The sequence below is a fragment of the Cervus elaphus genome, chromosome 21, assembly GCF_910594005.1.
Source record: "Cervus elaphus chromosome 21, mCerEla1.1, whole genome shotgun sequence".
Taxonomy (NCBI): Eukaryota; Metazoa; Chordata; class Mammalia; order Artiodactyla; family Cervidae; genus Cervus; species Cervus elaphus.
The window spans coordinates 20172604-20316471 of record NC_057835.1 but is presented as its reverse complement, the minus strand read 5'-3'; the positions used below and the strand labels follow the sequence as shown (position 1 = coordinate 20316471).

The following is a 143868-nucleotide window of genomic DNA, read 5'->3' as shown; positions in this document are numbered from 1 at the left end:
GAATCCACCTGCCAACTCGGGGGACGTGGGTTTGATCCTTGGTCCAGAAAGATCCCACATGCCACAGGGCAACTAAGCCTATGTACCACAGCTGCTGAGCCTGTGATCCAGAGCCTGTGCTCAGCAACAAGAGACGCCGCAGCGAGAAGCCCGCGCACCGCAACTAGAGAGGGGCTCCTGCTCGCTGCAACCCGAGAAAGACCGTGCATGGCAATGGAGACCCAGTGCAGCCACAGACAAAATTAAAATAAATAAATAGATAAAATAATGAAAGATCAAAAACCAAAATATAGCATTGGTGATCTAATTTTCATTTTTCACTCCAGCATTTTACTGTATTTCCTTTTTCTTGATCAACAAATTAATATTGACCCATTGTAGAGAACTATAGAAAGTTACATAATTGCATTATGTAGAGACAACCCCTGATAACATTTTGATCATTTCTTCTCAATCTTTGTTCTCATATAGGTATTCTTCTTTGTTTGTGACCATGCTCTATTCATCATGCTGCATGCATCTTTTCTTTATTAAATTGTATTTTATTATTTTTAAAGTTGAGATATAATTGACATACAACATTATATTAGTTTCAGGTGTACAACGTGATGATTAGACATTTGTATATACTGTGAAATGATGAACACAATCAGTCTAGTTAACATCCATCACCACACATGGTTACAATTTTTTTAATATGATGAGAACTTTTGAGATCTATACTCTTAGCAGCTTTCAAATATGCAACACAATATTACTATAGTCAGCATGCTGCACATTAAAGCCCTCTGACATTTATTTTACAACTAAAAGTTTGCACTTTTTGACAACCTTCATTCATTTTGCTCCCCATCCTCATCTCTGGTAACTACAAATCTCTTCTCTATTGATGAATTTAGTTTTGTTTTTCTATTCTAATTTCACGTATAAGTAAGACCATATGGTATTTGTCTATCTCTGTCTCACTTATTTCGCTTAGCACAATGTCCTCAAGTTTCATCCATGTTGTTGCAAATGGCAAGATTTCCTTCTTTTTATGACTGAATAATATTCCATTATAAACATATAGCACATTTTCTTTATTTAATTCATCCAATGATAAACACTTTGGTGGCTTCCATGTCTTGGTTTTGTAAATAATGCTGCAGTGAACAGGGGGGTGCATTTATCTTTTTGAGTTACTGTTTTTGTTTGTCTTGGATAAACACCCAGAAATGGAATTACTGGATCATATAGTAGTTCTGGTTTTAGTTTTTTTGAGGAATCTCCATAGTGTTTTCCACAGTGGCTGCACCAATTTACATTCCCACCAACAGTGCACAAGTGATTTCTTTACTCCAAATCCTTGCCAACACTTGCTATTTCTTGTCTTTTTGATAATGGCCATTCCAGTAGATGTGAGGTGATCTCAATGTTGTTTTGCCTTGCACTTCTCCAATAATTAGTGACACTGAGCACCTTTTCATGTGTCTATTAGCCATCTGTATGTCTTTGGAAAACATCTATTCTCTTCCCATTTTAAAATGGGATTATTTGTTTTTGCTATTGAGTTGTATGAGTTGTTTATATATTTTGAATTAGTTCAGTTCAGTCCAGTTGCTCAGTCATGTTCAACTCTCTGTGAATGCATGGACTGCAGCATGCCAGACTTTCCTGTCCATCACTGTCTCCCTGAGCTTGCTCAAACTCATGTCCATTGAGTCAGTGACACCATCCAACCATCTCATTCTCTGTCGTCCCCTGCTCCTGCCTTCAATCTTTCCCAGCATCAGGGTCTTTTCCAATGAGTCAGTTCTTCACATCAGGTGATCAAAGTATTGGAGCTTCAGCTTCAGCATCAGTTCTTCCAATGAATATTCAGGTGTTCCTTTAGGATGGACTGGTTGGATCTCCCTGTAGTCCAAGGGACTCTCAAGAGTCTTCTCCAACACCACAGTTCAAAAGCATCAGTTCTTTGGTGCTCAGCTTTCTTTATGGTCCAACTCTCACATCCATACATGACTACTGGGAAAACCATAGCTTTGACCAGATGGACCTTTGTTGGCAAAGTAATGTCTCTGCTTCTTAATATGCTGTCTAGGTTGGTCGTAACTTCTCTGCCAAGGAGTAAGTGTCTTTTATTAACCCTGTGTCAGATATGTGACTTGCAAATATCTTCTCCCATTTGATAGCTTGCCTTTTCATTTTGTTAATGGCCTCTTTGCTGTGCAGAAGCTTGTTACTTTAAGGTAGTCCTACTTGTTTATTTTTGCTTTTGTTGCCTGGGCTTTCAGTATCAAATCCAAAAAATCATCACCAAGATTGATATCAAGGAGATTGTCATTTATGTTTTCTCTCTGAGTTTTATTGTTTCAGGTATCGCCTTCAAGTCTTTAATCCATTTTAAGTTGATTTTTGTGTATGGTATGAGATGGTGGTCTAATTTCATTCTTTTGCACATGGATGTCTAGTTTTCCTAACACCATTTACTGAAGCGATGCTCCTTTCCCATCTCTTTTCCATATAACATTATGTCATCACATTTTCTTGTAACTTTTAAGACCCCTTTGTGAACATTATTTTTGATGCCTGCCTAATGTTCCATTGTATCAAAGAGACATATATTACTCAACTATTTCCTTAGTGTTGTTTTTCTAGTTATAAATAATGTGATGATTTTTATACATAAAAAACTGCCCATATTTCTTTTTACTTTTTGGCCACGTGGCATGTGGGATCTTAGTTCCCAGATAGGGATTGAACCCATGCCCCCTGCGTTGAAAGCATGGAGTCTTAACCATTGGACCACCAGAGAATTCCCTGTTGTCCATACCTTGTTTTTATTTTGTTTTATTTATGGCTGCTTTTGGGCTTTCCCCAGTTGCTGCAAGAGGGGGCTACTGTCTAGTTGTGGAGCACGGGCTTCTCACTGCGGTGGCTTCTCTTGTTGAAGAGCACAGACTTAGGGTGCTCGGGCCTCAGTAGTTGTGATACACGTGTCCATATTTCCGATTGCTTCATTAAGATAGATGCTTAGATGTGTAATTACTGGGTCCAAGGGAATGCCAGAATGATTTTTGGAAAACTTATTTATACTCTCAGCTGGTGCTTATAAAGCATGCGAATTTTACAAGCTCTATTTGTGTGCCTTCCCAGAACCTCAGCTCCCTCTTCTCCCTCCACAATCACACAGGTTCGACTCCTTCCTTGCCTTGTTTTCCCTGCTCAGGGAGTCATATTGGAGTCACTGTTTTACTCCGCTGTCAACTTATTGCCTGGAGGCTGTTGAAAGCTAGTGGTTTCTCAGAATTTGGGATGGTACATTTTCTCACACTTCCTAAGGACTCCCAGATGCAGCCAGTGAAGAGGGAGGGGAATTCTAGTGCTGAAAAACAAAACAAAACATAACCCAACAAAATAAAACAACAAAACAAACAAACAGCACAAATCCCACTGAAGTTCATATACACAGAGTGAGTGAGTGAGTGAGTGAAGTCGCTCAGTCGTGTCCGACTCTTTGCGACCCCGTGGACTATATAACCTATCAGGCTCCTGCGTCCATGGGATTCTTCAGGAAAGGATACTGGAGTGGGTTGCTGTTTCCTTCTCCAGGGGATCTTCCCCACCCAGGGATCAAACCCTGGTCTCCCGCACTGTGGGCAGACGCTTTACCGCCTCAGTCACCAGGAAAGCCCAGTATACATATACATAGAGTGGTCCATAATTTCCCAACCTTTCTTTCCCTACTTCCAAGCTCACCTGAGAAGTTGCCAAAGGTCAAAATGAATAAGAATGGTTGTCTTTCCTTCCTCTCTCTCCCCTCCTTCCCTTGCTTCCTTGCTTCCTCCTTTATTTTATCCCTAATACATTACCTGTTAGCTGCCAGGCACTCTGGGCTTCCCTGGTGGCTCGGTAGTAAAGAATCCACCTGCCAATGAAGGAGACATGGGTTCCATCCCTGGGTGGGGAAGATCCCCTGGAGAAGGAAACAGCAACCCATTCCAGTATTCTCGCCTGGGAAACAGCATGGACAGAGGAGCCTGGTGGGATACAGGCCATGCGGTCACAAAGAGTTGGACACGAGTTGAGCCACTAAACAACGGCAATAACAGCCAAGCAGTCTGCTAGACGCTGGAGTTAAGGACCGGTAACACCAGGTTTGGCCGTCAGAGTTCTTAGGTATAACCCAGAAACGGATTCTAGGAAACTTCTTAATAAGAGGGATGTGTCAGAAGGCGACTGCTCACTTCTCAGAGTGATAGAGAGCAGGGATCGGGCAGCAGGCAGGGCCCTGGGAGCCAGGCCGAGAACACAGCCCAGGGCCTACCCCAGGGGCAGGCTGCCGGTGAGGACTCACTGCAGCGCCACCCCGCTGGGACAGCCCCCACGAAGGCCGGAGCACGGAAAAGTTCTGGTGAACCGACCTCTTTGCTTTCCTCCCACCAGATTTTTATTCCCGGGGAGGAGGCCTCTGATTGGTTGGGGCCAAGTCATGTGATCATGACTGCAGGGATGGTATGAAGGCTCCCTTGACTTCTGTTGGGGGAGTCAGAGGCCCGGCCTTTCACCGTCTCCCAGTTTGTGGAGGATTTTCTGCAAATAAGAAGGGAGTATTCGGATTCTGGGAACTACCTCTTCTACCACCGCCCCATCACGCATACAGATAAATGTCAGAACTTTAGGGCTTTGCTGTCACATGGCTGATTGCTGAGCAGAAAGGTCAACAGATGACTACTACAAAGGGAATGAAGGTGCCTCCTTCCTCATTCTAGGTGAAGGGAGACAAAACTGAACACGTAAGAAATGGTAAGAGGATTAGAACTTGGAGACTCATTGAAATTGAGTGGTGATGAGAGAGCAAAGGTGGAGAAGGCAATGGCACCCCACTCCAGTACTCTTGCCTGGAAAATCCCGTGGACGGAGGAGCCTGGTAGGCTGCAGTCCACGGGGTCGCTAAGAGTTGGACACGGCTGAATGACTTCACTTTCACTTTTCACTTTCATGCATTGGAGAAGGAAATGGCAACCCACTCCAGTGTTCTTGCCTGGAGAATCCCAGGGATGGGGGAGCCTGGTGGGCTGCCGTTTATGGGGTCGCACAGAGTCAGACACGACTGAAGTGACTTAGCAGCAGCAGCAGAGAGAGCAAAGGAGATTAAAGTGATGCCCAGACTTCAGGTCTTAGCAAGAAAATGGGTGGTGGAAAGAGCCACCAAAATGACGATCCCAGGCTTTGAGGGAAAATCAAGGGTTTGGTTTTATACACGCTGAGTCCAGGAGAGCCCAAGTGGAGATGTCTACATGTGGCTGTGTGCAGTTCATCCATTGATTCATAGATTAATAAACAAATATTTATTAATCAATGATTATGGTCCAGAAGCTGTTCCAGACACTGGAGACATAGCAGAGAACAGGAGGTGACCATCTTTGCTCTTATGATGCTTGTATTCTCTGGGAGCTTTGCTCAGGAACACAGGAGAACAAGAGGGCTGGATGCCTGGACTTGGGGTTCACCCAAAAAGGGGTGAAGTTTTGGGACAACATGGAAGGGTGTAGAATGGAAGAGAAGAGGGCCTTGGATGGAACACAGGACACACAGGACTTAAGGAGCAAGAAGAGACTGCAGTGGAGCTTGAGAGTGAGCTGCCATGGCTGTGAGCTGAGAGTGAGCTGCCTGTGGCCTCTCCAGTTCTGAAAGCCGTGGCTGGGATCTGCCTGGAGTTGTTAAAGAGCCATGAAACAGTCCCAGAGCATCCAGATGACCGCTGGTGTGGGCAGGTCTTCTGATGCTGTGGTCTTCAGACAGGTTTCAGAATCAGTCTGCTCTCCCTCCTTCTTCCTTCCCCAGTTCTGTCTTGCGGAGGCAGGCTCTCCATCTACTCTGCAGCAGACACTCTGATGTAGAGCAACACCTCATCCATCACAGTAAAAAAAAAAAACAAACAATCCCCCAAACCTTGCTCCCTGCCTCTGGGGTAACAGCGTCATAATGCGGTGAGTATCTGTGGAGGTCCTGACAGTGGATGGCAAACCCAGTGGGCTGCCTAACATCCTACCTTGGATTCCTCTTGGCTGCATTCATATCAATTTATCTCTGTCCATACCCCACAGTACATCGTGTCCCAGTTCTGGAGCTACTGGTATTTATTGCTGTGCAGGGGAGGCCCGTTGCATAAGTCCTCCTGAAAGAGGACATTGTCCTGATCATTTTGACATCCCTGCCCTGGGGAGCCACAGCCTGAGAAATGGGTCCCCACCTTCCCCTCTGCCACCAGTCAGACTCCAGCATCTTAGAACTAGAAAAGAGTTTGGGTGAGTGTATTAGTTAGGGTTCTCTAGAGAAACAACCAACAAAAACCTCACATTCATACATATACATGTTATATATAATATAGACACACGCATATATACATATATACTTTTAAAAAAAGAATTGGCTCTTATAATTACGGAGCCTCAGAAAGAGTCTAATAGAAATCTGCAGGGTAATCTGGCAGGCTGGAGACCCAGGAAGAGATGAGTCTGAGTCCAAAGGCCACTTGCTGGCAGATTTCCCTCTTGCTTGGGGGAAGTGCATCTGCTTTACTTGAAGTCCACTGCACCACCTGGGAAACCCTATTTTATACATAATAGTATGTATATGTCAATCCCAATCTCTTCCCAATCCATTCTGTACCCCCCTCCCCGCCTTGGTATCCATTCATTTGTTTTCTATCAAAGTCCACAGATATAAATGTTAGTCTCACCCAAAACACCCTCACATAAACATCCAGAATAATGTTTGACCACATACCTGGGCACCATGGTCTAGCCACATTGACACATGAAAATAACTATCACAGAAGTCATTGACCTCAGCCCCTTCCCTTGGCAAACAGGGAGATGGGAGATGGCGGTCCAGGGAGGCTCGGTGATCCGCCTGTATTGTGCAGCAGTTCAGTGCTGGAAGGGGTGGGGTGGTTTGCCAATGGAGATGCAGGTGTCCCGGCTGTGGTCCTGCCCTCTTGCACTACTTCACTTACTGGGGTGTTTCCCCACCGGGGCAGGGCAGAGACCAGTGCACAAGGAAGTTGCTTATTGCTTTGGCACCAAATAAAGGGGAGTCCCACCACATCATCATTTAGTTGCCTTGGATTGGCTTGTTTATAGAGCTGCAGTGTATGTGTTAGAGGAGAGCACATTGGAAGCTTGGTGTGTATCTTTGGGGATCTTCCAGCTTAGTACCTCAGTTAGAATTCCGGGAAAGTGAATGGCTGAGACCTGAGGATGTTTTCCTGGAATGAATGCCTTTAATCAAGCCATAAATCCCCTCTGCAGGATATATCTCACTGTCTCCCTTGTTTTCCAGGGGAATTTTACAGTACAATTTTGAGCACTTGCCATGTACCTCAATAAATACTTGTTGGGTGATGAATAATGCAAAATTCATCTTGACTTTCAGCCCAGGTTGGGAAGATAGGGTGTGATTCTTCGCCATGGCTCTGACTCATCTTCTGAATGGTCAGTCTAAGTCCCGCCTCTTTCTTCATGTAACCTATCAGGTACCTGCTCACTTACCAGCACCTGGGGTTCCCCTCCTGCCCTGGGAACACACATCAGAAGGAGTCCTGATCTCTAAGTCACAGACGGTGGATGGGCTTGGAAGGACAGGGCTTGCCTATCGCTTTGTGGAAGAACTGAATTTAGAAGTGACAACCACTGTGTTGCATACTGGTAATGGTCATGATCGTGGTAATAACAATGGCCTTTCATTGAGAGACCACTATGAGCAGCCCCTGTGCTAAGTAAGCACTGTGTTAAATTTCTGTGTGTTTGCTCACAGGTTCACATCTCTCTGCCCTTGTGGGCAATTGTGGAACCTGGTTCTCAGAATTAGAAGTTTTTCCATAGAAACACAGTGGAATACCCAGGAAATGACCCAGAATAGTGAGAATAGTGTTAATATGACATATGAGACACATGAAACTTGGAATTGGTCCAGGGGAACTACAAATATGGTATCATAAGGAGGAATCTCTGAGAAGCATTTTTGAGCTATACAGGGCTAAGAGCCCCTCATTTGCTGACTGTGTTGGTGAAAGAGCTCATCCTTAGATAGGCTGATAAGGAGTCTGGGGCACTTGAGAAAGAGACAGGGGTCTGGGGCTCTCAAGGAGAAGAAAAGGACAAATGTTTTTTCTGCATTACTTTGTCTTAGTCAATATAACAATGTAACTTGCTCAAGGACATGTTTCTCCTTAACAAGAACCTTCTGACTAATGCTATCTTAAGATATATGTTGTGGGAGTGGGTCTGGTAAAAGTATATAAGGCCTTGCTAAGACTTGCAAGTGGGGCACCCTCCATCCCCCTTCTGATGTCTATGTTAGAAGCTTTCTCTGTCCCTTTTATACTTTAATAAAACTCTGCTACACGAAAGCTCTTGAGTGATCAAACCTGGTCCCTGGTCCTGAAGCTAAATCTTCTTTGGAGATCATGAATCTGACATCATTCACTGTAAGCTATCACTGGAGCCTTTGCAGAGGAGAACTTTATGGAAAATAATAGGGGAGCTCAACATTACTGTGGATGACCTGGTCTAAAGTACTGCCTCTCATAACGCCCGGTTGGTACTCAGAGATGTGACTACCTGCTCCAAGTCAAAAAAGGAACAATGATGGGAAATTGGAATAAATGTCAGTAGACAATATTATTGAATCAATTAGGGCTGTGAGTGACAATTGATTTTTTAATTTTTAAAAAAATATTTATTTATTTGGCTGTGCTGGGTCTTAGTTGCAGCACATGAGATCTTTGATCTTTGTCACTGCATTTGGTATCTTTAGTTGTGGCATGCGAACTCCTAGTTGCAACATGCAAACTCTTATTTGCAGCATGTGGGATCTAGGTCCCTGACCAGGGATGAAACCTTTCCCCCTGCATTGGGAGTTCAGAGTCTGAGCCATGGACCACCAGGGAAGTCCTGTGGCAATTAATTAATAGTGGCTTAAATACTCAAGCTTTTATTATCTCACTTAAGAACTCTGGAGGAGAGCATTCTGAGGTTGGTTCATCAGCTCTAGGGTCTTACCAAAGATCTAGGGTCAACTCTTCATTTCAGCTTTTCTGTCTTTAGCTTTTGACTGTTGCCTTCATGTTTACCACTTCATGGGCACAAAATAGCTACCACAGCTCCAAGCATTTCATCTCAATTCAAGGAAGAAAGATGGAAGAAAGCGTCTGTGTGTGTGTGCATATGCAGGTTGGGGACACTTATATGTATTATATCATGCCTGCCTCCTTTATAGGAAACCAAAAAAAAAAAAAAATTCAGAAGCCTCTCAGATGACTTCTCTTAATCTCTCATAAGCCATAACAAGGTCAAATAGACATTCTTAGGCACAAGGGAGACTGGGAAAGTCAGTATCTAATACAGGAATAGGATTATCTTTTACTGAATGTTTGGTATATACCAGGCACCTTGCTAGGCACTTTACATGGGTTTTCTTACCTACTTCTTATTGCAGTTCTAGGAGATACATGCTACTGTTTCCTGATTACATGACTGAGAAGACTGGGGTGAAAAAGTGAAGAAACCTGGCTAGAGTCAGCTAGTGATGGAAAGTGGCTTGGAGGCCAGGTCTGCCTCCCACCGCTACCTGAGTTGTTCATCAGCAGAGCACGTGGTTCCTCAGAAACGGACCCTTACGTGGGTGAAGACTGCATGAAGAGTTGTTCCCAGGCTTTCCTATGTCTTATCTCTACTCTGTCAAACAAACAAACAAACAAACAAAAAAACCGGGAGCCTGTCATGACAGATTAAAAAACTCCAGTTTTCCCAAGGACTTTCATATCTTTATAAATATTAAAAAATAAGTTTTAAAAGCAAGTAAAATGCTATGTCTTGTAGTAAGTTCTATTTCGTAGCTTTAAAATACAAGTGAAAGTAACAATTGCTCTGGTGGTTGAAGATGGCGGTGATGGTGAACGTGACATGTGCTATTGTTTGCGCATGCTTTCTTGCTCAGCTTAGAATCCGTGATCGCTAATGTCAATCACCCCTTGCCCTCTCTCCCTTTGTTAGATGGCAAAAGTCCACCTCACCTCCTCTTCTTGACTTGTACACCAAGTGAGCTGAATAAGGCTGGAGAAAAGCACTCAGCAATGTTGAATAATCTCACTTTAAATTGGGGACCATCATTTTTAAGAGGGCTCTCAGACACACACAGCCTTTCCACTTTATTTCTCTGGTCGATTTTGGTCCCATTCTCCCAAAGGGTCATTTCACCACCTGTCTCCTCCTCTCCCATTTCCTCCCTCATCCTTGCTTTCATGGAAAAAACAGAAACAATTAGAGGAGAACTTCCTCTTTCTTTCACTGCCAAGTCGACAAAGCTCCCAACAATTATTCCCCTATGCTTCAACCCTCTGTGGTCCTTGCTGCCTGGCAAGACCCAGCCTTGCCATCACACACACTGAATCTAGCTCCCACCACCGTCTCTAGCACTGAGCCTTCCTAATTATTTCCTCTTCCTTCTGCACCATCACATTTCCTCCTTCATTTTGGATGATTCCCTTCATAGCACATATTCATTGTCATATGTACCTATGTGCATGCTCAGTTGCTCAGTTGCGTCCGACTCTTTGTTACCCCATGGACTGTGGCCCACCAGGCTCCTCTGTCCATGGGATTCTCCAGGCAAGAATACAGGAGTGGGTGGCCATGCCTGTCTCCAGGGGATCTTCCAGACCCAGGGATCGAACCTGTGTCTCCTGCATTGGCAGGTGGGTTCTTTACCACTGAGCCACCTGGGAAGCCCCCTTCCTGTATATGTACCATCTTTAAAAAACAGAAGAGGAGGGACTTACTTGGTGGTCCAGTGGTTAAGAGTCCAGCGCAGGGGTCACAGGTACAATTGCTGTTTGGGCGAGCTAAGATCTCACATGCTGTGGGACAACTAAACCCTTGCCACAACTAGAGAGAAGCCTGCAAGAAAAAGCCCACGAGTCTTCAAGACACATCCCGCACCTGGATTCTGAAGACTGATACTTTTGTGTGTTTGCCCAACTGGCCTCCTCTTCCCATCTTATAGATTCCCATGTGGGAATGCCAGGCATTTGACACTCATAATAATCCTGCAAAATGGGTTTTATTACTCTTACAAATGACAAAACTAAGACTCAAAGATTAGGTAACTGATTCAAACTTGAAGCGTCTGACAACAGAACCACATTCCTTCACAATCCCCTTCGTTTTCTCTGTTTTGATCACCCTATGAGATCAATGTCTCTTCAACAATTATCTGAATTACCTGCCCCAGAATCACGTGGACTGTTATTTGGAAGAATCACTGAGTCAGACCTCTGGAATCAGAGTCTCTGGCAGTGGAACCCACCCCTTGTCTATGTAACAAGTTCTGCCGGTGATTCTGACGTCATTCACGCTTAACACCCCCCCACACCCCCACCCCGTGCCTTGTGACTGATTAAGCATGCATGCTTGTTTAATTGCTCAGTCTGACTCTTGGCAACTCCATGGACTGTAGCCCACCAGGCTCCTCTGTCCATGGAATTTTCCAGGCAAGAATACTGGAGTGGATTGCCATTTTCTTCTCCAGGGAATCTTCCCAACCCAGGAATTGAACCTGCATCTCTTGTGTCTCTTGCATTGCAGGAGGATTCTTTACCTGCTGAGCCATCAGAGAAACCCAGCGTCTGTGAGACTGGTCCAATTTCTAGGATTAATTTCAACATTTTTGCCACTTGCTCTGTACTCCCTTACAGGGGAAGAATGAAACAGATGAGCCATGGGTTGACACTTCCTGGGTGGCTGTTTTAAACTGAAAATAGTCAGCTGCAGGGTCACCCCGACAGGACACCGGCAGTGGGCACCATACCGTCTGGAGACCACTTTTGCTGCTGTCCCTGTCTAGAGAAGATGCTACACACACTCAAGTTGGGTTTTGAGGATCATTTCAGAGCAAACTTTGGTCTGTAGGTGTGACTATTGAGATCATTCATCAAAACATTCACTGAGTGTTTTCTATCTGCCAGACACTTTGGTGGCGCTAGTGGTAAAGAACCCGCCTGCTGATACAAGAGATGTGGGTTTGATCCCTGGATCAAGAAGGTCCCCTGGAGAAAGAAACGGCAACCCACTCCACTATTCTTGCCTGGAGAATCCCATGGACAGAGGAGCCTGGTGGATTATAGTCCATGGGGTTGCAAAGAGTCAGACACAACTGAAGCAGCTTAGCATGCATGTAGTTGCAAAGTACTTTGCTTGTAGTATTATCTAACAATGTTATGATGTGGGTAGTAATATGTAACAGCAAAAGCAGACTGTAACATGATTTATGAACTTTGGGTGCTAATCATATATCAAAAATTGATTAATTATTATGAATGTACTATGTTGGGAAACATTCATAATGGGGGAGTTTGTGAGGAGGAGGGAGGGAACTGTCTGTGTTTTCTGATCAATTTTGCTGTGAGTCCAAAGCTACTCTAAAAAATTATTGTCATTTAGTTGCTAAGTCATGTCTGACTCTTTGTGACCCCATGGACTGTAGCCTACCAGGCTCCTCTGTCCATGGGATTTCCCAGCCAAGAGTGGGTTGCCATTCTTATTGTCATTTGGCTGCTATAGAAGCTGAGGCCTAGAGAGAAGGTTGAGCTCAAGGTCACAAAGTTCATAAGTATTGCAGCCAAAACACAAACCCAGGCTATGGTATGGAATATTCAGTAGCCGTGTGACTCTACTTCAGGATACCAAGTCTTGGGCTCAGGGAGGTGAATTGTCCACTGATAGTTTTGGCTGAAGGGACCAGTGGGCCCTTTGGACATTCAGTGCTTAGAGTTCCTGGAGCCTGGGACTCTGCTAGATGCTGTGGGGACCCTCACAGGGTGGGAAGACACAGTTACTTCCAGAAACTCACAGTGTAGTTAAGAGAACAACTCACATGCAAAGAACCGCTTAGGACTCAAGTGGACTTGCTGGGAGTTTTGTTCTGTAGGTCCCTGTGTGTGAGAGTCTGTGTTAGTGTGTGTTTATGAGTGTGTGTTATGCGTACATGTGTGTAACAGGAGCAGGCGTGTAAGAAGAGAAGGCAGTGCTAAGGGGTTGGGCGTAGGAGAAGTGATGAGGCTGCAGAACCTGCTTCAGGGGCTGGGAACCCAGGGTCCTGCCTGGATAGTGAGACAAGAGGATTCCTTGTGGAGGTGACCCTCAAAGTCAAGTGACAGCGCCCTAGACTATCTGGGGAGCTTTTAAAAATATCAGTGCCTGATAATTCTCTAGTGGTCCAGCAGTTGGGACTCCTTACTCTCACTGCTGAGGGCTTGGGTTTGATCCCTAATTGGGGATCTAAAATCCCACAAACTGACTGCAAGTTGCATAGTACAACCAAAAACAAAAAAACAAAAAAAACAACCCTGAAATGCCCAAAATACCAGTGTCTGGGCCATACCCATGTGCTAAGTCGCTTCAGTTGTGTCTGACTCTTTGCAAACCCTATGAACTATAGCCTGCCAGGCTCCTCTGCCGATGGGATTGTCCAGGCAAGAATACTGGAGTGGGTTGCCATTTCCTTCTCCAAGGGATCTTCCCGACCCAGGGATCAAACCCATGTCTCTTGTGTCTCCTGCATTGGCAGGGAGATTCTTTACCACTAGCGCCGCCGGGATATCCTACCTAAAGAGACTCCTTTAATTAGAGACAATTCATTTTTAGAAGCCCTCTTCACAATTCTGCAAATATTTTGATTGAAAACTGTATGAGTACATACTTTCCCAGCAACTTCCAGACTCCTCTGTTTTGAATCCAAGCTGTAGATCTTTCAACGGACTCCCTGGTTCTGGACCTTCTTGTTCTCGCTTTCCTGTGACTGAGAGGTCGGATGACCATGTGGACGCCTGCTAGGCAAGGCCAGCACCTGCTGCTGTAAATCCGATGCAGTTGCATCATCGCTCTGCCTCACGTATCTTCAGTATCCTGTATCTGCATCTGGACGGACAGTCTGTTGTTTTCTGCTTTGTAGCAGTTTGTGCAGTCACCAGGGGAACGTGTGCTGTGTGCTGTTCCGCTGCTGGGGTTTTTGTCCTGTAAATATATGCTGGGGTGAGTTTATTTATAGGAAATGATGATGGTTCCTTTTGATTGTTATTGACCAGAGCAGGTTTTCATGTGTCTCATCTTTCTTTAATTCATTGTTGCGGAAAGATTTTCAAAGAAAGGCCAAGTGAATTCTAACCATTTCAGGGAAATTCCCCCTATGTGGGAACTTCAATGAGGCCTGAGGAAATGATCAGAAATCACCCCGGAGTAATCAGAAGGATGGGAAGTCTGGGAGAGAAGAGCTTTGTAGATGTATTTGACTGTGCATTAAGGCAGTGGTTCTCAATCTTGGCTGAGACATTAGAATCTTCCAGGGAACTTAAAAATCAAAAGAAACACAACAAAACCCCCAAGCCCCAGACTGCATCTTGGAACAATTAAATAAGAATGTCTGGGACACAGTACCCAGCATCAGTATGTTTTAAAGCTCCTCAGATGATTCCACTGGTAGCCAAGGTTAGGAACCAGTGTGTGAAGGGATAAGAGCGCGACCCTCTGGACTGTAGCCCACCAGGCTCCTCTGTCCCTGGGATTCTCTAAGCAAGAATACTGGAGTGGATTGCCATGCCCTCCTCCAGGGGATCTTCCAGATCCAGGGATGGAACCCGGGTCTCCTGCATTGCACGCAGATCCTTTTTACCATCTGAGCCACCAGGGAAGCCCTAATAAAGAAGAGGGGGCCCCAATATGTTGCAAGAAAGAAGAGGAAGAAGGTAAGATGAGGAAACAGTCATCTACAGCAGCTTTGGAATGTAATAGTTAAGTTCAGCCAGTTCCAAGAACTCAGTTTAACTTTAAGAAACTGATGGCCAATCTCCAAACATCCTTGTAATCCTTAGTTCACGAGCCATTTGCATCACGAGGCCCAGGGTCTGTGAGGGCTGACAATGAGAAGAGCATCTTGCTGCTTCTGTGCCCCATGGCCCAGGGAAGAACGGACTCCAAGATCACTCTGGTTCTCCACGCAGCCAGTGATCCAAACAGATAACTGCCAGAGAGGGTTAGGAAAGTGTGGGTGTGGGGACGATGGGATTGCTCTTTAGGGGTGGGGTTGAGAGAGCCTCTGGCTTCTGCCTTTGTGGTTTTGGAAGGGGAGAACCATAGAAAAGACACAAGTCCATCATCTATTGTATAGGTGTGTCTGTCTGCTCAGTATAAGCAATTAGCTGGGGACACTTCAAAAAAATTCTTTTATTTGGAGATAATTACAAACTTAGAAAAGAGTTGCAAGGAGATTACAAAGAAGTTTCTCACCATTCATCCAGATTCACTAATTGTTAATTTGCAACCACATTTGCTTTATCACTCCCGCTCTCTCTAGATGTATATGAATTTTTCTGAATCATTCAGAAAACCTTTTACTCCTAAGCTCTTCATTGATATTTCCCATGAATAAGGACATTCTCTCATGTAATTGCAGAACTGTGGAAATAAAGACCCACTAAATGAAAAAAAATCAAAGGCTATTTATGCTGAGTTTACTATAGCAAAAGAGTTGGTTAACATCACTTGAATTTTGGCAGAGGTGCAAAGGCAGGCAGAGGAGTGGGAAAGCTATATAGTGGGGAAAGAAGAAGGCTTCAAGGGTACCCTGATTGGAGGCTGTTGGCAAGGGGATGCTGGAGGTGGGCTAACTAGAAGTGGGGGATCCACATGATTGATTAGGGGTGCATGATTGAATTTCTCTAGTTGACCCTAAGTTGGGAGCAGGAACAAGCATTAGGAAAGTTGTCCCTTATTAATCAAGTCCTGGCCATTTGGAACCAATTGTTACTGAATTATTGTTTAGCTTCCTGCATTGTCACTAGAGAGAGCGATCTAGCTTTCTGCAAGTCTGACTTATAGCAGGCTGCTACCTGGGCTGTTTATTGGAGATAAGGGGTTGGTTTCCTGGGCAAGTGGCTACAAGTTGTGGGTCAAAAAAAAATTTTTTTTAACAGTATCTGGCCTTATCAGATTTAACTTTAGGGTAAAACACTGTTAGCTAACACACACTCCATATTCAAATGTTGTCAGTTGGCCTAATTATATCCTTTATGGTAATATCCATCGCTCCCCCTGCTCTGGTCCAAAATGCATTGGAGGATCATTCATTGCATTTAGTTGTCATGCTGCCTCTTTTATCTCCTCTAATTAGGAGCAGTTCCTCAGCTTTTTTTTTTTCCCTTTCATGACACTGACTTTTCTGAAGCAAACAGAAAACTCTTGAAGACACACGTAGCTCAGCTGACAGTGAACCTATGTCAACAGCCTGGCTCCGGGCCTTGTTCCTTGACTCCTGTCCTAGAGACTCTGAGAATCGTTTGGGTTGATGCAGCTCAGGTAACCAGATAACCAGCCCTTCAGTGAGGACATGGAAAGTCACGTCTCCATGCAGGGTGGAGGAGAAGCTTTGTAAACAGAGAGTGGTACCCGCAGTCGTGGCCTTTAGCAGCTAATCCTTCGTCAGGCTGAGAGTTTGTGAAATGTGTTTTGGTTCCATTTGTGAAAATATGTTCTTTCATTCTCTCCGCGTTTTACAGACATGGACACTAGTTTTTGTTTTGTTTTTTCCACTCCTCACCTCTCCTCCCTGCCTCCTTTTCATTCCAGTTTCCCATCTCAGAAAAGTGCCAGAAGCATTTTCTAACAGGCTGGGGAATGGTGGCCACCATTTGTCCGGGATGGTTGAAATTGGTCTGCTGTGCTTTTTAAGAACATCAGGGACACAGAGAAGGTTTTATTTAGGGGCCTGAAAAGCTTTGGGGACAGGACTGTCACTCCAAAAACATTCACCCCTCTGTCACTCCGAGCTGCTGTCAGAGAGTGATCTCTGGATCTGTCAACAGCCTGGATCATAGCTCAAATCCCGTTTAGCTTTATCCGTCTTAATACACTGTGCAGTAACAGGCTTTTATTTATGGGAGACTGGACTAAGATAAGTTTGCTTTGTACACTGGTTAGGATCATGGTCTTTGGTGTCCGATTGTCTGGCTCCAATCTTTGCCATCTAACCATTTATCCTTGGGCACATTAATTAACCTTGGGTTCCATAGCAGTGAAATGGGCAAATATTCGCTGTTCTATAGGCTCCTCTGCCTGTGAAATTCTCCAGGCCAGAATACTGGAGTGGGTAGCTAATCCCTTCTTCAGGGGATCTTCCTGACCCAGGGATTGAACTGGGTCTCCTGTCTGAGCCCCCAGGGAAACCCGTAAGAGGTGGTAGGTAATAGACAATGAATGTGTCTGTCTTTTCAGGGAATTAGTTCATATTTTAAACAGAGGCCTTCAATCTTGGAATCCTAGATATTTTAAGGTAAAGAGAATTTCTAAGTTTTGGATTCTTCATTTTCTGTTAAGTTCAAACCCCCATAGTGAGCAGCAGAACCTGGGTTAGAAGTCAGGTCTGATTTCTTGTCCGGATTTTTTTTTTTTTAACGTGAAAAGAGAGTCATGAAGGAAATGTTGGGGTCTAAGGTAGACAAGTTAGAAAATTAACTTTGGTCAGAGGGACTGATCAGTGTCCCCTTTCTTCCATGCAGGGCTGAGGGTGGTGATGTGTCTTGAGTGTAAACCACCCACAAAAACATGCCATGGAATCAGCCTGTAGAACCTTGGGAAGGTGAGTCTCAGGTTTCCATTTCTTTAAATTTAATATTTGAGTGGGTTTTATTTTCCAGATTAAAAAAAGAAGTTTTGTTAATTTGCATAGGGAAGAATAAATAGATTCTAAGTTACAGGAAAGGTCCAAAAATCTGGACATATTCAGTTACACCCTCATTAAGAATGAACTCTCTTTTCTTCAGTACCCAGGACCCTGCAATTCCTTGAGCCTCTGAGCTGGCTTAGTACAGAGAAAGAATCATATATTGCCCATTGCCTTTTTTTCCCTTCAAAGTCTTTTTTTTTTTTAAATTGACACATATATAGTTGTTGTAAATATTATATGTTATAGGCATACAATATAATGATTCAAAAGTTAAAAGGTTATACTCCATTTATAGTTATTATAAAATACTGGCTATAGTCCCCGTGTTATACAATGTATCCTTGTAGCTTATTTTATAGCCAATAATTTGTACCTCTTATTCCCCTGCTCCTATCTTTCCCCTTCTCCCTCCCCTTTCCCTACTGGTAACCACTAGTTTGTCCTCTATATCTGTGAGTTTGCTTCTTTTCTGTTAGATTCACTAGTTTGTTGTATTTCCTAGATTTCACAGATGAGTGATGTCATACAAAGAGAACTATCTGTCCTTCTCTGTCTGACTTATTTCACTCAGCGTAAAACCCTCCAAGTCCATCCATGGTGCTGCACATGGCAAAATTCCGTTCTTTTTAATTGCTGAGTGGTATTCCACTGTGTGTGTGTGTGTGTGTGTCTTCTTTATATCTTCTATACTGTGCCATATCTTCTTCTTTTTTTAAAATTCATTTATTTGGTTGCACCAGGTCTTTGTTGCAGCATGTGGGATCTAGTTCCCTGACCAGGGACCGAACCTGGGCCCCCTGCATTGGGAGCTCAGAGTCTTAACCACTGGGCCAGCAGGGAAGTCCCCATATCTTTTTGATTAATTTTTACTGGAGTATAGTTGCTTTACAATGTTGTGTTAGTTTCTGCTGACAGCAAAGTGAATCAGCTATATGTTTACATACATTCCCGCTTTTTTTGGATTTACTTCCCATTGAAGTCACCCCAGAGCATTGAGTGGAGTTCCCTCTGCTATATAGTAGGTTCTTATTAGTTATCTATTTTAGGTATAGAATCAGCAGTGTATACATGTCACCCCATCACCTCACTTCAGTGAGCCTGAAGCTTTAACTACTAGTTTACTCCCATGGGATTGCTTCTTTGAGGTCCCTATAAATTGCAAAACCAAAATGTGAAGGATAATAATAAAAATTCTCTTCTATTAGAGCTGCCAAAAGGATGAATCGTCAGATTGGTGAGGCATGGGAAGGGTCCAGAGGGCATGGGTATGGGGAAGTTATGTTTTGATGGAGGAGGTGGGCTGATGGAAGAAGGGAGAGGAAGACAGTGCTGGAGCTCCAGTTATTTCCTAAAGAAGTTACTTCTAGGTGGGGAACCTAACGGTGGGGAACCACTGAGGAACAGAAGGGCAATGTGAAGACAGAGGATAGGCAAGGATAGGTAATACCAGACACAGAGTTGGGAGAAGGTTGCTGAAGTAAATGTCACCTGCTTTCCAAGTTTGCTAACATTGACCCCATATGTGAAAACTCCAAGCTTGTCACTTTGAGACTTATCAAATGTCCATTTACGTAGTATTTGCTTCTTTGGACTGGCTGTGGGAAAAGGTGAATAGTCCATGAATTTAACTCACAGAGATTTTTTTCTCTCTCTCTTTTTCTTGTTCCCAAATAAACCTTCCAGCAGGAAAGAACGCACAGACCTTGACCCGATTCATGTCTGACTAGAGCAGGACTGTGGGAGTCCAGTGCCTGTAAATCGTCTCTCCTATCTGAACTCCTCAAAGAAAATCTTTCCCCAAAGCAATGGCCTCAGCCAGAGTTCACGCACACTGACCAGCCCTTTGAAAATTCTGTCTGCAGATAATGGCCATCACAGCCGGCCTGTCTTACTGAGAGAACCCTGTTGTCTGTGATATAATCCAGAAGAATCCCCAAGGTGGCTGATGAGATCTGCCTTTTGGAGAAAAAAAATATATATAGCATTTCACATTGCAGTTTAAAGAGGCCTTTAATCTCACAATCCTAGCTATTTTAGGATTCTAAAATTAGGAAGACGATTAAGTCTTCAAATTCAATTTAGAGAGAACTGTGGGTTAATGAGGATTCAAGCACCATCATCTTCTCTACTGAGGTTTTTTTAAAAATTGACACAGGCTTTTGTCAATACCCATGACCTTGAGATCCAACCCATTTTTAGGCTACAAATAACTAACACTGGGCTTCAGGGGCTCAAATCAAGGCCAGTCTGGGGACACAGGGTGGGGGGAACGTCTAAGTGGATGTGTGTGTGTGTGCTGGTTCTCTAAGTTGTTTATCCAAATCATACTTTTAGTCCATGATATCAGAATCAGCTGGGATGCTTGCTTAAAATGTTTGCTGAAAATATTCTTAAGTTCTACCCAATCTGACTGGGTCAGAAATTTGGGGGAAGGGTGGTAGCCTAGAACTTTATACATTTCACACAGTTTTTCCATGTGATTCTAATGCACACCTAGGGTTGCTTTTAATGAGACTCAGCTCCTAAAACTTCCAATATCTGTTTAACCCCAACTGAAATTTCAAATTCTTGGGAGAGAGAGAGAGAGACACTATGGTTAGCTTCATGTTTGAGTGATCTGTTGCTGAACAACAAATTATCGCAAAATGTAGTGACTTCAGACAATGATTTTGTTTCATCTCATGATTTACAGGTCAGGAATTTGGGCAGGGCTCAGATGTGTAGCTCATGCAGCAATAGCTGGTGCTGCTGAAAGATCCACTTCCAAGATGGTGCATTCACATGGCTAGTAGGTGGTTCCTGGTTGTCAGCTGGGAGCTCAGTCAGCCCATCAATGGGGAGACCTCTTTCTCCCCATGTGAGCCTCTTTATGGGTCTGCTTGATATCCCTACAGTGTAGCAGCGGAGTTCCAAGAGCAAATGTTCCAAAGGACTAAGATTGAAGCCTCTTCTGACCTAGACATTGATGTCAGATAGCATCATTTCTGCCATAACCTTTGGTCAAAAAATTCTCTAAGATCAACCCAGATTCAAGCATAGGTGAAAATAGCCTTCTCTGGATGTGAAGAGTAGCAAATTCACAGAAGGAGGAAAGGAATAGATGGTGGCCATCTTTGAAGACTTTCTGCTGTACCCTGCTTGGGTACAGTTGTCAACCCCTGGATCAATCATGAACACAGGCATTGGAACTCAGTATAGATCCAGCTCCTAAAAATAGTCTCTTGTCGGTTTTTGTTGTCATGATTTGCTGCCAAATGAATTTGCTGCAAATATACAAAACAAAGAAACAACAAAAGACAACACTTAGGTTTTCAGAGATTTTTGGATTTTGGAATTGTCATAGAAGGTTGTTGATTTGTATGTTTTTTCTCATCCCAAGTTGACTTTTTCCCAAATGTTAGCTCCCTATCCTATCTACTTGGTCTCTGGTTATCTTTTTCCACTTATTTAGATTATAAGGATGAGACCAACATGGTCTCCATCACTGCTTGGAGATTCAGGGAGTAGTAGGTTGAAGCACTGGAAAAACCAGAGTTCCAGCTAGTGGATCTTTCTCCTGTGACTTTAGTTCTCATTTCTGGGTCAGCACCTGATAGTCATGATCCCAGAGGAGACCAGTGAATCATCCAGTCATGGGGTTTGGAGGTGATTCAGCAAGATCGAAGTGGTGTCAGGAGTGTTTTTGGCTTAAGTTCTTGAAGGTACTGATTACATATCCAATTATGCAAGTGGCCATGGAGGATCACATTGTGGTACACACTAATTCTCACCCAAACTAAGCATGTGAGGCAGGGCCCTCACCTGGTAGGACATGATCTCCTGGTAGATCTCAGGCCCCTGGAGCCCAGTAAAATTGCTCCTGCCAAGATGGTTTATGTTCCTTTCTTGAGAGAAAGGGAGGCTCAGAGCTATCCTCATCTACATTTATCCTCCCAATACTATCCTCTTCCTCTGAACCAAGGACAGAGATGATTTGGGGAAAAACCAGAAGTGATTCCTGTGTCATATTCTCTTGATGTGTTATCTACCTTTATGGTACAAGGGAGGACTTCTCCAGGTTGAATCTGTTCCTAATGTTCAGCATTCAATAATTAGAGACTCATTGAAATGGGATCAGACTTTGTCCCCTGTTTTTATAGGCAGAATAGTGTACTAGAACTTGAAATCATGAGTTTGGATTCAAACTCCATTTTTGCTGCTGACTTGGCCAATTCACTTTATCTTTCTGAGCTTCATTTTTGTCAGTCAGGTGGGATGATGGTGGGAAACAAGACAGAAAAACATAGGAGAGACTTCATTAGCTTTAGTATTCTGTTATCCTTGAGAAGGCTATCTGAATTCCTTCCCTTTTATTCTCTATTCATCCAATAAATATTTATTGTATACCTGCTGTGTACACTGTTCTAGTTGAAGATAACGCTGACTGTATCTGCTCTTAGTTTACATTCTCGTGTGATAAGGCCAAAATCTTAAAAGAGGAAATGGGAGGTAGTGATAAGTGCTGCAGGGAAAATGAAGAAAGATAAGGTCCCAAGTGGCGCTAGTAGTAAAGAACTTGCCTCCCAATGCAGGAGACATAAGAATCATAGGTTCAGTCCCTGGGTAGAGAAGATACCCTGGAGGAGGGCATGGCAACCCATACCAGTATTCTCGCCTCGAAAATCACATGGACAGAGGAGCCTGGCAGGCTATGGTCTACAGGGTCACAAAGAGTCAGACACGACTGAAGTGACTTAGCTATAAGGGTCTAGAGAGTGAACCTGGGGTGGTGGTCGGGGTGTGGAGTAATCTTGACTCACTTGATGGTGATCAGGGAGGTGGAGGGAGGTGACATTTCAGAAGGAATCTGATAATCACTTGATAATATTTGTTGAATGTATGAATGAGCCAGGCAGAGTCATTTATGGTTTGATTTGAAAGAAAACATTCTAGACAGAAGGAACAGAATATATAAAGAACCTGAGTTGGGAATGAACATGGCATATCTGAAGACTAGAAAGAACCTGGTGGAGTGGAGGAACAGTGAGTAGAGGGAGAGGTCAGTGAGAAAGCCAGAGGTAACCAAGGCCTTATAGGTCAAGCTGAAGAGTTAGGTTTTATTCTGCATGCAAAGCGAAACTATTGGTGGAGTAACATAATCCAGTTTACACCTTAAAAATATCATTCTGCAATATGATGCCACTTCCAACCCACCAAAATGGCTAAAATTAAAAAGACAGACAATATCAACTATTGAGATGTGGAGCAACTGGAACTCTCACATACTGCTGATGGGGGGAGAGATTGGTAAGAATACAATAATTGGGAAACTAATTGGCTGTATCGCTAAAGATGAACTTACATACACCGCGTGACCCAGTGATTTCATTGCTAGATATACACTCAACAGATAGGCACACATATATTTGCCAAAAGATAAGCACACGAATGTCCATAATAGCCCCAAATGCTCATCAAGAGTAAAACAGATACATGAATGTGATATTGTCATGTAGTTGAATACTGTAGGGAACAAGTATAAGCAAATTATAACAACACATAACAATGTGAGTGAATTTCAAAAACTTAGTGTTGAGCAGAAGCCATGCCAAAGAGTTCAACTGTCTAGTTCCATGCACACAAACATCATAAACAGGTCCAACTAATATGAGGTGTTGGAAGTCAGGATAGTGGTTGTGCCCAGAGATCTAATGACTGGAAGGAGGTGTGTAGGGGCCTTCCGGGGTACTATCATATCCTGTTTCTTGATCTGGATACTGCTTACACACATGTGTTCAGTGACTTTCTCTAATTATCTCTTTACTCTTGTTTCCCCAGGCCAAATGGGCCTTGAGCCCAGAGAGATGAAGAGTGTGGGAGAGTCTTTATCCCTGGCCATTAGAGCATGGTCAGCTTTTCTACTTAATATCACAGTCTTCTCAGGAGTGTTGAGCAGATGCGATTCATCCACTTTACAGGCCAGGACTTTGTTGGTAAGTGATCTGTCTGAAATCCTGTGCCCTCATGGGACCCACCATTGTTTCCATTTCTCCATGTTGCCTTTCTGATTTGGAACAACCAGTTTCTCATATTACATTTGCATTTAAGAGTTTGAATTTTGAAACTAATTTAAGAAATACAATGCTTTGACCATTATCCTTATTTATAGAGTCTTGTATCTAATTATAATTTTTTAAAGCAATGTTGCTGATTCAGGGGATAAATATTATAAGCAAAAAAAAAAAAAAAAAAGACTGGAGGCCGTTAAACTGTGGGGGAAGAAATGGTGGTTTTCATTGTCAGATTTTCTCAACCCCATTGCATGGACATATGGAACTGTGTGTGACATTTTTACTCTAACCACAAAATTTCATGTATTTTCAGTCACTGAATAATAAAATAAATCAACATTCTAGGTGAAAAGATGGAAGCAATTTTGAGGGCAAAAATATTTCCTTGAAAATTTCTGAGAATCTAAGACTTTGACCACATTCACTGGGACTGAGCCCTTAGAGGGAAAGAGCGGGTCACTGTGTCCCCATAGGCCATAGGATGGGGAACCAGTGGCCAACAATCTGAGGTCTACTTAGTCAACTGCAGCTAAAAGCTAAACATTGTTTGTTAATAGGCAAATGAGAGAGTTCTCTTTCTGCCCGGTTGAAGAGAATAGGAAGTGTGGGGGCATCAAGGAAATTAGCATTGGTTGAGTGCCTCTTGGGTGGGTGCTCTGCTATCATGATATTTGTTACCTAAACAAGTAGAGGCTGTTTATTCTTACACATACAAAGGACCTTATGGGTATGGAAATGGAGTTTGACTTTCTTCCTAACCATGCAAGAGATTTAAAATCAGTCCTAAATATTCGTTGGAAGGACTGATGCTGAAGCTGAAACTCCAATACTTTGGTCTTCTTTCAGACTGGAAGATCTGGAGGATGACTGCTCAGGATTCTGAGATCTCATCATCACCTCCAGTTTGAAGATGGGGATAAGGGCAAGTGCTCACCATCCTCCATGACTGATATAGAGATATGAAGACCATCCACTGGGGACATCGTCCATCATGGATCTTTGAGATGACGGGCAGAGGTAGAAAGAGAGAGGAAAGGAATTATTATAACATGGTCCCAACTTGCCTTGTGAGGGAGCTGATGGGTGAAGGAGCTGGCAGAAGGTAGCAAAAACTTGAACACCGTTATTGCATTTAAATTCTGATTTTGCAGGTGGGGAGACAAAGGTCCAGAGAAGGGAGGTAAATTATAACAATGTTGTTGCTGTTTAGTCGCTAAGTCCTGTTCGACTCTTTTGCAACCCCATGGACTGTAGCCCGCCGGGCTTCCTCTGTCTGATTCTCCAGGCAAGAATACTGGAGTGTGTTACCATTTCCTCCAGGGGATCTTCCCTACCCAGTGATCGAACCTGCATCTCCTGCATTGGCAGGCAGATTCTTTACCCCTAGTGCCACCAGGGAAGCCCTTATGGATGTTATCTCTTCTAATTCTTGCAGGAATCCTATGAAGGAGTTACTGCTTTTCTGTGGGTGCTGTAACAATCCCATGGTCTGAAACAATAGAAATATACTATCTCAAGTTCTGGAGTCCAGAAGTCCAAAGTCAGGGTATTGGCAGGGTTGCTCCCCTTCTAGAGGCTTTAAATGAGGAAGGACTCTTCCCGTTTCTGATGGCTTCGGGTGTTCCATGGCTTGTGGGCTGTGTAACTCCAGTCTCTGCCTTCATCTTTGTCTCTGTGCCGCAAATCTCCCTCACCCTTTCTCTTAAAGGACACTTGCCATTTGATTTATGATCTGCCTAGTTAATCCGGGATTATCTCATCCTGAGATCCTTTATATAACTGCATTTGCAAAGATCTTTTTTTTTCCAAATAAGGTTTTATGTTTTGGGGCCATGATTCAACCCACTACAGTGAGATAGCATCATCATCTCCATTTTACCACAGGGGACCCTGATGCTCAGACAGGTTAAGAGATGTCCCCAAGGCCACATAGCTACAGATGGCTCTTTGTAATGCATCATATTTAACAGCAGAAATGATATTAATGGTCAACCCACAGATAGCACTTATGTATATTAATTCAGTTAATCCTCGGAAAAACTCCATGAGGAGGCACGTGCTATCATAATCCCTAATTTAGAGAGGAGGAAACTGAGAAACAGAGAGCTTGGTTAATTTTCTCAGGGCCCGACAGCCAGGCACTTTGGCTCCATCTGTGCTCTCGTCCACTCAGAAACTGCCATATAGCCTCCTCTGCAGACACAAATGGTCACCACACAAAACACTGAGATGTTTTCAGTGGTGACTGGAGAGTCTCAAAATGCAGTTCTGAAAGATGGGTGCCTAAGATCTAGTGGGGGAGACAGACTGTGTGCTCAGTTACTTCAGTTGTGTCTGACTCTTTGTGACCCCTTGGACTATAGCCTGCCAGGCTCCTCTGTCCATGGAATTCTCCAGGCAAGAATACTGGAGTGGGTAGCCATTTCCTTCTCCAGGGGGTCTTCCTGACCCAGGATCGAGCCCGCGTCTCTTTCATCTCCTGTATTGGCAGGCAGATTCTTTACCACTGCACCACCTGGGAAGCCCCAGACAGACAGACTGTAGGCAAGATTACAGATCCATGGGGCTGTGCCAACCCTGGGGTACTGGGGACTCCGCTCTGGACATGGGAGGCCTCAGTTCCTGTCTCTGGGCTCTCACCTCCTGGCGAGCTGCCCCAAGGTAAACCTCCCTGCGCCTTTGTCCTGCGCTTCTCTGCTGATGGCACCGTCATCCTGATAGTCAGTCAAGCTAGCAACTGTGTGCTGTCTCTTCCTTGTTCCCCACCTCCTCCCCTTTGTGCATCAGTCACTGTCCAGCTCCCTGTGGATTCTGTTACCTTGTTTCCTAAGTCCCTGCTGTTCTATTAACAGCTGTAGCTCATCCTGGGATGGGAATAGCCGCACGTCTAAACTCTCCATCCTTCCCCTGGCTGCCTGCAGAGTGGTCTTCCTGCAGCCCTCCCCTGGAGGGGTTGAGCATTCATTTGTTGAGCAAACCTGTGTTGGTTACCTTCTCTGTGTCAGGAACCAAGGAGACAGATGTGGCCAAAGCAACCCTGTTCTTCGTCCTCATGGGACTTCCATTTGGGTGAGGGCATCAGCTAAATAAAGTCAGGAAAGCAAATTAAACAATAAACAGTTATGATTAAAGGTATGAAAGCTAGACAAAGGGGTGAGAAAGAATAATGCAGTGGGTGGGGTGGAGGCTGTATTTTATTGTAAACAGTTGATTTTTTTCTTTTTTTGGCTTTACAGCATGCAGGATCTTAGTTCCCTGACCAGGGATCGAACCCTATCCCCTGCATTGGAAGTACAGAGTCTTAACCACTGGACTGCCAGGGAAATTCCAGAAGGTATTTTATATAGGGTTTCAGGAAGGTGCTGAGGTGAATCTGGAAGAGTCTTGTGATACCTGAGACAGGTAATATGGGTACAGTGCTTAGTAAGGGGGCAGTAAATGTTAGTCATTGTCATTCATGGATTACTTCACTCAGCAAACATTTTCTGAAGGCTAATTTTTATACTGGCTTCCCTGATGGCTCAACAGGTAAAGAATCTGACTGCTAATGCAGGAGATGTGGGTTCAATCCCTGGTCTGGGAAGATCCCCTGGAGAAGGAAATGGTAACCCACTCCAGTATTCTTCCCTGGATAATCCCATGGACAGAGGAGCCTGGCAGGCTACAGTCCATGGGATCTGAAAAGAGTTGGACACAATTTATCAACTAAAAAGCAACTGTTACACCTATGTGCTCAGACCCTGGTGGTCTCAGTCTCAAGTGGAGAATTATCTGGGCCTTCTCAAATCCACTAGCATTCTTAGTTTTGCCCTGCAGATAAGTTAAGTCAAACACATCTATAGCCAAAGTGGGAATTAATTCTGTTTTCTTCTCCAGCACTTCACAAAAGATAAGTGTCTCAGAGCCTCCGCTAATGAATTCTACTATTTTCTCCTCAGTCTTATCTTGAGTATAGATGTCTCCACGTTGCCTCACTTCTAGGCTGTCTCAGAGGGTTTTGATTTTGCAATTGCCCTGGGGTGGCCTCTGGGCTCTGAATGTGAGGAGAGCCAGAGGGTCTTTTGGGGAAATTGCAGAAGCAGCCTCCAGTTTTGAACAGGACCAGGCTCTTGTGCTTGCATCTCCCTAACTTACAAACACTTGGGATTCTTGAATCTCTGTCCTCAAATCACCATTTTCTGAACCATCAACTTGTTCTGGGAGCATCACTGGGGATTTCTGGACTGTAGGTCCTGGAATCCTAATTAAATCAAACAAGTGAAATGAAAAAGAAAAGAGACTTGTGGATATCTTTAGGGAAAACAAAACCCAAACTCCCTGCATGAGGAGAATGACGTGGTGTTTGAACGGGAGACTAGAATTCCTATAAGATTGCGTGAGAGCTGACATTTCAGAAACCAGATCCCTCCCTCCAGCCCCCTCAGCACTGGCTTCTGCGTTAAGGTGCAGCCTCTCACAACGTCACCCCAAAGGCTTATGTTGGCTAAACCGAGAATAGGACGTGGTGGTGAGATTGTGCTAACAGATGAGTTCTCTTAGATCATTTCTCCTGCCTGATCCTGGGCTTCTCCTCGCAGACCCTGATTCCTTCTTAATAGGCATTTGGCAAAAGTTGCTCACCTTGGGATTTGGGGAAGCTGCTCGAAAGCTCTATCTTGTATACATTGACCGTGGAGTCCATTAAAGAGTTGCTAGTCCCTATGAAATGGTTTGGTGGTGGTTTAGTCACTCAGTTGTGTCCAACTCTTTGACCGCATGAACTGTGGCCCACCAGGCTCCTCTGTCCATGGGATTCTTCAGGCAAGAATACTGGAGTGCATTGCCATTTCCTTCTCCAGTGAAATGGTTTAGTTCAGTTCAATACACATTTACTGAGTACCTTCTCTGACATGGTCCCCACCCATGATATGCCCCTGATGAAAAGGGAAGATGAGGAGGTGTCTGTCATGGTGACCTAGCCTGGGACCGAGGATGGTGCAGGTCATCAAGATGCCTTCTGGGGAGAGATGTTGTCTATGTGGGATATATAATGGCTTCTCCCCAAATTCATGACAACTCAGAACCTCAGAATGTGACCTTGGTTGGAAGTAGGGTCTTTGCAGACGTAATAAGATAAGGGTCGAGATGCGATCATACGAGTTAGGGTAAGCCCCAATCCAGTAAGAGACAGAGGAGGACATGCAGAGAAGGTTGTGTGATGATGGAGGCAGAGATTGGAGCAATGCAGCCACCAGCCAAGGAATGGCAGTGTTTTCCAGGAGCCCCTAGAAGCTGGACGAGATGAGGCAAGATTCTTTCTTAGAGCCTTCAGAGGGAGCCCAGCCCTGCCGATACCTTGATTTTGGATTTCCAGCCTCCAGAACGTGGGAGAACAAATTTCTGTTGTTAGAAGCCGCCGAGTAGGTAGAGTTTGTTATGGCAGCCTTGGGAACCTCTGGGAGCCAACACAGTGTCTGAGCTGAGTCCTAAAGGAGGTATCAGAGTCTTGCCCTCATTCCCACACTCTTTCCCCAGGTTGGAGCACATGCAGTTGGGAAAACTCCGTTGGTCTGTGACAGCAGGAGCCTCATTCACCTTCTTACCACTGTGCCTGGCATGTAGGGGTTTCTGCTCAGTACTTGTTGAATGCATAACAGCTTATAAGTGAATGAATGAAGAAGAGAGCAGTGCTCTCAAAGGAGGATCAGTGAGCAAGAGGAAGGAAATGGGTTTTTAGGTGTGAGAAACTGTGGCAGCCAGAGGGGAGGGGCTGCTGAGGGTTATCTGTGTCAATTGCTTCTCCTTGGTCCAAGTGGGTACTGAGTGAAGTTTTTCATGGGGGACGTGCAGACTGGCCAGTGAAGAAGACAGAGAAATACCTAATACAGGGGAAGAGAAGGGAACTTGACTGTGTCCATTGTCCACTCAGTGTCAGACACTGTACTGTGTCTGTTAATGGCCATCATCTGTCTTGTCGTTCTCCAGACAATCCCTCAGGTAGGTAAAAGTCCACCCATTTTCCAGATGTGGAAACTGAGGCTCAGAGAAGTGAAGTAGCTTGTTAGAAGTTGCACTGCCAGGGAGTGACAGACCCTGAATCCAGGCCCAGGTCTCTCCTGCTCCCACATTTCTGTTCCTGCTTCCACAAATAAATAATTGTGCAAGGGAAGGTCGTTGGGGTCCCTGAGGCTGGGGAAGGACGCAATGCTGTCCAAGTCCAGATGACTAGATTGAGTGAGGTGAAGGGGTAGATTCTCTGAAAAGTGATCCAGGTGGGTATGTGGAGTGCTGGGGACCTGGATCACCTGAAGGCCATCAGCTGTGCCATTTTGAATAGTGTTCCCAGGGTTAAAATCAATGTCATTTTCTTCCCCATAATATTTCATACTGCTTTAGTCTCTGTTTTTCATTGTTCTCAGGTCAGTCTGCAATAATAATTTTTAAAACTTAAGCACCATCGGGGTTCATTCCTGAGTTAAATGCACCAATGCATCTGATAATTAAGCCCTAGTTCTCACCCACAGCAGCACGAATACCCCAGTGGTGTTTAGGGCCTGTTCGTCTGCGCAGGCACTCATTCATTCCACAAACACTTCAGCGTCGTCTGAGTGCCAAGTATGATTGTACTTGGCCCAGAGGTTTGTAGGGCACTGAGAATCTGTCTTCGCCTCCATGAAGAGCACCCCTTCTGGTTTCATTCCAGGTCTCTATGGTGCTATAATATGAAAAGAGCTGGAATAAAGGGAGGGAGGGAGAGGGAAAGGTGGGTAGAAAAGTTAGAAAGGGATCCATGGAGGAGGTGAAGGCCAAGTCAGAGTTCAGTAGGTAGGGCTGGGGGAGGCATTGGAGCAGAAGAAGTACCATGTGGAAAGGCCTGGGGTGTGTCGGAGCTGTGTGGAGAGGGTGGTGTCAGACGTACTGAGAACACGTTTGAGTCTAGCCAGTTATCGTCCTCCTCAGGGTGTGACAGAGTTTTACTATAGGCGGCAAAGGTGAACTTAGTCTCCAGGGGTTCTTGGTTTTTAAAAGGTGGATATTTGGGGCTTGCTCTTGTTCATCAGACAGAGCATGTGCTCATCCTCGGTCACACAGTTGCATCCGACTCTTTGGACTGTAGCTCACCAGGCTCCTCTGTCCATGGAATTTTCCAGACAAGAATACTGGGGTGGATTACCATTCCCTCCTCCAAGGATCCCTCCCACCCAGGGATCGAACCCACGTCTCCTGCGTCTCCTGCATTGGCAAGCAGATTCTTTACTACTGAGCCACCTGGGAAACCCTCATCAGACAGAGTGGATATAAAAGGGGATGAAGCAGGATTATAAGGGAGAGGCCATCTGGAGGGGAGACTGGACCCTCCAGGAGGGGGTTCACCTTCTGAGTCACCACCACTCATGGGGACGAGAGTCAGGAAGGGTCTGCATGGGGTGGGGCCAGGATGCCAGCAACTGTCTCTCACTGGGGCCATGTAGCTCTGCCAGGGGACTGCCGATGTCGTGTCTGCTGGTCATTTCCTGGTCAGTGTGTGGCCTGATGGTGGTCTCAGCACAGCAGACGTCCTTACAAGATGCCTGCTGGGAGCCAGGGTTACACGGGGGGGACATGTCTCGGAGCTGGCAGCCCTTCCTGCGCCCTACTTACTCCTCCCCTGCTGCAGTTTCTTTCCTCGGATGCCGTTTTCTCCGCTAGTCGCTCTCCTGCTCCCTGGTGTGTGTTGGGACAGGGTGTTTGATGTTTTTGTTGAAGTTTTCTTGCTTCACCCTCACTCTGCTTCATTTCCCCCTCTTCCCTTGTTGCCTGTTGAGATGATTAGTCAGCCTAGTTGACATGTTTCCACTTAAAATGTTTCACTGCTCCTGGCTAAATATATTTTGACCTCAGCTCTGGACCGTGACTCTCTCCTCGACCAGCAAGACTGAGGACACTTTGTGCCAAAACCTTCTCTCTCTCTCGTGTTGGTCTGAGTTTACCCTCAGCAGATGGGAAAGGAGTCTTCACGTCCTGAGGGTCATTTTGCAGCCCAGCTCAGATGTGGGGCTTGACCTCGGGAGGCCCAGGTGTGTGGCATGCACCTGTCACAGAGGCATCTGATTGGACTCACGGAGCTGGCCTGCGATGTGTGTCCTAAATGGGTTTGGCTGCAGGACATCTTTCTTTATAAATCCCAGCAGGCAATTTACATAGTTTTGTTGCCCCAGGGAGACTTGGACGAGCTCTGAGTAGCCACAGACTCTGGCAGCTTATTAAATATTGGATGGAGACGAAGGGAAAAGAAAGTCAAAGCATTAGCAAGTCTCTGACAGAAGGATTGTTGGAGGCCACAGAAGGAGTTTATAGATGGCAAGACGCCTCCTTCTAATTCCAGGCAAATAGGGCCCTCTGGACAAAGCCTCCAGGCTTGACTGAGGTAGGCTATGCCACCCAGAGTCTCCAAATTTGATTTACGAGGGGAAAGGAGAGGGAAAGAGGGAGGGACAGAGGGTTCCCTTAGCAGAGGGCCTGGGGGAGCTTAAAGTAGTGCTTATGCATACTTACCTCTGCGTTTGAGATGGAGATCTCAGAGATGGTGTTGATTCAGCCTCTGTGTTCATTTACTAATTCTTTCATCCACTCATCGCATGTTTATCGAGGATCTATAATCCATGTGGCTAACACTGAGTCCAGCCAGCCCTGGCTCTGGGAATGCAGAGGAAAATGGGACAGATGTAAGACTATAGAGGGGAAGATGATGATCCAATTATCATCATAGGGTGATGATAGTTATCATAGGGTGATATTATCATCAGTTCAGTTCAGTCACTCAGTCATGTCCGACTCTTTGCGATCCCATGAACCACAGCACACCAGGCCTCCCTGTCCATCACCAACTCCTGGAGTCCACCCAAACCCATGTCCACTGAGTCAGTGATGCCATCCAACCATCTCATCCTCTGTCGTCCCCTTCTCCTCCTGCCCTCAATCTTTCCTAGCATCAGGGTCTTTTCAAATGAGTCAGCTCTTCACATCAGGTGGCCAAAGTATTGGAGTTTCAGCTTCAAAATCAGTCCTACCAATGAACACCCAGGACCGATTTCCTTTAGGATGGACTGGTTGGATCTCCTTGCAGTCCAAGGGACTCTCAAGAGTCTTCTCCAACACCACAGTTCAAAAGCATCAGTTCTTCAGTGCTCAGTTTTCTTTATAGTCCAACTCTCACATCCATACCTGACCACTGGAAAAACCATAGCCCTGACTAGACACACCTTTATCATAGTGTCAAATAATCATAGGGTGAGGGTTTCAAAGGGGTCATATCAGAGACAAGAGGGTCATTTAATAGGAGAGTTGACCCAGGCTGGGGTGGTGGGGGCCATGGAAGACCTCCTAGATGCAATGACTTTTAAATCTGGAGTGTTAAGTATAAGTTTAAATTACATTAGGTGAAGAGGTGAGGGAGGCGGTGTGTATTAGGCTGGGGCAAGAACAAGTGTAAAGGCCCTGTGGCAAGAGAGAGGAGGGGGACTAAGAAAGGATGACTGAAGCAGAGATGACTGTGGGGAGCAGGGAAAGCAAAAGGTGAAGTCAGAGAGACAGGCAGGGGCTGGGTCAGAGAAGCCCTGGAGGCTAAATAAAGGCTAGATTCATGCGAAGGTCTCTGAAAGACTTACCATCATTTTGAACAGGAAAGTAACATAATCAGAACTGAATTTTTAAAAGAATACTCGCCTGTTATTTGAGGAACGATCAGAGGGACAGGAATGGAAGCAGTGAGTCTATTGGGAGGCTGGTAGGAGGAGGGGATGGTTGCACTCAGAGAAGCAGCGATGGAGACAGAGGGGGCAGAGGTATTGGTGGTCTATTTCAGGGGTGTCATCTGGTGACAGGACCAGATAAGGATGGATCAGATGCAGGCCATCAGCAGAGACTCCAGGGAGCAAACCACATGGTTATGACCTGGGCAAGCATTTTCTGATGGAGGGCACAGCAAGCTTGGAAACAGAAAGTGGAGAATTGCTGGAAATGTGTGAGCTGGAGGCTGAGGCTGAACAAGAAATGGGGGACATACTGGGAGGTGAGATCAGGAGATGAGAGCAGAGAGGGGGCTGGGGCTGGTGGGGGAGTGAGCTTGCGGGTTCCTGCAGGCGGCCTGAGACGGCTGGGAAGGCTCTGGAGGGAACAGGGGAATGATCGATTCTGTCTCACTTTTGTGTGTAGCAAAGGTCACTCCAGGTACATTGCAGGCAGGAGGAGAAGGGGATGACAGAGGATGAGATGGGTGGATGACATCACTGACTCAGTGGACATGAGCTGGCGTAAACTCCAGGAGTTGGCGATGGACAGGGAGACCTGGTGTGCTGCGGTCCGTGGGGTCGCAAAGAGTCGGACACAACTGAGCGACTGAACTGAACTGAACTGAATTGAACTGAAGGGCACTCAGGCTGCTGTGTTGAGAAGAGGTTCAGGGGCAAAGTGGAAGCAGAGAGGCTGGTGAGGAAACGATGGTGATGGTTTAGCTGGAATCAAGGTGACGGCCAGGACCAGAGGCAGAGCTGTGGGTGGTGAGGCACTGTCAGTCTCTGGATATTCTTGGAACAAACAGAGGGAGGTGTGAGAGAAAGAGCCAAGAGGAGTGTCTGAGACTGTGGGCCTGAGAAACTGGGAGAGGGTATTGCTCTCTCCCAGAATGGAGAAGCCCATGGGAGGGGTCATCTTGGAGAGGAAAGAGTGATCTTGAACATGTTTAGTTTGAAGTGTCTCCTTAACATCAACATGGAGATGCAGGGCAGGCAGTGGGGACTAGAGACAGAGAAAGCTGTCGGTCAGCAGTAGTGGGGCAGTGTGGACGGCCAGGCCCTGGGTGAGCTCTTGCACCCGGGGAGTGATGTGCTAAGTTGCTTCAGTTGTGTCTGACTCTTTTCGAGGCCATGGACTGTAGCCTGCCTGGCTCCTCTGTCCCTGGGATTCTCCAGGTAAGAATACTGGAATGAGTTGCCATTTCCTCCTCCAGGGGATCTTCCTGACCCAAGAATCAAGCCCACATCTCTTATGTCTCCTCCATTGGCAGCTAGGCTCTTTATCCAGGGAGTGACAGTAGATCCAAAACAGTTCTCAGGGCTAAGCACTGAGGTTAGTAAAGCACCACATAGTCTCCAAGAAAACAAGTAGACAGAGTGAACTGCAGGGAGAAGGAAAGAAGTAAGAGAGAGTGGTTGTTCCAGAGGCCCAGAGAGGAAGGTATTTCAAGGTGCAGGGAGGGTCCGCTGTGTCATATGCTGCTGACCAGTCAGGTCAGATGAGAAGGGAAAGTGGGCTCCTTGTGTGGGTGCTTATGGAGTCACTGGTCACCTTCGTGGGTACAGGGTCAGGGGAGCGGTGAGACGGACAGCCTAATAGAGAGGTTCAAGGAGAAAAAGCTGGAGTAAGGCCACCAACAGCTCAGGCGCTGACCATCTGGGGAGGGTGTCTGGACAGCAGGGCAGAGGGTGGCACCCCCAGAGGGTGGTCTGGGGAGCAGGGCAGAGCTTCTGACCTCAGCGGGAGGAGGAGTGTGAAAACTACAAACTGGGAGGAAGTGAAAAGTCCAGACCATGGTCCTGGAGAGCCAGGTGGGGAGGAAGGCTTCAGCTGGGGGGCACCGGGATGCAGGCTTAGGGCAGCAAGACCCATTCTGGACACTTCCCTTGGTGGGGTGAGGACGTGGCCTCCACCGCTGGGCTGGGGCGGGGCCGGCAGGACAGGATGGGACTGGGAGCAGCACGTGAAGGTCTTCAGTGCCCGTGACTGAAAGGTGGTGGTTCTGGACCTGAGTGCATGCATGTTAGTCATCTGGGACGCTCTTCAAAAGTACAGAGCTCTGGGGACTTCCCTGGTGGTCCAGCGGTTAGGACGCCGTACTTTCATTGCCGAGCCGGGCAAGGGTTCAGTCTCTGGTTGGGGAACTGAGATCCTGCAAGCTGCGTGGTGTGGCCGAAAAAAACAACAACCAAAAAAAAAAAAACCAAAAAACAAAACAACCAGAGCTCTGACCCTGCCTCTGAGAATCCACATCTGTGCATCCTCAGTGAGGCTCGGCCCCATTTTCAGACTTCTTCCCAGGTGATTGTAATGTGCCAGCAGCTTCAGCTAATTCCCACGTGTGGGACTGAGCCAGCGTGGAGACACTTTGAGAGAAAGAGGGCCATAGGCACATGGCCAGCCTTGGCATTGGAATTGGCCACGATTGCGGTAAACTCTGAAGGAATTTTTTGGCTTTCCTTAGGACAGCAATTCTTATAACATTTACCAAAATGAAAATCTTGATAAATTCTGCAGGTTTATAACTCCCCAGAGGCTGGAGAAAAACATCACTTGGCAGCAGAAACACACTTTATTTTTTATTTTTTTGTGGTGGTGCAGATAATTTTGCAAATACTAGATACTGAATTTCACATACTCTTCTGGCATTCCAATGCCCTACATCCTAGAATGCAGAGAAATAGTGTGTGGATGTGCTTAGTCACTTCAGTTGTGTCTGACTCTTTGTGACCCCATGGACTATAGCACGCCAGGCTCCTCTGTCCATGGGATTCTCCAGGCAAGAATACTGGAGTGGGTTGCCATCTCCTCCTCCAGGGGATCTTCCCCACCCAGGGATTGAACCCACATATCCTGCGTTGGCAGGTAGATGCTTTACCTCTGAACCACCTGGGAAGCCCACAGAGAAACACAGTCAAGGACCGTTGTTCCTGATGCCCCCTGGAAGAAGGGCTTCCAGGGACCCTGCTGGGTGTCTTTGCCCTCCCATTCTGAATTTCCAGGATGTTCTGGAAAGATGTGGTTTTGTGAGCTTAGCATTTATTTCTTGCACTGGGAAACTACTTCTATCCATTATGCTCAGTTTAGATAGGTTGTCAGCAGCGACTGTTAGCCCCACCTTGGCCTGTAGAGACACAATCTAGGACAAGCCAACTATAGCAGCACAGTCACTGGAAGTGGTGATTGGCTCAAGAGGGAGGCTTGGAATTCAAAAAGGGCCAATCCGCATTGTTCTGGGGGAGCAGTTATTATATGGATAATGGTAAAGTTCTTTTCTGAAGCTAGACAGTGTGGGTCTGGATTGATCAGTTGCCATTGTTCCCACACGGTGTGGATAAAGAAGCCTTACAGATGAGGTAGAGGAGGAGGGAGGCAGAGAGAGAGAGAAAGAGAGGAAAGACAGAGAGACAGAGATCGAGCAAGAGACAGAGAAACAGAGCTCTGTCAGCAGCGTGCTTGGTCCCAGGCCTCTGGGCTCTGGAACTTTCCATCCTGTTAGCGCCCCCGGCACCCTGCTCGGGTTAAGCTTTTTGGAGGTGGACTCTGTCTCTTGCAACCAGAGCATGTTGACCAGGGCAGATGACTTCTCAGTTTCTCGAGGACCTCAGGGGACGGTGGAGTGGTGGGGGATGCACTGCAGGGTGAGGCAGGCGTGGTCAAAGAGCTTGTGAGGCAGCTGCCCCTGGGACGCCCAGGTGTCCGTCTCGGGGTCGTAGCAGTCGAAGGAGGCCGAGTCCTCGATGCTGCAGTCCGTGGTCAGCCGCCGCCCTCCCGTCACGTAGAGCTTGTTTCCCATCACCGTGGCCCCATGGTGCATCCTCCGGTCTTTCATGTCCGCGCATTTGACAAATTTGTTGGACTGAGGGTCATAAGCAAGGATCCTCCTTGTGTAACCTGAAAACCAAATGGCATATCGAGAAGGCTGGCGATGCTTATTTGGGACTGGAGGTGGGTGGTCTGGGGACCTGTCTAATCTCTGCCATTGCCTAACCCTGAGGCTGTACTTTGAACTAAAGCGTGGAATGTTTCATTAAGCTGGTGTCTGGACCTGGATCTATCTGACTTGAGTCTCTGCGTCTTTTTTCTTTTTTTCTTTTTGGTCATGCTGTGTGGAATGTGAGATCTTAGTTCCCCAACCAGGGATTGAGCTTGTGCCCTCTGCGGTGGAAGTGTGGGGTCTTAACCACTGGAGTGCCAGGAAAGTCCCAAGTCTCACATCTTAACTCAAAGTTAAGGCAGCACACATGTCATTCTTAAATTGAGAACTGAGATTCCAGTGGCCTCTCAGCTTCATTGGCTTTTTCATCTTTCACATATGCTCATTCAAGAGCCTTAACTATTCCAAGAAGGAGCTTTGGGAACTCAGAAATGAGTCCCCACAGCAGCCTTATCTAGTGGGTACTTTTAGGACCCCCATTTTACAGATCAGCAAACACAAGCACAGAGATTAAAAACTTGTCTAAGAGCATACGTCCAGTTAGTAGCAGAGTCAGGGTTTGAACCCAGATCTATCTGCCCACCCCCCACCCCCCAAACCAGCCCTATTAACTGTAACATCCTGCAATTGCAGAGAAATTATCCCTTAGCAGCTAGTCTTATTTACAACAGCAAGTTAGTTTTTGAGTTTTTGCCCTGGGTCTGGGATGGTGCTAAGTGGTTTAGATAGGTGAGCACATTTTATGATCACAACTCTGTACATTATTTCATTTCTTTTTTACAGATAAAGACAGGGAGAGACTTCAGGATGAGTAAATAGCTTTGTCAAGTCGTCCACCCTTCCCTAGCTGGGTAGATGTGCTTTTATTTTATTTCCTTATTTTTTTAATTTTAGTTTTTATTTTATATTCGGGGGTATAGCTGACTTACAGTATTGTGTTACATTCAGGTGGACAGCAAAGTGGCTCAGTTATGTGCTTTTAAAAAGGCTGTCTTATAGGACAACACCTGTCTATCAGTGACCCTTTTTCCATGAAAGATGCCAGGTTTGTGTCCGGCCTCGTGATCCTCCGTTCAAACTTACCTCCCACGATGACAATCCGCTCCCCAAGCACCACGGCAGGGGCACACACATTCTTGATCATTCTCGTCTCCATTTTGAACCATGTGTTTCTGGAAATGTGATACACCTGAGGGAGAAATAAAATCATGGCACTGCATTTTAAAGTGATATATGTTTTTAAGAAGTAGAAGTAGTAGTTAAGAGGGTAGAAGAGCAGTGATTTCTCTTTCTTTGCCTTTTTTCTCCGGTTCTGAAAACATAGGTATGTTACCATCAATAAACAAAATATAATTATGTAACAGGAAGAAGAAACTGTTACCAGAAATTGGTCTTTATGTGGCCTGTGAGCTCAGTGGCTGTGCTTCTGTGGACTGGACCGAGAATCATGCATTTGAGTTGATAGCATGTGTTTGGTCACCTTCTTGGAACATTTCTTTCTTTTCAATGAGAAATGGAGCAGCTTGGACTTGCATAAAACCAATGATCTTTGAATCATTTTTATTTCTGGCTTGTGTTTAGATTCCAACATGTTCCAGTGTATCTGAGAGGGTCTTAGGGCCAAGAAGAAATTTGGGTCTAAACGAGGAAGGCTTTTGAACAGGGCATGCCTGAAAGTCATTAGAATTGTAGGGGAAAAAAAAAAAAAGGAAGCACGAGAAAAGGAAGAAAGAGTAAAGAGATAGGGGCAGGATTTCGTGGCCTTGGTCTGGAACAGAGCAGCAAATTGTGATTCTCAGATGTGTGTGTGCGTGCTCAGCTGCTTCAGTCGGGTCCGACTCTTTGCGGCCCCATGGACTGTAGCCCATCAGGCTCCTCTGTCCATGGCATTATCCAGGCAAGAATCCTGGAATGGGTTGCCATTTCCTCCTCCAGGGGATCTTCCTGAACCAGGGGTCAAACCTGCGTCTCCTCGGACTTCTGCATCACAGGTGGACTCTTTACTGCAGAGCCACTGGGAAGCCTTCCCAGACATGTGCTCCTATTAAATCCCTTAGTTTAAAGTTTAAATATCAAATGTAAATTAGTTCATGAGACATATGAGATGTACGTCACGTAAGAAAAGCAGGAACAAAAACTTTCCAATATTCTTCACTGAAAATTCTTTCTGTGTGAAATATAATTGCCACCATGTTCAGTTCAGTCACTCAGTCTTGTCTGACTCTTTGGGGCCCCATGGACTGCAGCACGCCAGGCTTCCCTGTCCATCACCAATTCCTAGAGTTTACTCAAACTCATATCCATCAAGTCAGCGATGCCATCCAACCATCTCATCCTCTGTTGTCCCGTTCTCCTCCCACCTTCAGTCTTTCCTAGCATCAGGGTCTTTTCAAATGAATCTGTTATTTGCATCAGGTGGCCAAAATATTGGAGTTTCAGCTTCAACATCAGTCCTTCCAATGAATATTCATGACTGATTTCCTTTAGGATGGACTGGTTGGATCTCCTTGCAGTCCAAGGGACTCTTTAAGAGTCTTCTCCAACACCACAGTTCAAAAGCATCAATTCTTCGGCGCTCAGCTTTCTTTATAGTCCAACTCTCACTTCCATAAATGACCACTGGAAAAGCCATAGCCTTGACTAGACGGACCTTTGTTGGCAAAGTAATGTCTCTGCTTTTTAATATTAAAGCCCTTATATTTTATCATTTTACCAAATTTGATCTTCACAACCTTCCTATGACGTGGATACCACTACTTTCCTCCATTTTTCATATTAGACCATTGAGGCTGAGAGAGGTTAAGTAACATGTCTAAGATCACACAGCTACACTGAGTGGAAGAGCCCGGAGTCCATGCTTTTATTCACCACACTCATGGCTCTGCTTGGGGCCATGGAAGTATGGTTTTTCTTTTCTTTTTAAAAGATTTAAAAAAATCGTGTACTACTCTAATTTGCATTTATTACAGTATTAGTAGTGTTTAAAGATATTTGGTGCTTAGTCAAGCTTCCCTGGTAGCTCAGCTGGTAAAGAATCTGTAGTGTTTAAAGATATTTGGTAACTATATTTTTGGCCACACCATGCAAAGCATACTGGATCTCAGTTCCTCAACCATGGCTCGAATCCATGCCCCCTGCAATGGAAGCTCAGAGTCCCTGGACCACCAGGGAAGTCCCTTTTGTAAGTTTTTAAAAATCAAAGTATAGTTGATTTACAATAATGTGTGAGTTTCAGGTATTGTTGGTTGTCTATTTTATATGTAGTAGTGTGTATATGTTAATCCCAGTCTCCTAATTTATTCACCTGCTTTCTCAGCTTTCTATACCCCAGCTTTCTTCTTTGGTAACTGTAAGTTTTTCTATGTTTTTGTGTTGTAAATATGTTCATTTGTATCTCTCTCTCTTTTTTTTTTTAAAGATTCCCCATATAAGTGATATTATATGATGTTTGTCTTTCTCTGTCTGACTTACTTCACTCAGTATGATATTCTCTAGGTCCATCCATGGTACACAAATGGCATTATTTCATTCTTTTTTATGGCTGAGTAATATTCCATCGTATATATGTACCACAGGTTTATTCATTTGTTGATGAACATTTAGGTTGCTTCCATGTCTTGACTATTGTAAATAGTGCTGCAATGAATATTGGAGCCATGTATCTTTTTTTCCCCATGTATCTTTTTGAATTATGGTTTTCTCCAGATATATTACATGTCCACAAGTGGGATTGCAGGATCGTATGATAACACTATTTCCATTTTTTAAGGAACTTCCATACCGTTCTCCATGGGAATCCTTCGTGGCACATCGGTAAAGAATCTGCCTGCAGTGCAGGAGGTATGCATTTGATCTCTGGGTCAGGAAGATCCCATGGAGAAGGAAATGACACCCCATTCTTGCCTAAGGAATCTGATAGACAGAAAAGCCTGGCAGGCTACAGTCCAAGGGGTCGCAAGTGTTGGACATGACTTGGCAACGAAACCACCACCACCACCACCGCCTTACTGTTCTCCGTAGTGGCTGCAACAATTTACATTCCCACCAACAGCGCAGAAGGGTTCCTTTTTCTCCTGTGTGCCTTTTCTTGATGGAGGCTTTCGAGACTGAAGCTCTCTTGAAGTCTCTGTCAGTTCTCAAAGTTGTTGAACCATAGAAGAGGCCACAGCTAGAGACAGGGGCAACCACAATGGCTGGCAAGCCTTGTGTTTTAAACCATCTGCAAATATGCAGGTGACACTCTGAAAAATGAGATCCTTGGAGGAAAGCAAACACTGATTGCATTTTACTTGAGTAACTGCCTCCTGGCTTGCTCTTCTTTATCAGTTTAGAGGATGGTTTCAAAAATAGATTAAATGTTTGCTCACAATTCTCATGATACCCTCAGAGAGTCTGAAGCAAGGACAACAAAGGATGGTTTGTGACCCTGGAGGAAGTGATACTTTGTTATGGTAGAGGGTTTGCTTAATGCCCTCCAGTAATAGAAACAGAAAGAAGGCCAGGTAGACACACAATTTGCTCAGTAACCCCACCCTCCCCAAGGCAGTTTAGTCCTTTAAAAGAATGCTTGCATGCAGGTAAACCATCTGATGAAGAAATCTTTGTCCCTATATCTGAAAACCCAACCTTCCCCATCAAGTAACCCAAGCATTCATACTGAACTATATATCTGAATGAGTACAATTTCCATGACAAAGCTAAATGCTAAGTAGATAAGAGCTTCCAAACTGATACTTTCTCCATTTTCTCCTTCTCTGGACTGCAGGGTAAAAGGATCACTCACATGCTAGTGTTTTGGGTTTTGGTTTTCGGTTTTTTAAGATTCTTGTTTGATTGTCTTGTGCATTTCTGGATGAGTTAGCTTATAAAATCTTTTGAGTTTTGTATTTATTCTTAATAATTGATATCAATTTTGTAATGTGAAAATCATCAACATATTTGTTGACTTTATTTTGAAAAATAGTGTTTTTTTTTTTTTTTTAAACAGGAGGGGCTCTAGCTTCTCATAGAAGCACTTTGTTATAAATCTGAGTGGTGTGGCCAGAGTTTGGAGGGGCACAGAACGTGTCTTTCTTGGCTCAAGTACACGAGTGAAATCTGGAACCGGCTTAGAATCTGCCTAGATGGTCAGGGAGGAGTGGGAAACATGGGCTGGAGAAGTGACGGGAAGAGAAAAACAAGGAAAGGATTGAATAGAAATGATCACTTTTCTCTGTCATCACTGGCACCAACTTAGCCCAAGTTGCCATCATCCCTTGCCTGGGCCTTTAGAAAGATCTGCCTTTGCCTATTCGGGCCTCCTCCAGTTCCCTCTTCATGAAGCGTCCAAAGAAAATTCTAAAAATGTGAATTCGACTACTTCATCTGCACTGCTGCTCTCAGGATTGAACCCCAATTCCTTGATGAGGCCTGGAAAGCCAGACCAGCCTCATTAACACAAACACTCATCTCCTCAAGAATGTTCTAGAATTTCTGTAGGAAGGGCTCAGGGGCAGCAATCTGGGTAGAGGGAGCTGCTCACTATGACCTGGGAAGGGGCTGATGGAGATTACAGGGGGACTGACCATCCCCAGCTCCGCCTTGGTGCACAACCTTTCTGCCCCTTCCTCTGTGTTACAACCGTCTTGTCAAGCTTTTGGTTCCTCCAGGGGATGGGCTGCATCCCCTTTCTGCTTTAGGGTCTTCTGCCAGCTGTCCCCTTACCCAAGAACACCACCCCTCCCTCAGTAGAAGAGTCTGACTCCTGCTCCAGACAGCAGACTCATCTGCTCAGAGAAGCTGCCTGCCCATCTCGGTCCATGTCAGAGTCCTGTGTCCACCATGTGTCCTCTTCCTCTTATACCCTCCATCCTCACCTCCTTCTCTCTTCTCTTGCCTCTCTGCTAAAGTCCACTTAAACCAACCTCACAGAGTTCTCACCAAAGGCCTCTGAACCCTCACACCCTCCTAGATTCCCCCCAGACTGCTTTAGGGGGCCCCTTAGAGCACCCCTCTATTCAGCAACTGAATCGCAGTTCTCTCCTAAGCTCCTGGAGAGTAAGTGGGATTTACAGCTCATGCCCATGTCCCCAGGGTGCCCAGTGTAACTCCTCTAAATGAACAGAGGAGATCTCAGGGGCCTCCTTGATTATCTTTAGGAGAGGGACTTCCCTGGTGGTCCAGTGGTTGGGACTCTGTGCTTCCAATGCAGGGGGCTTGGGTTCAATTCCTGGGTGGGAAACCAAGATCCCACATGCCACATGTGTGACCAAAAAGTAAAAAAATAAAATAAAATAGAGGCCTTTTATTAAAGGTGAACTACAGAGATTAGAATGTGTATAAAGTTGGAAAACACTCAATATTCTGACATTTTGATTTTTATTAATAACACTTCTCAGGGAGCTTGTAAGTGAAATTGGCATCTACCTATCATTTAAGGCAGGGGTTTCACAACCTGGCCTGTACCTTAGAATCTCCTATAAACTTTAATAACACTGAATATCAGGATCCCACCCTTGGAGATTCAGATTTTGATTCAGCAGATCTGAGGTCTGGCTCCTGGACTTTTGGTAATAGACAATGGACCAGGGCTTGAGAATCTTCTTTTAAGGCCTTACTGATTTGGGTTAGAAGCATCTGCAATATTTCTATTTTGTTGTTGTTCAGTTGCTCAGTTGTGTCCAACTCTTTGGCCCCATGGACTGTAGCCCACAAGGCTTCTCTGTCCATGGAATTCTCCAGGCAAAAATACTAGAGTGGGTTGCCATTTCCTACTCCAGGGGATCTTTCTGACCCAGGGATTGAACTCATGTCTCCTTCTTGGCAGGCAGATTCTTTATCACTAAGCCACCTGGGAAGCCCTGTAGGACTTCACTATCTGGCATTTGATGTGTTCTAGCTAGATCCTTTAGATGTATCTGATGTACATTTGTATGTATTAATCTAACACAAAAGAATTCATAAATGGATAAAATCTTGTTGAAATTAAACTTTCTTCCTTCCTCCCTCCCTTCCTTCCTCCTTTTTCCTTTTCCTGCAACTAACAAGCATGTATTATATGGATGTATGTGCATATGTATGTGTATATGTGTATTCATGTATTTGTGTATATATACACGTGTTTGTGTGTGCACGTATGTATGCACACGCAGGTGCATCATGCACACACATGTACATGTATGTGTTCACGCAGTGCACACATGTGTGTATCAGTGTGTGTCACGTATACGTTTGTACATATATGTGTGTGCATGCATGCACACATGTGTGTAGGTGTGTGTAGACATAGTGGGAAGAACCATTTACCTGGATACATGTATACGTGTGTGTGCATGCGCACAGGTGTAGTGGGAAGGACCATTTACCTGGATACATACATGCATACATGTATACGTGTGTGTGTGTCGGTGTGTGTAGGCATGGTGGGAAGGACCATTTACCTGGATACATGCATGCATAAATGTGTGTGTGTGTGCATGTATGTGGGAAGTACTGTTTACCTGGATAAGGCGCACAGGGTTCTGCATGACGTCCTCTCCTCCGAAAAGGTAGAGTCTCTGGTCTTTGACAGCGACCGCAGGGTGGAGAACCCCCACTGGCATGCTGGCCATCATCTCCCAGACGTTGCCGACACTGTCGTATCTCTCCATGGAGCCCATGACCTCGTGCCCCTCGCCAATCCCCCCAATGGAGAAGATGAAGTTCTTGTGGGCAGCGCTCCTGTGGGAGTAGCGGGCCACCAGCATGGGCTGCCCTGGCCTCCACTGGTTGAGCTTCAGGGAGAAGATGTGGACCTTGGCAGTGGGCACGCTCTTCCCCACAGCCATGCCCCCCAGCATGTAGACGCTGCGGTGCAGGGAGACGGCCGAGGCCTTATACAGGCGGGCCGGGAGTTTGGCAAGGCTCTGCCACCGGCCGGTATGTCCGTCGTACAACAGGACGTCCCTGGTGGTCTGCTGGTTGTCCTTCCTTCCACCCAGGAGGATGAGGAAGTCTTGGTAAGAGTTTCTTGGCGGGACATGCCACAGAGGTTGGAGGCCCGCGGAACTAGTGGTACCATACAGAGAAAACACCTGCCTCTTGGCAGTCTCCAGGATGGTCTGGCAGGGGGGCGAGGACTGGAGGAGGGCGTCGTTGGCGATGAAGTGGTGGAAGAAGGCCGGGTGGACGTACTGCAGCCTGACCTGCTTGAACAGTTCCTGCACGTATCGCTTCCGGGTCTGGAGGTCATGCTTGATCCAAACCATGAGGGCCTCGAACACCTTCTCCTCCTCCCCGCACAGCCCATCGTCGCCCAGGTAGTCTCTCAGTTCCAAGGCACAGAGCTCCTTCAGGTCAGCCGACGCGGCCACCTCTGGGAAATACGTCAGGGCCACCTCCCTGGCTTTCTTCCGGAGGGTCTCACAGCTGAAGATTTCAGAGAGTCTGGTCATGCCCAGGCAGTTGCTGGGGGTCAGCTGGCTCTGGAGGAAGGAGGAGCAGGCCTCAAACAGCTTAGGGTACTGTAGCATGGATGCGGCCTCCATCAGGGGCAGGACGCTTTCCACAGTGATGTGCGCCTTGCCCGTGTACACATACAGGACAATTCGCTCCAGAGTCGAGGCGTCGACGCCTTTCAGCTGGACCTTGGCCTCTCGGCTCTCCCGGAAGTTGCTGCAGAACATGGCCCTGAAGTAGGGGCTGCTGGAGGCCAGCACGTTGCGGTGGCAGGGGACCTCCCAGGCCCCGGAGCAGATGCTCACGTCGGTCAGGATCCGATTTTGCCTCAAGTCATTGAGCTGCCTCAGCAAGTCAGAGGAGAAGTCATGGTCTTTGAAGAGGAGCCCCTCTGATGACTCCTCGTCCATCCTGCAAAGACGGGGAGAAGTCCCAAGAGGGAGATCGTCCTGGAGGGTTAAGCTGTGGAGGCTCCGAGACTTAGAGCACGTCTGTCCATTCACTAAGATGTTTGTGGATACCGCCAAGAATATTGCTTGGTGAAGACTGGAAAATGGGACCACCTAATGCATGGGTCTCACAGCGAAAATCTCTCTATTGGGTTATGATTATTCTCAAAGATAACAGAGAACTACCATCTGCAGATAATCTGAAAAAAAAAAACAAAGAAAAGAAAAAGAATTTTAAAAGAGAGAGAGAAGGTGGTTGGGTAAGTTGGGAGAGTCGAAGGTGGCAAGTGGTCACAGGGGCTGAAACGTTAGCTCAAAGCAAGATGACAGTTTGTGCATTTGAAGCAGAAGTCTATGAACATTTCTCCGGATTCTCAGCATATCTCTTACTTAGTACACTCATCCAAACATCTTTCCGGGTGTTAGTCATTCCCCACGGATGTCATGCTGGGGGCGTGGCCTCTGGTATCGGGACAGAAATGAGGGATGGAAATGGACCTTTGCGATGTTTTGTTTTTATTTTTAAACATGACCTCATGGAGTCTTGTGGGTATTGTTTTTAAAATGAGATAAATAGAAAGCAGAGACCAGACGATGCCCTGGGCAGGGTTTATTGGATGACATCTGGCCACCCGTCCACCTGCAGAAGAATTAAACATTAGAGCTATTTACCTCGTTTTCCTGCAGTGACAACCACCGATACCTGCCGCGGCTGGTCCCTCCGGAGACTTTCCACCTCTGGCTCCAAGTGAAACCATAAACCCAGGCCTTTCCTTAAGCTGGCAAATAATTTGTCCTGGGAGAATTCTGGATTTGTTTATGCTGAAGGCACTTTCACAGTGTTTTAGAGCTTTGTGAAAGAACTGCTGGGCAGAGAGACCGTGTATACATTCCAGGGCTAAGAATAGTTGCGTATGTACTTTCCACTGTTATGACATGTGACTTTCCATTTGCCTTTTGCAGCAACCCGAGGGCCTGTGGGGCCGGCGCATGCCCACATGCCTTGTTTCCTTGGCAAATGTTTACATGGGCAGAAATAGATTTGGAGGAACAGCTTCTCTTAGACAAGACTTTGCTGCCCACTTGGACACATCCCGAGTCTCTTGTCCTAAAAGTGCCTGGGAATTCTAGATGTCTGTAAACAGGTTGCTGTGACCTGGGAAAAGTCACTGAAGATAGTTCTGGGTGAGTTTAAGGTGGCAGATGGTCACAGGGAAGCCAGAACATGGGGGCCCAAGGGCATTGCTCAGTTGGTCTCTATTTCCTACCGTCTGCGGGCAGGATTGTTGGAGGAGGGCTGTGAGTTCCTCCTCCAGGCTCCAAGGGTGATGGTCTTTGTGATGAAGATTGTTTTAAATATTTGTGAAGCACACCCAGGGTTTCCAGACTTGGGGAAGACCAAAGCTTCATGGATCCTCCTTATCGCAGGGCCTTCTGTTTTAAAGTGGCCAGAGCAGTACTCTTGTGGATCACACCTGCTTCTCACCAGAGCCCTGCTGACTGTTCTTCAGTTCATTTAAAAAAAAAAAAAATAGTTCAGTCTTGCTTTTCTGTTTTATTTTTCCAATTTTTCCCATCAGAGAGGCTTGAACTATAGGAAGGAGGCAAAGTATGTTGCTCCAGGAGCAGAGTGTGGGCAGAAGAGAGAGTGAGGATGAAAGGAAGGAGAAGAAAGAGGAGGGTGAGGAAGAAGAGGAGGAGAGTGCTGATGGTGATGGAGTAGGATGCAACCTCCAAATATAAGAATTAGAGCCATGCTGGAGGGCTGTAGAGCCGCCAGGGTGAGTTAAAGGGACCCTGAATCTATCCTGGCTCTGCGCTCAGGGAGGTCCTGATTGAGGGTACCAGCAGTGAATGATGGCAGGGAAGCCTGGCTTTTTCTCCTTCTCAAGTCTTGCTTGGACTATTGCAACAGTCGCTCCTAACCCTCGCTGCTTGTCTCTCCCTCCAGTACATCCACCCTGTCACTACCTTGGTCACCCCCGAGAAGCCAAATCGGAATATGCCCGTCCCTCAGCATCATGCCCTGACTGCAGGATAAAGTCCAGACTCTTTAGCAGGAATCAGATTGGCCTCCTGCCCTCCTTCAGAACCATCTCCTGCCACTTCCCTGTCCCACTTACGTTTTTCACTCTGGTTCCCTCAGACAACTTGCAGATCCCTGTAGGTGTCTGGTCCCTGTTGGGGAAGCTGGGCTGGGCTGCCTTTAAGGGCACCACAGAGCATGGTGGCCGGGGGCTGTCTCACATAGTTACACATCACAGAGTAGAGAATGCCCAGAAGAGTCTAGAAAATCAAGATCAGGAAAGCATATCCATCACAGGTCACTGGGGCCAGGTGCCTAGAGGTCAGAATTAGGAGCAGAAGATCTGAGCCAAGGGTGGTCAGAGACCCTGGGAGGTAGAAGCAGGGGGCTGGAGAGAGCAGCTGTCAGAGTTGGTGGCTGTTTTTGCACTTCTGCCAATGAAGAAACTGCCTGCTAATGCAGGAGATGAAAGAGACACGGGTTTGATCCCTGGGTCAGTAAGATCCTCTGAAAGAGGAAATGGCAACCAGTTCTAGTACTCTTGCCTGAAAAATTCCACAGACAGAGGAGCCTACAGTCCATGGGGTTGCAAAAAGTCGAACGTAACTGAGTGACTGAGCACACTTGCACTTCTGAGCTATGCTGGGGATATGTGAACGAGTAACCAAATTCCTTCAAGGGCCTGAGGTCCTTCTATTTGTGCTTCCGGGCCTTTGCACATGCTCTTCCCTTTGCCATCCTTTCCATTTTCACTTCTGAGCTCCTATTCATCCTTCAAAACCTTGTTTGTGTATCAGCATCTCCAAAAGTCTTCCTTGACCTTCTGAGTACTCACTACTCCTCTGTACTGTTTCCATCCCCTCTACACACTTCTAACAGGACATGCCTCACACCCTCATTGCAATTATGTTTGTCTATCTGCGTCTATTCTGTTAGAACGGAAGTGTCTGGACAGCAAGAACCTTATCTTAATTGTCTCTATCTGCAGTGCCTAGCACAGTGCCTGGTCCACTGTGGCTGGATTATATATAGTTCCTGAATTGAGCATGACAAAGGGGAGACTGGGGAAACAGAGTGAGTTCTGCTGGGTGCCCTTCATGCCCCCTGCTTGCCAAATAGGTTTAGCCGGGCTGCCACGTTCAAGGCTTCCCTGATGGCTCAGTGAGTAAAGAATCCGCCTGCAGTGCAGGAGACACAGGAAATGCAAGTTCAGTCCCTGGGTTGGGAAGAGCCCCTAGAGGAGGAAATGGTGACCCACTCCAGTATTCTTGCCTGAAATATCCCATGGACAGAGAAGCCTGGTGGGCTTTGGTCCAAAGGGTCTCAGAATCAACTGAGCAACTGAACATGTGCATGCACAGCTTGGTACAGTGTCCATTAGAACACAATGTAACCAATGCTCTGGAGCAGTCCTGGATGTTCCTCCTTTTAATCAAATCCAATAACATGGTGAAGTGAAAAGGAACATGATTGCTTTATACCACAGAGCGAGAGTTAAGTTCAAGTTTGGGAACTGAACTGTGAAGTCTTCCCAACTCCAAACCTAGTGTTTTGGTCTTTGGCCTTGCAGTCAGCACAAGGAAAACAATAATTTCCATATTGCTCTGAGGTTCCTGTATTATTTCTCTTCCAGACAGTGGGCAAGCTAAGATTTGGTGGGAGGGCAATAGGTAGGGATTTCTGTGTGTGAACTAACATGGCACCACCCATTGGTAGGAACCTTGGATCGTCCCCTACATTCTCTAATTAGACCTTCTGGGATCCAGCCCTGTCAAGTGTTCAGACGAGCCCTGGTGTGTAGCGTCAACGTCTGACCAACTTTAATACATCTTTTGGATTCTAAAGTTTTAGAAAAAACAAGCCCCCTTCTGTTGGCCTGCCTGTGAGGAAAATTGCTTTTGCTTAGTCACTTTAGTTATGTCCAACTCTTTGGGACCCCATGGACTGTAGCCCACCAGGCTCCTCTGGCCATGGAATTCTCTAGGCAAGAATACTGGAGTAGGTTGCCATGCCCTCCTCCAGGGGATCTTCCCCACCCAGGTATCAAACCATGTTTCCTGCATTGGAGGTGGATTCTTTTACTGCTGAGCCACTGAAGAAGACTACGAGGAGAATTCTACATTCAGTTCAGTTCAGTTCAGTGGCTCAGTCGTGTCCGACTCTGCAATCCCATGAATCGCAGCACGCCAGGCCTCCCTGTCCATCACCAACTCCTGGAGCTTACTCAAACCAATGTCCATTAAAACGTTTGGAAAAGACACAGAGTCTTGGTGTTTACCTCCTAGCAGGCATACATGTATAACACTAAATACATAAACACTAAACCCAACCCCAAATGTGTATCTACTACCCCCACCCCCATGTAACCCCAATTGGCTAATTTCAATTCATGAATCTATTTGTGTCCAATAGTCTTATGCTCTTTGTCTTAACTTTATTTCCTGACCTTCTCTGGAAGATGTCTTAGTTTAGGGTCTGAACATATGGTAACTTAAGATAAATGAGCACATTCAGCTCCTTGCCCCTCCTTGTGATGAAAATCAGTGTCATAAGGACTCAACAGTCAGGCTTCAAAGGCATGAAGACTCAGGAGAATCTTCACATCTCCTCTCAGCATCTATGTGGTCTTGGGCAGGTAGCTTATTCTTAACTGAAGTATAATTAGTTTATGATATCATATTAATTCACTGCATAGTGATTCAGCATTTTTACAGATTGTACTCCATTTAAAGTTATTGTAAGATAATTGCTATAATTCCTTGTGCAGTACAATATGTCCTTGTTGCTCATCTATCTGATACAGAGCAGTTTGGATCTCTTTATCCCATACCCTTAATTTGCCCCTCCCCTTCTTTGGTAACTACTCTTCCAGCCTCAATTTCTCCATATGTTAAATGGGGATAACTTGATCACAGAGAAATAATGTATGGAAGAATCTAGTAAAGTGCCTGGCACAGCGTAGGTTCACAGGAAATTGTGGTTAGTGTTATTCTATTACTCTGAAAATAATCTCATGAGATCCCAATATTTCCTGAACTCAGTTTTCAGCATCTAATTTATTCTCCTGCTCACTGTGGCTGTTTCCTTTGCCCTAAGCAAGTGCCATGTTCCCTATTATCTAGTCAGCTTTCAGGAGTCCTGGATTCCAGGCTCTGCCAGGGTCAGGCTGTATGTTTTTAGACCAGTCACATAGCCTCTTTGTGCTTTGTCTCTTGGCCAAGAAGGTATGGGTGGGCAACTTCTGGATCCTGCCTCTCTCAGCTCACCCTGTGGTTTGTGACCTGAAAAGACCAGTGAAGGGACTGCTAGGACCTGAGCCTCAGCAAAGGGGCCTTGTCAGAGCTTCTGCACATCTCTGGCCTGAAGCCGAGACTCTGGCCTCCACATTGGCCAAGCTGCCAGCTGGTACTCTTTATTATTTTGCTCGCTGAAGTAAGTTCAGAAAGCTTTCAGTTTCCCTGTGGAGTTTTGCATTGCCGTCACTCGGTCTCAGGAGGTCTCTCTTTGTTTCCTGTCCCGAGCTGGGCCTGGATTCTCGTGGAAGGACGGTGCTGCTGGCCCAGGTCTGACAACTACAGGCAAGGAAGTCACAAAATGTGCTCTGCCACACGTGGCCGGTCCTCCTAACACCCCTCGAGACAGTCGGAAGCTGTTACCCTCACACTAACCACGGAATCGTGGCTGGGGCAGTTCCCAGGACCTGTGTTTCAAGAAGGAACATATGTACACTTAAAGGCCTAGGAACAACTCCTTGATACCTGGAAGACTGTTTTCTGTTGACATCAGAGTATCTGCAGCTTCCTCACTCTGCAGGTGCTGGAGAAAAGTGAGGAGCAGACAAATGAGGTTTCAGTGATCTGGATCATCCAAAGCTGTAAGAAGGAACTTGCCTCTTGTGATGTGGCTTTTAAATTTCTCTGTGTCTGTGAGTGCCTGGCTATCAGCATCTGTACCTATCTGACTGGGTATGTTTTTTTGACCAGCTTGTGGAAAGCTGAACAAGGACTTTGTGCTGCAGACAGTGGCCAAAAGGCACCCTGTTTCTTGATTCTGGAGTTGCCATGACAACCATCCTCTGAGAGCTACAAGCCCAGCTCCTTTTACTAGGCCAGTAGTGCAAACGACTGCATTCCCAACTCTTCCTCCATCCTGTCCCACTGCCAGGAAATATTTTATACTTTCTTGCCCCTGGGGAGGGCAAGGGGGAGAAAGGGCCGACAGAGATGACGTCAGGACTGCTAGGGGATTGTTGGTATATAACCCGGCCGTCTGGTCCCACTTCTCCCCACAAACTCAAGTCTGACCTCATATATCATTTATGCCACAGGTCAGCTTTCTGGGCTCTAAATCAAATCAGGAATAAAGAAATAGTATGATCAAGGATACATTCTTACTCTCCCATTTTAGCACTGTGAGTCACAAAAAATAATACACTGCCTTGGTGTTTCTGTTTCCTAGGTTGGGTGCTCCCTGATGGGGAGATAGGAATTTAGGCAGGAGCATCACTCTCTCTAGGCCACTGAGGCTTGATTTACTCACCCATACCTTCTTGGCCAAGTGACAGAACACAGAGAGATTAGGTGATTGTTCTAAAACCCAGAGCCTGTCCCAGACAGAGCCTGGATTGGAATCCAAGACTCCTGAAGTTTGGCAATTTGCAGCTGTGGTACAGAAGGTGGATGACCTACAGAGGAAGGTCTATTGGGAGGGTAAATTTTAACCCTTTAAAAGTAGGAGTGATTAGAATCCCCAGGGCAATTGTGAACTGAACAAGGTAGGAGAAGGCGACAACAGAGGACAAGCTGGTTGGATGGCATCACCGACTCAATGGACGTGAGTTTCAGCAAGTTGCGGGAGATGGTGGACAGGGAAGGCTGGCGTGCTGCAGTCCGTGGAGTTGCAAAAAATCAGACACGACTGAGAGACAGAACAAAAACAAAGGGTCTAATTAACTAAGGGTCCATCCATCTGTCTATCCTATCCTCCATCCATTCATCCATCCTCCATCCATCCCTGGACCACCAGGGAAGTCCCTTTTAATTCTATGTTTGATTACTGCTTCAACTGAAGCTTTGTTTCTTCATGAACAACATTGATATATTATTTTTAACTTGGCCCCTCATTTAAATTATTATCTCTTGTAAAATATTTACTTGCTTGTCCTTGCGTTCTAGAATACCAACCCAAATTCACCTTTTATACCATTGGTGTATCATTCCATATGGTTAGTTTTCCTCTTTGCTGCTTCTAGTGCAGAACTGAAATATGTTCCTGCATTTTTATTCCTCCAAAATAATCCCATAGCTCTTCTAGCTCTCTTCCTGTCTCAATCTGATTGTTATAGACTTCTGCCTATTTTACAGAAGGAATGGCATTTTTCTTTCTTTTGGTGCTGAAGGTTTTGAAAAGGTTTCTTCTGGACATACTCTTGAGTCTTCAGAGTGGTGTTCTCTTTTCTTGTCCTGCAGTATATGTTCAGTCTGTCTCTTTTCTTTATGTATTCATCTTTGAATGAGAAAATTTATCCAGACCCAGTGGTGGGGCAACTAACAGACTACAGAGCTTGCCTTTGGAACTGTTAACTATCCCCTTGGGTGCTACTTGAATATCCTTCTTACTTCTACACTTGGAAGGATGGCTGATCATTCTTCCCACTTCCTAGCTCCGTTCCCAGAGTTTAGTGACATCCATGAAGTTTGGTCCTGCTGGACTGAGGAGTGATTTTCTTTTATCTGCAATGTATTTGTGAGTCTATAACCCCAGCTCTCTAACAAATGCCTCCAACAGACTTTTCTGTCTCCCTCCATGACTTTCAAAGCCTTATGCCGATTGCACTCCACTTTTGGGATGCAAAGGGTCCCTGGCAGGGAATTTCCCCACCATCTTCTACATCCTGTCCTATTGGTTGCTTGAGAGTTGCAGTCTGTAAAAGGATAAGGAAAGCTTTTGTGGGATGCATGTGTTGTGAATAAAATTGAACACTGGCTGCCTCAAAAGACATCACTTGTGTAATAGTGGATAACTGGTCAGTTTTTTTTAATTATTCATTTTATCCTTGGCTGTGTAGAGTCTTTGTTGCTGCATGCGGGCTTTCTCTAGTTGCGGTGCATGGGCTTCTCTTTGTGGTGGTTTCTCTTATTGAGGAGCAAGGGCTCTAGGGTGCTCGGACTCAGTAGTTGCGGCTTAGTGGCCCCACAGCATGTGCGGTCCTCCAAGACCGAGGTTTGAACCTGTGTCACCTGCATTGGCAGGCCGATTCTTAACCAGCGGACCACTAGGGAAGTCCCTAGCTGGTCAGTTTTAAGATTAGTCTAGTCTCTGGGTCTCTGAGTCAAGGAGCAGGAGTGTTAAAGAAATGAACTCTTTACTTACTTCCAAAGAATTGAATCTCCTCTCTTTCATGAGGTAAGCATGAATAGGTCACTCACTCTTTCTCACAAGCCAACCGTATCTGCTTCTGGTATTGAGTTGATTCTGATATTGAGCTGTAATCAGCCCTACTTTCCTGAGGTTGTGGTGGGTGTTCCCCACTCCTTGTAAATAATTTTTGGTGGGAAATAGATGCTATCAGAGGGACACTTGTATATTAGCTTTACACAATGTTTTTGAGGTTCAGTTCTTAGAACCTATGAGGCATTCAGGAGCCCTCTGGGTAAAGTCTTCCCTTGTCAGCTCTTTACTTTCTCCTACACCTGAATAATTGGAAGGTAGGAAAAAAAAAAGAATGAGCAAAGACAGATGCAGTTGATGTGGTGGCTCATATAATAAAGCATCCACCTGCAGTACAGGAGACCTGGTTTGATCCCTGCGTCGGGAAGATCCCCTGGAGAAGGAATGGCAACCCACTCCAGTATTCTTGCCTGGAGAATCCCATGGACAGAGGAACCGGGCAGGCTGCAGTCCGTGGGGTCATACGGTGTCAGACACGACTGAGCGACTGAGCACAGGGTTACACATGATTGCTAGGAAAGCTTGTCCAAGCTTCCAGTGCTTTGGGTAAGGAAGTAGGAAGTATCTTCTTGTGTTTTCCATTCCAATGGGCAGGCCAGCACAGGCTGTGGAGTTTCAGACATGAGCCAGAGGTCAGGGAGTCTGCTATTTAAACTTTTCATAACATTTAGTGTGTTGTTGGTTGCCCGAAGGCATTACACAATATTGGTAATAATCATAGCAGTCAGAAACCTGCCATTCTACCTGGGAGACATGTACATTTTCCTATTGTCATCTCCAGAATTTTCTTCAGCACAAGTACCTGAAGGGAAACTTTCTCAGTGGCTCCCGCAGAAGAACACTAGACAGTGGAGGTGCGGGGTGGTGATGGTGGGCAACCAATGACACGACTGAGATTCCCAGTTGTTAGTGGGTGTTCCTCCAGAAAACATTGTGTAAGAACAGTAATGAGGGTGATCTTTTCTGAAATTAGGAAAGACACCAGGGCAGGCTAACTGATTAAATCATCCCGACACAAAATGATTGAACACCTACTGCACACCTACTGTCTTTACTGAAGACACGCAAAGATCTCATTTTTACCAGGCCACATGGTAACCCACTCTTCTCCCTGAAAAGCATTGCTTGCCCCAGTTAGAGCAGGTCATGAATTAGACAACAATGGGGAGAAAAGTGCAGGGGAGAAGGGGAAAAGTTTGTTCCAGAAGATGTTTGTTGCTGTTGTTTACTTGCCTCTGACTCTTTGTGACTCTATGGACCCCACCAGACTCCCCTGTCCTTTGCTATCTCCAGGAGTTTGCTCAAACTCACGTCTACATTAAGTCGGTGATGCCATCCCACCATCTCATCCTCTGCCACCTCCTTCTCCTCCTGCCCTCAATCTTTCCCAACATCAGGGTCTTTTCCAATGATCTGGCTCTTCACATAAGTTGGTCAAAGTATTGGAGCTTCAGCTTCAGCATCAGTCCTTCCAATGAATATTCAGGGTTGATTTCCTTTAGGACTGACTGGTTTGTGTGAATGAGCCCTAGAAAGAATGTCCCAGCCCCATGGCTAGTTTGTCACGTAGGATTGAGGGTCTGAGAAGGAGCCCTTTGGACAAGTAAACAGAGCAGTGCAAACCAGGGAGGAGGGGTTGGGGGTGAAGATGGTGCTTTTCTTAGAACTACGAGGGGATTGCTGGGTAGAGGGGTGGCCAGCCTTGGTATTACTGCTGAAAAGGCAGAGGAAAGAGTGGCGAAGACAGATTTGTTGCCTTCCCAGCTGTGCCTGAGGTTGTCTGTGAACCTTTGAGAATCATCCCCTGGGCTTCATGCAAAGCGCCCAGATGTTCTGATTTAGGCACAGTGGGCCTTCCCCATTGACATTTTCCCATAAATTTTCTTCATGGGTCTTCCCAGGTCCTGCTTCTCTCCTTTTCCCCCACTCTCCACTATCTCCCCATCTCATTTTCTCCTCTTGCTCAGCCAAGTTATTTCTATCTGCAAAACTTCTCTCCTGTTATCTCCTCTATTATCGTTTCTCATGAGGGACTTTTCTGGACTTGAGTGGTTTGGACACTGGATTCTACCCTTTGCCTCTGCTTTCCTTGGGGGCAAAGAGAGAGCAAGAGAACCTCACCTACCGAAAGGAGCAGTGTTTTCTCCTGGTGAATTTGCTTATTAAACTGTGAGTCAGTAATCCATGGTGGCTATTTTTCTGTTTTGCATGAGGGTCCAGGGCAGAGTTTGTCTGCCAACTCTGTTATATAAAGGACAAAAGGCAGTCTTTGAACAGAGCTAGTGCTACACTTCACCATAGTCGGGTATCTTTGAGCATTTTACATCCTGTGTGTTCTTTACTTCTCGTGATAAACCTGGCAGGCAGGTCTTGTTAAGCTAGGGTTTTCAGCACAAGTCTGTCCCAAATATTGTTCAAGACATACTTAAGCTAAAATACTTTCTCGTGATTTGAAATTCAAATTTAAGTGCACTTCCTATACTTTCATTTGCTAATTCTGGCAACAGTTAAGTCCAAACTGCAGAGGAGGTAATGTGACTTACTCGGGGCGCTTGATCATGTTAGTTTCTTACTCCTGTCCTTCCCCATCTCCACCATTCAAGCAGTCCAAAGAGAGAAGAAAAGAAAAGAAATATTATGCAAAATGAATGAATATTCTCCAGCCCTCTGCCCACGGACCACTTCATTAAACACTTTCATCTATTATCAGCAGCATCCTGGCAGCACAGAACTCACTGGAGGGCACAGTGATGATCTGATACTTTGGCTGAATCCCGAACCGGAGTTTTGACCTTTCTGAAAGGGACATGGTGAGGCAGAAGCCTGGAGGCTTTGGCATCCACAACCATGAATAATTGCCCTGGCTTCGGCACCCACTGAATCTATGAACCAGGCTACCTCTGTTAATTCTTTCATGAGTTTTATTTTCTTTGTTGAAAAGTTGAGAATGGGACTATTGACCTGCATTCTTCGCAGGACCAGGCGATGCAGTGCAACTCAGCAGCTGGTACTGGACGGACCCTGGTTCGAATCCCAGCCCTGCCACTTACCAGCTGTGTGACCTGGGGCAAGTTACTTAATCTCTCTGTGCCTTGGCTTTCTCATCTGTAAACTGGAGATAATGTGAATGCGAATTAGACTGAAGACTGTGAGGTCTGGAGACAAGGTTTACTAATGAACTCATGCATTCGAACAAGCACTGAATTGCTAACAACCTAATCAAATCCTCCATTAAGAACGCTGGTCACGGGGTTTGAATGAATGCTTAGCTCTGTGCGAGGGAGGACTAGGGATACAGGGGAACAGAAAACCTGATTTATGCCCGGAGAGACCAACAGTCCCATGGGAGGAGACCAGTTGTACCTAGGTGAAACAAGAAGACAACAAAATCAAGGGTGTGATGATTCAATGCAAATTCAGACAGAAGACTCAGGAGGTGTGAGTAGCAACAATCGTGTCTTATGCTTTTACCCTCATTGTGGTTCACCTGGGGCATTCATAGACGTATAAGGTGAAGTAACAGGCGGTCAGAATGTGGAGGGTCTGGACCCGGGAGGCTACTTAGAGGAGGGAGTTCTTTTAGCAGTCATAGATCTGGGTTGGAAGATGGCATTTCTGATAGGATGAATCCAAAATGTGAAGGTGGGGAAGCTGGTGGCCCCCAGTGGACAACAGAGGCGTTGAAGTGGCCCTACAGGAGACTGAGGCTGGGCCTTTCACGTATTTCTCCCTCAGGGAGTCACACGGCTGGCTTCTCAATGTTCAGGACTTGGCTCATATTATCCCATCACGTGTATCTTCCCTGGCCACCTGAAGTGGCTTGCATTCCCTCACCTGTTGATGTCATATCACCCTGTTTTTTTTTTTTTAAATCATACTTTATGTTTTATGGAATTATTCTATTTATTACATTAGATTATTTATTCTGTCTCCCCTAGCAGAATGAAAGCCTCATGAAAGCAAGAACATAGAATCCGTAGTGATGTTCAATGAATATTTGTTGGATGAATGTACAAACAGGTAGAAAGATGGCTCAAAATTCTAGCTTAAGGAATTGGGATTTTTATAGGAAATTATGAGGACTTCAAATAAAACCTGTATCAAGGTACGTCCTATGTTCCCAGAAGGCCCTCTTGTAACAGGAGTCAGTGAGTGGTCCTTCCCTTTCCTCTTTGCTTAAAATGAGTCTGGAGAATGATGCGAGTTTCTGGGAGTGTCCATGGGTAAAGACAGGGGTGGGTTGCGGAGCCATCAATCTGCAGCTGTTTTAGGGCAGTGGTTCTCCTCCGAGCTTCCCATTAAAGCCCTGGGGAAATTAAAAAATTCCCAGTTCCCCGGCTGCACCCCTAAAATCCAGATCTCTCGGAGTGGGGCCCAGGCTCTGCATTCTATAAGCTTCCCTGGCAATCGCACTGTGCAGCCAAAGGTGGAAAACGCCGTGCTGGATCCCACTCACGTCACTTATAAACTCAGGCAGGAGCAACTAGCCTGTCCTACTCGCATTAAGATGTCAAATAGAAACCATAACTCTTCTTTTGATCTTCCTTACAGACACCCTGCCCAGAGGTGAAGTGCGGCCAGCTAGCTTCTTGGGTACATTTGTATATTTGATAACCTGTTTGGAATTAGCCATACATTTCCGTCTGCTGGGGCAGGCCAGTCCTAGCCAGGACCCATATGTCCTCTGATGAAATGTTATTTTGGGGACTGGTGGCTGGCAACTCCTGACCTGGCTTCTGTTCTGCTGGCCCCATTGGCTGGCTCAGTTCCAACCTCCACTTTCTCTGCCCTTGTGGTGGCCACATGGTCCAACTTCTACTTGTCACGTCTTCAGCAATGCTGGGGACCTAGGGTGACTTAACAGTGTTAATATTCATTTCATGTCACATGGAAGATGCCAAGCCGACGTCGCAGCAAATCTCATGTCCCTACTCTGTCCGGCTGGCCCAGGTCGAAGGGCCTGGAGAAGGCCAGGTGACCTGAGGTCTCCCTCTTGGAAAGGGACTGTTGAAACGCCTTTAAACCTTCTTGGCCTTTGAGACCTGTTTGGCTGAGTGTCGTCCCTTCCCCCATCCCCTGTGTGCCAAGATCTATGTTAATCTTCCCGGGCTGCATAGGCCATGTGACCTCTGATGAAATCGAACATCTGGGCAGTTAATCTACAGACCTGCTTCTAATTGGACTAATTGGCATGGAATTGGTAGAGCTGTAGAGAGACCTGCTGCTCCTGTCTGGGCTCTCAATGCCAAACAAAAGAAGCAAGCGGTCAGTCCTTCAGGCTGTGGATGCCCTGGAACAGTTGAAGAGCCAGTGTACTCAGTAGACAACTGTCTACTTGCCTCTTCTCCCCTCCCCTGCCCCCTCTCTGCACCAACATGTGCTTCAGAATGTGATTTTCATGAATCATGTCCCTGTGTCTTGTTTTGGAAACCATGAGTGACTGTTGTAAACAGCATCGAATGCCCCTGCTCTTTGGGTATCCTGAGATATACGGGGGCCACAGTGGCTAATTGATTGACAGTTCTTCATTTAACAAATGTATTGAATAAGCCCATTGTGAACAGATCTTTATTGAGCACCTACTATGCGTCAGCCACTGTTTTAGTCACCAGAGATATAGTGCGGGGGGCAGGTAATGTTAATAGATAAGCAGAACAAATAACTGAGTAACTAGAGATGAGATGATCTGGGATGATGATAAGTGCTACAGAGGTGGCACTGCGTAGAGAAGAGGGTGGAGGAAAAGATTAGATATGAAATAATCTCGTGATCAGGGCTTCCCAAGTGGCTCAGTGGTAAAAAAATCTGCTTGTAAAGCAGGAGCCTCAGGAGACATGGGTTTGATCCCTGAGTTGGAAAGATCCCCTGGAGGAGGGCATGGTAACTCACTCCAGTATTCTTGCCTGAAGAATCCCATGGACAGAGGAGCCTGGTGGGCTATAGGCCACAGGGTCCCAAAGAGTTGGACATGACTGAAGCGACTTAGCATGCAAGCATGTGTGATCAGGGCTGGCAGGGTGGTGAGAGATGTAGAGAACTGCTGTGTGGGTTGGGCCTGGAAGGCCGAGGAAGATGTGGTCCTTCATCTCACGGATCTCCTGGTCTAGCTGGGGACGTGGACAAAGAGAATGATGAAGAATAATACTTTAAGGGCTCTGATGGAATTGTGTAAAAGGGAGAGCTTAGAAGGGGGGACTGGCTACATGAAGGTGGGGCAGGCAAGGCAAGAGTGTGAAGCTACAACAGAAAAGAAAAGTGGAAGTCAAAGGATAAAGTTGGGGGCCTTCCTTGGCGATCCAGTAAGACTTAACATTCCAATGCAGGGGATGCAAGTTCAGTTCCTGGTTGGGGAGCGAAGATCCCACATGCCTCACAGCCAAAAACCCAGGACATAAAAAAAAAAAAAAAAACCACAACAGAAGCAATATTGTAACAGATTTAATAGTCTTTAAAAATGGTCCACATAAAAAAATTCTTAAAACACATACACACACACACACACAAGATAAAGTTGGCTGGAAAAGGGGAAGAAGGAAATTGTGCTAGGTGTTCATTTCTTTCTGGTAGTCATGTATGGATGTGAGAGTTGGACCATAAAGAAGGCTGAGCACCGAAGAATTGATGCTTTCGAAATGTGGTGCTGGAGAAGACTCTTGAAAGTCCCTTGGACAGCAAGGAAATCAAACTAGTCAATCCTAAAGGAAATCAACCCTAAATATTCATTGGAAGGACTGATGCTGAAGCTGAAGCTCCAATACTTCGGCCACCTGATGTGAAGAACTGACTCCTTGTAAAAGACCCTGATGCTGGGAAAGATTGAAGGCAAGAGGAGAAGGGGACTACAGAGAATGAGATGGTTGGATAGCATCACTGACTCAGTGGACATGAGTTTGAGCAAGCTCTGGGAGACGGTGAGGGACAGAGAAGCCTGATGGGCTGCAGTCCATGGGGCTGCAGGGTTGGACACGACTTAGCAACTGAACAGCAACAACCAAGTCCCAGGCATTGTTCTAGGTGCTGGGGTTAAAGGAGTGAACAGCAGAGTAAAAGTCCCAGCCCCCACTGGAACTTGTATTCCAATGGGGGAGGGTAGACATGAATATGTAAACAAATAAGATAACTTTGGATGGTGACAACTGTTATGAAGACAAGGTGCGATAATGTTGAAGGAAGAATTTGGGTGTGTTTGGAGGGCAGTGATGGGAAGGAGACTTGACAGGGTAGCTGGTATAGGCCTCTGGAGGAGGAGATGTATGCTGAGATTGGATCACAGGATGGTCTGGGAGAAGGGGAGTTCTAGGTGGAGGAAACTACAAGTACAGAAGTCTTGAGGCAGGAGGAAGCCTGGCAAGTTTGAGGAACAGAAAAAAGGCCAGTGTGACTGGTGCCTGGTGAATAAGGGGAGAGTGGGTCAGTTCTAGAAGGAGTCAGAGATGAAGCAACCAGGGAAGCAGAAAACACAGATATGAAGCCATTGTAGCGATTCTAATTAGAGAGGGTGGAGGCCTGACCTGGAGGGAGAGCTTTGGAGGTATTTTGAGTAATAGAACTAGCACAATAGGACTTCTGATTCCTGGCCCTTGAGGACTGAGGGATGGACTGAATCAAAGATGACATTGGCTTGAACAACTGGGTAGTTGGGCGTGGTTACCAAGATAGGAAAGACCGGGAAGGGAACTGGTTTTGTGGGAGAAATCAAGATTTTTCTTTGGATGCCTTTAGTATGAGATGTTAGCTGGACATCCACCCCTGGAGAGGAAGCATAAAGGCTTGAGGTATAAGAGTAGCAGACCCTTCTGGGAACCTGGGATCAGTGTGGGGGAGAGCTGTGGTTAGGAGCGCTGCAGTGCTGGCTGTGGGATGGGACAGCCTAGAGGAGGGACGTGACTGGAGGCGGGGGGAGACCACTGCAGTCTGTCTTGTTAGTCCAGGTGGGGAAAGGTGGGAGTCCTGAATCCATCTGGTATTTGCAACTTAGATTCACTTCCTAGTGCAATAGACTCCTTTGTGATTCCATTTCAGAAATCACGGCCATTTAGTGCAGAGGATGTGGTGACTTGGCTAGATAAAAATTCAGCAAGCATATAGGGAGCTCATGTGATGGGTCCATCTCTTTGCTAAGGCTTTCTGATACTTCATCTCATTTAACCCTCACCGAGATCCTACCGGGTAGGTTCAGCTCCTCTGCATATGAATGAAGTTGTTCCTGACGTTTTTGGTAGACTCAAAACGACTCTGAATCAGTGACCGCTGAAGACATCTCTTGTTAGCTAGGACCTCTGTCGCCTTGTTTGTCCTGGAGGTGATTGTTCTCGTCTATGGAGGCTCTTCTACCTCTGGCCTTGCAAAAGGCACGATCTGCCAGAAGGGAGGGCTTCCTGGTCAGTGCCCTGCCAGCCGCCAGCCTTCGGAGCATCCAGGACCGCCACCAAAAGACTCTATAGAGAAGATGGGGCATGCTACTTAATGTGGCAAATTGGTTAAGTGTGATTCAATTAAAAGATCTCCTACTGATAGAAATACATATACAGTGCTTATTTGTATGTACCAGACACTTGAAGTGAATGAAATACTTGTATGGAAATGATTTTGCTTTTCTAATTTTTGTTCCTTCTGGCTCTACCGTTCCCAAAGACTGGTTCTAATTTGAACTGGTTCAGTAGGATTTTTAAAACAACAACTTTGATTTTGTTTTCAGTGCAGTTAAAAAAAAATTAATATGTGGGTTGGGTTCAGAGTTCAGCCAATTAGTGTGTCCATTTTGGTTTGTGAGTCATATTATCTTGGTCCACATTACTCACAGTGAGGAATGATTCAAAACCAGTGCTTTTTTCCTTCTGAGCCCAGAGTCTAAAAATGCTTCAGGCCTCTTTTGTCCTGAGACATCCTTGTTCTAAGGAATCCTGAAGCTACATTTATCAGGGAACAAAAGTCATTTACAGGAAGAGACTGGCATGAAAACCCACTCTCTTATGATTCTGACACTAAAGATGGTCTTTGTTTCCCTTTCCTTGAGTTGTATCAGGATTGGCTGAACACATTTTTTTTTTTTTTTGCCACGCTACGTGGTATGTGAGATCTTAGTTCCTCAACTAGGGATCGAACCCATGTCCCGTGCATTTGAAGCATGGAGTCTTAACCATTGGGGAAGTCCCAGCTGAACACAGTTTGAACTCATTGAAAGTTGGTTACCTTAGGAACAGAAGACTTTTGGTTTAGTCACAAAGGAGCATTGGAGTACTGTCTTCAGAACCTAAGGACAATTCCTTGGGTACCTGGTAGGGAGGTCCAAGGACCACTCTGCCATGGCCTACCCTTTCTCCTGAGATCTGGGCACAAAGTCTGCCATTCAAAATGGAGATCCACTCAAACAGTGGCACACGCAGGCCACTGTGGTTTCTTTGCTTCTTCCCATGGCTTCTTTTTCTAGGAACTTCCCTCCCAAAGAAAGGAAAGTTTGATAAAAGAAGAGTGAGTCCAATGCTGGCTTCCTGGGTGTGCAACCAGTGATTCTGAAAGACGCTAACTATGTGTCATAGTCTCACAATGTTTTCAAGATGTCAAAAATCAGACTTCACTGGTGGTCCAGTGGTTAAGACTCTGCCATTCCACTGCAGGGGGAACAGGTTTGACCCCTGGTGGGGGAAGTTCTGCATGCAGCGTGGTATGGCCAAAAAAAGAAAAAAACTCAATGCCATTTCTATATGTTAACAACATACTTGTGGAAAGCAAAATTAAAAAAAACACAATAGTGTTTATTATTTTAAAAAATGTCAAATTTCCTCCTAGCATGAGCAATGTGGTCCTGAATGAAAGCTGAAGACATGGTATGAACTCATGTCTAGCTTAATGTGGCTGCAGGTGGATTTATGTCTGTGTCTACATCTACATCTGTACCTGTGCAGCTATATTATCTCCCTACATGTATGTATAAACAGAGATATGGCTGCATACCTGGGTTAGTACATGCACTTATATTTCCAAACTCTGTCTACTGAGTGGGTCTGGCAGCAATGAGCACATCCTGTGCCCAGACTTTGGTTTCTAATATCATTCTCCCACAAAAGGAACCAGGATTTCTTGTAGAAATGGCAGGTTGTAGGGCTGGGAAGGGAATATGCAAAATGAACATAGAGCATAATATAGTGCCAGAAATAAAAGACATATTCAAGAAGCAAAGCAAGAGGGCATGTCCAAGGGACATAGGAGCAAACTGCAGGAGCTCCCAATAGGTGATGATGGAACAATTTGAGCAATGAATAGTATAGTCTTGAATTATAACCCAAAGTTGTTGTTGTTCAGTTGCTACATTGTGCCCTACTCTGCGACGCCATGGGCTGTAACCCACCAGTCCGTGGAATTCTTTAGGCAAGAATGCTGGAGTAGGTAGCCATTCCCTTCTCCAGGGGATCTTCCTGACCCAGGGATCAAACCCTAGTCTCCTGCACTGCAGGCAGATTCTTTACCATCCAAGCCACCAGGGAAGCCCATCTTTAGTTCATAAGTTGTGACAAATGTACCATATAAATGATATATTTGGGAGACTGGGAGGAGGATACATGGGGACTCTAATATAATTTTACTTTTCTGTAAACCTAAAACTTAAAAAATAAAACGTTTGCTCTGAAACCCTCCTCTCCCCTAGCCACTTTCCTTTCTCTTGACCCAATGTCTTTTTAACATGCTGGTCGTCACTCTGAGTCCTGGTCATGTAAGAAATTGTAGTGACACAGACAGGCAGCCTTGACATCTGTCTGACCTCAGTGTGGCAGTTCTTGCTATCAGTATGGAGAGGCAAATGCCATTTCCCAGCACTGTTGTTTCTTGGCTTATCTAGCTTCTGGGGGCTTATCTGAGGCATTTTTATTGGCTGTAGTGTGATCTGAGAAATAGTTTGCTGCCTGGAGGAGTCCTGGGCATCACTCTTTTGCTGCTGAAGGAGCCAGACTCTGCATCACTGACACAGGAACACAGTGTCCTAATTGGGCTGATACCCTCCTGAAGGCAGCCGGGGTATCCCTTTCTGCTTTAGCATCTATCTCCGTGTATGTGATAAAACCTCTGTCTCATCTTCTGGATCGTTGTTCTCATCTTTTTCTTCTTAATCTTTACTTTTAAACACTCTCCTTAGATTTACAGGAATTGATTATATCACTATGTGGGGTGCCAAGAGGGGCAGAGTATAATTTTTTTTTTTTTAAATAAGAAGCTGGTAGAAGCGTTTTGTCCAGGGAGGAGTCTGTTGGTGGGCTCTCATACGTAAAATAGATTATTTACAATTCCAGGACCAGTCCATATTGGCACCTCAGTGAATATTAGTGGAAGGCGCCCTCTCTAGGCGGCTGCAGTCCTAGGGCTGGATTTCAGGTCCCAAACGTTCCCTCCGTCAGGCAGCCGTGTGCAGTAGACAACATACACAACCATTCATTGTGCCCCTAAAATGTGTGATAGGTAGCAACCCATTGCCATGAGGGAAGAGGATAATCACTGCTCAGGATGATCACTTCTTATGCAGGTACCCGGGGGCAGGGTATGAATTGTTTCAGGAGTCTTCTGGAAGAAATGGGATGGAACCTCACAACAGATGAAGTGCTAGTGTTGGCTCCTGTTGGTTCATGGGAGCCAATTGTTAATTTTTCACAAATTTGATGAGCTGGTTGTTAATCACAGTCACTGTTAAAAATTATATTAACGTAAGTTCAGTTCAGTTCAGTTCAGTCGCTCAGTCGTGTCCGATTCTTTGCAACCCCATGAATCGCAGCACGCCAGGCCTCCCTGTCCATCACCAACTCCCAGAGTCTACCCAAACCCATGTGCATAGAGTTGGTGATGCCATCCAGCCATCTCATCCTCTGTCATCCCCTTCTCCTCCTGCCCCCAATCCTTCCCAGCATTAGGGTCTTTTCCAATGAGTCAACTCTTTGCATGAGGTGGCCGAAGTATTGGAGTTTCAGCTTCAACATCAGTCCTTCCAATGAACACCCAGGACTGATCTCCTTTAGGATGGACTGGTTGGATCTTCTTGCAGTCCAAGGGACTCTCAAGGGTCTTCTCCAACACCACAGTTCAAAAGCATCAATTTTTCGGCGCTCAGCTTTCTTCACCATCCAACTCTCACATCTATACGTGACTACTGGAAAAACCATAGCCTTGACTAGATGGACCTTTGTTGGCAAAGTAATGTCTCTGCTTTTAAATATGCTATCTAGGTTGGTCATAACTTTCCTTCCAAGGAGTAAGCGTCTTTTAATTTCATGGCTGCAATCACCATCTGCAGTGATTTTGGAGCCCCCCAAAATAAAGTCTGACACTGTTTCCATTGTTTCCCCATCTATTTCCCATGAAGTGATGGGACCGGATGCCATGATCTTAGTTTTCTGAATGTTGAGCTTTAAGCCAACTTTTTCACTCTCCTCCTTCACTTTCATCAAGAGGTTTTTTAGTTCCTCTTCACTCTCTGCCATAAGGGTGGTGTCATCTGCATATCTGAGGTTATTGATATTTCTCCCGGCAATCTTGATTCCAGCTTGTGCTTCTTCCAGCCCAGCATTTCTCATGATGTATTCTGCATATAAGTTAAATAAGCAGGGTGACAATATACAGCCTTGACATACTCCTTTACCTATTTGGAACCAGTCTGTTGTTCCATGTCCAGTTCTAACCCGTTGCTTCCTGACCTGCATACAGGTTTCTCAAGAGACAGGTCAGATGGTCTGACCTGGTATTCCCATCTCTTTAAGAATTTTCCACAGTTTATTGTGGTCCACACAGTCAAAGGCTTTGGCATAGTCAATAAAGCAGAAATAGATGTTTTTCTGGAACTCTCTTGCTTTTTCGATGATCCAGCGGATGTTGGCAATTTGATCTCTGGTTTCTCTGCCCTTTCTGAAACCAGCTTGAACATCTGGAAGTTAACAGTTCACGTATTGCTGAAGTCTGGCTTGGAGAATTTTGAGCATTACTTTACTAGCATGTGAGATGAGTACAATTGTGTGGTAGTTTGAGTATTCTTTGGCATTACCTTTCTTTGGGATTGGAATGAAAACTGACCTTTTCCAGTCCTGTGGCCACTGCTGTGTTTTCCAAATTTGCTGGCACATTGAGTGCAGCACTTTCACAGCATCATCTTTCAGGATTTGAAATAGCTCAACTGGAATTCCATCACCTCTACTAGCTTTGTTTGTAGTGATGCTTTCTAAGGCCCACTTGACTTCACATTCCAGGATGTTGCTCTAGGTGAGTGATCACACCATCGTGATTATCTGGGTCATGAAGATCTTTTTTGTACAATTCTTCTGTGTATTCTTGCCACCTCTTTTTAATATCTTCTGCTTCTGTTAGGTCCATACCATTTCTGTTCTTTATCGAGCCCATGTTTGCATGAAATGTTCCCTTGGTATCTCTAATTTTCTTGAAGAGATCTCTAGTCTTTCCCATTCTGTTGTTTTCCTCTATTTCTTTGTATTGATCACTGAAGAAGGCTTTCCCATCTCTCCTGGCTATTCTTTGGAACTCTGCATTCAGATGGTAGTATCTTTCCTTTTCTCCTTTGCTTTTTGCTTCTCTTCTTTTCACAGCTATTTGTAAGGCCTCCTCAGACAGCCATTTTGCTTTTTTGCATTTCTTTTCCATGGGGATGGTCTTGATCCCTGTCTCCTGTACAATGTCACAAACCTCCGTCCATAGTTCATCAGGCACTCTGTCTATCAGATCTAGTCCCTTAAATCTATTTCTCACTTCCACTGTATAATCATAAGGGATTTGATTTAGGTCATACCTGAATGGTCTAGTGGTTTTCCCTACTTTCTTCAATTTAAGTCTGAATTTGGCAATAAGGAGTTCATGATCTGAGCCACAGTCAGCTCCCGGTCTTGTTTTTGCTGACTGTATAGAGTTTCTCCATCTTTGGCTGCAAAGAACATAATCAATCTGATTTCGGTGTTGGCCATCTGGTGATGTCCACATGTAGAGTCTTCTCTTGTGTTGTTGGAAGAGGGTGTTTGCTATGACCAGTGCGTTCTCTTGGCAAAACTCTATCAGCCTTTGCCCTGCTTCATTCCGTACTCCAAGGCAAAATTTGCTTGTTACTCCAGGTGTTTCTTGACTTCCTACTTTGCATCCCAGTCCCCTATAAAGAAAAGGACATCTTTCTGGCCTGGAGAATTCCATGGATTGTATAGACCATGGGGTCAAAAAAAGTCGGACATAACTGAGTGACTTTTACTACCATCTACCCGGTGCCAACAGCAATCCCTCCTTCCCAAGAGAGGAGCAACCCCATGACCAAGGAGCAGCGGCTTCACAGGCGCAGGAGGGCCGAGAGGAGCTACTCCACGTTCAAGGTCAGGAGGGGCGGCCGTGAGGAGATACACCTTGTCTAAGGTAAGGAGCAGCGGCTGCACTTCGCTGGAGCAGCTGTGAAGAGACACCCCACGTCCAAGGTAAGAGAAATCCAAGTAAGACAGTAGGTGTTGCGAGAGGGCATCAGAGGGCAGACACACTAAAACCATAATCACAGAAAACTAGCCAATCTGATCGATCACAGGACCACAGCCTTGTCTAACTCAATGAAACTAAGCCATGCCATGTGGGGCCACCCAAGATGGTCGGGTCATGGTGGAGAGGTCTGACGGAATGTGGTCCACTGGAGAAAGGAATGGCAAACCACTTCAGTATTATTGCGTTGGGAACCTCACAAACAGTATGAAAAGGCAAAAAAGACAGGACACTGAAGGATGAACTCCCCAGGCCAGTAGGTGCCCAATATGCTACTGGAGATCAGTGGAGAAATAACTCCAGAAAGAATGAAGGGATGGAGCCAAAGCAAGAACAATACCCAGTTGTGGATGTGACTGGTGATAGAAGCAAGGTCCGATGCTGTAAAGAGCAATATTGCATAGGAACCTGGAATGTTAGGTCCATGAATCAAGGCAAACTGGAAGTGGTCAAACAGGAGATGGCAAGAGTGAACATTGACATTCTAGGAATCAGCGAACTGAGATGGACTGGAATGGGTGAATTTAACTCAGATGACTATTATATCTACTACTGTGGGCAGGAATCCCTTAGAAGAAATGGAGTAGCCAACATGGTCAAAAAAGAGTCTGAAATGCAGTACTTGGATACAATCTCAAAAATGACAGAATGATCTCTGTTTGTTTCCAAGGCAAACCATTCAAACCATTCAACCAAGGCACTCCATTCAACCATTCAATACCATTCAATATATTATGTAAACCTGCAATTAAACTGGGGCTTCCCTGGTGGCTCAGTGGTAAAGAATTCGCCTACCAATGCAGGAGACATGGGTTCAATCCATGGTCCAAGAAGATCTCCTGGAGAAGGAAACAGCAACCTACTCCAGTATTCTTGCCTGGGAAACCCCACGGATGGAGGAGCCTGACAGTGCTACAGTCTATAGACTTGCAAAGAGTTAGACACCACTTAGTGGCTGAGCAACAACAAAAATTATGTTGATAACAAGTGTAATAGATACTCAGAATTTATTACTTTCTAATTATTTACTACATTTTACTTGCATTCGTGCTCTTGAAGTCATTTGCATTTATTGTATCTGTATAATGGAAAGACTATATGGGTGTGCACTCTTCTGTATCCTATGTTCAGTGACATTAGTAACTTGAAATTGGCTATGGTGGAGTATTTACACCACAGAAATCAGCAAAGGCTAGAGATCAGCTATGCTTCCCCCAAGAGGGTTAACTATTAAACATTTACCAACACACCAGAGCCCTTCAATGTGATCCACTGGGATCTGGTGTTTCTAGAAACTCTGTGACATGGTCACATGGTTCTAAGTCACTTGTGGGAAGGGACACCAAATCTTCTAAGAGAAACTTAACACTGAGAAGAGGAAGGGTGGGATGTTCTGGGACTGTGCTTGGGTGATATCACCCCCACTCTGCCTTGATCTCAGTCATACTGGGAACCCAGATGAGTCTACCTCTTAACCACAGAGCTGTGGATAGGAGGTGGAACCTCAGAGTTTGAACGTGGGGCTCTCTCACGGGAAAGACACTTGGAAACAAACCCAGACACCTTACCGTGTCCTGAGGATCCTGTTCCTGCCTTGCTGACCACCCCTCACTCTGCCCTCACTCACAGAGCATCAGCCACACTGGCCACCAAGGCTTTCCAGATCACCCCTGCTCTTTCCCATGCTGTCCCAAGTTGCCTTCGTCTGTCCTGGTTGCTGAATCTCCTCCACCTGAGATGGTTATTGTTGTTCAGTTGCTCAGTCATGTCCAACTCTTTATGATCCCATGGACTGCAGCACACCAAGCTTCCCTGTCCTTCACTATCTCCCGGAGTTTGCTCAAGCTCATGTCCATTGAGTCGGTGATGCCATTGATCCATCTCATCCTCTGTCACCCCTTTCTCCTCCTGCACTCAGTCTTTCCCAGCATCAGGGTTTTCTTTTCCAATGAGTTGGCTCTTCGCAGCAGGTGGCCAAATTATTGGAGCTTGAGCTTCAGCATCAGTCCTTCCAATGAATATTAAAGGTTGATTTACTTTAGGATCGACTGGTTTGATCTCCTTACAGTCCAAGGGACTCTCAAGAGTCATCTCCAACACCACATGATATTGAAAAACATCAATATGGGTGATTCTCTGTTATTCCTTAGGTCTTAATGTTCAATGCTCCCTCCTCTGAGAAGTAGGTCCCAGCTGCTACATTTAAAATGGTTCCTTTCTCTGTTCCTCAGATGCAACCATCACTTCATTCGTTTAATTGTTGGTATCATAATCTGTGATTATTTTCTCTTTTGGTTTGTTTACTTGGGCTCTCTGGTGGCTCAGATAGCAAAGAATCTGTCTGCAATGTGGGAGGCCTGGGTTTGATCCCTGGGTCAGGAAGATCCCCTGGAGAAGGGAATGGCAACCCGCTCCAGTATTCTTGCTTGGAGAATTCCATGGGCAGAGAAGCCTAGTGGGTTACGGTCCATGGGGTCACAAACACTAGGACATGACTGAGCGACTAACACTTTCACTTTGTTTTCTTGGTAAATGTGTGTCTCTCCCTGGACAGGAAGCTCTCTGAGGGCAGAACCAGGTGTGATTGACTCACCTTTGCATCCTCACAGCCCAACACTGCACCTGGCTAGTGGGAGGTTGTCTGTTCCTGCTCGGGTTGCGTGATTAGAATAGGAATGAGTCAGTTGCCCTCCAGCCCCTTTCCTTTGATAATCCTGAGTCCGGAAGAGGGAAGAGCCAAAATAAAGAAGAGAAAAATGACAAAAGGTGGTCTGCCTTGAGGCTGAGTCAGGCCCCAGAGGTCTGGTTATATGGAGCCGCCTGTGCAGCAGATGGCAGTCTGTGGGTGTTGATGGAGGCGGGTAGTTTGCTCATTTGATGTGATTAAGGCTCATGCAGGGTCCCAGCAGCCTGAGCTGGCTCTGGTCTCCTGAGAGGAGAGAGATGGGAGGCTGGAGGAAGGTAAGAAGGCAAGTGGCCATTGCCACTCAGAATGGCTCATGGAAAGGACTCCCTGCTCTGGGCCCCTCTCTCAGGGAAGATACCCTGTCTTCCCCTAGCTGTAGTTCTCCTGTGGGGTGAGGGGTGCATGGGGCTGAGGAGACACACTGGCCTGAAGCTTGAAGCCCCTTCTCTAGAGCTTGTCTTTGTTGGGCCCCTGAGATGGCTTCCAGGCAGGCACCAACCTCTCCCCAAGGTTCACAGCAGGGGTGTGGATGGCACTTGGGTGTGTGGACTGCATCGTTCCCACAGAAAGGGAACATCGAGGAGGTGGGTTGGGACCCACAAAAGCTGAGAGTGGGCCTGCATGAGGGGCTCCGGAGCCCCTGGGAGGAGCGGCCGGGGGCTGGAGCCTGCGTGGTGGGCTGTGGGACTCTCTTGGCTCCTCAGTGGGAACCTCAGCTCCTGCCCAGCTTCCCACAGGCAAGCGTCCCAAAGTCTGCGTCACCAACCAGCCGTGGCCAGGTGAGTCTCTGCGGGTGAACCTGTCAGGGCCTGGAAGGGACTTGCCCAGGGAAATGGGTGGTGAGTTACCCCATGCACCCATGGGACCTGTTCTTCCTGCAGCCCCAGAGGAGGGATTCGCACCCACTCCCCACCTCCTCAAACCCCCTGGGTGGCAAGAACTAGGGTGTCCCCAGTGAGCGGCCCCAGAGGAAGGGAGTGGGGTGGGGGCACGGGGAGGGGACACGGCAGGGTTGCCTGTCCTTGCTTCCTTCTACCTTTGTCCTCTCCTTCTTCCCTCCCCACTGGCTGCCCGCCCTTCGAGAGCAGAGCGGGGGCTTGGGGAGCGGGGAGGGGGAACTTGGACAGGGCGGGGGTGTAGCAAGGGAAAAGGAGGGAATTCCTGACCAGAGGACTGGAGGCTGGGGCACTCAGGGGACAGGCTGGATGGGCGTTCTCTCTGAGGCAGCCCCCAGGTCAGGCACAACAAGCTGGCTTCTGCCTGTGAGTGTGAGCGGTGAGCACCATCAGGGAGGTGCCTTGTGCCTTTTGCAGCAAGCTTTGGGGGAAACCCCGTGTGGACGTGAGCTCGTGTGGCAAAGGGCTCAGACATCAGGATCAGAAGGACTTGGGTTTGAATTCTGGCCCTGATTCATTCTTCTTATGTGTGACCTTTTTTATAATCGCAATGTCTTTTATTTTTTTTAATGCCATACAGTATATATAATTATACATATATTTATAAATTCACATGTAAATTTATAAATATAAATTTATATAATGTAAATACATATAAATTTTTAAATAAGTGTATGATATAAATTTTATAAACATAAAATTTGTATATATAGACATTTATGTATGTAATATATTTATATAATATATATTTCTATTTGTATATATATTTAATTTTATAAGCAGCTCATACAGCTCAGTATTAGGAAAACAAGCAACCCAATCAAAAAGTGGGCAGAAGACCTAAACAGACATTTGTCCAAAGAAGACATACAGATTGCCAATAAATAACTGAAAAGATGCTATGGGTGACTTTGAACAAATGACTTTGCTTCTCCATCTTCCTCAGCCTGCTTCCTTCCCTGTGAAATACCTTTCCTCTCTTCTTCACGTCAATCATGTCCTTCAACACTCTTCGAGGATGGCTGTTTTCAGTAGTTTTTCATAGATCTCTTTGTAGCCCTTTTTTCTGTCCTTACTATTAGCTCAGATCCCAAGAACTGGTTGTTTTTGTTTCTGTTTTTTTCAAAAAGCAAAGGCCAGCTTTGTCAACAAGTAAATATGAGCAAGCTTTGTCACCGAGCCATGTTACCTGTTAGAGCTCATAGTGACAGCCGTGACTGGTAGGTAGATACACGGGTACGTTGAGGATGGGGATGTTAATGTAAGTTCTTCATTGTTGATCACCCTTTTACAACCACTGGAAAGATACGGCTCAGTATGTTTGGGCTATATACTCTGTGGTGATTACACCACCAAAGTGATTTCCCAGGCCCAAGTCTGATCGTGTTCTCAGTCACTCAAACATTCCCAGTGACCACCATTGCCCAGAGGGCCAAGCCTACACTTGGGAAGCAGAGCCACCGCTAATGTGGCCCAAACATACACCTCAGCAGCTTCACTGCCTGCCTCCCCAACCCTCTCCTTCTTTTGCCCACATGCAAGCCCCAGAGGAACGGATTCACCTCCTCCTGAAAGCATCATGCGCCATCATGTTTCCAAGCCTCTACACACATCACTCTTTGTTTTTCTGGAGAATTTCTATGCATTCAAACCCCAGCACGACTGCATGTCCGTTCCCCCAGGCGGAGCTCTGGTTCTCTTCTTGCTCATGGGTAGAGAGCTTTACATGCCCCTATTAATGTACTTAGGGCTTCCCTGGTGGCTCAGTGATACAGAATCTGTATGCAATGCAGGAGACGTGGGTTTGATCCCCGGGTTAGGAAGATCCCCTAGAGAAGGAAATGGCAACCCATTCCATATTCTTGCCTAGGGAATCACATGGACAGAGAGCCTGGCAGGCTACAGTCCATGGGGTCGCAGAGTCAGACATGACTGAATGACTAAACCGTCACCACCATTAATGTACTTACAGGGTCTGGTGAATATTGAGGCTTCTGTCAACACCAGTGACCTGGGAATGAAATGCCCAAGGTGTGGCTAGCATTCTGTTTATCTTTGTATCCCCAGAACCCAGCAACAGTGATTGGCAAGCACTAGGAACTTAAGCAGGTAAATGAATATAGACCCATTTTCATGTGCTTTGTGTTATTTTCCCAAGAAAAGCGATTACTAGTGTGGATTCTGGACTCAACCACCTCTGAATGCAAATCTCAGTTCTGTCACTTGTGAATGAATTTAGCCAGGTTGTTGAATGTCTCAGCTGCTTCAGCTAATAAATGGGTAACAATATTAACCTTAAAGGGATGTTGGGAAGATTAAATATGAAAGTAAGCTACTTAGCAGTGCCAGGCACAAATAACCATCCAATGAAGGATGACTGTAATAATTAGACCAAAGTGCCCATGTTCTCATGACAGACCTCTTTATGTGGAGCTGCACGTGGCTATGAGACAACCATCTTGGAACAGAGATGCTAATGGTACAGAATTAATCCATTTAAGAGTCAGACCATTAACCTTGATCCTGATGGCGCTGTGCCCAGCCTGATTGCATTTGAAGATCAGAGAGAAGACTCAAGTGGGTCAGTTGTCTAGAGGAGCAAGAAAAACCATTTAAACCAGGTAGCAGATCAGTGAATTATACCCTTCATTACATTTCGTATTGACAAGTCCATTGTTTCCTTGCTGTTGGCCTTCATGTCTGTCCTTGGTGATTATCCATAAACGTAACTGTTTGCATTTTCCAAATATGTTTGAATTTCACAAGTCATATATTTCTCGGACAAAAGCCAAAATGAAATCAACCCAGTCTTTGAAAAAGCAGCTGATGAAGGCATAATCCACACCTTTAATTAACATTGAGGATTGAAACTGAGTACACAGAGGGAAAATGAATGAATTGCTTAATTTTGTCTTTCTTCTACTTCACCTAGTCTCTCTTTACCCAAAACATCCATGCCCCTGTATGACATATTTTTCTAAAGGTTTTATTACGAATGCATAGTTTTTTCATCAACTGCAGATTTTATTTGTGCTTAGAAAGCATTCAGTTATTACCCTCAAGGAAAGTTAAGAGACTGCCCAGGTACTCACTAAGCCAGCATTCAAGGTGATCAATTCAAGCGTCTTGAGGTTGCTGCCCTTAACTTAAGCAGCTTGGCCTGGCCACTTGGCTCAAGCTGCCAAGGAAATAAACCAGGACCCTTGAGGGTGTTTCATGCTGGAGCTGTATTTGCAAATCTGGTTTGGGAGAGGTTTTCAACAAAGGTTCCTTCCTCTGCTCCTGCTGCACTGGGGTGGTTCAGTGCAAGAGGGCGACCAGAAGCTTCTGGAAGTCCCCAGAGGTGTCTGAGCGAACCATGTCAGAGAGAGACTTCTGGTACTTCTCTTGGAATCTGGCTTTTATCCCCTGAAGGTCCACCTGTAAGAGAGATGATAGCCAATGGGATGTTTATAGTGCTTTCACCACAAACACAGGCAGCCACTGTTCTGAGTACATTACTCTCACTTGCTCATTTATGCCTCAGAGCAGCCCTTGGAGTTGGAGTTATTATTCTTCCTATTTTGTAGCTGAGAAAAAGAAAGCTGAGTTCAGCTCCCCAAAGGTGGCAGAGGTGTCTGTGTGTCTGTGTGTATGTTCTAGTACAGCTTGGTTTATGGACACTAAAACTTGAATTTCATATGAATTTATGTGTTACAAAAATATTATTTTTCCTTTGAGGTTTTTATACAGTTACTTTAAAATAATCATGTTCTGATAATAGAGCTGTATAAAAATGAATGGTGAGCCTGATTAAACTTGCAGGCCACACTCTGCTGACTCTTAGTATAAAGTTAAGAAAATTGTCAACACAGTTTGAAATGAAGTCTTTTTTTTTTTTTTTTTTTGTCTCTTATGCCCTGATCAGCAAGGATATTAGGACTTAATTTTGTAGGACTTAATTTTGAATCTACAATTGACCCTTGACAATACAGGAATTAGGAACACTGACTCCCAGGCAGTCTAGAATCTGTGTGTTGCTATTTCTGCCTCAAAAATGAAAGAATTGGTCAATGACTCATACAAGGGTGGGAAACTGAAACAGTTTGAATAGAATCAGGCCTCAAACCTTAGTTCTTCTGATGCTACATATTGTGATCTCTGAGGGAACACAAGGGCCTCCCTGGTGGCGCGGTGGTAAAGGATCAGCCTGCCAATGCAGGAGACCTGGGTTCCATCCTTGAGTTGGGAAGGCTCCCTGGAGAAGGAAATGGCAAGCTACTCCAGTATTCTTGCCTGGGAAATCCCCTGGACAGAGGAGCCTGGCGGGCTACAGGCCATGGGGTCACAAAAAAATTAGACAACACTTAGTTACAAAATAACAAGGAAATACAAACTTTTCCTCACACGTAGTTAATTTAAAGATCCGTAAAATGAGAACACAGGTACTATTATTTATTGAAAAAAATCTGCATATGGGGGCACTCACACCGTTCAAATCTGTGTTGTTCAAGGATCAATTGAAAAACTTGAGAAGGTACCAACTAGGTGCTGGAGGTGGAGAAAGGACTTAAGAAACACGAATAAAAAGGAGATAATAGTTGTGCCATGGAAGATATAATTTCAGATAGAACACAGGGAGTCTCATAAAAGAAGCACAGAGCTCTCTTTAACCAGGAATTTTTTGGGGTTTTGTTTGCAATTTTGTTTGTTATCATTATTGTTTTTAAATTAGACTATATCTTGCTTTCTAGTGTTTGTTCAGTCGCTCAGTCATGTCGACTCTTTGTGACTCCATAGACTGTAGCCCACCAGGCTCCTCTGTCCATGGAATTCTGCAGGCAAGAACATTGGAGTGCTCGCTTCGGCAGCACATATACTAAAATTGGAACGATACAGAGAAGATTAGCATGGCCCCTGCGCAAGGATGACACGCAAATTCGTGAATCGTTCCATATTTTGTTCATCGCAGCACTGTTTATAATAGCCAGGACATGGAAGCAACCTAGATGCCCATCAGCAGATGAATGGATAAGGAAGCTGTGGTACATATACACCATGGAATATTACTCAGCCGTTAAAAAGAATTCATTTGAACCAGTTCTAATGAGATGGATGAAACTGGAGCCCATTATACAGAGTGAAGTAAGCCAGAAAGATAAAGAACATTACAGCATACTAACACATATATATGGAATTTAGAAAGATGGTAACGACAACCCTATATGCAAAACAGAAAAAGAGACACAGAAGTACAGAACAGACTTTTGAACTCTGTGGGAGAAGGTGAGGGTGGGATGTTTCGAAAGAACAGCATGTATATTATCTATGGTGAAACAGGTCACCAGCCCAGGTGGGATGCATGAGACAAGTGCTCGGGCCTGGTGCACTGGGAAGACCCAGAGGAATCGGGTGGAGAGGGAGGTGGGAGGGGGGATCGGGATGGGGAATACGTGTAAATCTATTGCTGATTCATGTCAATGTATGACAAAACCCACTGAAAAAATAAATTAAAAAAAAAAAAAAGAATATTGGAGTGGGCTGCCATTTTGCTCCTCCAGGGGGTTCTCCCAACCCGGGGATCAAACCTACATCTCTTGCATCTCCTACATTGGCAGGCAGATTGTTTACCATAAGCGCCACCTGGGAAGGGCTTTCTAGAGAGAGCCACAAACCATTGCTCAGGTTTCTGGTTCTTTTTTTCTCCTACCCCAATTAGAGGGCCCAATAGGAGACAGAAAGGTGAGCAGGAGAGGGTAGGAGAGTGAGGAATTGTTGGAAGTGGATGGTGTGCAAGAGATCAGCAGGTGGCCCATGTCCCCTGCTCCCTTGGCTGGCAGGCTGCTTGGCTGGGGGAGAGGGGTGAGTGCAGGGACGGGATGGGGCTCTCCTGGGCCCCGTTCTAGTATCAGGCAGCTTTGGGGGACTAGGGGATCTGGTCAATATAACTGTTTGGGCCCGAAGCATTCAGAGGGAATGGTCCCCATGTGGAGATGACCCAGGGCCTGTGGTCAGCCCTGAGCTAGGATAGAGCATGTTGGAATAAACACTCCATGCATGCTGGAGTGAACATGGCACCCTGAGGATCACTTGGAGAGCTCCAACCCCTGGGGTCTTTGGCATCCTCACTGGCCTTTGTCACCAACCTGCTCCTAGGAGTGTCCCAGGATCTCCAGAGACTCTGACTGGGCTTGAGATACCAAGAGACAGAGAGACAGAGAAGGCAGAGACCTAGAGAGATTAGGGAAAGAGAGAGATTCAGAGCAGCCAAAACAAAGTGAAGAGGGCGGCAGAGAGACTGGGGGAGGGAGCGAGGAGGAGGAAAGGACAGGGGCTTTAGGAGAGAAAAGGAAATATGAATCAATCGTGGAGGAGGAGAGAGGGAGGAGAAATTCCAGGAATAGAAATAAAAACGAAAGAACGGTCGTGTTGCTAAGTTATGTTTCAAAACAGTATCAGATGTTAAGTATTATTTGTCAGAAATATGGGGACCAGAATTTGGGTTGGTATCTCTTCCCCCTCATTTAACACGTTTTTGAGGGAAGATGTCAGTGGTTTTCAAGTTCCACTTCACTCTCCAAGGTCTCTCTGCTGTGGATGAAACGCCACTTCCCCTCTCCTCGGTAATTCCTCCTCTCTGAGGCCCTGTATTCCGAATCTGAGTCTTGACAGTTGTTTCCAAACTTTTTTGGCTATTCCTCTCCCTGGGCCTTTGTTATGCTCAGGTAGTCTCAGAGCGGGGTGATAATGCTCCCAAAAGGGGCAAAATTGGTTCTTAGAGGCTGAAAAAAATCTGAATCTTTTAATGTAAATGTAACTATGTATATACATAAGGAACCTAAACAGATATACAGTGTATGCCATGTTAACATTTCTTGGAGGGGAATAAGGATTAGGAAAAAATGAGGTCTAAAAAGGCTCCCTCGTGCGGGGATCACTAATTTTAAAAAGAGTGGGAAACCTTGTCTTGTACTGACGTGGTTTTTGTGCAGAATTGTGCTTCGGGGGTGTGTTTAAGGAAATAAAGGCCTAACTCAGGAGTCTGGAAAGGACTTGCAAAGTCTCTGCTGCTGGGTGACCAGTCTGTTGCCAAGTGAAAGTGTTAGTTGCTCAGTCGTGTCCAACCTTTTGCAACCCCTGGCCTGTAGCCCACCAGACTCCTCTGTCCATGGAATTCTCCAGGCAAGAATACTGGAGTGGGTAGGAATTGCCTTCTCCAGGGGATCTTCCTGTCCCAGAGATTGAACCAGGGTCTCCCACGTGGCAGACAGATTGTTTACCGTCTGAGCCACCAGGGAAGCCCTTAAAAATGAGCTTCACTACCCAGACCAGCCCCTCCACCCCAAGCTCTCTGGAGGCACCGATGGCAGAAATAGAAGCTGCCGACTTCCCTGGGGGTCCAGTGGTCAAGACTCTGCACTTCCACTGCAGGTGGCGTGGGTTTGATCCCTGGTCCAGAAACTAAGATCTCACATGCCCCACAGTGCAGGAAAACAAAGACAAAAAAAGAAAAGACATAGAAGCCGCTCTCGTTATTGTATTTTTATAAAAAGAAACCGACTGGAGCCCAGCACAATGTCCTCCACAAAGTCTGGGGAAGCAAGGGCCATCTCTGTAGATAGACCCTTAATAAAAATGACCTGTTGATGACATCCGTGGTGGCAAAACAAGAAGGTGGAGCCAAATGCGTCTTACCTCAGCCCGGGTCACAATGATGTCAATGAGGGTCTTCTCATCGGTGCCCGCACCCTTCATGGACTTGTACAGACGGTCAGCAAAGTAGCCCTGGAGGTCCCGGGCACTCCTCACTGCACAGGACAGAGGGAAAGAGAGCATGAGGCAGTCATGTTTTGTTCAAGAACAGAGAGACGCTGGGGAGGAGCAGAGCTGACTGCCCTTGGAGTGGATGGAATCATGACCTTTGAAAGGCGCAGACTTCACACTGTTGGTAAAGGATCTGGAAGATTCCCCCACAGTCAGGGCACCCGACTCTTCGACCAAGTCCCCTTCAGACACATAAGAACCTCTCCTATTCCCTGAAGACCCTGGGGAGGAGGAGGAGCGTTGTGGGCACCCTCAGGCTCTCCCTGCAATTTTCACAATTCTCACCAGCAGAAATGCCTTCTCATCTTTAAGAGAAATCTCTGATGCCAGAGTCAGGTCTAGAGGGGAAACACAGTGGTTGTTTAGTCTCTAAGTCATGTCCGACTCTTGTGATTCCATGGACTATAGCCTGCCAGGCTCCTCTGTCCATGGGATTTTCCAGGCAAGAATACCAGAGAGGGTTGCCATTCCCTTCTCCAGGGGATCTTCCTGACCCAGGGATCAAACTCAGGTCTCCTGCATTGCAGGTGGATTCTTTACCGACTGAGCCACCAGGGAAGCCCGCGATGGGGAACACAGACTGGCCGGCAACCTCTCCATAATAAAACTTGATAATCTTGAAGACTGATTCAGTTGCACTGTGATCCTCTGACCTGCCGTGCTAGGCAAACTTCCTTCCCTTCGTTTTTCATCACTGGGTTTTAGGTGTGAGCTTCATCTCTGAATCTTTTCTGAAATCCCCACACCCTTCATCGTGTGTGGTCTGGAATGTGGGCTTGATGAAATATTTAGTCCTGTCTACACAGCATCTTCCTGTGACGCTGCTAATTGCTCTTTTCGAGCCCTGCCCCAGTCAGAAATGAATGAAGTATGATCTAGTCCACAAATGAACAAAGTATGGTCTCTATTCACCCATCAGGGAATGGGGTGTACCTCTGCTCCTAGGGATAAATCTTGGTTTGTACCCCCTCCTCCAAGGTTCATAGGAATCTAACACTTTGGGGGAATGAACTCTTTTCTGTTTATGTTGTTGATGTTTTGCCTTGAACAATGAACATTTTTGATGTTCAGTTCAGTCGCTTGGTTGTGTCCAACTCTGCGACCCCATGAATCGCAGCACGCCAGGCCTCCCTGTCCATCACCAACTCCCGAGTCTACCCAAACTCATGTCCATCGACTCGGTGATGCCATCCAGCCATCTCATCCTCTGTCATCCCCTTCTCCTCCTGTCCCCAATCCCTCCCAGCATCAGGGTCTTTTCCAATGAGTCAACTCTTCGCATGAGGTGGCCAAAGCATTGGAGTTTCAGCTTCAGCATCAGTCCTTCCAATGAACACCCAGGACTGATCTCCTTTAGGATGGACTGGTTGGATCTCCTTGCAGTTCAAGGGACTCTCAAGAGTCTTCTCCAACACCACAGTTCAAAAGCATCAATTTTTGATGTTAGGGATAAGTAATAAGTAATAAATGCAGCATAAGTGTGGAATGCGCATCCTTACCATGTCCTGTAATGAGAACTCTTGTTTTCTAGGTAATTGACAATGGGATTGATGCTTATAAGCCAGAGGGAGGAACAGAACTAGGAAAGCAGAGTCTAGCTTGGGGGTCTGTCTCCTTATTTTTTAGGTCATGTGGTGGCCACCAGAGTGTCAGTGGAGAAGCCCAGACCCAGGCGTCTGAATCCACAAGCTGCTGAATTGGTGGTGGTTTTGGGGGTGAACCTGGCAATTTGAGGAGCAGTGTATCTGAGACTCACTGTGGCATCCCCCTCCCAGGCATTCTGAGCTGGTGACCTCACAAGATTTTCCTGAGGACCCTCTGCCATGCATTTGTATTAATTGATATTGAAATAATCATCTGCCTGATGTCAGTGTGTTCTGAGCCTACACTAGTGGTGACTTCTCCCTTGGATTCCTTCTTCCTGATACTTTGGGGAGAAAATTCCCAACTTTGCTGCTGTGTACAGGTTATGCCTGGTGAACGAGCCCTGCTGTTCACAGCTTCAGGAATGCCCCAAAAGTTTGGATGAGGCTAGCTTGGGAGGATTTCCCAGACGGCTCAGTGGTAAAGAACCCGCCTGCAAAGCAGGAGTCACAGGAGGTGCGGGTTCGATCCCTACATCGGGAAGATTCCTCGGAGGAGTACATGGCAACCCACTCTAGTATTCTTGCCTAGAGAATCCCATAGACAGAGGAGCCTGGTGGGTTGCAGTCCATAGGGTCACGCAGAGTCAGACACGACTAAAGCAATTTAGCATGCATGCTCACACAGCTCAGGAGGATATGAGAATAAAACTGTTTGTGGCTGTGGGTGCAGGGCAGCCAGATGCCCTGCTGTGTCCCCTGCTCCTCTGGGCATGCAGAGCAGGGATTCTCAAACTCCAGGGAAAGTAAGACAACCACACGGGGAGCTTGTAAAGGTGTGGCTTTGGGCTGAATTCCTGAAAGTTCTAAGTGGGTGACCTGGACTGGGACTCTGAAAACTGCATTTTCACGTCTCCTTCCCCCAGGTGGTTCTGATGCAGGGTGTCGTCAGACCCCACTTTGAGAACAGCTGTTCCAGAGACTGTGAGCAGTGGGAAACATTTGGTCTCATAAACACCTCCTCCTCAATTTTAACTTCACACTGGCATCTTTACAAGTTAGGCAGGAGCAGGGTGGGGAAGTGTCTAGAGAATTTAGTTATGGAATCATGTTCCACTCTCTTCGTGGTTCATTTTCAAGGTCTTTTCTGATCTCTTTTTTATTTGCTGCCAGGGGAGTCCACCTAACTACTGCATTTCACGGTCCCCCAGCTGTCGGATGGGCCCTTTCCTTCCTCTCTACCTGCTTCGCTCTAATTGCTCTTATCTGTGAGCATTTGTGCTTATGCATGTGTGCCCAGTTGTGTCTGACTCTTTGCAATCCTATCTGTAGTCTGCCAGGCTTCTCTGTCCATGGGGATTTTCCAGGCAAGAATACTGGAAGGGGTTGCCATTTCCTTCTCCAGGGGAATCTTCCTGACTCAGGGATCAAACTCGCATCTCTTGTGTCTCCTGCTTTGCAGGTGGATTCTTTACCTGCTAAGCCATCAGAGAAGCCCATTTTTATCTTTACTATAGTTCAGTCCATTGATTTGTGTGTATTTGTCATAACTTGATGCTTCTTAAGAAGAGGAACTGGACATATTTCCCTCTGATTTCCATGCCTGGCACAACCCCTGGCCCAGGCAGATGCTAAGTAAATGTTACAAACTTGAATGGTTTTATTACCAGTAATACTTAGTATCAATAAAGATTGATATAAAACTTCTGACTGAATTCTGGTGTTTTCCTAATTCTTTACAACTGCAAGTACAGAAAGGATTTGGAGCCTTGTAGCTGGGCCATGAGTAGATCTCTCTGTTTACTTGAGACACTCATCCTTAAAATCCTAAGGGCAGTCATCTGTGTGTATCCATAGTGGGACAGGAGCAACATTAAGGATGCTCAGGCCTCTGTATTGGATCACAACAGCAGAGCTGCTAGTTTGAATTCAAAATGTTGATGGATTGAAAAAATAATCAATTGCTGACATTGCTCCCAAAGGTCCCATAAAAAAAAAAAAAGGAAAACAAAAGAGTTTGGCAGCAAGAGGACATTTTTTAGCTTCCAGAGGCTGCTTTTTTGGTTCTTCCTCTTCTTCTGGGAATATTCTCTCCATTTCTTGTGCCATTTGGGATGCTGCCCTGGCCTCCGCGCCACTGGAGTGTGGACAATGGACAATGCCTTCCTTCCAGGACTTGCAGACATGAGAAAGGAGCCTGCCAGTCACAGCCCAGTACCCATCTCTCTGCTATTTCCTGCCTTACGGGCAACGCCTGGAGAGAAGGGCCTGGCGTTTGCTTGGCATGGCCATGATCTGGTCTCCTCCCCCTTGCTTTCTAAACAGACCTCATTCATTCCAATGCTGAAGGGAAACAAATGGAAAAGGTCACCCTCGAGCCATCAGGCACCTGCGAAAACTTGTTCACGGATCAGAACCTCAGTGTTTTCTAGTGTGTGTCCTGTGAGCCCATGTGGCCCTGAGACTAGACAGTGGTCCCAGGCTGTTGATGGTTGTTGCTGGGGACCCACAGTCCCAGTGGGACCGTAGTGGATGCTGTGGTGTGCCCCAAAGCTTCTGTCTTCAGGACCCTGGCACTCAGGCAGTGTTACATGCTGGCTGCTCACAGCTGAGCAGCTTCTCAGGAGGGAGGGAGTGACTGGGTCGTACGCATTACGAGTCAAAGCAGGTAGGTGGCTTCCCCGAGGCTGCACGTGCCCTGTGGGTGCAGCCAGGCAGCTGCTTGGTGTGGGGTGCGAAGGCCTGGGACCCTTGCCTCCACTTCAGACATCCTGACTTCAGGGCTTCCTGGGGACCAGAGAAGTTCCAGTTGCAGCTGCATCACACCCATTCTCTCCCTTCCCAAGGCTGCTTAGATATGCTGTGGTTCCCAGACTATTACCTGAAGTCTTCCTGAACGCAAACCTCTGTCTCTGAGTCTGGTTCCAGGAAGCCTTACCGAAGTCAGGGGCTCTCCTGGCTTTACTTACCGAGTGTTAAGTAGGCCTTCTGCAGGTCTCCTGATGTTTCTGCCTCAATGGCCTCTTCGATGTCTTTGCCGATGAGCTGGATAGAGAAAGTCTTGCTGTTAGTCCAGCTTTTGCTCTTGGCCGTGGTGCACTGGAGGCTTGTTCCTCCATGAAAAGACTCACCCAGATTTGGTCATGCAATGACCAAGGAAACTTTGAAACTCCCACCTGGCCTCATTCCTTGCAGGGCTGGGGGTGGTACTCCCCCACCATTCAAGTGGGGACTCTCATGGCCGAGGGAGATTTGACCCCTAATGGACGTGACCCCAGGCAGGACCACTCCCTCAGCCTCAGTTTCCTCCTCCGTAAGAATCAGGGAGTGGAAGAACAATAAATAAATACCGAAACAACATTCTTTGTGTTTCTATAGTACGTGAGTTTCCTATGTGTTTATAAAAACTCTTTCCATTTCCAGTTTTTCAGGAGGCTGTGGTTATAATCATATCCTCTGTTGTAAACTGAGACCGGGAGCTCAGGCGGCTACAGTCTGGGCGACATAGGTAGAGGCTGTGAAGTTCGCGGCAAGGACTTGGTCTAATGTTTCTGATACGATGGGGCTACGTGGGCTAGGAGCAGGGTGGGGGACATGTAGGGGGGCTGACCATGTCAAATGCCAATTTCCTTCCCTCTGGGGAGACTGCGAATGATCTTATATTCACTCCCAGCTCGCCTATCATTCTGCTAGCATTACATGTTAGGTTTCCTTCCAAATATTTATAGAAGCTGAAATTTAGAGTAAATTGTGACCACACTTAGCACAAGTACTGCCTGGTCCAAGCTCAGGGCAGGCATGTAAAGAGAAAGGAGAACCTTCAGGTTTGGGAAATGCAGTTAAGCATTAGAAATACTGAAACTTCTTTCCTAGAAATTATCTTTTGAGGATATGACACAACTGTGAGTCTATAAATAACTGGGGCCTTTGAGGACACACCAGCAGAGCTTATTCTGAAAATCCTGGTAAACAACATATTCTTTGTGGTGGGAGCACGATGGATGCAGGGGAGGAGGGTCTGAATTTAATGAACCCGTCGCTTGATCGCCTCATCATAGTTGGCCCATCTAGAGGTCTGGTGTGGAGTGGACCTAGATAAGATGGGAGTTGGGTTGAGGGGCTTTCAGTCCTGTCCCTTTCTTAGCTGTCCTCAGTTGTTTAGGGGTTGGATGCGGGAGCTAGTATTTCAGAAGAAACCGCTCTCACTTTCCCATGAACAGCGTTCTTGTTCTGTTGAAGGAGGTTGTGTTACAAAAGGAGATTGTATTCACACAGGTCTGTGTTTACTTAAAAAAAAAAAAAATCCTCACACTAAACCATTTTCTGTTTTTATTGTTAATACTGGGCCAAAACAGTGTTTTTAAATTTTCTACAGCATCTCAGTCTACACAACAGATAAAAGCAGGAAAGCAGAGCTGTTCTAGGGAGGTGGGGGAGGGGTTCCTGACCCCAGCCCTAGACGCCAGGTTCCCATTCTCTAAGTCTCATCGCTGCCCATCTCCAGGGGGCGCTATTTATGAGCTACAAGGAGATGGCATTGTCCTTTCTTCTCTGCCTGTCTCTTGACCCTATCCCCTCCTGATAGCTCCCAAAGCACCTCCAGAGGCTCCACTGAACACAAATGGAAAACAATCCACTGGCCCAAGGTACTAGGACTCTCCTTTGCAAATGGCATGCTTCCCACTGGAACACTTAATTCTTAGGGGGCTCTTTGGACAAAACCCGGTTTTGTGATCTCAGTACAAAAACACATTGCCAGGGTGGATTCCAGACAAGCCTCAGAGGCTTCTAGTTTACCAGGTAGCATTGTCTGTGGAGAGATTATTAGAAGAATAGGGGAGATATTTTTTTCTTTTAAAACCGGTGCCCCTGATTGACCACATGCCCGCAGCAGAATCATAGGCACTCTGGTTTTAATTATAAAAGTTAAAGGGCTAAAAGCTCTGGAATGGGCTTAGAAAAACTTTGGAAAGGGAGGGGAGAAGTGATGCGGGGTGCGGTGGGAAGGAAGTGACCTGGGGCTGAGGGTATGTGTACCTACACTTTACACTGAGCCCTGTTTGGCCACGTCATAACTCTATAAGCCTCTCGTGTTTGGTAGACTTGTGAAGAGCAATAACTTTTCACGATGCAGCACAGTTGGGAAGCTTTGTTGTTTGGGCTGGGATTTCTGACAGCGTCAGCAGTTAAGATTCAAGTTTAGAGGACAAATCAAGGGCAAAGTTTTTGTGCCAAAAATTAAAATTCAACTCTATGCCAGCACAACCTATGTCACATAATAGACTTCAATGATCTGACTCTAGCATATTAGTGCTTTTAGCCAGAGACCATGAGAAAATTTATGGAGCCAAATTCCCAAGATCATGGTCATGGTGAACCCTCAAAATCAGTGATAAAGATGAAGAAGAATGATGTTCCAGCAAGGTTTTTTGGAATAGGCAAATAGGTATTAATAGCATTTTAAAGCTGGTTTCATGTAAAGAATCCTCAGATCAGTAGATTGTCTTCTTTTCCATCTGAGTTTCAGCTGGTTTTTGATGCTATTGGTTCACACAGGGAGATTCCTACTAATGTTAGCTGAGCACCTACTGCATGCCAAGCACTAAATGCTTTAAATCTGTTATTCATTTAATCCTTACTGACTCTGTGAAGCAGGTACATTATTATCCCTATTTTACAGATGGGGAAATTGAGGCACAGAACCCTTAGTAATTTGTCCAGGGTCATACAGCTAGTAGCCTAGAGCAGACTTCTTAAACTTTAACATGCTTCAGGATCTAGAAGATTTATTAAAACACAGATTGTAGGACCCCAACCTCAGGGAATCTGATTCAGTTGATCCAGGGTGGGGATTAAGAATTCTTGTTTTAGGTATGTTCTCAAGTGATACTGATTCAGCTGATTCAGGATTAACTTTAAGAACAATTGGCTTAGGGAGTATCCTTAGATCGTCAGTAACTCATGTGTACACACACGTGCACACACACATGTATGTGTGTTTCTATAGTGATGCCCAATGACAACCACCCCAAGAACCTCCATCCATGGCCCCTGTCTAATGGGAAGAGGCTCTAGGTCATGGAGAAGGCTTCCAGCTCAGGCTACTTAGCTCCAGGCCCAAAGGCCAGGGGAGTTCAGGGTGAGCTGCCTTTGATCAGGACTCTGGGCACGATTTGAAAGCAGAGGGCCCTAAAGGCTTATATACAGTAATGATAAAATTCCAAAGCTTTCTTGTCTTTTCATCTGCTGGCAACACGTTGGAAACGCTATTCTGAGTGAGGAGCGGCCAGCTCTAGCCGAGGTAGGAGCTCAGGCTGGGGAATCTTGGAGCTCTCATCCACTTTCTGCTACTGACTTACTGTGTGGTCCTGATAAGTTACAGATGGCTCCTTACTCATAAAAGATTTCCCTTGTCCAGCAGTTGTGGGTAACAATGGCTGTTGAGCCTACATTCGAGTTACAGTATTGTTGTGAAATTGAAATGAGACACAGGGCACAGATGTGCTTTGAATAGTTAAAAACACTCCACAAATAAAAAATACTAGACCCCAAAATATCTGATATTCCACAAAAGCCTTCTTGGAATTAAAGACTGATTTTCAAGGAGGGACTAACTACTAAGTGCCTTGAAATAGCTAACTCACCTTGTTGGCTTAAAATGATCATCAGATTAAAAAATAATTGTATAAGAGCAATTTGTACACATCTTTTCAGGAACGTATCTCTGAGGTATTATTGTATCTGTCTCAGGCACTGTCTAGCCAATTGTCAATTGGAATAAAAATAAGGGCAAACATTTGTATGCTTACTACAAGCCAGATACTGTCCTGAGCCTTTTATATTCATCTTATTTAACTCTTAAAATAATCCCATGAGGTTGGAAAGATGATGTTCAGGGTCTCTTTTCATAAATGAGGATGGAGACGTCTGTTCACTTGTTACAGTAAAACCAGGATTTGAACCTGGGTCCTCTGACTCTAGGGCTTTGCTCCTAAACTTGACCTGCTGTCCTAGCCTCTGCTGCAAAGTGGGGTTTCCCAGCCTCAACACTGCACTGGGGCCAAATGGGTGCCTGTTGTGGGGAGCTGTCCTGTTCATTGTGAGATGTTTAACAGCGTCCCTGGTCTTGACCCTCTAGATGCCAATAGCACTGCTCCCCCCAACACACCTGGTTATGACATATTTCCAGACATGATCAAATAATTCCTTGTGTGCACGCGCGTGTATGTGTGCTCAGTCATGTCCAACTCTCTGTGACCCTAGGACTGTAGTCCACCAGGCTTCTCTGTCCATGGGATTTGCTAGGCAAGAATATTGGAGTGTGTTGCTATGCCCTCCTCCAGGGAATCTTCCCAACCCAGGGATCAAACCGGAGTCTCTTGCATCTCCCGCATTGGCAGGCAGATTCTTTACCACTGCGCCACCTGGGAAGCCCCAAATATCCCTTAGGGTTTGCAAAATTATCTGTGGTTGAGAACTACTGTTATAAAAGACACCCCCCGCCCCTGCTCCCACCGCTCAGTTCCGTATCCCAGATCTCGGCTTCTTTTAAAAATAACTTGAGACTCTGTTACTGTGTGAACTCCTTGCCTTAGTGCTGAATCACTTACAGTTTGGTAGGCTTGAAAGGTGGCTCGTAACTGCTTGTGGCTTCTCTTGGCCAGGAGTTCATTGAAGGCAAGCTCCTCAGTGCCCCAGCGGCCTTCCCCTGCCTAGAGGACCGAGTGCAAACATTTTGAAAACAACTTTTGCAAAAAGACCAAATATACACAGCTGTGACCAGGCCTCACTCATAGGAAACAATAAAACATACACTGAAGAGAAGTCATATTGATTGACCTAATGCTTTCAATTTCTAACCCACAAGTATACCTCACCTATCTATTTATATTATTTATACATCCCCTTACTCCAAAATGGATCTGAGGTGGTTAACCCCAGAGTAAAAGATTAGAATAAGCAATTCTTTTAGGTTCACGAAGACAGTATAGATGAAAAATACTTTCAAGATCTTAGTTATTTCCCAAGTAATTCCAATTCACATAAAAGAAAGACATAATTGTTGAAAATCGTGTTAAATGAAAGAAAACCATTTGCAGAGACTGGCACGCCCGCACACTTACGTCATACAGCTCTTTGGCATCCTGCCCAGCTAGGTCTTTGTCCACATTGTCTCCCTCATCACGATTAGCCTCGAAAAATCAACACATTGTTATTAACTTGAGTTCCTGCTTGACCACAGAAAACAAAAAAGGGAAAGTCTTCGAGAAGGGGTGATTTCAGAGCGGTTGCCTGAAAATTAGACCCAGCCTGGCAAAGTGGCAGCACTGCTCTTTGCTGCCATCTTTTGGGCACAACTGATAAACAGAGTAGCTTCTGTGACAGCACATTTTTCCTTTTTTTTTTTTTTGTAGAAACCAGGGTCACTCACAAACCCGTCTGACCTCTAAGAAACCTCATGATGTCCCCTAGAATGAGTCTTCTGGGAAGCTATCCGTCTTCCTTCCAAAATATCAAGTTGCATTTCTCAGGGTCCCCGTTCTGAAGAACCCGGATGTTGGTCATGGAAGGTCTTGGAGGTCTAACGTAAGCCCTTAGTGGCAGGTGGAATTCTAAGGTGACCCCGATGGCCCACTCTCTTGTCTAATCCCCTCCCTTTGAGTGTGGGCAAGACCTGTAAACATGGTGAGGTATCACCCCTGAGATGGTGTTATGTTTATGTGGCACCAGGGATGTTTGCAGATGTAATTAAGGTCCCTAATCAGTTGTCCTGGGTAGGTCTGAGCCAATCAGGTGAGCTCTGAGAGGTCAGAGATGGAAGAAGTCAGAGAGATGAGCTCACACTGGTCTGGAAGAAACCATATAGCCATGCTCTGAACTCTCTCTGGGGCCACGTAACAAGGGACTGTGTAGCCTCTAGGAACTGAGGGTCTTTTTAGTTGACAGCTAGCAAGAAAACAGGAACATCAGTCTTACAGCCACAGAGAACTGAAATCTGAAAACGGCCAGTCAGCTCAGGAGAGGACCCCAGGCCTCACAGGAGATGGCAGCCCTTGATTCCAGCCCATTGAGACCCTGAGCCAAGGACTCAACTAACCTGTAACAGGAGCCCTGGCCCATGGAAACTGCTAGATCATAGGTCCGTGTTGTTGCTAAGTCTGCAGTAGTTTGTTATGTGGCAGAAGAGCATTCATGTAGTCTTCCTGCTATAGCTCAAGCTTACTCTGTGTTCTCTGCTATTGATCTCTCCACATGGAGAGTAATCAGAGGAAACACACAAAGCTCAGAAAGATGGGTGTGTCAGTGAGAGGTCAGAGGCCATCTGGCTGGAGGCCCGGGGGCTGCTTCCTCACAGGGACAGTTCTGAAAACCCTGCTTTCCTGGCCAAGCGGTTCCTACAGGCTTAGACTCAGGGTGAAGCCTGGAAGTTAATTGTATCATGAAAAGGACCCTATTTGGGGTCAGATGAGTTGGCTCTTGCTCCCGGGCTATGTCTTACTGTGTATACACCTAGAGGTTCCTTACTGGCAAAGTGAAATGGCAATGCTTAATGAGATGGCTCACTAACAGAAAGGGATTGTAGACTGCAAATGACAAGGCAGATTGTTACGAGGGGGGAAATCTCCACTGAATAATTTCAGAAGAGCTGGATGGACAGAAGACAGGTTGGTGGTTCATCCGTAGCAGTTTAATAAGAGAAGGAAATGTTTATTATCTACATTGCCTTTTACATCATGGTTGCCTGTTGCCAAGGGCTATTTCTCAAGATTATAAAGCATCTTTACTCTTACCTGTAGCAGGGAGACCAGAATTCCTTTTAGGCTTCCACTTGTATCACCTTTGACATCTGATTCAAGGCTCTTGTTAAACACTTTAGGGGAAGAAGAAAGGAGGAGAGGAAGCAGATTTAGCTTCCCACAGATAGTTTGCAAGAAGCATTCTTTATCTAAAGTCAGAACAAAAGGTCACTTACACCTTTGGTAGGCCTCTTTAATGGCAATGATTTCCTAGGAAAGATAATAAAAAAAAAATCAATACTTCAGAGCAGGGTTCATCGATAAGATAGGCAGACACCAGCCAAGATAAGAGGCAGAGCCTGTTTCTGGACACAGGATGCCTTCATGACTTCCTCCAAAGGGGGCAGTCCCTGAAGGTCAAGGTCCAAGCCTAGAGCAAGTCAGCAAGTCCCTGGCTATGTGGAGATAAGGGGTTTCCCTGGTGCCTTAGGTGGTAAAGAATCTGCCTGCAGTGTGGGAGAGCTCAATCTCTGGGTCGGGAAGATCCCCTGGAGAAGGGAATGGCTACCCACTGCAGTATTCTTGCCTGGGAAATCCCACAGACAGAAGAGCTGTTGGGTCACAGTCCATGGGGTCACAAAGAGTCGGACACGACTGAGCGACTAACACACATACACATCCTTAGTTAAAAGAGAAAGCATTACAGCTAAGCTGATTTAGTTTTTAAAGATTCCTCGATGTGGATCACTTTTAAAGTCTTTATTGAATTTGTTACCATACTGTTTCTGTTTTATGTTTTAGTTTCTTGGCCATGAAGATCTTAGCTCCCCACCCAGGAATCGAACCCACACACCCTACACTGGAAGGCAGTCTTAACCACTGGACCACCAGGGAAGTCCCTAAGCTAACATAGTCATTCACTGCCTTCTTGCTCCATCTCACTCCCCGTCTTCCCCCCAGGGAGCCAGGTTTAGAAATTCTGTGCATATTTTCCCTTTGCATTTGTACATATATGTTTGTGCTACTGAAAATATATAGAATTGTTTTGTGTATGTGTTTAAAAACTGGAATACTGTATGTATTTGTTCAATTTATTTTTTTCACTCAGTAATAGGTCTTTAAGGTCCAGCTATGCTTACGCACAATTAGTCACCTAGCATTTTTTTTTTTTTTTAGATGGAGACAAAATGTTCCATCCTACAGTAAGCCCCAGTTTATTTAGCCAGCCTCTGACTGATGGACATTTAGGCTGTTTCCAATTTTTCTCTACTTCAAACAAGGCTGCGCTCAGTCAACAATTCGCTATGTACTACAGTGCAAGTCTCTCCCTAGGGTGTGTGCTGGGAAGGACTGCCTTACAGGCACATGCCACCCTGATAAAACGAGTGTCATAATAAAGTGAACTACATGAATCTTTTGGTTTCCCAGTACATGCAAAAGTTACATTGATGTATATGTACGGTTGAGTCCTTTTGCTGTCTACCTGAAACTATCCCAACATTGTTAATCAGCTATAATGCAATATAAAATAAAAGGTTAAAAAAATAAAAAGAAAAAAGTTATGCTGACACTCTACTATAGTCTAATAAGTGTGCAATAGTGTCTGAAAAAACAATGTACATACCTTAATTTAAAAATACTTTATTGCTAAAAAATGCTAGCCATCATCTGAGCCTTCAGCGAGTCATCGTCTTTCTGCCAGGGGAGGGTTTGAAATATTGTGAGAATTGCCAAAATAGGACACAGAGACAAGAAGTGAGCAAACGCTGTTGGAAAAATTATGCTGATAGACCTGCTCCAAGAAGCATTGGTGCACACACTCAGTTTGTAAAGATGCAATAAAGTGAAGTCATAAAGCTGTGTGTGGTTGTATATTTCAATGGCTTGTCCCGAGGGGCCCACTTGGGAGCTGCCTCAGTTTACACTTGCATCAGCAGCATATAAGAGCCAGTGTCTCCCCACAGCGTCTCCCACAAACTGTTTAAAGTGAAAGTTGTGAGGCAGCGATGGGGAGAAGGGAGTCGGTCTGATGGAAGATGAGGAGCCAGGTGGGTGTTGCTGTGGTGGGCGGGAAGGGGTAGGAGGAGGTGGGGGCTGAACACCTGAGACTCTGCAGCCCCCTCCCCTTTCTCCTCCTTCCAACCCACTACCAGGATCTGCCTGAACCTGTCGCCTGCGTTCTCCCTGCTTTTCTCCTTTTTACTGTCAGATCTATTTCATTGGGGAAAAAAAAAAAAAGCCTTGCTCATTATTTGAGACCAGGACCCCAAGGAAACTAGGTTGAGGGTGAACCACATGGGGACAAATGTGATTAGAAAAAGAATGACCAAATTAACCTTCTGGCCAAAGGGGGCTGCCCAGATACTGGCTGTCTGGTCACTGGCACTTTGGTGCTTCTGGAAAGGATGGGGATACTGAGTAAGGAGAATTGTGTGGTTATTGGACAGAAGCAATGCCATCTGCCTGTGCTAACGCTCCTCTAAACCACCATCCTAAACCCAAATAGAGGGGTTTTATTATCTATGGGAAGAAGAGGAGTCCAGGGATGTTCAGGAAAGGGGTTTGCTCCTGTAGCCTGGACCCCGGTGGTGACTTGGGTAACGGGCTGGACAGCACAGGCTGAGCAGAAGGAACGAGCCTGGATCATCGACATTTGGGGCCTAAGTATTAACAGCCCAGTAGCATCAGAGCGCTGGGGTGGTTTTCCTCGCCGTCTGCTCCAGGCGCTGCTTCTGTTTCCTCCCTGGAGGAATCAGAACTGTTGGGTTTTCTTGGCAATTTCCTTGCTGGACCTCCCACTCTACATGACGGATGTTGCAGAAGAGGGAGGAAGATGTTGCAGAAGAAGAGGTCCAAAGAAGGACCTGGGGACCCTTTTTACTCTTGATGAAGTCCATGGTCCCCGGACTTCCCTGGTGGCTCAGATGGTAAAGAATCTGCCTGCAATGCAGGAGAGCGGGATTTGATCACTGGATCAGGAAGATCCCTTGGAGAAGGGAATGGCAACCCACTCCAGTATTCTTGCCTGGATAATTCCATGGGCAGAGGAGCCTGGCGGGCTACAGTCCATGGGGTCGCAAAGAGTTGGACATGACTGAGCAACTAACACACACACACACGGCCCCTCTGGGTTCTGGAAACAAAGATGAATGGGCCTTCACAAATGTCCTTTTTAGCTCCTGAGATGATGGCATGTACCCAAGGGACGAGGGGAGAGGGCTGCTGATAGAAGGACATGGAAACCTCTGGGAAGGTGGTGGCAGCCCCAGGTGTTCCCTGGGATGCCCTTCACATTCCCACCACTCTGCCTCGTTCCTTTGCTCCCTGCATCCACACTTGGATTGCTAATTGCAGTATTGGTGCTAGGAGACCTGCAAAGTTAGGCTGGGCAGGTAAAGTAGGACTCATATCCCACATATGAAACCGTGCATCTCTTTAGAAAAATAAAACATGATTGACACAGCTCTTCTGTAAGGCTCTATCCTGTCAAGCCAGGGGCAGTCACACCAAAACTGACCATCAGAAGATTGGAAGAGGCGTCTCTCCAGTGTGAACCAAGTGGGCACATTGCTTGCCCAGACATTTGCTCGCCAGAGGAGGGGATGGCTAGGAGCACTTTCCCTTCTGGCTGCTGTAACCCTCTCTGACGGGCATGTGGACGCTCCCTGGGGGCTCAGCTGGGACTCACCTTATTGGTTCTCGTGCACAGGACCTCGATGAGCACTGCCTCGTCTGTGCCCAGGCCCTTCATGGCCTTCTGCAGCTGCCGGGCAGCATATTCCTCGGGGCGATCCAGAAGGGCCAAGGCTGTCTTCTCAAAGTTTCCACTCAGCTCACTCTTGAGCACCTCCTCCAGGTCCTGTGGGGAGACGGTGGGAGTCCTGACTGAGAATGGCCTGAGGTCAGAAGGACAGGTGTCTGCTTTCCGCATGGCACGACCCCAGGAGCGGCTGGACACCTTCCGTGGATGCCCAGGGCACGCTCTAGACAGGAGCTCTACAGGGGTGGGCGACCTTCTCTGGAGGACAGTGATCACCCGACTGCCCATCCATCTGCTGGGGACACTGAAGATGAGTCACAATGACAGCAAGCATTTGCAGAACACTTTAGGGTTCAGAGAGCCTTCTCATTGATCAAGACAGCCCTAAGAGGAGAGGTATTTATTGCTTTATCCCCGTGGACTGAACCTCAGTAAGATAAAGGACTCGTCTACAAACACTTGGATAGAGAGGACTAACACAGTTGTCCTCTCCAGTAGACTGGATCATTCATTGGCCAGATGGGGGTGCTTTTGAGAGGGAAAGCACATGCGTGCTCAGTTGTGTCCAACTCTTTGTGACCCCATGGACTGTGCCCACAAGGCCCCTCTATCATGGAATTTTCCAGGCAAGAATACTAGAGTAGGTTGCCATTTCCTTCTGCAGGGAATCTTCCAGACCCAGCGATCGAACCTGTATCTCTGTGTCTCCTGCATTGACAGATGGATTCTTCACCAGCTGAGCCACCAGGGAAGCCCTGAGAGTGAAAGGGGGGCTCTACTAATAGTTGTCCCCTGTTGTCACAGGGGGACAACAGGAATAAAGGGAGACTGTCCTGGGCAAACTCCATGTAAAGCCACTTTGGTGTTTTGTTAAATCCTGAAAGGGACACATGTGGGAAAGAATTCAGGTTGGGAAAGGGAAGTTCATGAAATTCTTCCTGGCATCCTGTTTTTGGCAAGCCCCCCTAATCACGAGTAGACTGCCTGCTCCTGCCTGCCTCCCTCTGACTAGATGGTTTAATGAGAAAAGGGTCAAGAATGGACGTTCAGTCCAGCTAGAGTTGTCCCAACCGAAATGAAGGACCTTAAAGCAGGACTTTCATGCAGAGAGACAGCTCCGTGTGGGTCAGACTGGAAGCCGATAGACCAAGTTACAGCTCGAAGTGGGTCTGGCTACTCAGCTCCAGGCATGATGGCTAACAACACAGTCATGGAATTCTGTGACCTCGGAAATGCGCCTAATTTCATCATCTATCGGTTTCCTTCTTTGAAGAATGGGGAGAATAGTAAGACTCACTTCCTAGGGTTGTTGGGAGAATTAAATGAGACAGTCCTTGTAGACACTGAACACAGTGCCTGGCACATTTTTGATGTTCAGTAAGTGATTATTATTATTGCTGTTATTATTATTCTATGTTGATGAAACTTTCAGAGAGAAGGCAAATCAACTATTCCTCAAATGAACCTTTGAGTTCCAGATCTGGGAGAAAAACCCAGAAGATTTTTATCCAAGGCCCTGGGATCTGCTGCCTCAAAAGTGGGTTGTGATGTTAATATTACTAGCTTCATCCCATGGCAGTTGCTGCATCTAACCCTGACCTTGTAAAGACAGGCCTCTGGCCAGTGCTCTGGTGTGGATTCAACCGAAGACTGGAAATCGTTTTTCAAGTCAGATGGGCATTATGTAGAACTGCAGAGAAGAGAGATTCCAGCTGCTTGCTCTTAGAAGCCACAAGCATGAAAACAAACCCCTGTGTGTTTACATTCTATTTGGACATAGGAGCCAGCTCAGGATACCTTGGCTCTAACCCTGGTTTCCTGCTAACTAGCTGTGTCACCATGGGATGCTTCGTCTCTTTGGAGCTCAGTTGACTTGGGGATTTAGATTTGTTTGTCTCTAATGTCTTCCAGGGCTTCCCTGGTGGCTCAGTGGTAAAGAATCTGCCTACTGATGCAGGAGATGCTGGTTCAATCCCTGGGTCAGGAAGATGCCCTGGAGGAGGAAATGGCAACCCTCTCCAGTATTCTTTCCTGGAGAAACCCCATGGACAGAGGAGCCTGGCAGACTACAGTCCATAGGGTTGCAAAACAGTTGGACATGACTGAACAACTGAACCACGACAATGACAAGAGATGTCTTCTAGTGATATGATTCTCAGTCACTTCTTTGGTAGTCTCAGCCATCTGCTACACAGCTGAGAATTGGAAAGTTAAAAAAAAAAATGATTGGCAGATGTAGGTATTCCAGATTTTGTGCTATAGTGTGCCCACTCTAACAGAGCCCGAGGTTCTGACTTTGTACCTGTTTACTTTTATTTTACTGCTTCCTAAGTGGTGCGGTGATCAAGAATACTCCTGCCAATGCAGGAGACACATTCGACACAGGTTCAGTCTTTGGGTCAGGCAGATCCTCTGGAGGAGGAAATGGCAACCCACTCCAGTGTTCTTGATGAAAAATCCCATGGACAGAGGAGCCTTATGGGCAACAGTCTGTTGGGTTGCAAAGAGTCAGACATGACTTAGCACACACACACACTCTGATTTTACACCACAGCTTGAGAAGCCTGTGCCTGACTTTCCATATTGGCAGGATAGAAGTAGACGCAGTGCTTGAGGGGCTGCTACAGTCAGGCACACTGACAAGGGTGAAAGTTCAATGTCATTCAATTCAATTCAAAGCAGCTAAACTGAAGCTTCACTTGTCTTCACCAGTGTCATCAATGAATGGCATTGACAAGCCTCGCTGGGCGGAGAGAAGCAGGAAAAATGACAAACGCACAGCTGTCTGGACCACTCAACGCAGAAATAAACTGCTCCTCCTCTTACGGCAAGGGGTTCTCCAGACGCGATGGCTGGCCCTGGAGGTGGAAGACTTAGACTCGGGGCCTGGTTCTTTTTCTTACTAAGTGTGTGGTTTTGCATCAGTCATTTAAATAGATGAGCTCCACTTTCCTCTCTGTAAGATGGAAACAGCCATCCCTATCAGGGCTTCCCTTTGCTGGAAGGTGCCAGCATTCCCCTGCCTGATTCGCCCAGCAACCTGAGATGGGAGGCAAATTTATCATTGTATTTGTGAGGGGACCAAGCCTGGAGAGATGGTTGCCCGCCCAGCGACAAATAAGTAAGAAAGTCCATTTCTATCTCTGTATCTAATTATACATATAATTATGGACGCTGTAAAGATTTTCTAAATTTGGAATTAGAATGCAGCATAATTAATATTTATTTTGTAAACTGATCGTTCTAATGATATCAAGAAAATGTTAAATTGTGTTAATGATATATTAATGAAGAAAATACTGTAGAAAGGATAATATATTCTTAAAGATTTCTATACATAACACTTTCAACAATAAGAATGAAAGAAATGTAAAGAAAGGAAAAGGTGTTGCTGCTTAATGAAACAGAGTGTTTTCGCTTTTTGGTTTTTTAGTTTTTGTAACGGTCATTTATGAAGAATATATCATTTTTGAAGACACCTGAATAAATGAAGAATTCTTATATAAAGACCCTCCCGTGAAAGCTGATTTTCAAATTACTGGCCTATCTATACATTAATATGTGGAATTAGTGCAAAAGAATGGGGGAAAAAATGACTGAGGGATTAATTTAAAAAGAAGTCAATTGAAAAAGCAATGAGTTAATATTGATTTTACAGGCTATTGACAAGGCCATTTCAGTTTTTCTGAAGTCAATTAAAGCTCTAAATAGTTGTCTTGTTTTGTTTCTCCTGGGCTAACTAGATAAAGCTTTAAAAGTATCCCTCACTGTCTTGGGAACACAAAGGAAGCAGAAGAGACAGTTAAGACCAAGGCCATGTGCGTATGGCTGAGGACCCTTGGCATCACCTTGCCGTATGCTGTCTTGTACTTTTGTTTTATTTGTTGTCTCTCATTCGATGTCCTGCTTGATAAGATTTCAATGATGGCGGCTTCATCGGTTCCTAAAGTGCAGGAGAAAGAAACAAAACCACAGTGAGCAGGAAACAATATGGAAGTTTATTTGGTCCAGCTAGAGAAGCCAGGGTAGAGGTCACAGACCTTGGTAGAACCTAGATGGACCCTTTGACTTTAATATCTTGTGTTGATAACTGTGTTCTCTTTATTCACGTAACAAGTATCCACTGAGGTCTCACATTGCATAAAACACAGTACTAGGCGTTGTAGTAGAAAGAGGAACAAATACAGTTTATCCCTTAATTTCACTCGTCAACATAAATGGAGGAGAAATGAAAACTTATGTCCGTACGAAACTTGCATTCAAATGTTCACAGCAGCATCATTCATAGTGGTCAAAAGGTGCAAACCACTTGAATGTCCATCAGTGGATAATGGGTAAATGAACTGTGCCGTATTCATTTGGTGGAATATTACTTGGCCAGAAAAAGGAATAGAGTACTGATACATTTGATGATATGAATGGACATTAAGCACGTCATGGTGAGTGAAAGAAACCAAACACAGAAGATGAAGTATTATGATTCCATTTATATGGAAGTCCAGCATAGGGAAATGTATATTAAGACAGAAAGTAGAACAGTGGCTGGAGGTGGGGCAGGCAGAGCGGTGATAGCTCAAGTGTAGGAAGTTTCTTTTTAAGGTGATGAAAATGTTCTAAATTGACCATGGTGATGGTTTCATACATCACCACATTAAAAACAACTGAATACATTAAAAACAACTGAACACTTTAAATGGTTGAATTGTATGGTGTGTGACTTATACCTCAAAAAAAAAAAAACCACTGTAAAAACAAATATGGTATGTTCCTTGGCCTCCAGGTGCTTAAAATGAAGTGGAAGAGGTTAAGACAAAAGGCCCAAATTGCTACAATATCAAACCCTTTCATAAACTTGTTAATTTCAGAGAAAAGTCCTAATTGGTAGCTTGAGGGGGTAGTTACCCCTTAGACTCATCTGAACCACACTTTTCCCCTGGTGCTCAAAGTAATCCTTGTTCATCATAGGTGAAAGTGAAAGTTGCTCAGTGTCCCACTCTTTGCCACCCCATGGACTGACTATACAGTTCATGGAATTCTCCAGGCCAGAATACTGGAGTGGGTAGCCTTTCCCTTCTCCAGGGGATCTTCCCAACCCAGGGATCAAACCCAGGTCTCCCGCATTGCAGGCGGATTTGTGATCAATACCGAAACAATAATGACTAAGGAAGAAGGGCAGTGCATCCTTTTTAGAACCTGGACGCAGGGTGGGAAGGGGCTTCCCAGGTGGCTCTAGCAGTAAAGAACTCTCCTGTCAATGCAGGAGATGTAAGAGATGCGGATTCGATCCCTGGGTGGGGCAGATCCCCTGGTGGAGGGAATGGCAACCCACTCCAATATTCTTGCCTGGAGAATCTCATGGACAGAGGAGTCTGGTGGGCTATGGCCATAGGATGGCAAAGAGTTGGACATTACTGAAGCAACTTAGCACGCATGCACGCACAGAGTAGAAAAGATGTCCCAGGGGTTGCAAATATGGGGATGAAAAAGACTATTTGATCAACAAACCCTGAACTCAATTTTTTCAGACTGGGTTCAAGTCCTGGGCTCCACCCTTAAACCACATGACAAATCATCAGATTCTGGAGCGTTCCTGCCTGTTCCTAGCCCTTCTCTCATGCCTGCTATCTGCGAACAGCATGTGCTGGCAAGGACTTGAAGTGTTTGACTCTCGCACCGGCCCTCATCACTCTATTTGGAAAGTCAGTGCCGGGACTTAGAAAGACTGCGCTGACCCAGCGGTTGGAGGGCTGTGTGCTGCTCCTAGGGACAGCCACAGCTCCATGTCCGTGGACCGTTTGAGTAGTCTCAAGGACTAGTTCCACCCTTACAATTCCAGGAAGATCTAGCTCTTTGATTCCAGCTGGAGAAACAGAAAATTTTAGGATGAGCTCACTTGCAAAAATAGCGTTCGCTGCCTGCCTCATTCCGACTCACTCCCAAAGCTATTTCTGCTGTCCCTCCTCATTTCCTCCTGCAGCCTCGCCTCCAGAATCTGTATGCAGTTACTTCCTCTGCGACGTGATGTCTTCTTAACCTCTGAGTGTTGGAAATCTCACCTCAGAAGGGATTATTTTTTCTCATAAAAAATTCTCTGAATCCAACCCCTTCCTTTTTTTTTCCCACATGGGCTGCTCCATGGGGATCCTGCCTTACTCTCACTTTTTCTGGTCAGAATTCGCTGTCCTGAGTGGCCTTTCTGCTGAGCAGATCAGCCTGCTCACCCTTCTGATTCAAACCATTCCATCTAGGCCCCTTTAGATCCAGAACAACAGCCTGGACTCTCCCCTCTGCCTGCAAGGCCTTCTGTTAGCTTTGCGCTCCTCACCTTCACTTCCGTTCCTCCTTCAGGACTCAACTCGCTGGAGTTTCCTGGGAAGAGATGGGCTCTCCTTGCTGGTCTGTCCTATTGCCCTTCCTCTTCCTCCATCCCGTCTCTGCCATCCCTCACTGCAAGTTCCATGGGAGCAGGGGGCCCTGCTCATTGCAATCTCCACACAGAAGACTCGCAGCATTCATCAGACCTGACTTGCTGAGTGAAGGAGTGTTTAAATGCATGGGGACGTTTGCACTGCATTTTGACGGAGCTGGTCTCTGCATGGGTGTGAAGCTGTGTGCTCTACTCAGGCCCTCTGTACGTAGCGGGTGATGTGACGTGTGTGTGTGTGCTTGTGTTGGACTCTTTTGGACCCTATGGTCTGTAACCTGCTAGGCTCCTCTGTCCATGGCATTCTCCAGGCAAGAATACTGGAGTGGGTTGCCATTTCCTTCTCCAGAGAATCTTTCCGACCTGGGGATTGAACCCGAGTCTCCTGTATCTCCTGCACTGGTAGGCAGATTCTTTACCCCTCAGCCCCCCAGGAAGCCTGTAGTGACCAACAGGAAATCCTCTGCTCCGAAGCTTTGGTCAACCTTTATCTGCATAATTCAGGACAATAGAGTTAACATTTTAAAAGCAAGGCTTTTAAGACTTTCCTTCCTGCAATACTTCTTAGAAGGAGAGCAGAGCTGTCTGGGGCTGGCCTAGCAGCAGCCTGGAGGTGGGGGTGAGCCTGGAGGTGGGGGGGAGCCTGGAGGTGGGTGGAAATGACTTGACCCCTCAAGATCTTTGAGTCCGGGCATCGGGTTTATCTGGGGAGCTGTTTCCACTGCCGGACCAAGAAGCGGTTTACTGAAGGGTGACCTCATCTTATATTTCACAGTATGTGTATCACACAAGCAGTCCGTGCAGGGGAACAATTTCCTGTAAACATTTACAATGGTTTGAGGCACCAGGGCCAGTCCCAAGCAATTCTGGGAAAGACTTTTCTTTTTTTTTTAAACGAGGAAAGAAGGAACCTCAGCCTTGACTGTGCATAGGACACAGTAATTACATAGTTGAGGTCAGGGCCCGGTGACCGTCAGCCTCGGAGGGCCGAGAGCCTCCTGACTTTGGCTTTCCTGGCACTTTTCTGGGAAGACACGGAGCTGAGTCTCAGCAGGATGGTGGGGAGCAGAGTCTCTGCTGGGTTTGAAGCGATCTCCCTGTTACCCTCCCTGATGAGTGACCACTTCTCAGAAGGCCTCAAGGCCAGCCACAGCCACCCTCCAACAGCTCCATGGCAGCTTCTCCCTCTAAGACCCGTTTCTGTATTTTTTGGAAGGAGAAATGGCAAGCCTCCTCTTGCATTTCTGAGAGGATAATGAATGTTGGGGTCCGTGCACTATCGGATTAAGGCATTATCTACAGGAGGGACCTGCTGGGATGGAGGTTCACAGAGCCCTGAGAGGAAGGCCTAACGGAGGGTCAGTGTCAAGGGTTTGGGTTAACCAAGACCCAGACCAAGGGTCCAAGGTACTTAGGAGCCAGGGAAACATAAGCACCAAAGATGTGAAAAGGAAATCTGCCAGTTTAGCGATATTTGGAAAAATCAATTGTTATTTTATGGTATAGCATTCTTTTTTTTTTTTATTGGAGTACAATGTTGTTTTACAATGTTGTATTAGTTTCTTGTTGTGTATCAAAGTGAAGCAGCCATACTTATACACATATCCCCTCTCCCTTGGATTTCCTTCCCATTTAGCTCACCAGAGAGTCCTGAGTAGACTTCCCTGAGCTATGCTGTGGGTTCTCATTAGCTATCTGCATTATATTGCAGTGGATGTAAGTCAATCTCAATCTCCCAGTCCATTCCACCACCCCTTCCCTGCTTGGGGTCCATATGTTTGTTCTCTTTGTCTGTATCTCTATTTCTGCTTGGCAAATAAGTTCACCTATAGCATTTTCCTAGAATCCACATATATGTGTTAATATACAATATTTGTTTTTCTCTTTCTGGCTTTCTTCATTCTGTATGACACTCTAGTCAATCCATGTCTCTACAGATGGTCCAATTTCATGCTGTTTTATGCTTGAGTAATATCACATTCTTATTATTTTGACTTTCATAGGTGGATGAATGAGTGGGAGCCCACATAACCTTTCTGATGCCTAGGGCCTCTAACCTCTCGCTATGCAATATGGTGGATGCATGTGGCTATTGAAGATGCAAAGTGTGGCTGGTCCAAGTTGAAATGTCCTGTAACTGTAGAATATATAGAGTCCTTTGATGACTCAATGTGAAAAACGGGATGTCAGGTATCTCATGAATAACTTTGAAATTGGCTATCAGTTGAAATGATATTTTCAATACAGTATTGAGTTAACTAAAATATATTGTTAAAATTAATTTCACCTGGATTTTAAAATTTGGCTTCTCAAAAATTAAAAATGACCCGTATGTCTCACCATGATGGCTATTGGACAGCTTGGCCTTAGAAATTTAAGTCCAGCCCTGGCAGGGCTGGTATAGCAATAAGATAAGTACTTGGTCTTACAGATGAGTTTTGCCAATGATACAATTTTGATTGGACTTACTCTTACTAACAGAGGTTGGAATTCTAGACCTTTATCCAAATGATAGCTTTTCAAGATGGCTCTAGGTCCAATCACCCCATCCTCATTTCATAACTTTTTGACTTTGGACAAGTATTTAACCTCTGAGCCTTGGCATTCTCGTCTGTTAAGTCATTACAGTACAACTTTACAGGATTGTGGGGAGGTTAAAAAAGATGATGTCTGCGTGGTGGTACCCAGTTTAGCACTTGGCATGTAGAAGGGACTCTCCAATAGTCACCAGCACAAGAGTGGCCACACCTAAGTGGGCGGAGGAGGAGAATCCAGTGTGACATTGATGTTCAGTAGGCGCTGCATCTGTGCTTGGCAAACTAAATTCACGTGGTAGCTAAGAACTCAGGGATTTATCATAAACCACAGCTGACTCATCCCACACCCACTTCAGCCCCTGTCTCCAGCCCACATCCAGATGTCAGGCCCTCACTCAGAAGGCAGCAGGGAAACACCTGTGAGGCTGGCTCAGACCCTCAGAACTATAAACATCCTGACATTCGCAGGCAAGCATGCCTCCCAACAGCTGTTGTCCAAATAGAAGATCAGTCAGCCAGGATGTGAGCACGGACCAGTTCCTCTCTGCTGAGCTTGCCTCTGATGCCCCCAAACCGAACAACCTGGTTGTCATCCTTCATTTCCAGCCCTCCCACCTCTGATTTATTCAACAATACTTACTATGTAGAAATCCCTTCTACTACTTCCTGCCACACTGTCTCCAACCCCAGGTCTTTGAGACTTCAGCGTTTCTTGGGCAATGTAGACTATGCTATAGTTGGACAGTTCCTTCTACAGAAGCAAAAGATGTTTTCCTGGAACTTCCACTGTGGATCCCGGGTCTTTCCCCTGGAGTCACAAAAATTTTAAATGGCCATCTTCTACCACAATACCCATTCCTAGGAAAGTAAGTCTCCACTAATTTACCTCTAAGTAAAATCTAGCACTTGTCTTCATAAAACATTATGCCAAGAGAAAGAAGCCAGACACAACAGGCTACATATTGTATACAGTGAGTCCCCTACAGATGAACCTTCAAGTGTCGAAATTTCCAAGATGCAAATGTGCATTCTATCAATGCCAGGTGTGAGTGAAATAGCAGTCTGCCCTCCATCTCCTATTGCTGATGATGCTTCAACTCTACTGTCTCCCACCTCATCTCCCTCCTCCAGTCAGCACCTCTTCTATCCTCTTCACTCGATGCCCCAGTCCCTGTATGCTGGCTCTTGTACTGTACTACTGTACTTTTCAGAGTACTGTAAGATTAAAATGTTTTTCTTTATTTTTTTGTGTTTTTTTTATGTATTATGTGTGTGAAAAGTATTATAAATGTCTTACAGTACAGTACTGTGTAGGCGATTGTGTTATTTGGGTGCCTAGGCTAACTTTGTTGGACTTAGGAACAAATTGGACTTATGAATGCACTCTTGGAATGGGACTCGTTTATATGTAGGGGACTCACTGTAATGTCAGGTGCATGAAATGTCCAGAATAAGCAAATCATAGAGAGAGGAAGTGGACCAGTGATTGCCTGGACCTGAAGGTGGAGTGGGAGCGGCTATGAATACACGTGGGGTTTCTTTTGGTTGATGAAAATGTTCTGAAACTAGAGGTGATGATTACAAAACCCTGTGAATGTATGAAACCCCATTAAACTGTACACTGCAAAAGGGTGGATTTTGGATATAGGGATTATATCACAATAAGAAAAAGAAACATTTAATAAAGAAGCTTTTGGATTTAGATGGCTCCTACCAGCCGTGTCTTCTCAGGCCTGACCCCACCCACGGCCGCTGTGTGGCCGAGGTGGCTTAGCTGCGGTGTCTCTAAATTGTTGGCACTTGGAGGCAATGACAGAAACTGGTTCAATCCCAGGGCTCACCGCTACTGGTGTTGTGTCTTTGGGTATGTTACTTAACTTGTCATGGCCTTTCCCCTCATCTGAAAAATGGACTTCTGCGAGAATAACTTAATGAGAGCTTATATATAAAGTGCTTGGCTCAGTGCCTAGAATATTAAAAGTTTCTCAATAGGTGTAAGAAAGAAAATTGAGGAAATTTATCAACCTTGCCCCTCTTTTTTCTCCCAAGCTATTGCTGTTACTTCCTTGTTCTCCTGGAGCCCTTGATCAACAGGGTCAACCTCAGTTACTTCCTTGGGTTCCAGAGCCTCCTTTCATGGCCCAGCACTAGATGCTCTTTCCCTCATCCCACTTTGTTCCTGGGTTTACCTTTCTCCTGATCTCTTGCTTGTTGTTGCTGTTTAGTTGCCAAGTCATGTCCAACTCTTTTGCCACACCATGGACTGTAGCCCGCCAGGCTCCTCTGTCCACGGGATTTCCCAGGGAAGAATACTAGAGTGGGTTCCCATTCCCTTCTCCAGGGGAATCTTCCTGATCCAGGAATTGAATCTGCCTCTCCTCCATTGGCAGGCCGATTCTTTACCACTGGGCCAACAGGGAAGCCCAACCTCCTGCTTAGTCTCCCATTCTTGGCCTTGCACTTAGGCCTGGATGTAAATAGCTGCTCCGGTGTGGCCCCTTGATTTGTGACCTTGCCGACAGTTTTAGGTCCACTTCTGCTTCCAGATGATGCTTCAGGTCCCTAGTTCAGTTCTTATCAGCCCTGACTTCCCACCACCTCCCATGAAAGACATCAAAGGGTTTAGATGACATTAGGATTGTAGAAACTACACTTCTCATGAAGTTTCCCCACCTCAAGTTCAAATTAAATGCCATAATTTTCAATCTCCAGCTATTATGTTGAATCCTGAAATGTAAAAGGATCTGATAACTTTGAGAGCTTTTATAAAGGGAAACTTAAAAGCGATCAGCTTAGCTTGGGAGATATAAATACAAGCTAAGTGAGAGGTCATCTTCCTGAGATCGTGGGAAAGTCAGATGTGAGATCAAGTTTAATCAGCTTCAGGAGTGAATGAGAAAACAAAATATCTTTCATACCCATTCCTTTGCAGGCTTTGTTCAGCTTTTTGGCATCTTGATCGGCATCAAAACGCTGATGACTTTTTGCTTTGTTATCTCGACCAGCACCCAAGCCCTGATGACTCTTCCCTTTGGCCTAGAAGAAAAAATAATGGCAAAGGTAAGTGGACAATTTGTTGTTGTTGTTGTTGTTCAGTCATTAAGTTGTGTCTGACTCTTTGGGCATTAAAAATGATCTCTGGCTGAAATTGGCAGCTAAAAGGAAGACCAAGCAGACACCCAGATGAGGCAACAGCTGCCGCTGTACTCATGGGTACATGTGGAAATCAGCTGGGGAAGCTCTGGCCGCAGAGAGACGGCTGGTACCTCCTGGAGCCAGCTGGACTCGGATGCCCACAGAGAATGGGCCTCTCTGTTCTCAGGGACAATCAGCCCAGTCAGCTTTGGGAGGAGCGATTTTCTCATCGACTCCTCCATGTGTCTGTCTCTGAAACAGAGAGTAATACAATGGGCCAGTGTCTTGGAATGCTGGTTTTTCCCCTTTGCCTTGAGACACAGCCTGTCTAGGGAATAGTTGCTGCTTGCCAGAAACTGAGGATTCTAGGATCTTATTACAGATCCATTTTGCAAGCTGGGCTAAAGCTTTACCATTCACACAATGAGAGACATACTATTTAATTTGTCAGAGATAACCCTATGGAACAAAACAGAGGTATTGGTTTTTACTGATCCTTGGGAAGAGAAAGTTCTGTATGTATACTAATCTAATGTTTCCCATATTTTAATCATTGGCATAGTATATCCACGAAATGTCCACAGCTATCTGCTGCTGCTGCTGCTAAGTCACTTCAGTAGTGTCCGACTCTGTGCGACCCCACAGATGACAGCCCGCAGCTATCTAGGTCTACATCTTTATTATTTGCTTATTATTTTTCTATCAATTGACCTAGTTTGTTTTGCTTAAAGTTATTTTCCAGAAAGAAACTTTCTGTTAGCACTGAAGTGGAAAGCCAGTGTGGCTTGCTTAAAAAGAAGGTAAGCATAAAAAATCAGTGCACCACTATTAAAAATTTAAAGACGTGAGGTTAATTGCAGTTATGCATCGGGGAGCTTTGAACACACCCTGGCTTTTCTCAGCTCTTTGTCTCTCCTCAGAGACCTTCTTTAATGACAAGTGTCACTTATTTGCCCTCCTTCCAGGAAAGTTGGCTCAAGTGTTACTGTCTACACTCCCGATGCTCGGCTCCCTTCTTTCATTTCTGCGGGTGCCTATTGGGAATGAGCAGTAAACCACATGAAGCACAGAGGAGGCGTTGCGTTCATCTGCCTGGCAGCCCTGTGTCCTTTGAGGCCTTCCCCTCCCCTAGTCCATGCGGTCTCACTGGGACCATCAGTCACGAGGCTGGAGCCCCGTTGTCCTGCCCTTGGGAGGACACGCGCCCTGTCACTCAGGCAGTAGTGACTGGTTCCGGAGTGGGGATGTAATCCAAGCAGGATCAATGAGAATTCTTCCTGCTCTGATAGATAGATTTGGGGAGAGAGATGTCTCTCCCTGCTGGGTTTGCTAAGCTGACTGAGAGTCAGTGCAGGGCGTGTTGGTGGCCGTGTTGTCCACTCCAGGAAGGAGGCATGGGTTCAGTCTGAAGCAAAGCAGAGGCAATAAGAGTGGAAATATGGAGAGAGAGATTGAGAATATAACTAAGGACTGGAGGAGGGCTGACTTTTAGGTTTTGGTTGATGGAGAATCATATAATTTTAGAGCCAAAGGGATATCAGGACCCCCTATCACCCCATTGCCTTTTGGAATGTAATGTATAGCCCATCTTCCCCTCCCCCTATTTTTTGGCGACCCTGTGTGACGTGAGGGATCTTAGTTCCCCAACCAGGGATTGAACCCATGCCCCCTGCAGTAGAAGCACCATGTCTTAACCCCTGGACCTTTAGGGAAGTCCCACCTGGCCCATCTTAAAGTATCTATTCCTGAAACAAGCTGGAGCAGGACTCATATTTGTTGAGCACCTGCCACATGCTAGACGACTCCTTCACTTACAGACCTTTCATCATGGGGAAGAGTAGGTGTTAGTCATCTGATTTACAGACGAGGAAGCCTGGGTTCACGCAGGTCAGAGCATCTGTCTATGGCCTTGCAGGATGTACCAGCTCACTTTGTCTCCTAAAGCCCATGCTCCTGTGTCTCCTGCACCATCCTCTGTGTATGCATGCTCAGTCACTTCAGTTGTGTTCAACTCTGCAACCCTATAGACTATAGCCTTTCGGGCTCCTCTGTCCATGGAATTTTCCAGAGAATACCAGAGTGGGTTGCCATGCCCTCCTCCAGGGGATCTTCCCAACCCAGGTATCAAACCCACGGCATCTCCTGCGTCTTCTGCATCGCGGGCAGATTCTTTACTGCTGAGCCACCTAGGAAGCCCTGCACCATCCTGCCTCACATCTAATTATGACTGGTACCTTCACATTCAGCGGAGGGATGGTGTGTCCCATTTTCCTTTCCCAGTCTTGTCAGCTGTAAGAAAACTATCTGGGACTTAGGAAGGCTTGTTGGCAGGACCAGAAATATAATTTGTGGAGCTCAATGCAAAATGAAAATGTAGGGCTATTTGTTCAAAGTGATGGAGAATTTCAAGGCCATCAAAGCATTAAACCAAGAGCAGGGCCTTTGTAAGCGTGGGACCCTGCAGCTGCCCAGGCTGCGCACTGACCAAGCTCACCCCGCTCTTTGATCACGTTCTGAAAGGGCTGGTCCTCTGTGTGGGAGTGAGGGAAGGAGCAATCTCAAAGACATAAATTGTGCCTCTCTTTTCATCAGGAGTATCATGGGTGGCTCAGGAAGCGAGGTGGAGTTGAACCAGAGCAGCAGAAATCTCCTAGTAACAGGCTGATTCATACACAGCTCTGTAGGTCACTTTAGCTTCATCCGTGCAAGAATTCAGTGGAACTCTTATTATCTATCCCACTTCCCAACTGACAAGTTGAAACAGATGGGGGCTCTGTGAATGGTTCTGGTTATGCCTGAGGGTCCTGGCCGAGGGGTGGGGAGGGTGGGGAGGGGTCCAGGTGGGTTTACGCTTGCCCGGCTCTGTGCTGGCAGGCTGCTTCTCCCCCAGGGGGAGACTTTTTTCCTCATTGACACAAAGATGCTGCCAGGGCTTGCGGAAGCCATGAGGAGACTTGTTCAAGATCCCCTGGCCAGGTAACTGCGGAACTGGACTTAAACCAGGACTGTCTGGAAGTCAGCTATGGAATGCCATTTGGTTTCTGTTTTAGTAAGACGGTTCCATCATACAAATATCATGGAGTTGTAAGAGCGGAGGGATGTGAAAAGGAACCTCGGAACAGGGGCAGTTTGTTTATCCAAGGCCGGAAAAGTAAAAATAAGTGTCCTTTAGGCCAAAATAATACTGAGTCTGGCCAAGGTGGGAGGACCATGGTGGGGGGAAAGGGGGCTGGTGGAGGGTGTGCATTGGGAGAGGGCTGAGCCACACTTCAGGAGTAAAGATGATGTTGAGACTTCATTGTTTCCTTTACAACTAATGCAGCATGTAAGTCCAGATCAAACGTACGACTCTCAGCAGGGCAGGATAAAGGAACTGCCCCCTTCTTGTAATGACTCTTAGCTGTCTTGGTTATCTTTCCTTATCAGAAGAGAATTCCATCTTGTTCCTAGTTGTTTAGTCGCTCAGTCATGTCCAACTGTAGCCCGCCAGGCTCCTCTGTCCATGGGATTCTCCAGGCAAGAATACTGGAGTGGGTTGCCATTTCCTTCTCCAGGAGATCTTCCCAACCCAGGGATGGAACCCACGTCTCCTGCATTGGCAAGCAGATTCTAACAGCAGGATATTCGATGTCAGAGGGAAGGCATTGTGTGATGTGATTTTAAAAAGAAAAAGAGAAAAAAAAACAGTCTGAAAGGAATCTTCCCCTCAGCATGGCTGGGACTGTGTCTACAATGGCTGCATTCATCAGCCATGGCCCGTGTTGATGTAAGGGCTGTCCTTGGCTTGTTCCGATGAGCCGGGTAACAGCTTCTCCGGAATGCACACGGAGCAGACATTCGTCCTCTATGGTTCATTGTTAATGGGCCGGGCAGCTGACTCTGGGGTCTCGGGCCGATTTGCTCATCAGAAGATTTTGTTTTGAAACCTGAGGCCACTGAGCAGAACTTCCAATACAAAGCAGGTCTGCAGGAATGCGCACCAGACACAAAATGGCAATGCAGGAGACCCCAGGATGGGGACGAAAGGTTGAGTTTGTGAGGGCTGAGGCAAACACATGGTTATTCTACCTGCTTTCTACTACAAGGCATCAAAGAGCTGGGGCAACATTCCTTTTTTGTTTTGTTTTTTTAAATAGCATTTGCACTGACACTCGGGAGACACATAAAAAAGACATGGTGCTAGACGTTAATAAAAAAGATTACAGAGTCTGGGTTCAAGGCCACATAGATTCAAGTTTGAATGTGGTCCTGCTCCTCTGCAGCCATGTGACCTTGAGCCAATTAAACTCTAAGCCACTATTTCCTCATCTGTAAAATGGGGGCAGTGTCTGCCTTCTGAGATCAGAGACTTACTTGAGATAACATTTCCAGTGCCAGATAATTAGACAAGCCACAGACATGTTAGTCCTGTCTCTGCTTCTTTGGGCAAACTCTTTTATTTTTTGTCTTGTAGTGACAGTTAGGCTTTCACTACTGTGTATTTTGACTTGGCAAATTTGGAAGGTATACACGTATTTTCTAAACTTAAAATTATGAGATTCTATGATCTATTTATTCATCTATCTATCATCTATCTATTATCTAGATATCTATACATACATCCATCTATTATCTATCTTGCAATGCCCCAGAAGACATCATGTTTATAATAGGTAGCCACTGAGGATGTGTTAATGGGCTTCCCTGGTTGCTCAGTGGTAAAAAAATCCCCCTGCAATACAGGAGACACAGGAGACACAGGTTGACCTCTGGGTTGGGAAGATCCCCTGGAGGAGGGCATGGCAACCCACTCCAGTATTCTTGCCTGGAGAACCCCATGGACAGAGGAGCCTGGTGGGCTGCAGTCCATGGGGTCGCAAAGAGTTGGACATGACTGAAATGACTTAGCACACATATACAGGGATATAATAGTCAACTTTAAGAACACAGCTTTCTAGTCAGACGGGATTTGAATCCCATGGGGACTGCTTGTTTCCTCTGTGAACTTGGGCAAGTTTGGGAAACTCTCTGTGCTGTGGCTTCCTCATGGCAAAATGCAGATGATATCGCCTACCTCGTAGGTCTCCTGTGAGAGTTCAAATAAAGTCATTCACGCAAAGCTTCTGAAAGGAAGCCTAGCAGAGGGCATGTGTTCAATAAATGTAAAAAATATTTGTTGAAGGCAGATCAGCCGTGACCTTTCTAGAATATTCTAAACCTTTCCTGCTTGAGGGGTTTTCACCTTATAAATGGCTCTCTAAGGATCAGTTTTTCACTCATCACCTGCAGTGTGGCTCCAGGTTCTAAGCATGCACTTCACTGGGGGCAGTAAAGTGGTTAAAAATTCAGGCTGTGTGGAGTCCAGGTGATCTGGGCTGACACCACAGCCACATTCTGGCCAGCATGACAGTTCGCACCCACTAGTGTGAGGGTCCCATTGAGATACAAGGCTGGCGCAGAGCCAACCATTGCACTGCTCAGTCCAGGCTCAGAATGAAGCAAATACTTCTAACATTACAGAGAGCACTGCCTGGTACGTGATTCCTCTGGGAGATTTTTGTTTTTTCCTTTCTTGTCTACATGTCACTTTTCTGTGTTTTCATGTCCTTGCATCTCAAACAGGGACACTAAGGATCCATTTTTCTGGAGGAAGGATGCAAAGAAAGTAAATCGATTCTAGCAGCCTAGGAAGCAGTGCGACCTGGGCAGAAAGACTGTTGAAAACATCACTCTGAATTGACTCAGGTTTAGCACAGTGATTGCCCAGGAGGAGAGATAGCTCTCTATTGAGTTTTGACATCTTTATCAAGTTTTGATATTTCTATCGAGTTTCAATACCCCCAGCCAGAAGGATGCAGGGGAGGAACAGACACCCAAAGGCTTCTGACCCTGTGCAGTTCAAGCAAGGCTTAACTCTTATGATCAAAAGGGAATATTTTACAAAATCTTCCTCCAGCTCCCAGCAAACTCTGGTGATGGAGCGTGTTAAAACAAGGGATATGGTTTGCAAATTGGTTGCTCTATGCATTATATCATAACTAAGATTTTCCAGATAGGTTACCCAGCCCGAGTACACTCATGTTTAAATACAGTCCCACTCATCAGTAGGTGTAACCTGCTTAGGTGACCTGATCTTCTATTTGGTTAACATCCAGACTGGAAAATAAGAAAACACTGTCTCGTGAGAGACATGTGAATTCATTCAAAAGCAATGCACTGTAGGCAAATTAGACTATCCTCTAGCACTTCCTCCCCTTTCACCTGCTTTCTCGCCTCCCTTCTCTTTTTCCTTTTCTTTCTTCCCTTTTCTCTTTCCTCCTCCTATTTTTCTTCCCTCCTCTTTCTTCAACAAACAAGCGCTGAAGATCTATTAGGTGGCAAGCACTACCCCAGGCGAGGGGGACTCAATGGGTCTATTAACTGTAGTCCCTGTCCTCAGGGATATAAACACAGAAATAGATCAATGACCATTGCGTTATGATATGGTAAGCACTTTGCCTGCAAACAGCTGAGAGGAGAAAGAGGAATTTATATGGAGAAGCTGACATTTGTGCTGGCTCTTCAAAGATGAATAGGAGTTAGGCAAGTGCAAAAAGTGGGGAAGGGGAAGGGTGGAAATGGAAAAAAAGGGACAGTCCAGCGAGAAACGATAGCATGGTGCTTCCTGGGTCTGTGTGCATGCGTGCTTACTGTGACCTGTGACTGCGCTGCTGCAGAACAAGCATGATCTGAATGTGACATAAAGACAAAATGTGAACTCGGGAATCAATCCCACTGTGTTCAGTCACGCTTTGCCTCTTGCTGGTTGTAGGCCTGCAAGAAAGCCGACCCATCTGTCCGAGGCTTCGTTGTCTCATCTTCACAGCGGAGCCGCACCAGCTCACCGTAGCATGCACTTTAGCTGTGGTCGTGTTCAGGATGCAGTCACACCATGCCAGGTTACAGTCAGCACACGGATGGTGGCACGTAGGAGGTGGGGTGCCAAGTGACAGAAGGATGTAAGGGTCGTTTGTAAACTCTGAAATATTATCAAAATGTAATGGGAGTGGCACTTGGATTGTTTGCTCTTTCCAGCGCTGGTCTCCAGAAGACTTCACTGTCTGCGGTCTGCTGGGTAAATATTTAAAAGTGGTTGCTTGGTATCCAGACTCTGAGACAGGAAGTCTCCGAGGTACAGCTGGGGAGCAGAGGGCAGAGGGCTCACTGTACACTGCTCTGAAGAGGCCTGCTGTGTGAGCTGACGTGGAATCAGGAGGGGATGGGGAAGACGAGTAACAAGGGGCGGGATTAGAGCTAAGCAATGGCCTGGGCTTATTAAACAGGAGCAAAATGAAGGCTGGGCTGGGGAGACCCTCAGACACGCCTGCACTCTCCTCAGCATCAGCAAGACCATTGCCATGCTGGTTTATGGTACCTTGAGTGAATGTTGGCCATTTGGGCTAAACTTGCCTTGTATAGAGTTGGGGCAACTGTGGTTCATTTTGGGTCAGAAACTTCTTTCTGATCACATAGGTAACCACCCCACCCCCACCCCGCTTCAAGATATCTGCCTTTGAAGCTGGTGTGATGCTGGTTCTCTCCTTATCCTTTCAAAGTCTTTGTTTTCCCATCTGCAAGATGGTAATAATAGTATCTCTCTCTTGTGGGTTGTTGTAAGGATATGGGTCAAAAGTGCTTAGCAGGATACTCAGCATGTGGTATGGGCTCAGGGTTATTTTTAGCACTTCCTTCTATCTTGACCTGATTCCTGCTGTGTTGAACAAGCCCCTGACATGGTGCCTTGTATGCCAGCTTTAAAATAGCTCATTACATAATTTTGTCCAGAAACCATTTTGTACTTGTAGCTAAGTAGTAGCAGGAGCTGAGAGTTTAAGAGAAATTTATGGGAGAAACACTTCAAACTGAGAATGACAGCTGAATATAACACACTTACTACTTGCCCGGCACAGGTCCAGACAGTTTACATATACTCACTCAGTCTTCACAACAACCCTATGAAGTAGGCATTGTTACCTCCTGTTTTGCAGATGAGGAAACTGGAGCACAGAGAGGTTAATTAACTGCCTGAGGTCACACAGTTGGTAAGTGATGGAATTCAAACCTACAGTTTGGATCCAGAAACTCTACTGTTGACTTCTCATCAACCAATTTTTTGTCCCTGTCAAAATTGTTTATTTAAAAAAAAGTTTAATGGTAGAAAAGCTCATTTCAATTCTCAAAATGCTAGTTCTTCAAAATGGAAACATCAGTGGAAATCTGTGACTGGTCTGCTGACCAGGGAAGCTGAGGACCATGTGCATGGCCATGGGGTCAATAAATGTTCCTGATGATGAGTCAATAGGAAGTGAAATGAAAAATAAAGGCCAGTTATCACTATTTGCAAGGCAAAAGGGAAAACCTCTCCCAGGGCAAAGTGTGTGTGCAGGGCAGATGTTATTGCCAAACTCTGCTCCCAATATTCCTTCTGAGTCAGATGAAATTGTATTTTCAGCTTCTTTTCTGTAAAGTGGGACGGATATCTACTGTACCCAGCAGAATCTCAGGAAGAAAAAATAAGACGAATGGTGTTCACAATGACAATGCAAATATCATTCACTATGGCCAGTATTTAAAAACAACCTTATGGGGCTTCCCTGGTGGCTCAGATGGTGAAGAATCTCCCTGCAATGCAGGAGACTCGGGTTCAATCCCTGGGTTGGGAAGATCCCATGAAGAAGGAAATGGCAACCAACCCCAGTATTCTTGCCTGGAGAATTCCATAGACAGAGGAACCCGGCAGGCTATAATCCATAGAACTGCAAAGAGTTGGACATTACTGAACGACTAACACTTTCACTTTTCATGTGTCTGTCAATGGATGAATAGATAAAGAAGATGTGGCAGATAGCTAGCTAGATAAGTAGACAAACAAACTTGAGATATTATGTCACACACACACATATATATATATATAATGGAATATTATGCAGCCATGAGAAAGAAGGAAATCCTGTTATTTGCAACAACCTGGATGGATCTTGAGGGCATTATACTAAGTGAAATAAATCAGAGAAAGACAAATACAATATGATATCACTTATATGTGGAATCTAAAAAAGCTGATAGGAACAAACACTAGAATGGTGGTTACCAGGGGCCAGGGGAAAAGGAAAGAGGTTAGCTAAAGCATACAAACTCGCAGTTGTAAGATGAATAAGTTCTGGGGATCTAATGTACAGCATAATGGTTATAGTTAAATAATACTGTATTATACACTTGAAAACTGCCAAGAAAGTATCTTAAATATCCTCACCACAAAAAAGAAATGGTAACTACATGCCATGCTGCAGGTGTTAGCTAATGTTATGCTGGTAATCATTTTGCAATATATAAGTGTATCAAGTCAACACGTGTATTAAACTTACATAATATTATACACCAGTTTATTTCAATAAAGCTGGTGGGACTTCCCTGGGGGTCCTGTGATTAAGACTCTGTGCTTCCACTGCAGGGGGCACAGGTTCAGTTCCTAATTGGGGAACTAAGATCCCACGTGCCACCATGGCATAGACATAAATAAATAAATAGCAAAGATTATGTTTTTTAAAAAAATAAAACTGGGGAAAAAAGAGAACATGTGAGAACTGGAGAGAGCGCTTTCATTACAGTGATCAGAGTTGGCCAGGGAGGGACTGACTTTTCTGACCTTCTCCAACAGGCTCTCGGGATTCTTCCTCCTCTCCCCATCTCATCCCAAGTCTTCCAGTTACCCCTTTTCCTGCTCCTAAAACATCTTGCCATAGGGATCATCATCCGAGGACCACAGTGTGCCAGGGAACTGAATTTTAGCAGAGACATTGTGAAGACCGAGAAGTCATGAGGCCAGCGCAGGACCAGTTTCTGATGTTTGCCTCCTTGGGGTGACTGCTTACCAGCCTGATGAACTGTCAAACATTCTCACAGGTAAAAGGTCACTTCTGCCCGCCTGACAGAATCTATGCAAAAACAACTGCAGGTTTGTCTTACTAGCCAGGGGCCTGTCTGTGTGAGGCACGGGAAGCAGAGGGCGGGTACTGTGATGGATGGATTCCTCTGTCGTGCCTGAGTCTGCAGAGGGCCAGAGGAGCTTAGAAACTGAGAGCATGGGGCCTCGTGTCCCTTTGTGTTAAACACCTGGTTGCCCACCGTTGGTTCTATGGGCAATGGAGGAGAGTGGATCTACTTAAGGAAATCTACTGAAGCCTCATCTTTCTGAAACTGTCCTGACTCTCCTGGAAAGAAATGAGGATTTTCTGCCAGTGGTGGGCTGGCACTGAGGCGAACAACCATTTGACTGCCCACAATGGAGGGTTTCCTGGGAAATCCTGGGTTTTCAGTGCTAACTCTGGGACAGTCCAGGTAAACCAGGATAGGTGGTCACCCTAGGTGAAACTGACTGTGCAAGTTTGCAATAGCCAGCATGTGCACACACAAATGACTGAGTCCTATTAAATCTGAATCATTAAGATATACGTGGCTTCCCAGGTGGCTCAGTGGTAAAGAATCTGCCCACCAATGCATAGGAGACGTGGGTTTGATCTCTGGGTCAGGAAGATCCCCTAGAGAAGGAAATGGCAATCCACTCCAGTATCGTTGCCTGGATAATCCCACGGACAGATGAGCCTTGCAGGTTGTAGTCCATGGGGTTGCAAAGAGTCAGACAGTACTAAGTGACTGAGCATGCATGCAGATTTACTAAGAATAGGTATTTTAAAAATTCTCCAGATAATTCTAATGTGCAACCACGGATGTAAACCACTGGTCTCATGAAAATCAAGAAATTTCCAACTGACATTTCAATGAATGAGAAAGCTTTAAAAATATACACACTGAGGGTTTGTATAAGTAAGAAATCCTAGACTTTATCCAGGGTGCAAAAGATAAAGGGGAGAGTTTTATCAGAGATTCTTAGGTTAGAAAGTCAACCAAGGGTTTTTCAAAGTGGATAACATGGAACACTGAAGATATTGAAACCCACTGGATTTCCAACTGGGAGAGGAGTTCCTTTTAAAATTCTCTCTAGATTCTTGTGAGTAGTCGGTCTTTGTCTGGTAATAGTATGTTTTTCACAGTTTCCCAGTCCAGGAGCTGGCAAACTATAGCCTGGGGCCAAATCCAGTCCATTACCTGTTTTTCTAAATAAAGTTTTACTGGGACATAACCAACCCACTCATATCCATTTGGTCAATGAATCCTCCCACACTACAATAGCAGAATTGAGTAGCTGCAACAAAGGTTGTAAGGTTTCCCTGATGGTTCAGCGGTAAAGAATCGGCCTGTAATGCAGGAGACACAGGTTTGATCCCTGGGTGGGGAAGATCCCCTGGGGAAGGAAACAGCAACCCACTCCAGTATTCTTGCCTAGAAAATCCCATGGACAGAGGAGCCTGGTGGTCTATAGCCCATGGGGTTGCCAGAGTTGAGACTTTAGACTTAGTGACTAAACCATTACCAACAACAAAGATTATGTGGCCCAGAAAGCCTCAAATAGTTACTTTGCAAACAGCTTCTCTGTTTTATGCAAACAAGTGTTTTTTTTAAATCAGAAAACAAATGACAGAATCTGAGCCTTTGACTGGCAATAGTATTTAGTTTGAGTTTAATACACTCTTCTCACTTTTTGTATTTATGTCAACTGACACTAGTTTCCCATTTATGGTACTAATACAAGGTTTCTTTTTAAGATAAATTTGTGTCAAAAAGATGAGTGGATTTAAAGAAAATAGTTAGAACTATTAATAATATATGTGGCATAAGTATTTGGAAACATTCCAAAAGGTCACACTTAAGTGTGAAGTCTGGGAAACATTGTTCAATGTATCCAATCACCTCATTTTACAGATACACTGAAGCTTGGTGGTGAAGTCATCTGCCCAGAGTCACTTACTCCATTACGGAAAGAAACTGGATTCCTCTCTCTAAGGACAATGTTCTTTTACCCCTAACTGGCCACTCATTTGTACTTTGAAACCAGTTAGCATGAATGCAAAGTATTGTACTATTTAAAGTCGATGAATTTAGAGCTAGATACTGTCCTGGTGACATTTCCACAGATACATATAGTAGACACTGAGGCAATTTGAAACACAACAAAGGGGTCATTCACCTCTTTTAAACATGAATCTTGGGTGATTAGTGGCATATTGTTTCATTAAGTTGATTGTTTCTTGGCCATGGTTCCCTTGAAACAATAAGTTTGATTAAAAGTCTTGCTTTTTTTGGTTTTAAATCAAAATCCACTTAAATGCTTGTCAGAACAAAAAGTTAAACTATTAAATAGAAAAAAACATGTATAGTAGTGTACTCTGTTAGGTATATTTAAGCACAGTTTCAATCTTACAAGAATATTTGGTAATTTTTGCCATGCAACTATTCCTCCATTTTAATTAGGACTTGCCGTGGTCACATTGACTAATAGCAAAGCTGATTCCTCTGTTCATAGATCTTCTTTCCACTTGAATCAGCTTTTGAAGTCTATTAGCTAAGGATGCAGACCAGATAGCTAGGAAAGCGTGTTAGGAAAGCTTTGAAGGGTGCTGAGAACCAGGGAGCTCTTTGTTTCTATTGATTCGTCCTTTCAGAGATGGAGTTTTAAAGTGACAGGTGTGACTGTTAAAGGCTTGGCCATCACTCTGTTAGTGTTAGTCTCAGTCGTGTTTGACTCTTTGCGACACCACGGACTGTAGCCCACCAGGCTTCTCTGTCCGTGGAATTCTCCAGGCAAGAATACTGGAGTGCGTAGCCATTCCCCTCTCTGGGGGATATTCCCGACCCAGGGATTGAACCCAGGTCTCCTGCATTGCAGGCAGATTCTTTACCATCTTTACCATCTGAGCCACTAGGGAAGCCATCACTCTGGATGAGTACAAATATTTGCAAGACCAGGCAAATAAGGCTGCAAATAGAAGAAGCATCCCCTTGGATCAGATCTCAAAATGATAAACTTACATAAACTGTGTGTTCTGAAAAGTAAGTGAAACTTTTTAGATTTAAAAAATGATCTTTCTATTAAATTTGGGGTTTCTATAAATTTAAATTTTATAGATTGGCATTTTAAGAACACCTCTTAATGAAGATTGGCATTGTTAGGTCATTTTCCAGAAAGACACAATTTCTTAGGCTATGCTCTTTGGGTTATACATCTCAGTGTGGTATTTATTGTCAAAAGTGACTATGAGGTTGAGACTTGACCTTAAGGAGATGTGAACTTAAGACTCGTCAAGGTGGTGGGTGCCATTGTTTCCAAAGGTACTAGCAATACACTCAGAAACGCAAACAATGTGAGAAGCCTACCATGCCCTGTCTCTGGTCTTGAAAGTCTTGCTTTTCAGGAGTTTTAAATCCAAATCCACTTCATGCTTGTAAGGGCAAAAGTTAAACTATTATTAATAAATAGAAAAAAATACACTGCAGTATACTCTGTTAGGTATATTTAAGCACAGTTTCCATTTTATAAGAATATTGGTAATTTCACCATGTAGCTACGCCTCCATTTTAACTAGGACTGGCCAAGTTCACACTGACCAATAGCAAAGCTGATTCCTCCATTCACAGGGAGATTGATTGGGGCAAGTCTTTGAGGGGGCTCCACCCAGAGGAGAGGTGAGCAAACTGACTCCTGAATATTTCAGACAGTGTCTTTCCAGATGAGCAATGCTCATCTAGGCAGGAAACCAGTAGCTCGGCAGTCTTGTTCCTGGGTATTTCTGCAGGGAAGCTCTTCTCATTCTGGCTATCAGAACTTAATTAATGAGCTAATGACCTTCGGGGTTGGGGGAACCACTGCCTCTCGATTGCTGATGTCATCAACAGGAAGACAAGGATCAAGGTTCAAGATGACTTGGCTTTTACCCTGTGATAAGAGGGGCAATCAGTGGGAGAGAGAGCCTGGGCCAGAGGGGCAAGAAGGCATGATCGCTGGTGGAAGCTCAGCCAGATAAGGACATTATAGGGACTTCTGCCCAGTAGCCTTGCTTTCCCATTTAAGGTCTGTGTCTCGTGAAGTGGTTCTCAACCAACAAGGAGTGATTTTGCCCCTCTAGGGACATTGGGCAATGTTTAGAGAGTTTTTAGTTGCCACAAATAGGGGAGTGTTGGTGGTATCCAGTCACACATGCCAAGGGTCTCTACTAAACATCCCACAGGGCACACAACAACCCCCTGCAGCAAAGAATTACCTGGTTCCACGTGTCAGTAGTGCTAAGATCTGATCTGTGAAGGGTCTACAGCCCTGGTCGCATGGCTGTGACAGCTCTGTCCACATGTTACCTGAAGGTGTTGAGAAGGCTGAGCTTCTGGTGGTAAATGACACCTAGGTAACAAGGTCCCCAGTCACAAAGAGGGCATTGCTGTGGTTACTTAAAAGAGGGGATTAGAAGTGGACCATGGTGTTTTTCTCTCTTTGATTTTCTTTCAAAGGAACCCAGATGACACATCTGAAAGATGAGTACTGGGATAAGGTAACTAGGAGGAAGAGTTCAAGTTCAAGTTGGTCCCAAGGGAGAAGCCTGTTATCCCCACTGCTTCTTTGAATCCCAGCCTCAGCTGACAGCCCCAGTTGGCAGCTCCTATGGGAGGCCCTCAGTACTGTGTTGGGCTGGACAGCCCCAAGTCTCTACTAGAGGCAGAACACAATGGGTGTCTCAAAACCAGGTTTTGTGTCCTGGGGGAAATGTCTGCTTTGAGGTTGTTCACAGATTGTTTGGGGATTTAGAGGCCTCTAAAGAGTGTTAAACCTTCAGATAGCCAATGACTGCTGTATTGCCTTAACAAAAGTGCACTTGGAGGATATGGAGGTGATGGGGAGATGAGGGCTATTTTTCAACTATGAAAGGAGCCATGCCTTCAAGAGCGATGAAAAATGGAGCACTTTTCTCATTAGAAAAGAATTGTCCATGTCCTTCTTCTGTTGCCAAAGGCTGTTGTTTTTTTTTTTTCTTCCAATTCAATGAGCATATCAACTTGGGATTCATTGCTTACAGGAAAAAAGGAAGTAAGTGTACTCTGAGATCCTTCAGAGTCAATGATAAGTGGGCAAATGGAGTTGAAAATTGAAAATATTAGGGGCTGAGCTGAGCCACTACAGCATTGAATAGTGCTGGGTATTATTCTTTGCTGCAGGGGGTTGTGATACATTTTGTGAACAAGTTCAGATTTGCTGAAAAGGAAACAAGGTGAAAGAGTGAAATTTGTTTTAAGCAGATTTTTGTCTCCTCTAGAATCAAAACAACGAATGCTATTCTTTCTCCTGGTAAGAGAGTTGAAATATGCATTGGATCCAAACTTCTTAATTATTTCTCTAAAATTCTTTTAATCACTTTTATCTTCCTTTTCATTCCCACCACAATCCAAACCCACATCACCAGAGGAGTGATTATTCTATTGCCTTCCCATCTGATCTTCAAATCTTCATTCTCTTTCTATTTTAATAGTAGTTGTAGTAATGTTAATAAAAACTATAGTTGGAGGTGGGAGGGAGGCTCTGGAGGGAGGGGATATATGTTTATATATAAGTGATTCCCTTTGTTGTACAGCAGAAACAACATTGTAAAGCAAGTATACGCCAATAAAAAATAAAATAATAAAACTATGACTCTACATTTAAAAACAAAAAAACAGCAGTTATAAGAAAGCAATACTGATAAAGCAATGCCACCCATCCCTAAGAACAGGTAAGGCCAACCTTGGCTAAGGTCCAGGAAGTAGGTACATACCCAAGTCAATCAGAATTGTCCTTGGCATTGTATGTATGGATGCTTAGAGAAAACTCTTTTCCTTAGGGTAGTTAATCTGGAGCTATGTGAGGGTGTGGAATTCTCTGTGGTGCCGGAACTGTCTGTGGCCAGGTCTCCCTCTCATCAACTCCTTTTGCCTTCCCCACTATTCAAAAGGAAAGGTTCATTTTCAATAGGAGAGAATGAGGCCAAGACATAGAAAGAAGGAGAGAGTGTGAAAGAGAGAGGAGAAGGAAAGACACTGACAAGATGATTTCTGCAGCACTCGGGATGAATCGTGATCCATCACCGTGCTCTTCATCTTTGTCAGTCACTGGTCTTGGAGTGGGCTTTTGACCAATTCTGGCCAATGGGATACAAAGGGATGTCTGCCTGGGGTTTCCCAGAAGATTATCCTCACTGATAGGGGACTGTTTACAGGAAGAGAAACCCACTTTTTCTCTACCCCTTTCCTTCTTGCTTGTGACCCTATCCTGTGAGATCGCAAACCTGAACACACACGTGGCCATTCTCTTGCATCCATGAGTGGAGATGTTGCCAGTACCTCGAGGGTGTCAGAATGGAAAGGCAGAGGTACCCTGAGTCCCTAGTGATGGGACTGCACTGCTGAACCAGCCCTGGAGTTCCCTGCATTCAGACTTCCTGTTAGAGTTAATAATTTAAGGTCATTGTTATTTAAGCCACTGTCAGTCCAGTAGTTTGTGAACAAATACATACTTGGTTAAAAACAAACCCCACCCCCCCGAATTTATAGTTACAAACCACGTCAACCCCAGACTTCTCTCTTGAGTTTCAGATCCAGCTGTGCTAGGTATAATACCCAGATATTTCAAACCCAACAGATCCCCAAACCAAATTCATCCTTTCGTCTTGCAGACTTGTCCTCACTCCCAGGGTGCACCACGATCAGCCACCCGCATTCACAGCCAGGTACCTGGGGAGCCCCGTGGAGTCTTTCTTGTCCCCCACCTCCCATATCCTGTCAGTCAGCAAGTTATGTCCATTTGACCCTCCCATCTGTCCTTTTCTCTCCAATCCCATTGTCACTGTTTCAGTTCAGGGCAGGGGCTCATCATCTTTCTCCAGGGCCACTGCCTTTCAAGGGCTTTACTTGCCTTCGGTCATGTTTCTTTCCAAACCCTTCTCCACCAGCTTCCAGCATGGTCCATCCATAATGCCCACCTTGTCATCCCCTTGTCTGAGATTGACTGGGACTTCTCTGTTACCTAAGATAGTAGTTCTCCAGGTGTGGTGCCTAGACAGAAGCGTCAACATCACCAGGGAACTTGTCAGAAATGCAGATTCTCAGGCCCCACTATAGAGTGTCTACTGAATCAGACTCTCTGCAGATGGGGCCCAGCTCTCTGTTTAAATAAACCTTCCAAAGGAATCTGCTATGCAAAGTTTGAAAACCACTACTAGCTTAAGGCAAAGAAACCCAATCTCCTTGGAGTAGTGGGTTGACTAGTGCCCCTGAATTCATGTCTACTCAGAACCTCAGAATGTGACTGTATTTGGAGATTGAACCTTTGCAGATACAATTAGTTAAGGAGTTTTAGATGAGCTCAGACTGAGGGAGGGTCCTAAATCCAGTGATTGATATCCTCATAAGAAGAGGAGATTCGGGTTCGATCCCCAATCCAGGAAGATCCCACATGCCACAGAACAGCTAAGCCCATGCACCACAGCTCCCAAAGCCTGTGCCCTAGAGCCTATGCTCCGCAGTGAGAGAAGCCACTGCAATGAGAAGCCCATGCACTGCAACTAGCGAGTAGCCCCTACTCTCTGTGGGTAGAGAAAACCCAAGCAGCAACAAAGACCCAGAACAAAAATAAATAAATAAATGTAGTGGGAAAAAAGAAAGAAAACGTAGTGAATTGATGACTTCATTCACATTTGCTGTGTGCCAGGTATTGTGTCGGTACTGGGGATGCTAAGACGAATAAGACACAGTCCAACCCCCAGGGCAGTTGGAGCTGTCAGTCCAGTTCTGTCCACTGATGTATAAATAGTTCCAGAATCACTTGGGAGAGAAGTGATGGCATTATACACAGAATATTATGGAAGCACTACAGAAAAGCATCTATTCCAGGGTGGGGATGAGGAGAGAAGGAGAAAGCTCAGAGATGGGGTAAAGACATAATGAAGTGATAATTCAGTTCCGTAGTTGTAGACAGCCCAGTTGGTTAGCTTGTAGTTAGTGTAATAGGAACCCAAGACATAGTGTGAAGAATTTCTACCCAAACCCTAATTCATGTTTACCTCTTATTAGATATATTAATACAACCTCAGACAAATAACCTAACCTCTCTTTGCGTCACTTCCCACAATTTTTAAAGAGGACTAATAATAATAGTACCTTCCTATTAGAACTGCTGTGTGGACTGACACCTGTACATATGGAGTGTTTTGTAAAGGGCTCAACTTTCGTGGACCACTGTGCTCAAAGCTCTTCACTGTCTCGCAAGAACTTGAAAAATGTCTGTTGTCATTATCATCATCATTTCAAAAGGCCCTTTTCAACCTCCAGTGATGCCCATTATTGCTAGGCGTTGGGGTCATGTTGCTGTGCTATGGAGCAGAGAGGCTTGGCTGTGTTGGGATGTGCTCAAATCCATCCTCTACCCAAAGTGCTGCAGGCTCCTACACCTTCAGAGTTCCTGGGTCAAGTTTGTCCTGGGTCAAGTTTTCAGTTGCATGCTCTTCCTTCTGTCAGTGTATTTGTCCTTGCCAGTCTTTATCCCGCACCTCTTTTAAATGACTGCTTTTAATCTATTATCACCCATAAACCTCCAAAGCCAAGACTGTGTAATTTTGCCTAAAACGTAGCTAGACTTCATGTGGGAGAGTTGTCATTAAATAAAGCTTGCTTTAGTGCATGTCATGTTTTGACGGCAGAGGTCTTTTTTGTTTCCTCTTCTGGATGGTGATGATCTAAAGGACTAACATTCCAGGATAAAAGTTTTCCTGGTAGGAGAGATATTCCTGTGAAGTCTAGGCTGGTTTCTATTTGGGGGTCACTGTGATTCTTTGAGTTTGGGGATCACAGTGTAGAGCACTCTTGGTTAAAGCCATACTTACTTTTGTCTCAAATTCCCTATCACATTTCAGCAGTCTTTAGAGCCTCACTTCTTTTCTCAGGAATCTTGACCTAGGCCCCACCTGTCATGTATCTCTCGGGTGTTCACAGTCCACCACGTAGTCTCTATTTCAGACAATATTTGTGTTGGCTAAATATTAGCACAAGCGAGTCATAAATGTGGCATCTTGACAAACACCCTGGGGATCCCTGAGCAGATGTTCTGACATTTATGAGTTGGTTTTCATTTCCAGGCACTCACAATGACACTTCGCTCGTCAGCAGTGTGCTGAGCTGGTCTCGCCAGGATCGTGCTGTGAGGTTCACCATTTTCAGACTCTGGGCTCATCAGCATTGCCACGGGAACGTTCAGAAATCCCAACACCCAGGCCAACCACCAGACCAATTAATTCAGACTCTCTGGGGGTGGGACTCAGGCCTCGCTGGTTTTTAGAACCCCCAGATGACTCCAACATCCAGGCAAGTTGAAGAACTTGTTCCCCAGGCTGGTACTTCTCAACTTCAACGTGCATGGGAAACACTTGGGGATCTTGTTGAGTGTAGATTCTGATTAAGTAGGTCTGGGTAGGCCTGAGATTCTGTGGTTTTTTTTTCTTTGTCTGTGTTAGGTCTTAGCTGTGGCTCATGGGCCCTGAAGTGTGAGGGCTTCAGTAGTTGCTGCAGGCGGGCTCTCTATTTGGGGTGTGTGGGCTTAGCTGTTCCTCGACATGTGAGATCTTAGTTCCTCGATCAGGGATAGAGCTCTTGTCCCCCACCTTGCAAGTTGGGTTCTTAACCACTGGACTACCAGGAAAGTCCCAGATTCTGTATTTCTAAAAGCACGCAGGCCGTGTGGACATTGCTACTAGCCTAGGGTCCATGCTATGAGTAGAAAGTCAGTAGTACTTTTTTAGCACCTGTTCATTAGTCTGGAAAAAATTTTCCAGAAATCAATAGTCCTCTTGAGTTTGTGATGATTTCCACATTTATCCATGGCACCCCTAGATCTTGCTCCCTATATTTCAGTTCTTGTGACCCCTACAGCCACACTCTTGTGACTAAGTCATCTCACTCTTTGTTACAATATTCTATTTTTCTCCAAATGGTTATTCTTTTGAAAATAACTCACACAGTGGAAGAGTCATCTGGCTGAACCTAAGCTTTTTTCATGAGGATCTATTTTTCTGTCTCTCCACAAAGCTCATTGAGCAGAGACATGGCCTCTAGGCTAAGCAGACTCTGAACACTGTGTGTTTCAGCAAATGATGATAATATGCCAGTGTCAGTTCTTACTGCTCCGAATAGGTTAGATAGAAACACTATGTCTGGAATTCAGAAAAATCAGGGATGATGGCAAAAGGGTTGGAGAAAAATACAAAGGAAAAAAATTTTCAGCTTTCAGAATTGACTAGGATTCCATATCAGAATACCTTGGAAAATATGATTTCCAACTTTCAAATGGCTTTAGACCAATATTTGTCAAACAGTTATCTGTGGACCCTGCTTTATGGACATATTTTGAGAGATTCAGCTTTCCTGGTAGGCTTTTTGAACTGTTGTTTTGGAGAAGACTCTTGAGAGTCCCTTGGACTGCAAGGAGATCCAACCAGTTCATCCTAAAGGAAATCAGTCCTGAATCTTCATTGGAAGGACTGATGTTGAAGCTGAAGCTCCAATACTTTGGCCACCTGATGCAAAGAACTGACCCACTGGAAAAGACCCTGATGCTGGGCGGGAAAGATTGAAGGTGGAAGGAGAAGGGGACAATAGAGGATGAGACGGTTGGATGGCATCACCGATGATATGGACATGAGTTTGAGTAGGCTCTGGGAGTTGGTGATGGACAGGGAAGCCTGGCATGCTGCAGTCCATGGGGTTGCAAAGAGTCAGACACGACTGAGTGACTGAGCTGAACTGAACTGAAAAACTAGCATGAAGCATGCTGGATCATCAGGTTGAGCAAGCGCTAGCTAGCACATGATCTCAATGCCTGTGTTTGTGTTTCTATTTATAAAGCATGCCAAATAACATACTTTAATTGTTACGAGCTCATGATAAAAGAACAAAGAACAGAAGGAGGTTTAATGTAAAAAGCCTGCATTTTAGCCAAGAGAATGCCCAATTGTCTTACAGGGAGTCTTATAAACAAAAGTTTCTCAGTAGTTAGGATAGAGAAATGTGATGGGAGAACTAAGAAGTCACACACCACATCATATTTCAGAGATGCTGTAACTCAGAAAAACCACATAATAGCTATCCGTGCCATTTTTGCATTGAGCCCAGCATTTAACCTCAGCACAATAACATTATCTATTACACTAAATCAACAACATACTTTTGCACATCATGGACTTGTATTTTGCTAACGTTTAGTTTGCAAATGTGTTTTGGTTGAGTGTGTGTGTGTGTGTGTGCTCAGTCGCTCAGTTGTGTTGACTCTTTACAACCCCATGGACTGTAGCCCACCAGGCTCCCCTGTCCGTGAAATTTTCCAGGTAAGAATACTGGAGTGGGTTCCTTCTCCACGTGATCCTCCTGACCCAGGGACTGAACCCGAGTCTCTTGTATCTCCTACATTGGAAGGCAGATTCTTTACCACTAAGCCACCACCAGGAAGTATAGTTGCTTTAAAACTATAAGCATCTTAGTTTTAAGTTTGTACATATTCAAGTCATTTTCTAAAGCAGTCATTTGTCCTTGAAAAAGATTTTGCGTTTACTTATCTAGAAACACGATCTTAGAACATATCATTCTTTATGCATGTTAAATTCCACTAATATTTTCTACAGTGTCATAGGAGCATAGTGTAGATCACATTCTCTGTTCCCGGGCACCATTAAGGGACGCTGTTGGGAAGGGAAGCTCAGTTCCTAGATTAAATTTTCACCTTCGCTGCAAATATGGTAACAAACATTTTCCAGGGGAAAATGTCCCTGCTTGGAAGGAATGCCTCATGGGGACCTTTTCAGATTGGAGGGTTCAGCATGACAAGTCACTGGTGAGAAATATGGGGCCCATGAGAAAGCCTGGTCATACCTATGGTTTGGAGGGAAAATAAATGCTTACAGGCTGGTGGGACTCTGGCTCTCCACTCCCTGATGGGTGGCTGAGAGGCTGCAGATCTGCCGAGGGTAGGGCCTGCCCTTGGGGCAACTGTTGACTGCCTTCTGGCAGGGAGTAAGATTGGCTCTGAGGATTCAAAAAAGAAATACATGAAATGCTAGACCACTCACACAAGCCACAGCCCCATGGGGTTGACTTTCAAGGGATGAAAATACCCTCTGAAGTAGCTAAGGCAGGGGCCAATGATTTTTTCTGAGGTCCTCTGCACGGATCAGAAGTATCTTATTTTATTTATTTAAAAAAATATTTAAAAAATTAAAAAAATTTTTTTTCTTTAAAAAAATATTTAAAAAATTAAAAAAAATTTTTTTTCTTTTGGCCACACCACACAGTTATGGGGATCTTAGTTCCCCGACCAGGGATCAAACCCATGCCACTTGCATTGGAAGCTTAGAGTCTTAACCACTGGCCCACCAGAGAGTTCCCGGGATCAGGAGTATTTTAAAAGTAGGTTTCAGTTTAAATGGAAGCCTCATAATCTTGGCTAGTATGATAATGGTATTCACAAAGGATTTTAAAAATAATGCCTCTCTGAAGACAAATGTTTGTAGGTTTGCAACCATCTGAGTGCAAGTCTGATGTAGGGCAAAGGAGAAATATCTTATAAATAAAGTTCTACTTTACAGAAAATTTTGGATTTTTATTCTCTTCCTTCTTAGTGTACACACAATAAATCCTTCTTCCTGTGGGAAGTTACAGTAGGTGCAGCAAAACGTTATTAAAATTCTTATTGCCATAGCTTTGGGTATACCTTTTTCACTGTAAAAAAAAAAAAATCAAGATTTGTCTCTGAACTGCCTTGTACCTAGTTAGTTCCAAATGGTAGTATTTTCATCAATTTTTAGCCATTTATAGTTTATGGACATGCTATTCACATGAGCCTAGACATTCAGAAGAAAAGTAAAATATTAAATCTACTCTGTGAATATTTACAAATGCCTGGTTGTTTGGTACTGGGATATTTTCACCTTTCAATCCAAGCTATATAGGCTTGTGAGAATCCCTGTAGCTTTGTCTACTGATATTTACAACATGAACCTGTATTCCCAAAACATTGAGGGCGACATCTATGAAGCTTTGTGTAGTTTTGCTACAAACTAACAGCTTTAACCACACATTCCTTAAATACCATTTTAACCACTTGCTCTCTGCAAAGCATTGTTTTCCACCTTGTTCCAAATACTTCTCTTTCATCCCTCCTAAAATATTTCTAAAGGAAAAAAAATACATTCCAAATGCATTTTCAAAGCATAGTTTGCTGCTGTGAAAACCAACAATTAGGAGCGATCACAATGATAAAGTATTAAAGTATCAATCATGATTTCATAATTTAAATTTCTCCACATGTTAACCAAAATTAGAACTTGGTTTGAGTCCCGAGAGCAATAAATACTTACATGACGATTGCCCATTTTCGTTTCTTCAAAGAGAGTTGTTCTGTATTTCGTGAAGAGATCAGTTCTCCTAAAGGCCAAGTTTATAATGGTTTTCCCAGGGCATAATATCTCTTGAGTTTAATAAGTAACCATTGGCGTTGCATTTGAATACGTTGCTGGGGATGGGTAGGGAGTGACTCCAGCAACAACTGATCTTAACCTGCCCACGCTGCCTTGGTTGGCCATCTTTTTAAAAGTAAGATTTTTTTTTAAAATAAATTAATTGTAGGCTTTTAAAGTTGATCTTATTCACAACTAAAGGGCTAAACCTGTCTCAGTCTTGAATTATTGAAAGCGTTACTCTTTTTTATTTTAGGTGTTCATTTAAAATTTTATACTTTGGAGTGATAAAAGCATTAACCAAACAAGACTAAAAATATTTTTATTTTACTAACATCACCATTATTGTTACAGAGGATCTTTTTGAAGGCTGCACTGAGTATGCTACCATCATTTTTTATAACCTAGCTAGCTTCTAAATTTATTTATTTATTTTTCATTTATTTTTATTAGTTGGAGGCTAATTACTTTACAATATTGTAGTGGTTTTTGCCATACGTCGACATGAATCAGCATGGATTTACATGTGTTCCCCATCCTGATCCCCCCTCCCACCTCCCTCCCCATCCCATCCCTCTGGGTCTTTCCAGTCACCAGCCCTGAGCACTTGTCTCATGCATCCAACCTGGACTGGTGATCTGTTTCACCCTTGATAGTATACTTGTTTCAATGCTGTTCTCTCAGAACATCCCACCCTAGCCTTCTCCCACAGAGTCCCAAAGTCTGTTCTGTACTTCTGTGTCTCTTTTTCTGTCTTGCATACAGGGTTATCATTACCATCTTTTAAAATTCCATATATATGCGTTAGTATACTGTATTGGTCTTTATCTTTCTGGCTTACTTCACTCTGTATAACGGGTTCCAGTTTCATCCATCTCATTAGAACTGATTCAAATGAATTCTTTTTAACAGCTGAGTAATATTCCATGGTGTATATGTACCACAGCTTCCTTATCCATTCGTCTGCTGATGGGCATCTAGGTTGCTTCCATGTCCTGGCTATTGTAAACAGTGCTGCGATGAACATTGGGGTGCACGTGTCTCTCTCAGATCTGGTTTCCTCAGTGTGTATGCCCAGGAGTGGGATTGCTGGGTCATATGGCAGTTCTATTTCCAGTTTTTTAAGGAAACTCCACACTGTTCTGCATAGTGACTGCACTAGTTTGCATTCCCACCAACAGTGTAAGAGGGTTCCCTTTTCTCCACACCCTCTCCAGCATTTATTGCTTGTAGACTTTTGGATAGCAGCCATCCTGACTGGCGTGTAATGGTACCTCGTTGTGGTTTTGATTTGCATTTCTCTGATAATGAGTGATGTTGAGCATCTTTTCATGTGTTTGTTAGCCATCTGTATGTCTTCTTTGGAGAAATGTCTGTTTAGTTCTTTGGCCTAGCTTCTAAATTTAAAAATAACATGTACAGATGGTACATTTTCCCCCTAATAATATGAAAAGGCACCATGAAAAGTAAGCTTACTGACCACTCAGCCCCTCCCCTCTGAGATTTGAGTCCTTGCAGAAATGGTGTGCATACACAGCCATGTTTATCTGTCTATCTACCATTGGCTTCTTTTTCTCAAAAAATGGGTTTGTGCATTGCCTTTTCTCCATGCCTTGTGGGCTTCATTTAGTAAACAGATACAAGACATTGGCACATTTCTTTTTTGGTGGCCACATGTTAGCCTACTATGGGTATGAACCAAACTTTATTTAATCAGTCCACTATTTAAGGTTGTTTAGATTATTTTGGTCTTTTGCATGACTGTCTCCATTTATGCATATTTGCATATGTGTGCATGTTTATCTATAGAATAAAATCTTAGAATGCAATTGTTGGCTAAAGAATTCTGTTCTGTTCAGTTCAGTTCAGTTGCTTAGTCATGTCCAACTCTGCGACCCCATGGACCACAGCCCGCCAGGCTTCCCTGTCTATCACCAACTTCCTGAGCTTGCTCAAACTCATGTCCATTGAGTCGGTGATGCCATTCAACCACCTCATCCTCTGTCGTCCCCTTCTCCTGCCTTCAATCTTTTCCAGCATCAGGGTCTTTTCCAATGAGTCAGTTCTTTGCATCAGGTGGCCAAAGTATTGGAGCTTCAGTTTCAGCTTCAGCATCAGTCCTTCCAATGAATATTCAGGACTGATTTCCTTTAGGATGGACTGGTTGGATCTCCTTGCAGTCCAAGGGACTCTCAAGAGTCTTTTCCAACACCGCAGTTCAAAAGCATCAATTCTTCAGTGCTCAGCTTTCTGTACAGTCCAACTCTCACATCCACGTGCTTTAAAATTCTGAGAGATGCTGCCAAGTTGTCCTACACACAGACATAAAAATGCTGAATGACTTTCAAAGACCTGACTTTCAAGACAATGTGTATACTCTTCTACAGTTCTATGCCAGGGCTTCTTTCTCCACATATTGTCCAGTCCTAAAGATTATCAAACTTCTTCATTTCTGCCAATTTCAAAGATAAAAATGGCTATCTCATGATTAATTTACATTCCTTTGATATTCTTCAAATAATATCCTTGTCCTTAAAAGCCATTTGTATGAGTTTCACAGTGTTCTGCTTGTTTATGTCCTTTATTTTTATTTTGAGTTATTAGAATTTTTATTATTTACTTGTAATAACATATATAACAAAATCCATGCCTTTGTCAAGTATGACATTTATAATTTCCCAATTTATCTTTTGTCTCTGTTTATGTTTGGAACGTGTATATATGTGTATATGTGTCTGAAGGAAGTGTTAATTTTTACATATTTAAATATATCCATCCTTTCTTCTTTGGATTGCTTAGGAAAAAAGTCTCTGCATTAAGATTATTAAGACTTCTTGTACATCCTCGTCTTCAAGTTTTTTTTTAAATGGCTTAATTTTTTTTAAGGTTTATGTCTTTGACTCATTTGGAATTGATTTTGATGTAGAATAAAGAAGAAATGGATTCTGCTTTAGTTTTGGTTATTTAATCGATCATAGATGGTTATTAATTAATCCATCTTTCCTCCTCTGGTCTAAGATGCTGTCTTTATTTTATGCCACCTGCCCATGTTACTTAGGATGAAAATTCGTATAGGTTTATTACCTCTGCTTATATTCTCATTCTTTTGTTCTTTAACCTTTATCTATTGAGTCTCTTGGGTGGGTTGATCACTGGGACTACAACAGTGAACAAAATGAATATGAATATGTTCTCTTTCTGGAATGTATAGCCAAGCTGAGGAAATGTACAAAGAATTATTACAAACTGTAGTATGAACTGTGGTGGAACCAAACAGAATGCTATGATGGATGCAAATGCATGTGTGCGCACATATGCATGCATAAGTGCAAGGGTGTGTATCAGTTCAGTTCAGTTCAGCTACTCAGTCATGTCTGACTCTTTGCAAAACCCCATGAACTGCAGCACGCCAGGACACCCTGTCCATCACCAACTCCCAGAGTCCACCCAAACCCATGTCCATTGAGTCGGTGATGCCATCCAACATCTCATCCTCTGTTGTCCCCTTCTCCTCCTGCCCCCAATCCCTCCCAGCATCAGGGTCTTTTCAAATGAGTCAACTCTTCGAATGAGGTGGCCGAAGTACTGGAGTTTCAGCTTCAACATCAGTCCTTCCAATGAACACCCAGGACTGATCACATTTAGGGTGGACTGGTTGGATCTCCTTGCAGTCCAAGAGATTCTCAAGAGTCTTCTCCAACACCACAGTTCAAAAGCATCAATTCTTCGGTGCTCAGCTTTCTTTATAGTCCAACTCTCACATCCATACATGACCACTGGAATAACCATAGCCTTGACCAGATGGGCCTTTGTTGACAAAGTAATGTCTCTGCTTTTTAATATGCTGTCCAGGTTGGTCATAACTTTCCTTCCAAGGAGTAAGTGTCTCTTAATTTCATGGCTGCAGTCACCATCTGCAGTGATTTTGGAGCCCAGAAAAATAAAGTTAGCCACCGTTTCCACTGTTTCCCCATCTATTTGCCATGAAGTGATGGGACTGGATGCCATGATCTTAGTTTTCTGAATGTTGAGCTTTAAGTCAACTTTTTCACTCTCCTCTTTCACTTTCATCAAGAAGCTCTTTAGTTCTTCTTCACTTTCTGCCATAAGGGTGGTGTCATCTGCGTATCTGAAGTTATCGCTATTTCTCCTGGCAATCTTGATTCCAGCTTCTGCTTCCTCCAGCCCAGCGGTGTGTATAATTTACTCTAAATAGAAATAGAACTCTTTAAAGAGCTAGCATTTAGGCTATGAACCAAAGGATGAGAAGAAGGGCATCATTTGAAATGAGAAAGTCTTCCAGATCAGATGTTTTAGTTTATGCTATAGCTCTAGAAACAGGAAAGTGAAGTCCTTCGGTTGTGTCTGACTCTTTGTGACCCCATGGACTGTAGCCTACCAGGCTCCTCTGTCCAAGGAATTTTCCAGGCAAGAATACTGGAGTGGGTTGCCATTTCCTTCTCCAAGAAACAGGAAAGAGCTTTGCAAATGGTAGGAAATGAAAGATGGCCAAGGACACTGGAGTCTATTGTGTGTCAGGTGGGATGCTGGGTGCTGGAGATACAGTGGTAAGCCAAACACTGCCTCTCCTCTGGGTACCACAGTGGAATGGGGCAGAAGGCAAGAAGACTTAAGTTAACAACTAACATTTTGACTGTTCGTGATTATTTTGTCTTTAGTGTCTAATTTGTGTTCTATCATTCACTGCCTCCTTTGCCATCTTGGATTTCTTGGGACCAAGTCTTCCCTGCCTCACCCCTGTGCTGGCTTTGGAATCGACCTCTGTGTCACTAACCCCTCCTAGAACCCTTGATCAATGAGTCTCCCTTCCTTCCTTCCTCTCCCACCCCAGGCTTTTGAGGATCAAAGTTCAGGAGGAACAGGGCATTGGTGCTCACTGTGGAGATAAGTTCTGTTCAAGGGTGCCCAGTCACAGAGCACAGGAAATTCGTCAAGAAGAGATATGGTTTATGGCAGCAGGGAGGTGAAAGATAGTAAGTTTAGAGGCCAAAGAAGACACCAACATACCTCATTTTTCAAGATCACCACCACTCTAGCCTCTGGATGATTTAACTGCATCCGCAGTCAAGTTTGGTCTGAGCTGAATCAGAACTATTTCTAGTATCATCTCCTCCTTTTCTCCTTCCCCAGCTAAGATGAGGATGTGGAAAGGTGGCTGGGATAATCCCAGGCGACAGAAGCAGGGGGAAAGGGAAGGGAATTCCTATAACTCCGTGCCACTTCTGGAAGAATGTCAGGGCTGAAGGTCCAGAGGGCAGAAAAAGAATAGCCTGGGAAAGGAGAATGAGAAGACTTGACAGGGGGAAAGAGGGCACAGGTGGCATGATCGGAGAGGTTTGGGGATTTTTTTTTTTGTATTAAATATTTAGTGATTCTAAATTATTACAGGCGCTGCATCTTTCTCTGCTAGACTGGGCCTATTTATTTGCATCACATATTTGGTGGTTCTCAAAGTGGTGATGCCAGCTTAAATTCTAATCTCCTAACTTTACTAGAGGCTTTCCTTCTGTACTGTCCACCAAGGTTAAGTTTCTAACACTTGTTAAAAATGTTACTTATATATCTTATGGGTTTAAGATAAGATAAGATACTTGTCTTAAGTATCACAAGATACTTATATACCTTATGGGTTTAAGATAAGATAGCGTATATACCTTATGTTATGGGTTAAATTGTATACCCTCCCCCCCGAAAAAGACACACAGAGTTCCTAGCCCTCGGTACCTCTGAATATAACTTTATTTGAAAATAGGGGGCTTCCCTGGTGGCTCAGTGGTAAAGACTCCGCCTGCCAATGTAGTGGACACGGATTCGATCCCTGGCCCGGGAAGGTCCCACGTGCGGCAGGTCTCCTAAACCTGGTGAACCACAACTCCTGAGTCCGAGCTCTAGAGCTGGGGATCCGCACCTAGTGAGGCCCGCGACCTAGAGCCTGTAATCGGCACCAAGAGAAGCCGCTGCACTGGGAAGCCCACCCACCTCAACAGCAGAGTAGCGCTGCCCTCCCAGCACCCTACACCCCCGCCCCCCAACTGAAGAAGACCCAGCGCAGCCATAAATAAACAATAAATAAACAACTGCTTTTTAAAAAGGAAAGAAAATAGGGTCTTTGCAGATGTAAGCAAGCTAAGAGGAGGTTGTTGGGATGGTCCAGAACCCATTGTAAATGGTGTCCTTGTAAGAAGAGGGAAATGCCATGTGAAGACCATCACACAGGACAAGGCCCTGCAATGACACAGACAGAAACTGGGGTGATTGAGCTGGAAGCCAAGGAACATGAGGGACTGGTGGCCGCCCCTGGACACCAGGAAGAGGCAGGGAGGGATTCCCACCTCAGATTTCAGAAGGAGAGCGGCCCTGCCAGCATGTTGATTTTGAACGTCTAGAGTCCAGAATTCTGGCACAATATATTTCTGTTGTTTCAAGAAGCTCAGTTTGTGGTACTTTGTTATGGTGGCCCTAGGAAATTAATGCAACATCTCAGAAAACAAACAAAAGAACCTCATTAGTTGCTACAATCCTCACAGCAAATACATTTGGCTGGAAAATTTGTATTCAATAAAATGTCCATTTAGAAATACCTTGGGAAAAGCTCATGTGACAGTAAGACCACAAGTATTTCAGATAATTTTGTAGCTATACGGTATTCAAAATAAGAGAAACACATAGATGCCGATTTTCTAAATGTAATAGTCAAGTTGAACACTTGCTTAATATCTATTTCTGCAGGGAGAATTAATAGTATTTTTTTAATTTAGTATAATTTAATTAAGACCCCAAAACTATAGTTGATTTTTGGACTGATGACTTCTTCCACATAAACAAAAGCAAAAATGTTAATATTTTGTCATGTTTGTTTATATTTTTTCTCTAAGCTAGATAATAGATATAGATGTTAATAAACATTGCTATATTAAGACAAAAGGACCAAAATCTGCAGGAAATGATGATGGTTTCTGAAAACAACTGTATTTTCATACTTCAATAATTTTTCAGTAGTAAAAACCCTGAAAGTAACACATTTCATCTTTCAAGCATAAAATTAAAAATCTCACAGAAAAAATTACCTTCTTAACTCACTGATTGGTTAGCAAGGACATATTGCATATTTGCATCATGTAAGACATGATGCTCAGGTGCAGGGCATGTGAAAAATTTAGGACACAGCTCCCTGCCAGATGCTTGTGTTATGGTTGAAGAAATAAAGCATCTACCTGAGAGAAAACACCATGATTTAATGTAACATTTTGTGGCAAAACAAACAGAGCAGAATAACACAGGGACTCCCCCGGTGGTGCAGTGGTTGAGAATCTTACAATGCAGAGGACATAGGTTCGATCCCTGGTGGGGGAACTAAGATCCCACATGTTGTGGGGCAACTACTGAGTCCACATGCTCTGGAGCCTTCAAGCCAGAACTAGAGAAAAGCCTACCCTTCATGCCACAGGGCAGAGCCTGCACACCAAAACAAAAAGATCCTACATGCCAGAACTAAGACCTAACCCATAAATAAAATAAATACTTAAATATTTTTTAAAAAAGCATAACTCTGGGAGAACAAAGACCTGAGTTTTAGGTGGTCTCTATATTGTTACCCTGCTTATTTAACTTATATGCAGAGTACATCATGAGAAACGCTGGGCTGGAAGAAGCACAAGCTGGAATCAAGATTGCCAGGAGAAATATCAATAACCTCAGATATGCAGATGACACCACCCATATGGCAGAAAGTGAAGAAGAACTAAAGAACCTCTTGATGAAAGTGAAAGAGGAGAGTGAAAAAGTTGGCTTAAAGCTCAACATTCAGAAAACTAAGATCATGGCATCCGGTCCCATCACTTCATGGCAAATAGATGGGGAAACAGTGGAAACAGTGGCTAACTTTATTTTTCTGGGCTTCAAAATCACTGCAGATGGTGACTGCAGCCATGAAATTAAAAGACACTCCTTGGAAGGAAAGTTATGACCAACCTGGACAGCATATTAAAAAGCAGAGACATTACTTTGTCAACAAAGGTCTGTCTAGTCAAGGCTATGGTTATTCCAGTGGTCATGTATGGATGTGAGAGTTGGACTATAAAGAAAGCTGAGTGCTGAAGAATTGATGCTTTTGAACTGTGGTGCTGGAGAAGACTCTTGAGAATCTCTTGAACTGCAAAGAGATCCAACCAGTCCATCCTAAAGGAAATCAGTCCTGGGTGTTCATTGGAAGGACTGATGTTGAAGCTGAAACTCCAATACTTTGGCCACCTGATGTGAAGAACTGACTCATTTGAAAATACTCTGATGCTGGGAAAGATTGAAGGCAGGAGGAGAAGGGGACGACAGAGAATGAGATGGTTGGATGGCATCACCGACTCAATGGACATGGGTTTGGGTGGACTCTGGAAGTTGGTGATGGACAGGGAGGCCTGGTGTGCTGCGGTTCATGGGGTCGCAAAGAGTTGGACATGATTGAGTGACTGAACTGAACTGATACAACTATCAGAATTACCGTCTCCACTTCTTGGGTTTTAACTAAGAAAATGCAAGAGTTGGACTTGCTCTCTACGTTTACTTCCAGGCATAAAATAGGACTGAGCACACGTGCAATGGATACTGAGTATCTACTGTGTGTCTGGTGCTCTGCTCACACTGGAGGTTGGTGGTGATGAGACCGACTCGGGGCCCTGGTGGAATTCACATTCTATTGGGGAAACATGAAGACTGGACAGTGACACAAACAGTGTCATTGCAGACTGTGAAAAGTGCAAGGCTGTGGGGAAGGAAACAGGGTCAGAGGGAAGTGAGCAGCTGGGGAAGCCACCTGTCAGAGGCAGGAAGGAGAGGCGGTGCGAGGAGAGGACTGGGTGCTGAGCCCTGAAAAACGGATGCAGCGTTTGGAGGACAAGGGGAGGTGATTTTAGGCCAAAAAAGGCCTTGAGGCCGAAAAGCTTTGGTACAGTTGAGTATACTACCCAAAGCAATCCATAGATTCGATGCAATCCCTATCAAGCTACCAACAGTATTTTTCAGAGAACTAGAACAAATAATTTCACAATATGTATGGAAATACGAAAAACCTCGAATAGCCAAAGCAATCTTGACAAAGAAGTATGGAACTGGAGGAATCAACCTGCCTGACTTCAGACTATACTACAAAGCTACAGTCATCAAGACAGTACGGTACTGGCACAAAGACAGAAATACAGATCAATGGAACAAAATAGAAAGCCCAGAGATAAATCCACGCACCTATGGACACCTTATATTTGACAAAGGAGGCAAGAATATACAATGGAGAAAAGACAATCTCTTCAACAAGTGGTGCTGGGAAAACTGGTCAACCACTTGTAAAAGAATGAAGATAGAATACTTTCTAACACCATACACAAAAATAAACTCAAAATGGATTAAAGATCTAAACATAAGACCAGAAACTATAAAACTCGTAGAAGAAAACATAGGCAAAACACTCTCTGACATAAATCACAGCAGGATCCTCTATGACCCACCTCCCAGAGTAATGGAAATAAAAGCAAAAATAAACAAATGGGACCTAATTAAACTTAAAAGCTTTTGCACAACAAAGGAAACTATAAGCAAGGTGAAAAGACAGCCTTCAGAATGGGAGAAAATAATAGCAAATGAAGCAACAGACAAAGAATTAATCTCAAAAATATACAAGCAGCTCCTGCAGCTCAATTCCAGAAAAATAAATGACCCAATCAAAAAATGGGCCAGAGAACTAAACAGACATTTCTCCAAAGAAGACATACAGATGGCTAACAAACACATGAAAAGATGCTCAACATCACTCATTATCAGAGAAATACAAATCAAAACCACAATGAGGTACCATCTCACACCGGTCAGAATGGCTGCTATCAAAAAGTCTACAAACAATAAATGCTGGAGAGGGTGTGGAGAAAAGGAAATCCTCTTACACTGTTGGTGGGAATGCAAACTAGTACAGCCGCTATGGAGAACAGTGTGGCGATTCCTTAAAAAAACTGGAAACAGAACTGCCATACGACCCAGCTATCCCACTGCTGGGCATACACACCTAGGAAACCAGAATTGAAAGAGGCACGTGCACCCCAGTGTTCATTGCAGCACTGGTTACAATAGCCAGGACATGGAAGCAACCTAGATGTCCATCGGCCCATGAATGGATAAGAAAGCTGTGGTACATATACACAATGGAATATTATTCAGCCATTAAAAAGAATGCATTTGCATCAGTTCTAATGAGGTGGGTGAAACTGGAGCCTATTATACACAGTGAAGTAAGTAAAAAAGAAACACCAATATTAATGCATATATAAGGAATTTAGAAATATGGTAACGATGACCCTATATGCGAGACAGCAAAAGAGACACAGATGTAAAGAACAGTCTTTTGGACTCTGTGGGAGAAGGCGAGGGTGGGATGATTTGAGAGAATAGCACTGAAACACGTATATTACCATATGTGAAACAGATAGCCAGTCAAGGTTTGATGCATGAGACAGGGTGCTCTGGGCTGGTGCACTGGGATGACCCTGAGGAATGGGATGGGGAGGGAGGTGGAAGGGGGGTTCAGGATGGGGAACACATGTACACCCATGGCCGATTCATGTCAACGTATGGCAAAAACCACTATAATATTGTAAAGTAATTAGCCTCCAATTAAAATAAATAAATTAATTTATTAAAAAAAAAAGAAAGATGTCCCTAAAGGTCAGGAGAAAGGGCTGAGAGGAGAGAAGGGAGAAGTAGGTCAGATGAAGCAGAGCCGTGAGGGCTATGGTGAGGGATTTGGAATTTACTCGGAGAGAACTGCGAAATCACTAAAGAATTTAAGATAAGAGTAAGATAAGAGAGCCTGATTTAGTGTTTGAAAGATGGCCCTTGCCGTGTACGTGATGGCACTCAGGGAGGAGGAGCAGAAGAGTCAGGCAAAGAGGTTTTTGCAACTGAGCAGGTGAGTGGATGCAGAGGCGGGGTTTAGAGGTGGTGCCGATTTGGAGATGGAGCCAAGAGGATTTGCTGATGGGCTGGATGTGTGGATAGAGGGTGAAGGAAAGTTGAGGATGTCTCACCCAGATTTGAGGCTCAAGCCCCTGGGTAGACGGTGGTGCTAGTAACTGAGGTGAGGAAGGCTAGGGTGGAAGGAAGAGATCTCCCAGCAGGAGATCGAAATTTTTGGCTTTGGTCATGTCAAGTTGTGAGATGCTTATTAGATACCCAAGGGTTGATGGCAGGCTGGGCAGTTGGGCATGAGAGCTACCTGGGTTAGAGAAACCTTCAGGAATCATTGGCACGTGTGAAGTCATAACCTGGGTGGAGGTTATTCATAGAAAGTGTGAGGATGAAGAAGGGGAGAGAGAAGGAAAGAGAAATGAAGGCCCAGGACTGAGCCGTCCCCGTACCATCGCTTACCTGCTGGAGAGAGAGAAAGCACAAGGCAGTGAGGGAGCCGTGAGTCAGAGCAGAGGAAAGCTGGACGAATGTGGTGTCTAGAAAGCCAGGATAAGAGAGTGCTTCGAGAAGAAAAGCGGTTAACTGTGCTCAGTACCCCTGGGAGTCAAGCAAAGTATCTAAATTCTCTGCTATGCTTAGTCACTCAGTCGTGTCTGACTCTTTTTATCCTCATGGACTCCCACCAGGCTTCTCTGTTCACGGGGATTCTCCAGGCAACAATTCTGGAGTGGGTTGCCATGCCTTCCTCCAGGGGATCTTCCCAACCCAGAAATCAACTGGGGGTCTTCTGCATTGCAGGTGTATTCTTTGCCAGATGAGCTACCGGGGAAGCCCATCTAAACTGTATTTGATGGTAAACACTAACCCTGCTGGTTTTCAGGAATATACCTGTCGCATGAACAGAAACAATCTTTTCTCAGACGGCTTTATTTTTTTCATTCAAAAATTAATAATAAGCAAATTTTATTTAATTAATTTTTTGAAACTAGTAAATTTAATTTCATTTGTGTAAAGAGATTTGATTAGAGTCAGAGTCCACCTGATTGCCATGAGTCAGATCAGGTCGCAGTGTACAAGGTCACTGCAGGATGTAGGGGTCTCCCTGGCCACCTCAGCCACAAGATGCTCTGCACCATCTCATGTTTCTGTAATTAGTGGATGACCATACCCAAGTCCCTTCCTCTTTATGTGCTTCTATTACTTATAATTCTAAAGTGCAGGGGGTTAGACCAAGTGCCTTGTAAAGGTCCTTCTGTTTTAAGATGACTTGGATTCTATGACTCCACCTAGGACCATTTATCCAGACCTCTCTTACTAAAATGTACTAATATCAATAAAAGGCTTTTTCGATGTTGTTCCAAAAATTTGCCCAAGGATAACATTGCCTGTGTTAATGTGCAAAAGAATACTTTTATTTCTGACTTTTCATTTCATGATTCTGGGCAAAGCAGAGTCAGTAGCAAGATGCAAAATCCCAAATTTCAAATTCCTAGTGCTTTTATGGCATCTTAAAGCCTGACTCATAAATTAAATTCTACTTTTTAAGGGTACACTATGACTAAGATGCCTGAGATAAG

At 45.1% G+C, this 143868-nt stretch overlaps 2 protein-coding genes, 1 long non-coding RNA gene and 1 other non-coding gene across 7 annotated transcripts; 2 read left to right on the top strand and 2 right to left on the bottom strand.

The window, feature by feature from the left end:
- Positions 1-13925: 13925 nt before the first annotated feature.
- Positions 13926-25089, top strand: LOC122679484. 2 transcript variants are annotated; one of them, XR_006336413.1, is made up of 3 exons: positions 13926-14075; positions 17594-17673; positions 24657-25089. It is a non-coding gene; the product is annotated as an uncharacterized LOC122679484 (long non-coding RNA). The 2 variants fall into 2 exon arrangements; XR_006336412.1 differs by lacking the exon at positions 24657-25089 and adding an exon at positions 23578-24102.
- An 11040-nt stretch (positions 25090-36129) lies between these two features.
- On the bottom strand, positions 36130-47267 carry KLHL38 (kelch like family member 38). Its single transcript, XM_043880226.1, has 4 exons — positions 47037-47267; positions 44979-46564; positions 38584-38689; positions 36130-37457 (listed from the first exon to the last, which is right to left on the bottom strand). Exons 2-4 carry the CDS (start codon positions 46323-46325, stop codon positions 37168-37170), a joined length of 1743 nt encoding a protein of 580 aa, XP_043736161.1. The 5' UTR covers positions 46326-46564; positions 47037-47267; the 3' UTR covers positions 36130-37167.
- A 28478-nt stretch (positions 47268-75745) lies between these two features.
- Positions 75746-131315, bottom strand: ANXA13 (annexin A13). Of its 3 annotated transcripts, XM_043880227.1 has the most exons (12): positions 131228-131315; positions 129774-129896; positions 107681-107798; positions 99650-99744; positions 95730-95900; positions 92278-92311; positions 92096-92175; positions 90428-90496; positions 89915-90016; positions 85274-85349; positions 80593-80705; positions 75746-76338 (listed from the first exon to the last, which is right to left on the bottom strand). In XM_043880227.1, exons 1-12 carry the CDS (start codon positions 131240-131242, stop codon positions 76219-76221), a joined length of 1116 nt encoding a protein of 371 aa, XP_043736162.1. In that variant the 5' UTR covers positions 131243-131315; the 3' UTR covers positions 75746-76218. The 3 variants fall into 3 exon arrangements, with proteins under 3 accessions (XP_043736162.1, XP_043736164.1, XP_043736163.1); XM_043880229.1 differs by lacking the exon at positions 129774-129896 and having other exon boundaries at positions 131228-131306; XM_043880228.1 differs by lacking the exons at positions 129774-129896; positions 131228-131315 and adding an exon at positions 108029-108131.
- LOC122679738 lies at positions 77753-77859 on the top strand. The gene has a single exon (XR_006336523.1). It is a non-coding gene; the product is annotated as a U6 spliceosomal RNA (small nuclear RNA).
- Positions 131316-143868: the final 12553 nt, after the last annotated feature.

Excerpts from the sequence above, each read along its gene's own strand:
- KLHL38 (XM_043880226.1), bottom strand. The coding sequence starts at position 46,325 with ATGGACGAGGAGTCATCAGAGGGGCTCCTCTTCAAAGACCATGACTTC. Across the intron at positions 38,690-44,978 it reads ACCCTGTGCGCCTTATCCAG|GTGTATCACATTTCCAGAAA; the intron begins GTAAACAGTACT and ends TTTCTCCCTCAG. Across the intron at positions 37,458-38,583 it reads GCGGATTGTCATCGTGGGAG|GTTACACAAGGAGGATCCTT; the intron begins GTAAGTTTGAAC and ends TTTGGTTTTCAG.
- ANXA13 (XM_043880227.1), bottom strand. Across the intron at positions 107,799-129,773 it reads AGCCAGAGTCCCACCAGCCT|GCCAAAGGGAAGAGTCATCA; the intron begins GTAAGCATTTAT and ends TTTTTCTTCTAG. Across the intron at positions 90,497-92,095 it reads TTCTGGTCTCCCTGCTACAG|GCTAATCGTGATGAGGGAGA; the intron begins GTAAGAGTAAAG and ends TGATTTTTCGAG.